The 121,896-nt window shown below is 36.5% G+C and overlaps 1 long non-coding RNA gene and 1 pseudogene across 1 annotated transcript; both read right to left on the bottom strand.

Annotated features, from left to right (window-relative positions):
- Positions 1-1,253: 1,253 nt before the first annotated feature.
- LOC141504407 (sorting nexin-7-like) lies at positions 1,254-70,451 on the bottom strand (annotated as a pseudogene).
- On the bottom strand, positions 48,184-49,133 carry LOC141506486 (uncharacterized). Its single transcript, XR_012473907.1, has 3 exons — positions 48,987-49,133; positions 48,432-48,571; positions 48,184-48,349 (listed from the first exon to the last, which is right to left on the bottom strand). It is a non-coding gene; the product is annotated as an uncharacterized LOC141506486 (long non-coding RNA).
- Positions 70,452-121,896: the final 51,445 nt, after the last annotated feature.

The raw sequence follows: 121,896 nt of genomic DNA, 5'->3' as shown, positions 1-121,896 counted from the left end.
TTTAAGGAAAACTCCTTTTCTTCCTATACTCTCTAGAGGTTTTAGAAGGAATGGCTAGTGTATTTTGTCAAAGAATTTTTCAGCATCTCTTGTGATAATAATATGATTTCTGTTATTTTTGTTATTAATATGGTCAATTATGTTGATTGTTTTCCTAATATTGAATCAACGCTATCTACTTGTGAATCCTACCTGATTGAGGTATATTATTCTAGTAATAACTAATTGTCATCTGTTTTCTAACATTTCATTTAAAATGTTTCCATCAATGTTCATTAGGGAGATTGGGCTATAATTTCATTTATATTTTTGTCTCTTTTTTGTATAAACATCATTACCATATTGGTGTCATAAATAGAATTTGAAAGAATACATTCTTCTCCTATTTTTAAAATCTTTTTATAGAATTGGAATTAATTGTTCCTCAATTGTTGGCATTTACTTGTAAATCCATCTGGCCTGGAGTTTTTTTTTTCCCCTTAGGGAGTTTATTGATGGTTTCTTCATTTCCTTTTTCTGAAACAGGTTCATTTACTTATTTTATTTCCTCTTCTGTTAAACAGGATAGCTTAAATTTTCTACAATATTTATCCACTTCACTGAAATTGTCTAATTCATTGTCATGCAATTTGGCAAAACTACTCCAAATTATCACTATAATATCTTCTTCATTGTTGGGTGTAAACACTTTTCATTTTTGATGCTGGAAATTTGGTTTTCTTCTTTCTTTTTTAAAATCGGATTAAGTAAAAGTTTTTCTATTTTCTACATAAAAATGAAATCTATTTTATTTATTAGTTTAGTAATTCTCTTAATTTCAATTTTATTATTTTCTACTTTGATTTTCAAATTTTTAAATTTGATATTTTGTTGGGAATTTTCATTTTTTTCATTTTCTATATATTTTTTATATATCCAGAACATGTAGTTTACAGAAAAAAAATTTGGAATAAATGTATGACAACTATGCTCTGTATATGTGAGTTTGTACATATATATATATATATATATATATATATATATATATATATATACATATGTCCATATATACATATACATCTATATATCTATATATCTATCTATATATATATATATATATCACTATAAAGAAGATAAACACACATATACATATGATATCTATATACCATGAATCATATGCAGGCGAGAAACCTATGGTACCTGAGTTTTTAAATTATTACCTTTCCTGAAGCTCGGTCTCTAGTTTGACCCAGTTTTATTAAATGCTGCTTATCCTATAATGAATGTCTTTGGTTGGCAGGTCTTTTCCATTTGTTTTAGTCAGCCATCAGAGCATTATTAGCAGATTTTACCTTCTCTTGTAGTTTTCTAGTTTCTTCTGTAAGTAACTCTTTTAGCCATTTTGTAGGTCAAAGCTTCGACTCTAGAATACAGTTATGTTTGACTTTGATCTCTCCATTTTTTCCCCTTAATGTTTCGCTATAAAGAAGATATTATGCACAATTGGCAACAGTGTCTCTGAATGATCTAATATTCATCTTTCAGCAGCCTTGCAAGAGTAGTTGGTCCATATGGCCATAACTTTCAGGGAAGCAGATCCTCTTTCAATGAGCAACACAAGATGTAGATTGAACCATATTCGTTATTTCCTCAAAATACTCTTTTGCTTTCCTTATAATTCTATGAAACTTTTGTGTAATAAGTTCATCTCTTAGTTAAATGTTTCCAAGTAATCATTCCTTTCATTGAACTTAACTGGGTGATGTGTGAAGAGATTTTCCAGCTTTCACAGGAAGAAAAATTTTAAATTCTTCAATAAAAGTTAGTCTGCAGAATTCTGACCAAGATGGCAGAGAGAAAACTGGTACTACATTAAGTGCTCCCTGTGACACCTCAAGGTAAAAATATCACAAGAGTGTTGTCTTTTGACTTGTATATAAATTTGACTTAAATGAAGAAGAATCATGAGAACTCATTAGTCTCTCTCTCTTTAAGTCATTGAAGTACCATGGAAAGACAAATGTCAGAATGACTGATGGTGGCTCAGGATGCAGTTAATGACCTTGGCATCTTCAATGTCTAATTTTAAATTAGGCTTTAAGTGTTTTATAGTGACTGTTTTCTTTGCCTTCATGGTTAGTTAGAACAAACGTTTTTTATATCTGCCCATTTGACTGGTGATAGTTGTCCCATTTTTGGGAAAGATTCTACCCAAAGCATAAAATGACAAAAATAAATAAAGTGTGCTTTGCTTTTCACTCAAATGACATCAGTTTTTTTTTTCTCTGATTGATGGATACTATTTTTCATCTTGAGTCCTTTATAATTCTTTGGGATCATTGTATTCCTCAAGCACGAGGTCACTTTCTGTCAATCATCATATGTTATTATTACTTGGTCTCAGTTCTTTTTACTTCATTTTGAGTCAGTTCACATCAATCCAGATTTTTCTGAAACCATCTAGCTCATCATTGCTTAAAGCAAAATTGCATTCCATTTACAATCACATACCATAATTTCTTCAGTCATGGTCCAGCTGATGAATGCCGCCTCAATTTCCATTTCTTTGCCACCATTCGTATTGTGATTTTTAATGAGGCTCAGATTCGTTCCTGCAAATGACACTCTCCCTGACACTGGTGAGAATGAAAGCATTTTAATTAGACAACACAAGGAATAGATTGATAACAATAACATCCAATACAGCAGATAATACATTAAAGACAAAGGGTTAGTAATACTATGATCAAAGTAGAAGAAAAAGATAAAGACAACATCACCAATTCAGGGGAGCACCAACTCTGAACAGTCCCTGGCTGGGGGAATCCCTTGTTCTTTTCAGCCTTTTGAGTCCTGACTGGGAGAGAAAGGAAGGAAGGAAGAAAGAAAGAAAGAAAGAAAGAAAGAAAGAAAGAAAGAAAGAAAGAAAACAAACAAACAAACAAACAAAGACAGAAAGAAAGAAAGAAAGAAAGAAAGAAAGAAAGAAAGAAAGAAAGAAAGTCCCAGGCAGAAAATATTCTCCATGGGTGAGAATCCCACCAATGCTTGGAGCCTCAGAGTATTTATCAGTGCAGAACAAAGAAGGCTAGTTGCTAATTTAATTGGGAGGGATTTCCCAGTGAATTCCTTTAACAGAAATATGGGGAAAGTCTACAAGTCTACCACTTTGAAGACTTCAAAGAACTGCCATAGGGGGCCAAGGTTTTACTTTGAATAAAGTCAGTACTGTGACAATAGCCAGTTCTCCCCAGTACTATCTGTATTACAAGGAGTGGCTGGCTCCTGGAATCTTTGGAATGCAGCCAAATCATCTATGGCATATCCTGGGGTGGGGGGTGGTGGTGGAAGATAAATTGGTGAGGAAGGCAGGTCCTCATACAGGCTCCAGAGAACTTACTTATAAGAAAACTTCATTTTCTTATTCACCATTAAATGAGTTGCTATAAATATTTTGGTCACATATGTCATTTTCTTTTTTCTTTTTTTTTTTTGGTAAGGCAATGCGGTTAAGTGATTTGTCCAAGGTCACATCATTATGTAATTCTTAAATTCTTCTGAGGGAAAATTTGAACTGAAGTCCTCCTCACTTCAGGGCCCATGCTCTATCCTTTGTGCCCCATAGTTGCCCCCTTCATTTTCTATTTTTAAAAATCCCTTTTTCTGATACAGATCTAGTAATAGGCCTAAAGATTTGCACTTTTATCGTTATTTGGGCATAATTCCAAATTACTCTCCAGAGAGGTTGAATCAGTGCATAGCTTTACCAATTCATGTCCCAATTTCTCACATTCCCTTTTTACATTTGTCATTATTCTTTTTGTCATAGTAGTTAATCGGATAAGTATGATGTGTTATTTCACAGTCGTTTTAATTTACACTTCTCTAGTTAATCATTATTTAGAGCATTTTTTCTTGGGACCATAGATGACTCATTTCTTCTGAAAACTGCTTGTTCGTATCCTCTGACCATTTATCAGTTTCTTATAAATCTGACACAGTTTTCTATATATTTAAGGAATGGTGCTTTTATCAACAACACTTGCTGTAAAAATATTTTCTAAGCTTTCTGCTTTCCTTTTAATTTTGTCTGCATTGGTTTCAGTGATGTAAAAGATCTGAAGTTATTAGCATGAAAATTATTAATTTTTCACCTCATAATGTATTTTATCCTTTGCTTGATCATAATTTTTTTTCCTTGTTCAAGTATTTGCGAACTAAATTATTCCTTGGTCTCCAATTTGTCCATTTTACATCTAAATCATATATTCTTGCTGAGTGTACAGTATGACATGTTGGGTAACACCATTTTCTATCAAATTGTTTTTCAGTTTTCCCAGCAGTTTTTGCTAAATAGTAAATTCTTGTCCCCCAAATTGGGGTCATTGGGTTTATCACACAGTACATTATTACAATCATTTACTACTGAGTATTGTGTGGCAAGGGCAGCTAGATAGCACTGTGGATTAAGAGATGAACCTGGAGTCAGGAGAACTCATTAATGTAAGTTCAAATCTGGCCTCAGATACAGATTAGCTATGAGAATTCATTTAATCTCATTTATTTTAGTTTTTCATTTGCAAAATGAGCTGAAGTTTTTAAATGGCAAAACAGTCCAGTATCTTTGTCAAGAAAACACCAAATGTTGTCAGGAACATTCAGTCATCCTGAAATAACTGAACTACATCATTTATGCTTTTTAAAACATCCATTTTATGGGGAAAAGATTCATGTCTAGATTATATTTTAGGTCATTTTCTTATTAAAGGATAGGAAACATGAGCTCAGCTGGAACCTAGGATTATTTTCTTTAGACTAACAGCATTTAGGAGGTGCAGTGTCTTTAAATCAATCTCATTGTCTTTTCTTTTGGTGTTTGAGAAATTGGTCATTATCTTTTCCTCTCTTCACAGCAATTATGTTTTCATGGAAAACAAAAACAAAGGTGAGTGACTTCAGAGATTATCTAGTTGTGATATCTTATCAGGCACATCTAGACAGACACATGAGGACAAATATAACTTGCATAGGTAAGACATAGGACATCTCTTACACAGACTTCCTTGCAATACTTCCTTTGTCCTATTTTTTGGTCAGAACTGGGACTTAAAGAAGGTCATGGCAAGTCTTGAGCAAAACCCACTATTTCTAAATAAATTGAAATGTTGACTTAAGATGAAGCCTTATTTCTCCTTTTTATATCATATATTTTCATCTTACTATTTTTTCTTCTTTTGGGAGAATATTATGAAAATAATACCAGGAGAAAATTGTCTTCTTAACAATGTAAAAAATTCCTTGCATGTTGTGAAAATGTTAATAACTAAGGCATAAAAAATCACATTAGAAACAAATTAGAGGGGTAGCTAGGTGGCAGTGGATAAAGCACCAGCCTTGGAGTCAGGAGTACCCAGGTTCAAATCCGGTCTCAGACACTTAATAATTACCTAGCTGTGTGGCCTTGGGCAAGCCACTTAACCCCATTTGGCTTGCCAAAACCTAAAAAAAAAAAAAAAAAAAAGAAACAAATTAGAGGTGGAGCCAAGATGGGGACATGAAGAGATCAAGTCCTAGGAGCTCTCTGATAAAAACTCATAAACTAAGGACTCTAACTAAACTTTCTAGAGACAGAACCCACAAAGGGACCCAGTGAGGCAGTTCTCCTACTCAAGGTAACCTGGAAAAGAGCAGAAAGGCTCTGCTCCCCAGGGTCGGAGGGGCGGCCCACCAGAGGCGTGGCCCACCAGAGCCAAAGAACTGCAGCCTCCCAGAGGCAGCCAGAGGGTGCTGGGAGCCTCAGCTCACAGCAGCTGGGGACTCTCCTGAGCTGCACCCCGGGGAGCTCCGGCACAAAGTGGAGCCCAGCCCTCAGGGCACACAGCCTGCACCTTGGTCTTTCAGCAACCTAGACCAGGAAACAGAAGCAGGCGGAGGGCATGAGCCCATTGAGCTGAGGGAGGGGAGTGAAGAGAGACTGCAGAGCTCTGTCCTCTGCCCCTGGAACAGGACTCTGGGGATCTGACCACATTCAGATCCTGATCCCAGTCTAGGCCCCCCCATAGAATAGCAGTGCCCCCCCACCTCAGCCCCATAGCAGAGTGGGGTGATTATGATCATTCACAGACCAGGAGGGAGGACAGAACCTCACACACTGAGACGCTTGTGGGAGTGTCCCAAAAGCTCAGGAAGCACCCCCCAAAAACAGGCTTAGGCTGGAAAAATGAACAAGCAAAAAAACAAGAGGAAGACCATTGAGAAATATTTTGCAAATGAGCCCAAGAAGGATCAAAATACTGAGTCTGAAGATGAGGAACACAAGCTCCTGCATCTAAAGACTCCAAGAAAAACAGAAATTGGGCTCAGGCTATGATAGAGCTCAAAAAAGACTTTGAAAATCAAATGAGGGATTTGGAATAAAAACTGGGAAAAGAAAGGAGAGAGAGATGCAGGAAAAACATGAAAATGAAGTCAGCAGCTTAGTCAAGGAAATCCAAAAAAATGCTGAAGAAAATAGCATGCTAAAAAACAGCTTAGGTCAAATGGATAAAACAGTTCAAAAAGTTATTGAGGAGAAGAATGCTTTAAAAAGTATAATTTGCCAGATGGAAAAAGAGATAAGAAAACTCTCTGAGGAGAACAAATCCTTCAGACAAAGAATAGAATTCAGGGAGATTGATGAATTTAACAGAAATCAGGAATCAATACTTCAAAATAAAAAAAAATCAAAAATTAGAAGAAAATGTGAAATATCTCATTGAAAAAACAACTAATATGGAAAACAGACTTAGGAAAGATAATTTGAAAATTATTGGATTACCTGAAAGTCATGATCAGGAAAAGAGCTTTGACATCATTTTCAAAGAATTACTACAGGAAAATTGCCCTGATATTCTAGAAGCAGAGGGCAAAATAGAAATGGAGAGAATCCACCCATCCCCCCGAGAAAGAGATCCCAAAAAACCAACCCCGAGGAATATTATAGCCAAGTTCCAGAACTCCCAAATCAAAGAGAAAATATTACTACAAACAGCCAGAAGGACACAGTTCAAATATCGTGGAGCTGCAGTCAGGATCACACAGGACTTAGCAGCAACTACATTGGAAGCTCATAGGGCTTGGAATACAATATACTGGAAGGCAAAAGACCTTAGAATGCAGCCAAGAATGAACTACCCAGCAAGGCTGAATGTCCTCTTCCAGGGAAAAAGATGGACTTTCAATGAACCAGGAGAATTTCAAAGGTTCCTTTTGGAATGGCCAGAGCTGAACAGAAGGTTTGATTTTCAGATACAGGACTCAGGTGAAGCATGGAGATTGGAGGAGAGGGGGGAAATATGAGGGCCTTAATGAGGATGAACTGCACGTATAGAAAAATGATACTGATAATATTCATATGAACCATCTCAGTTAATAGAGCAGGTAGAGGGAGCTTTTATAGTTGAAGCACAGGAGAAAGCTGAATTCGAAGATAAAATATGGTGTAAAAATGGAGTCAATAGGAAAAAAAAGGGAAATGGAATGGGAGAAAGAAAAAGGAGAGGGGGAATAGTCCAAGATATTTCACATAATAAGATTTTTTTTTATTACAATGATCTATTGCAATGATATGGAAGGGGGAGGCAAGGGGGAATGAGGGAAACTTTGCTCTCATCAGAGATGGCTAGGAAAGGAAACAGCAAATATACTCAAATGGGTATAGACAACTGGAGTAAGAAAGAGCGGGGAGCAGGGGGAAGGGGTGGGGATATGAATAAAGGAGGAGAGGATGGACCATGGGGGGACAGTGGTCAGATATAACACATTTTCTTTTTTACTTCTTGCAAGGGGCTGGGATTGGATGGCCTGCCCAGGACCATAGGGCCAGGTGGATTCTGGGCCTAAGGGGTGGTATGGGGGCTCAGGGTTTCTTGGCCCCAGGACCAGGGATCTGTCTGCTGCGCCACTCAGCGACCCTACAGCAGAGTAAGAGTGAAAGGAGAGAGACAATATAGTACATGGTAGTGGAGAAATAAGAAAGGAGGGAGTTGCAATCAGCAATGGCGACGTTGGAAAAATATGGAAGTAACTTTTGTGATGGACTTATCATAAAGAATGTGATCCACTCACGACAGAGTTGATGGTGTTGGAACAAAGACTGAAGCACATTTTTTGTTATTATTATTTGGGGGAGGGTACAGGGCAAGTGAGGCTGGGTGGCCTGCCTGGGGCACATAGCAGGGTGATCTTTGGGTGTCTGGGGCTGGATTCGGACCCAGGTGCTCCTGGCTCAAGGGCCAGTGCTCTGTCTGCCACCCAGGCACCCCTACTATTATTACTATTTTATTTTATTTTGGGCCTTTTTTTTCTTCTTTTTGGTTTTTGCAGGCAGTGGGGATTGGGTGGCTTGCATGTCACATGGCTGGGTGATTATTGGGTTTATGAGGTTGGATATGGACTCAGGTGTTCGTGGCTCCAGGGCTGGTGCTTCATCCATTGTGCCACCTGGTCATACCTACAATTATTACTATTATTTTTTTTAATTTCAATTTTTTTTCTCTCCCCTTTACTTTTTTGCCCAAGCAAGTCTATCTATATTCATGGGGGCAGGGGTATTTTGTTTACTTGTAAACAAGTATATTTTATTAATTTAAAGAAAAACATTTGTACAAAATGAGAATAAAAAATAAATTTAAAAAAAAGAAGAAATTAGAAAAACATATAAAATCCCTATCAGATCTGCTTCATGATTTAAAAAGAAGTAGAGAGGCTATGCAGATAAAAAAAAATGGATAATTTTCAATTAATATAATTTTTTAAAGCCTTGGAAAAACAAGTTGAAGAAAGCTAAAATTAAATGAGAAGCTTTTCTGGTGGCAACTGCACATGTTTTCTTACAGAATATTAGAAATCCATAACTTTCATATACTGTATCTTTAGTCATTTCCTAATTGATGGACATTATAATGAGTATTTCACAAAATTCTACAAATACATGTATCAGCCTTAGCTTCAGAAAGATTTTTCCTTAATTATATGCCTTTTAATTAGATCTATTTTTCCTTTCACTTTGTCTGAGATCAGGATTACTACCCTTGCTTTTTTTCTTAAACTTCAGGTGAAATATATTGTCCTCTAGTCTTTTGCTGATACCTTTCTTCTTGTAAGCAATATTGTAGTATACTTTCTATTATTTTTTTTGGTATTATTGTAGTATTTTGCTTTTTCTCCACTCTCTTATCCACTTCCATTTTAGTGAAGAAGTCATCTCATTCACGTTCACATTTCAGAGTACTAATTCTGTCATTCACTTACCTCAAATCTTCTCCCATTTTGTAGTTTTCTTTAACCTTTCACCTCATCCTTCCAACCAATGTTTTGTTTCTAACTGCTGACTCTTTCAAGCTGTCCTCCCTTCTATGACCCCTCTTCCATTTTCTTCTCTATTTTCCATATTTACTTAACTTTTTCTTTTAACTTTGCTTTAACCCTCTTTCCCTTTTAACTTTAGTTTTTTCATTTAATTTTTACTTTAATAACTTTTACTTTAAGTTCTCCTGTTATTCTTCTCCTTCCCCTACTAATTTTCTGTAGGGTACAATTTATCCAAATAATAAAGTATGTTGATTCCTCTTTATGCCAAAGGTCATAGACGGTGAAATTTACTCAGTACTCATATTTTCCCTTCTTACCCTTTACTCTAACAGGTCCTTTTTGCCTCATCATGTGGTGTTACTTATCTTCTAATGCCTTCTTCTACTGGTATAATCTTCTTTGTCATGTCTTAAATGTTTTATACCTGTTTTGTGTCTACATCCTCTGTCAAAATATACTCTTTTATTTGTCCCGATAGAAGTACTGTTCTTAAAGGTTAATTGATTGTTTGATTTCTAATCTTAATCTTAATTACTCCACACTAAAACCCTGTGTCCAAATACCCTCCTGAAATTGTTCCATTAGAAATCCAGTTCTCAAAATCCAGAAGCATCATCAAATTATAATCAATTTATTCCTATAACTGCTTTCCAAGTATCCTACCTTTAATTGTACCAATAGAAATAAAACCTTCAAAAATTAAAAAAAATACCTTTATTCAAGTTTTTGTCCACACCCTCTAAGCAGGCTTCTTTCAAAAATCCTAACAGAAGTTATATTTCTGTGAGACAAGGTTACAAGAATTTTCTACTTTCCCTCTCTCTTCCAGAATCATCAGATTTCAGTGGCAAGATAAAAGTCAAGATTTTGGGGATTACAATGGATGACCCTGCAAGTCTAACCAAGCCCTAACTACTGTACCATGCCAGCTTCTATCTCTTTAATGGTGTATTGGAATACATTATACACAGCTGCCTGTTCCACCAGGGAAATCTTTACATACTTAGGAATAGACATTCTCCCATTCACTGACAGTTTTTAAGCCCACTGATTACTCTCAACCTGTTTAGCCCATCTGTCAAAACTGTTTACTGAATCACAACTTCTACACATACTTCTTTGGAGTTACAGGTGAGAGTGGGTGGCAGATGTATACCAAAAGGTGTATGAGTGGCACTGAAAAGGATTGAAAACCCTCACATCAGAGAGGAGACATCTGGAGAAAGTAAGTGACTGTGTCTGACAGTTCAGGACAACCTGAATCTTAAAATTGAATTTTCTTCTTTAAAGGACAATACATATTGGTCATGGTTTCAAAAGAGAATTAGAGACTGTCTCAGAGTGTAAAGGACAGTAAAATATCCCAGTGAGAGCTAGTAATTAAATTGACATTCTGAATGAAGGATTTATAAGATAGTCACATAACTATCATTACAATGATATAAAAAATGAGAAAATAGCTAATTTCATTTTATAGTTGAGAAAACTGAGACAGATAGTGGTTACATGACTTACTGAGCATCACACAATTAATGTTTATGACTGAATTTGAACCCAGTTATTCCTGACTCCAAGATCAGTATGCTATCCAATGTAGGCAATTATTTGCACTATGATGTGAGTGGTGGTAATTTTTTATTACCACCCATTCAGAAGGGTTGTAATAGACAGATGTTTCAAACTGTTTTAAGGATGTGTTGTTGAGTTGTTTGTCAGTTGTCTTTGTTTGTGACCCCATTTGGAGTTTCCTTGACAATGATACTTGAGTGGTTTGTCATTCCTTTCATCAGTTCTCTTTTACAGATGAGTCAAACAGCATTAAGTGACTTGGTCAGGGTCACAGATCTCATAAGTGTCTCATAAGATGCCAGATTTGAACTGATAAAGAAGAGTCTTCTTTCCTCCAGGGCTAGTACGTTACTCACTGAGTCACTTAAATGTCCTTTCTAGGGGTGCACCAATATCTTAAACTAGCTTCTAATGAATGAAACCGGAAAAAGAATCAGGGAAATATTTTTGGTTTTCTGGTCAAACATTTCATATGCCACAGTTGCCTCCACATTCAAATTAGGGTTCCTAGGCTGCTAAATGAAATCTTGGCCTTGGGTTGGAGAGAGTCAGTTTTCACCCTGAGGTTTCTGGACAAGAAATCCCATTCACCTGGAAGATCACGAAATTGTTCTGCTTTTCATTCCACTTGGTTCTGGACAAGGGTGATTAAGAAATTTCCTAAATGGGTTTATGGGGGAAATTATTTTACTGTTGAGACTTAACATGATTCTCCTTGTTCCTAGGTGTCTCATCTGACCTAAAACAGGACCAAGATTTGTGAAGCCCGCTGAGTCCTTATTCTGTCACTGGTAGCCCTGTGACCAGTAGTAACACCTGGCACTGGACTCAACATTCTCCAGGGAAAGGGTTGGTGTGGATTGGATTTGGAGTAGAGGTACAAGCTAAAAGCCTGTTATCCAGACTCTATCCTAGTAGACACAATAAAGAATCAGTTCTCTGTGTAGCTGAAATGAGGACACAGCTGTATATCTCCATACATGAGGCACATGAGGAGATGAGTTTAGAAAAAAGCTTTCTCCTCAAGCAAGCCAGAAGATCAGACAATATGTGCTCAGCTACTGAATATCAGGAGTCCTGTGACACTCACAAGGATGTTTCTTTTTTAGTCATTGTTGGTTAGATTCTTGCCAGAATCCTCAATGGGCTGGATCCTTCACTTGGAAGATGGTCCTGAGAGCCATTGAAACTATTTAATGGAGAACTTACGCAGGGCAAGTGCTCACAAGGGGGTTCAAAGAATCATTACGGGGATACCTGAAGATCTCATTGAAGAATGTTAGAATTGATTGACAGAATGGGACACAATGGCATAGGACCTCCCAGCATGGCATCATCCATGAGGGAGTCGCTCTCTATGAGGAAGGCAGAATGGAAGCAGCTCAATGGAAATGTGACATCTGTAAGTCTACAATATCCATGCAGATGTTCATATAGACTATTTGTACCAGACCAGTGGTAGAACATTTGGAGTTAGAATTGATCTGATTAGCCACAGTGGTCAAACAGAGTGATGTCATTTTGATCTTCTTAGAGAATGAAGCATAAGAATCAGAAGCAAACAAGGAACAGTGAGTCCAAATCCCAGGAGTGTAAAGATAAAGTCTTTCTTTTCAGGGTCTTTTGTTTCCTTTTCTTCTGAGCAAACTTTTCTCCCAGGGACCTTCCCATCCTTTTCATTTTTGTGATGAAAGTCATTCCTTGAAGAGCTGCAGATAAAAGGAGATAAGTACATTGTTAAGATTGCCTATTAAAGGGTCAGCTTGGGGGCGCAGTGGCTGGAGCACCAGACCTGGAGTTAGGAGTACCTGAGTTCAAATCCAGGCTCAGATATTTAATAATTAACTAGCTGTGTGGCCTTGGCAAGCCACTTAACGGTAACCCCACTGCTTTGCAAAAACTAAAAAAAAAAAAAAAGAAGAAAAGAAATATTGCTTATTGAAGATCATTTGGGTAGCTGAATCTGTACAGAATTTTGTTTATTTTAATAAAATCTTAGATTGTTTCCTATCTATTGAGATCCCAGTGGAGTACACTTATTTTCACCCTTTCTGCTTCTGTGAATGAAATACACAAAAGAAAGCTTTCAGCTTGTTTGCCCTCAGTTTGAAAATATTTCACTATTTGAAATACTCACAATTTTGTTAATATGAGTACTTTACAAATCACCAATTCCAGTAACATTTATTTTCCAATAAAAATTAAATTATCATTCCTGGCTCTATTTTCGAAGTCAATTGTTTTAGCATGAGATATTTTAAATTTTCTTCTATTTTTTCATTTGTTTAAACAAATTCTTGGTTTCTCATGTAATCATTAACTTGCAGTAATCCTAGTCTATTTTTCAGGGAGATTTTTTACTTTATTTAATTTTTTCATCCCCTTTTCCATTGGGTCAATTCTATTTTTGAAGGAGCCAATATCTTTTCCATTTACCTAATTAATGTTTCTGAAGAAGTTATTCTCTTTTTGAATCTGTCCAATTGTATTTTTTAAAGATTTATTTTTCTTCTGTTATTTTTGGTTGCAAAATTTTAATTTTCCATTTCATTTTTTTCCCAGTTATTCCATATGGATTTCAAATTCCTTTCTCAGCCATTCTAAGAAATCTTTCTGGACTGGAGCTCAATTCATATTCTCCCCTAAAGCTTCAAATATAGCAACCCTTCTGCACTCCTTCCTGAGCTAGAATCCTTATATTCAAGGTAATATTCAATCAACCTGTTTTTTTTCTATGACCTTTTGTACTGATTTTGGGAATTTTTACTTATCTGGCACAGGATTGACCAGCATGGCAGGCCCCTCATCAGTGAGGGTGCTGTACTCTATGAGAAAGGCAGAATTGATGCATCTTAAAGGAATTATGACATCCATAATTTAGAGTACCCATCCCAGGTGTTCACAAGCACTATTTATGCACAACCTCTGGTAGGGCATTCTGAGCTCTTATTGGTCTGATCAGCCACAGTCAAACACATTGTAATTTGTCTCAAACATAATGATATCATTTTGACCTTCTTCAATAAAGGACAAGAACCAACCAACCACCAACCAATTATTGACCAATATTTCTTAATATAAGAATACTTCGGAATGTCAAAAAATACATGAATGCAATTATATATTTTAAAAACTTAAAAACTTCTTAATTTATGTTAACAGGTCTAATACATAATGCACAGATCAGATGGTATATATATATATATATATATATATATATATATATATACACATATATATATGGTTATATGTGCATATATATAGTTATCTAATTTTAAAGATCATATAATCTTAAAACTGTTCTTAATTTAGGTAGACCTGTCCCTTTCCCATTGGGACTAAAATTTACTCTTTCTGAAATGAGACCAACTCTTTCACATGGTGATTTTGCTGTTAGTAAGGTGTGATTTGCTTTAAAAGGCTTGCTACAGATATTTATCTTTTTCATTTCTCCTTGTTGAAACTTAGCTGACCAATTTGATTTCTAAAGGGAAAGATTTTTAGTTTCTAATTGAAGTCATATAATTTATATTATTATGAATGATCTAGCAAGGAGCAAGACTGAAATTCTTAAAATTGAAGAAAACCTAAATTAGCTTGTTATCGTTTATTACCATAAATAAATAAATTAGTCATCTTAAAATACTTAAACCCAAAACCCATTCAAATCAACGAGGTAATTCATATTTTGGAATTTTCATTTCATTCAAATTGGTGATAAAAGTGAACTCAATTGCCCATGGATCCTGTTTGACAAACTTTTGTCAAACAGTTTTATATGAGTAACTTAAGTTATATAGATGTATTCATATGTAAAACAATTAATATCAGAATAGGATTTTCAGATTCCATCCTTTATTCTGAAACCAAAGCTTTATTCTTTTGTTTTATTTTTTATTTTTTGCAAGGCAATGGGGTTAAGTGGCTTGCCCAAGGCCACTCAGCTCGGTAATTATTAAGTGTCTGAGACTGGATTTGAACTCAGGTACCCCTGACTCTAGGGCTGGTGATGTATCCACTGCACCATCTAGCTGCCACAAAGCTTTATTTTTCATGAGAGCTCATTAAACCAACACTGTGCTCATTTTCATGTTGCAAAGATTCAATCTACTCCAAACATAATGACATCTTAAAACCATTTCAAATCTGGTTTCTATACCACCAGAAAGAATCAATAGCTTAACTTTTGATTTTCAGTTCTCATATAATTTTAAAAACTTACTCCTACCTTCTTCACATGTTTAATACCTTATTTCATATTAAACATGCCTTTTTATGGCATACCCAATTAAACCATAATAGCACTCTATTATTTTCATTTCTATTTTATTGAAACAAACTATGAGTTTCAAAATAGTAGCTGCTCTATATTCTATTCTTTATATTTGCAGAGAAAAAAAGAGATGAAAAGCTTCCAAAATGAATGTGATGAGAGTGAGGGAGAGAGCAAGAGAGTGAGGGAGAGAGCAAGAGAGAGAGAGAGAGAGAGAGAGAGAGAGAGAGAGAGAGAGAGAGAGAGACAGAGGCACATAGAGAGAGAAGAAAAGAAGAGGAAAAAGAAAAAGTAGTAGTAGTAGTAGTAGTAGTAGAAGAAGAAGAAGAAGAAGAAGAAGAAGAAGAAGAAGAAGATGAAGAAGAAGAAGAAGAAGAGAAGAAGAAGAAGAAGAAGAAGAAGGAAAAAAGAGAAAAAAGGAGGAGGAAGACAGAGGAGGAATATGAGGAGGATGAGAAAGAGAAAAAGGAAGAGGAAGGGAGGTGGAAGAGGAGGAAGGATGAAGAAGAAGGAAGAAGAAAAGAAGATAGAAGAAGTCCACAACCAATCAAATACAAACAACAGACATAATAGCAACTGCTTTTCCAGCACCACTTGTTTGGAAGACTCATTTTTCCCAGTTAGGAAAGGGAAAGGGACTTCAGACATCTGCATTTTATGAAATTTGCCTTTCACTCGCTACTCAGAGTAGCTGAATAATAAGGTAAAGGGGAACTAGAGAAAGAGAGTCAGACCCCTGCCAGTCAATATAGAAATGTAAAAGACATCTGGAAATAGTCGATCAGGTTCCAGAGAATTACAAAGAGGAAGGGATGAAATTTCTTAGAGCTGGTCTCTGAACTGTCAGACCAGAAATTTAGGGAAAAGAGAAGAGAATCCTTTTCTATTTTAAAAATAACATGATTTTGGAGAGAATTTGTCCAGTGGAGCTTTGTCATGAGTTTTTGGGGAAAAAAATCCAATTTCTCCTTTTTCCTGCCTGTGAAAAAAAGAGATGACGAGAGGGAGAAAGAAAATGCTGGCCCAGCCAAAAAGGCAAATAATATGAGAGAGTAGAGATTGGCCAATCAAGGTAAAGAGACAAAACTGCATGCCAACCAGGCTAGAGGGAGGAGAGTTTGATTCTACCTTGACCACAAAAAACACAATTTAAACAAACACATACAAAACACATATACTGAATCAGAGCACTTCAAAACAAATTCTCTCATAAGAGAGGTGCCAGACCACTGGAAAACTCATTTTGCTCTTATACTAGAAAGTCACAAATACACAACAGAGACAAATGCATATGGCAGGATGCCAGATTAAATCCCTTTACCAAAGACACTTATCAAATAAGAAAGTGCCAAAATCTGACCTATAAATATGAACTTTTTAAATCATAACTTTCAGGTATTCTTATAAGTCTTAAATTATATTTCCTTGATCTATCTTCAAGGTCAGTTGTTTTAACAACAAGATGTTTTACATTTTCTTTCATTTTTTCATATTTTTAAATTTTTGTTTAACAAATTCTTGGTGTCTCAGGAAATCATTAGCTTTGACTAGTCCCAAACAATTTTTCAGGGAGGTATTTTCTTCATTTAGATTTTTCATCTCCTTTTCTATTTGATCAATTCTATTTTTAAAGGACCCATTATCTTATTCCATTTGCCCAATTATGTTTCTGAAGTAGTTATTTTCTTTTTTCAATCGATCCAAATGTATTTTTAAGAGATTTCTTTTCTTTTATTATTTTTGCTTGCAAGATTTTAATTTTCTGTTTCATTTCTTTTCCCAGTTTTTCCATTTGTATTTCAAAATGCTTTCTGAGTTCTTCTAAGAAATCTTTATGCGCTGGAGTTCAGTTTATATTCTCCCTAAATCTCTCTCTAAATTTTCATATGTTGCAACCCTTCTGCTCTCCTTTTGAACTAGTGTCTATCTTCAAGGTACCATTCGGGGGCAGCTAGGTGGCACAGTGGATAGAGTACCAGCCTTAGAGTCAGGAGTACCTGAGTTCAAATCTGGCCTCAGACAGTTAATAATTACCTAGCTGTGTGGTCTTGAGCAAGCCACTTAACCTCATTGCCTTGCAAAAACATAAAAAAAAAAAATCAAAATCAAGGTACATTCAAGACTCTGCTTTTCTCTGAACTTTTTTTATTGATTTTGGCATTTTTAACCTATCCCAAGGATCTTTGTGTTGGGAGAAGTATTTGCTGGCTGACCTTTAGTGTTGAGAACCCTAGATACTTATTTACTGGCTTGGATTTATAGACATTAGGAACTCCAGGAGGTTATTCTGTTGACTGACTAGTGAGAAACTCCAGAGGTTCTCTATGGATTTTCTATGCTGGAGATGTCAGCTGCCCACTCTCTATAGCTGGGGCTATATCTGGACTCGACATTGGCAACCCAGTTTCTTGGCTAGGCTGACAGGCCTGGAAAGACAAGAGGTTTTCTATGGACAGTCAGCACTGAGGAAAGTCACCCTCCTGTACCCTGTACCTTTGGGAAAGGTGAGAATATCTGGGGCAGTTTCCAGTGCTGTTTCTACAGGGAAGGCCAGGTCCTTCCTCCAAAACTCCAGGAGATCTACTGGGAACACCAGTGGCTCTTGGGTTGGATCCTTGCAAACAAGCTATATTGACCAAATAGGTGTTCTGGGCAGCTGCCTTGGACCTCTCGCATCAAGTTGTAGCTCTCCTATTCTGCGACCACACCAGCCACACCACAGAGGTTTTCGCTCCCACAGTCCAGATTCTCCACTTAGTCCCATATCTTGTTCTACTGCTGATGAACTGGGTCACTATTCTTTGCCCTGGGCACTGCCACACTCCACTCTCCCCAGACAGACCTTGCTGGAAGATCTCTGTTCAACTCTGTTCTTTTGGGGTTCTGTAGCTCCAACATCTCTTTTTTATTGTTTTTTGAACTTTTCAATTTTCCTCCAATCTTTCTTACCCCCCAACCCCCACAGAAGGCAGTCTGAGAGACTTTACTTGCTACAATATCTCTTAAGAAACTTGATTTATGTTAGTTCTGAAGGAAAGCCTGGAGAATTTAAAAGAGTACCTGACTTCTCCGTCTGCCATCTTGGTCTCAAGTCTCACCAGCAAAATGGTTAACAAATACTGAAGTATCACTGAATTCAATCAATTGGTCAATATAGTAACACACATTAAATAAGTACTTAAAATGTTCCAGAAGACAAGAAATGAATCAATTCCACTTCCATATTGCTTATTTTTAATGGGAAAAATAGAAAAATAGAAAAAATAAGTATATATAGATTATATAAAAATAAATGAAAGACACTACCAAATGCAAGGAAGTAGTAAAGAAAGGTACCTAAGATGACCTTTGGAGGAATCAAAGAAGTGAAAGGACTAGAGATTGGGAGCAGTGGTCCCAGTAATAGAGGAGAGACATTGCAAGAACATGGAAATCAGAGAATGAGCATCCTTTAGAAGGAATGGAGGGGGAGGCTAGTTTAAATAAACTGCAGTGGGATGACCAGTAGATAATAAAATGACAAAAGATGAGTTGGGATCAGGTTATGAAAAAAACTTACATCACACATTATAGTTTATATTAGATTGTAGAGGACACATGGAGAAACAGTGATTCATTAAATATGGTAGTAGTATTACTAAATACCACTTCGGTAGCCATATGGAGAAATGAGCAAAAAAGTGTGAGACCTGAGGTGGATGATTTGATTGAGAAGGTTTAAACTGTAAAACAGTTTACAAAGGACTGAAAAGTAAGCTCCTCCCTCTGAGGATGAACATCAACAAAAACCTGCCTGCAGTTCTGACAGAGGAGCTTATGTTCTGTAGGGGTCTTTATCGGTCTAAGGACTCCCCACTGGAGAGCCTGGACAATGGGCCCTGGACTGAAGGGAATCTTCATTCTGAACTTTTGAACATTTTGAATGAAAATATTAAATATATTCTTTCCCTAGGAGTTAGTGAAAAGGGTTGAAAGTAAAAACTCCATTCAATAAGCTGATTCCAATTGGTATTTTCCTTTATAGATTGTGTGGCAATGACAGAATGATGGAAATGTAAGCCTTGTACCAGCAGAAGAAAAATCAGACACAAACTTATCCAATTTAGCTTTATCCCAATCTCACAGGTTGATTGCAGAATGATTTGTATTTTTTCCAGCATTCGAATAGACCCTCATGAGAAGAACATTTCCCCCAGGAGTAAATAATTAATGTGAAGTTTATCTAAACCAAATAAAAAGAAAAGTTCTCTCTCTTGTCTCCATGAGAACAGCAGGTGGTGAACGGTATGGTTGTTCTGTAAGGTACTCCCTGCAGATTGAGGAGCAGGCTGGAGCTGGTCCCATGCTCCAGAAGATTCTAACATTCCCCAGAGGATAGCTATCCTGTGAGAAAGAAAATGGGGCCTCTAGGGTCCAGGCTATTCAGTAGTCTATGTTATGCCCTGTCCTTTTCATGTCTCAGTTCCCCTGACTCAAAATGGGATATGAGCTTAAGTGGACTGCCAGGTATTAAAAATCAGCTCTGCTGGGGGGGAACATTTAATCTATGTCATTAGCATTTTCTCTATGTCTTTGCTAAGTCTCAAGAATTAAAATAACAGCTTTCAAATCCAGCCTTAGTTTAAATCCAGCTATCACTAAAAACTTAACAAGTACTTCTCTCATGGGGACAGAACATAGCCTGCATATAAGAGACTGTGAATGGTATTAGGGGTAAATAATCCACATGAAATCAAGTTCTAAAGAGAATGAGCAAAATAGTAACTTTATAAGCAAACTGAAATGGCTAGGAGTCATGGGAGATATCTACCTATCTCCCCCCTCCCAGTAATTTGCAAGGTAGATTCAATCTCTTCTAAAGATAAAAAATGACAAGGACTTAGGGTGCCTTTCCAATGAAATAAAACATTGGGATAAAGTAGGTAAATATCAGAAAGTATTGAGAATAGATTTTTAGTGATTAAGGATAAACACTGAGTCTTGACCAATGATAACTGGATTCTCAGTGTTGCTGGTCTTTCCCAGGGCTTTAGAAGAAATTCTGGTGGAAACCTCTCTCTGCAGCTCATGGAGGGGACTTAATCACACTGGGAAGCAGTTCTTTTCCTCAACACTAAACAGAGAAAGACATGCAAAGTAAGCTCCTCCCTCTGGGGATAAATATCAACAAAAACCTGCCTGCAGCTTGGGAGAGGAGTTAATCTTCTGTTAGGTCTTTATCTGCCTAAGGACTCCCACTGGAGAGCCTGAACAATGGGTCTTGAACTTAATGGCTTCTTCATTCTCACTATTTTTCAAGGCACTTTTGTCTTTTGTCTTATAATTAAGGAAAACTTTTGGAGTTATTTATTTGTATGATTATTGTCTCTAAAGACTCTTTGTTTGCAGGAGTTCATTGTGATATTCTGCTAGAGGAGTCTGGTGGGGGGGCAATGTGAGGCAGTCTAGAGGATCTCTTAGTCTCTCCTGCAAAGCTTCTGGATTCACCTTCAGTAATTATTACATGAGCTGGATCCACCAGGCTCCAGGGAAGGGGCTGGAGTGGGTTGCATACATTAGCTATGATGGAACAAGCAAATACTATGCAGACTCTGCGAAAGGCGGTTCACTGTCTCCAGGGACAAGAGCAACAACATGTTGCAGCTGCAGATGACTTCCCTGAAAGCTAAGGGAACAGCCCTGTATTACTGTGCAAGAGACACAGTGAGAAAAAAAGGACCATGAATCCAAACATAAACCAATCTTTGCCAGGCCCCAGGGGGCAGGGCTTCAAAAGGAAACTCAAGAACAATGAGCCCCAAGAGACTACTCACAACAACAAGTGAAATATGAGGCTGAAAAAATATTCAAGGTCCAAGTTTCTTCCCAATTATCAGTGAACACCTATTCTGTTTGACTATCTGTCTGTCTTTCTCATCTCCTTTGTGCCCTTGAGAATCTTTCTTATTTTCACATGCAGAGAAAATTTGTAGTCTTTTAAAGGACTTTACAAGCTTTGAAGTTTTCAAATTTTAGGGAAAGAAGGAGTTATGGAATAAATACTATACCATTTTTATATACAGTGTTCTCATGTTATACATATCCACCTGTAGGATCTCTGGGATAATTACTGTGGTTCAGACAATTTCACAGGTTGGCAAAGTATTTCCTGTTTTTGGCTTTGTATTAGCCTGGGAAAACACAGAAAGGCAAAAACTCAAATTCAGTATGCAAAAATATACAGTATACAAAACTCCATACGCTCAAAGACTGATTAGAGCATGATTTATATTTTGGGAAGGTTTCTAATGGGTCCTGTAATACTCCAATGAGACTCTCTTTTTCCCACTGAGCAAAGAATTGCTATAAAATGCAACTCACAAAAAAAATGCATCCTCTCTGAAGGATACTATGAATTGTACAGTAGGTAGCAGCAGACTTGCATGCTCTGATTCTCTACACTTAGAGACTTGGTCTACCTCAGTCTGCAGATGTTCCAGAGATTAGTCACATTTACTAGAGGACTCTGTAACACTGCCTCACCACACTCATTTAGACTTTCTAAGGGACAGAGCATGGAGCTTTTTGAATGGTATAGGGCACCTGTGTTTCAATTCTTCCTGTTCAATAGGGGATATGAACTTGGGGAAGCTTGTAGGAATTTAAGAATTAGCTTTGCAGGAAAAAAAGGATGTGTTTTATCATCATTTAACATTTTCTTCATCCTTTTTTTTGAAATCTCAGCAACCAACAACACAATGAATCAAATCCTTATTTTTAGTGTACACTGATTATTGAAGTTGAAATGCTCACAATGAAAATTTAAAAGTCAGCTTTTTGGATCTAGTGACCTGGTTTCAACAGACCCTGCATCTGAAGGAACTTGATTATGATTAGGGAAACATAAATAACATGAAGTCCCATTCCAAAGAAGATGAGCAAAATATAGCCCCATAAATAAGCAGAGGGACCAAGGAAGATGTCCAAGAATCCTAGAAAAAGAAATATACTTATAAGACAGAGTCCTTCTGTGCTGAAGACCAGAAATGAAAAAAGGTTGGGGTATCTTCCTAATCTTAAATGGAACTAGGATCTAATTGGAGTCATTAGGAAGATTACTCAGAGTTGAATCAATGATACCTGGATGTTCAACCTTCCCCAAAACTTTAGAAGAAATTGTAGGATGTCCTTCTCTCTGTAGCTCAGGCAGGTGACTCATCACAATGAGAAGCAGTTGCTCTTCCTCACAATAAATAGAGGAAGACATGAAAATTAGATTTCTCATTATAAGGATGAAAATCAGCATAGAACCTGTATCCTAGAGTTCTGGGAGAGGACTGTCTTTATATGAACTTTCTGCCTAAGATCTGACACTGTATAGCCTAAAAATGTAATTTGGACTGGCTGAAAATTTCATTTTGAGTGCTTTACAAAGTAAAATGTCTTTTGTTCATTTTTGGTAAAAGAATCACTCTTTGAAGTAATGCATTTATTTGACTATTTTTTTTATTGATTTTGTTTGCAAGGAGTCATAGTGATATTTAGCTGGTGTTATCTGGGGGTGAAGTTGGATTCACTTTCAGCAGCAATGGCATGGACCTGGTCCTCTAAGCCACAGGGAAAGGGCTGGAAAATCATATTCCACATGATGACAGCAAAATCTACTCTGCAGACTCGGTGAAAAATCACTTCACCATCTCCAGGGACAACATGGGGCACCTGCAAAGGAAATCTCTTAAAGCTGAGCACACAGCCATGTATTACTGTTTAGGAGACACAGTGAGGGAAAAGAGTCTGAGAACAGACATCAATGCCTCATTTTGAGAGGCCTTGTGGAGAATGGCTAAAAGGGGGGACACAGAATACTGAGCACAAGGAGACTAGTTACAATAACAGGTGAAAAATGAGGCTGAACATTTTCCTTATGATATAGAAAATTGTGTTAAATGAGTGGAGGCTCCCACTCTTCAGATTTTTGTCTCCCCTTCACCCTGTTGTTTGCATCTTATCCCCCATTTCCCCTTCACCTAACATCGGCAGTAGACACTGCAGGAAATAACATGTGGAAGGGACAGAAAGGACCAGTCAGTACATGGTTTACCTGATTTGCCCAATATTTGAGGGTTACCTGGCTCCAAGGTGAAATACCTTTCCCCAAGCACCACCCTCTGTACAGTCTATAATGGAGGGATATTTAAGAGGAAGCGCCATTCCTTTGAACTCTTGCCTCTCACATCCAGAATGATGAAGCATTCCCTGGCTCTTCCTTAATCCACCCAAAACTCCATGGGCCTCTCACCATGTGTCCTAGTTAAGCCAAGCCTCATGGCTACCTGCCCCTTTCTCTCTCTCTCTCTCTCTCTCTCTCTCTCTCTCTGGCTCTCTAAGCTTCTGCTGATCCTGGTAGCTAACCTGTCACGGTTAATTAAACTCTTCTTAACTTTCCTATTAGTTTCTTTTGCATTGTAACTTATTTTAATAAATTCCTATTTTCTTTTACACATGCTCTCCTAGGTCTCAAAGTGATTTTTCACAGAGGATAATTGAACTCAAATGGCAACACTTAGATCCATAGTTTTTTTCCCAATTCCCAGTGAATATTCCATGTTTCTCTCTGTCTCTCTGCCTGTGTTTCTGTCTTCATGTCTAGGTCTCTCTCTCTTTCTCTCTCTCTATCCCTCCCACTCTCTCTTTCTCCTCCTCTTAGACTCTTTCTTCTTAACTAATTGGCAAGGAGTAGAGATGGATTCTTTTAATACTTTACACACTTTGTACATGTTGAATCAAATTTCTCTGAAGTTCTCAAGCAAGAGATATAGACATGGTCACAATCAGAAACAATGGAACAAATACTTTCTATATAGTGTTTAAATAAAAACTCCTCTGAACTGCTAAAATGGAAGACATTCTAGGTCCAAAAGAGGGATCTGGAATGAACCAGAGTCTAATCACCTTTTACAAATATTATAATGGCTTTTATTGCCTGAGAAGAAGCTTGAAAGCTGTAGCAGTGAGATAGTGTTCTAATCTGCTGAAGGGGGAGTGGGAGATAATATGAGGTATTGATATAGACACATATGTGTGTATTTGTGTGTATTTGGGAATTTGGGAATATTTATCACTAAGGGAGGGTTAAAGAAGAAACATTAAAATGGAAAATCAGAGAAGATATGATAAATTCAATGAATCAGAGAGGAGGAGGATTATTGCTCTTTACATAATTTAGAAGGTAGAAAGTAGGATATTTGCTTTTAGTGCTGAGTTAGTCAAGACTCATTTCCATGGCTGTAGGCATTTCTGAATTCAGTTAAAGTTTTCTTCACAGAGGATCAATGCTATTTCAAACAGCCCTGAGCATAAGATATTCTCTAGATTGACTAGCTATTGTGGTACTCCAGTTGCCTACTTCTTCTGTAAAAAAGGGAAACTCTAGAATACTTAATAGGTTCTCATGTTCACAGAACCCACAAACACACACGAAACACATATTTACATATTTGATTTATGATCCTCCCATTTCTGTAAATGAACATTTATATATGCACACACACATACATACACACACACACACAAATATACAAACACATGAGGATAACAAGATACCATTATTAGAGGATGTGTGAAGCTTGTTTTCAACCAGACAACTAATATTATGACCAATCATATTCTTCTCACTCTATAAATGATCCTCTTGTTTTGACTAGACATATCTGTCTGTCTCTCAGATCCTTGATCTAAGAATTCAGTATGAGCTTGACCTCATCCTAACACTTGTTTGATGAGCCATTAGAGTTCATAAACATAAAGTCCGCTACAATTTAAATAATTTATTATCAGTTCACCTTGATGCCATTTTCATCCTCTTTGAAGGTGTCTGACAACTGTGTTTTCACTTGACTTGTTCATGCAAGAAGAAGGGTTCTACTCAGTTGACATTAGGTCTTCTGATAGTCATCTTGTCTTGGGGTTTCCACTTTCTTTGATTCCAGATGTTAAGCTTGGAGAGAATAATCATGGGATTTATCCAGCTCTCTGTGTGCACATCACCTTTGTTACTTTCACATCCTTGCTGTTCCTCTTCTTTGAAATGACATGTACAATAAATACCAATGTTTGCCATGTGGGTGTATCTGTGAACTTATTAATGTATTTAGATGGGCAGTTAGATGGCACAGTCAGTGGAGCATGATTCTGAAGTCAGGAGGACCTGAGTTCAAATCTGACCTCTGATATTTGACTATTGGACCCAAATGGCAATGGAGGGGAAAGTGAGACTGGTAATTAAGCACAGGACACTCCTCACTTAAATCCAAATTACATGCATGTTATGGCATCATCTCCCAGGCCATATGTAACAACAAGGCCATATCTAACAACAACAACCTACAGTGGACAGTTAGATGGTACAGTTGATAAAGCATCAGCCCTGGAGTCAGGAGGACCTAAGGTCTCATCCACTCTCAGACACTTAATAAGAACTAGCTGTGTGATCTTAGCCAAGTCACTTAATCTCATTGTCTTGCCAAAATGGACAAACCAAATCAAACAAACAAAAACAAGGGCAAATGTCATCACTGCATTTAGGTAAATGAAGATAGTGTGGCTGATAAGGTTATCAGATGCATAAGGTTCAGTCATAAGTCACTCTTGCTGTTTCTGTTTCCTACTCCATGCTACATTTGATGCATACTGGGGCATTAAAGTTGTCCAGAATCAAAAGTTCATTGGTATATTGATGATGAGAGTATCCAGCTCTTCATAAAATTTTTCTTTGATCTTATCAGGGTTTGCCATGGAGAGACCAGGAGAAATGGTGATGATAGCAGGACACTTCTACAAGTTTCAGTCATTTTATCATCAACCTGCTGATCACTGCTTTTGGAGGCAAATAAGTTTATTGATGAGATTAGATTTGATTGCAAAATCTCCCTCCTCATCCCAAAGAACACTACAGAAAAAAATCCCACTTCCAACCTACACAAGGCTTTATTTTGTCATTTGTCAGTCTAGTTACACTCAGGGCTGTATGCGATACCTGGTGAGTAATTGGCAATTAGAGTTTGAACAGGTGGAAATTGGTGACTCTACAAGACATTAAGAATCCATAAAACAGGGGCGGCTAGGTGGTTAGTGGATAAAGCAACAACCTTGGAGTCAGGAGTAACTGGGTTCAAATCTGGTCTCAGACACTTAATAATTACCTAGCTGTGTGGCCTTGGGCAAGGCACTTAACCCCATTTGCCTTGCAAAAACCTAAAAAACAAAAAAGAATCCATAAAACAAAATCAAAATACTGGAGAAATGGAGGAAAATATAAAATAACTCATGGAAAAAAGCAACAACTGACCAACTGACCTAGAAAATAGAAAAGAGATAACTTGGGAATTATTCAACTGAAAGTCATAATTAGAAGCAAAAACATTGACAATATCATTCAGGAGGTTATCAATGAAAACTGCCTTGGTATCTTAGAATGAGAGGATAAAAGAATCCTTAAAAGAATGCACTGATTACCTCCTGAAAGAAATATTAAAATACAAATTACAGGGAAAATGTAACCTAATTCCAGAATTATCAGCTCAAGAAGAAAAGCTTCAAACAGAAAGTAGAAAGGTAAATACCAGGAAGCCAAAGTTAGTATTATGCAGATCTTTGCAAATTTGGCATTAAATGATGCAAGAGCCTGAAATATAATAATCATGAAACCAAAGAAGCTTGGATTATAACTGAGAATCAATTACACTGAAAAATTCTGCATTATCTTTCAGAGTAAAAAAATGCACTTTCTTCAAAATAGAGCACTTTCAGTTTTCCCTAATGAAGGACTAGAGCTGAGTGGAAAATTTGATCAATAACTATAGAACTCAGAATTGCAGAGAAAGATAAATTGAAAGAAAAAAAAATTAGTCAATAAAATTAAAGTATTTGTAAACTGGCATTGGGAGAATGTTGCTTATAACTCTTGAGAACTGTATTTCTATTAGGACAGTTAAAAAGAGTGTACTTAGAGACAGGGTGTGAGTATAAGTTGATTATGATATGATGAAATTAAAGTAAAAAATTAATATGTCACAAAGAGGATTTATTGGAAAAGAAGGGGGAGGCAGAAGAGGATAAATCATTTCACGTGAAGAGGCACAAGAGGGAAATAAGGGAATCGGGTGAGCAGTGACAGAGTCTTATTCTCATCACATTTGGTTCAAGGTGACTTAGATATTTATTTAGTCCTGTAGTAGGAGGGGAAAGAGGAAAATAAAAAAGTGAGGGAACTGATAAAAGAAAGGTCAAATTGAGGGAGATAGTGGTCCAAAGCAAAATTCTGGTGAAAAGAGACAAGGTGAAAGGAGAGAGAAAAGTATAAATAGGAAAAAAATAGGATGAAAGGAATTACAGAATATTCACAAATATGAATGTAAACAGAATGAGCTCTCCATTGAAACAGATGCAGATTAGAGAGTGGATTACAAATTAGAAGCCTACGTTATGTTGTTAACAAGATACACATTTGAAGAGAGAGATACAAGTACAGTAAAGATAAAAGGTGGGAGCAGAATATATTATACTTCAGCCTAAGTTAAAAAAAAAGAAAGATAGCAATCCTGATTTCAGACAGAACAAAAGCAAAAGAAGACCTAATTAAAAGAGATGAGGAAGGAAATTACAACTTGCTAAAAGGCACCATAGAGAGAAGTAATATCATTAAGAAATATATTTGCACTAAGTGACATAGCTTCCAAATTCTTAGAGAAAGTTAAGTGGTAAAACTGTACTAGTGGTGGTTGTCAATGTCCTCTCAGAATTAGATAAATATTACAACAAAATATACAAAATAGAAGTTAAGGAGGGGAATAGCATGCTAGACTAGTAAGGCATCATTTACCTTTGGGGAAAAAATGGATGGACTTGTAAAGGAATTTACTTTTTTGTCAGTGGTACATGGCACCTACACAAAAATTGACCAGGTCTGCCACTTTGTCCACTTAGTTGTCCCATCCATGGGTACACCAATATCTTATACTAGTTTATATTGATTGAAACCAGAAAAAGAATCAGAGACAGGCTTTCTGGTGAAACTTACTTTATATACCTCTTGTTGCCTCCACATTTAAATTAAGCTTCCTAGACTGCTAAATGAAATCTTGGCCTTGGGTTTAGGAGAGTCAGTTCTCACCCTGAGGTGGAGGTTTCTGAACAAGAAATCCCATTCACCTGAAAGATCATAAAATTACTCTACTTTTTATTCTATATGGTTCTGGATGAAAGTGATTAAAGATTTCCTAAATGGGTTTTGACAGAAATTATTTTAGTGTTAACATGATTATCCTTGTTCCTAGGTGTCTCATCTGACCTAAAACAGAACCAAGGATTTTGAAGCCCACTGAGTCCTTTATATTTCCCTGCTCTGTCACTGGCTGCTCTGCGGCCAGCAGTAACACCCAGCACTGGACTCAACATTCTCTAGGGAAAGGGCTGGTGTGAACTGGATATTGGATTAGGGGTACAAGTGTTGGGGGCGGGGGGAAGAGGCTTGGTGGTCGCTTAGCGGGGGAAACATAATCCCCTTATAAAGGAATGTTACAGAACTCGGCCCCTCATTGTTTAAGAGTTCATGGGAGGGAGGACAGAAGGGATAAAATAATCCCCTTATAAAGGAATGTTACAGAACTCGGCCCCTCATTGTTTAAGAGTTCATGGGAGGGAGGACAGGAGGGATAAAAGTGTCTGCTGAGAGGTGGGGAGGGAGCAGGATGTGATCACAGAAGAATAAAGACTCATTATCCACCTCAGGCGCTCTGTCTGGTTCTTCCCCCATCAAAGAGTGGGGGCCGGAGGTACCCCGAAGACTCATCATGCGTTGGACTGGTGAGTAAGAGGACGGACTAGCATAAAGAAGCCGGTGTTGTAAATAAAAACCCGGCAAGTGGCACCCGGAACAGGGACCTGATTTTGCTAGGGAACGTCTGAATCCGCTGGTCGGATTCTCCAGACAGCCTCGGTCGTTTCCGACCGGGAGGAAGGAGAGGGCGTTTACTCTCAGATATTGCCTGAAGGACATATCCCTATTGTGTTGACTATGCTTCCTTTCTCTTCCCTTTCTCCTTCTGCTCTAATCACGCTCCTTGCCGTGCTGGCCTGTCTGATTGTGCCCTGCTGCCTCCTTCTCTTTTGCCGAACGGGAATTTTCCAGTTCTGCCACCTGTTAGGATTGCAGCCTCGGCTAGTAGACAGCATGGGGGGCCGGAATAGTATTCCCACCTTTCAGCCGGAGGAGAAAGGGGTCGTTGCAGCGCAGCTTTATAAACTCTGCGCTAAGCATGGCTGTAAATTACCTATCAAGACGTGCCGTGCTTTTGTTGAGAATATCTGGAACATCTGCCCTTGGGTGCAACATAGTGGGATCCAACCAGGTAAATGGAAGGTGGTAGGGCAGCAGATGGCCTCCTATGATGACACCTGCCCGGGAAAACTGACCCCTGAGGATTTTACAGTGTATAAGGTAGTGGATGCAGCCTTGCATCCCCAGAAGGTGACTTTGGCACGACCAATCAGCACTCAGGTGGGTAGCTCGTTGGCGGGATCGGATTCAGAGAGCTCAGAGGAAGAGGGAAGGCCACCCCCTCCCCTGTATCCGTGGGAGGAACTTAGAAGAAACAATGGGGGAACAAGGGGCCCCCAGGGAGAAGAAAATGCTGCATGCCCCTCCTTACCGAGACAGAAAGGAAAGGGGGAGGGCGATGAATGTGGCACACTTAGAGATTCAGGGCCGGAAGTTTCCGAGCGCGGGAAGGGAGGGGTGCAAACAGTCCTCAGGGGTGGCAGGAAGAGGAGCGTGAGTAGGTGGGACCGGGAGGCTGCTGACGAGGAGGGAGGAGTGCGCGCTGATTGGACAGCTGCCGCGCCCCAGACTTGGCGGCCCAGCCAGGAAACAGAGGCAAAAAATCCCCCGTGTTCCTTGTCCGCCCTTCAGAGATCCCCTCAAGGGCTCCGCCCTTCCGGCCTACTTGCCGCGAGTGCCTCCATAGCAATAGAGAAAGGGGAGGAGGTGGACTGGGATGACTGGGGCCTCTACCCGGTATTTACGGACCCCCTTACCGGAGCCCGAGACTACCGCCCTGTCCCTTTTAAGATGCTTAAGGAACTTAAGGAGGCCGTGACTAAATACGGCCCAAGCTCCCCTTATGTAAAAAGACTGATGCAAAACCTCTTCGCTACGCACCCTTGGACCCCTGCTGACTTTGACGAAATTGCAGCCGCGTGCCTGGATGCCTCCTCATATTTAGCTTTTAAGGCTCAGGCCCGCAGAGAGGCCTCTAAGCTGGCAAAATCCCGGGGTTATACTCCCCTGGATTTAGCCATTGACCTCCTGTGTGGAACTGGAGCCTATACTGACCCTGCTGTTCAGGCCCGGTATGGCCAGTTTGAGCTAGAGACTGTTAAAGAAACACATGTTGCAGCTTGGGATAAGATTGGAGCCATGAAAGGGGGGAGAGCCACACAGAAGTTGGTTGGGCTGAAGCAGAGAGCAGATCAGACACCCCTCTCATTTGTGAACGAGGTTAAAGAGACAGTGACTCGTATAATGGGAGACACCCCGGGATCTGATCTACTTATGAGACAATTGATTAAAGAGGGACTTCGCCCCAAAGGGATCACAGCCATTAGCAGCCTTCCCCCCGACGCTTCATTAGAAGAAATTGTTGACAAATTGCTGGACATGCCCAGCGAGGATTCAATTCAGGCCTTAGTGACTGCCATGGAGAACCGGGAGGATAGCCTCCTGACCGCCCTTCGCGGTATGCAGGTGAGACCCACCTGTTTTGGGTGCGGAAAGCCAGGGCACCTCAAAGCACAGTGCAGGCAGCGGCCCCCCTCCACTTCAGTTCCGACCTGTTATTCCTGTGGAAAGCCAGGTCACATAGCCAGGTTCTGCCGATCCAAAGGGAAGTCGGGAAAAGGGAAAGGGAGGGGCCCGGCCGTGGGCCCCCCCCCCCCCGTGCTCGAAGACAGCGGCCCCATCACTGTGACTATCCCCGTGAGGGTTGACTATAGAGAAGGGACACAGCAGAGAGAGATCGGGCCTTGGGAAACCTCGATGATTCCCATCGAGATAAATACTTTCCCAGCGCTCATCACAGGGGCTGAGAGATGTGTGGACTTAGTCACCCATACCCAGGTCATTTTTGGTCCCAGAAGTCCCACATCCGTAAGGGTCACAAACCCCCACCCCTTTCCCACCTTGGTAAAACAGGGCCAAGAGGTGGGAAAGGCGCTGCCCTTGCGGACCCCTCCGGCTCATGTGAACTGGGTCCACCCGGTCAGCTCTGGGCGACCACTGTTAACCGTCACGGTGGAAAATCAGAAGCTCGAAGGGATAATTGACACTGGAGCCGATTGCTCTGTCATAAATAGGGGACAGTGGAGGCCCGAGTGGCCACTCCTACAGAGCCCTCAAGCAGTGACGGGGGTGGGGGGCAATAGATCTGCCATGAAAGCAGCACACGCCTTACGGTGGTCAGCTTTGGAAGAATCTGGACTCTTCACCCCACTGTGCCTACCCGACCTCCCTTATGCATTATGGGGTAGAGACATCTTGAGCCAGCTTAACCTGACACTTGCCACCCCTGATAGCCTGCGGGGAAATTAATTGGGGCCACTCTAGAGATGAGCTTTTCCCCCAGAATAACATGGATTAATAAGAAACCTATTTGGGTTGAGCAGTGGCCCCTGACAAAAGAAAAGCTCATCGCCCTCACAGACATAGTAATGACCCTCCTGCACGAGAACAAAGTGGAACCGTCCCTTAGCCCGTATAACTCCCCCGTCTTTGTCATAAAAAAGAAAGGGGGGAGTTGGAGAATGTTGATTGATCTTCGGGCAGTAAATGCCAACATGGTACCCATGGGGACCCTCCAACCTGGTCTCCCTATGCCCACTGCAGTCCCGCAAGGGTGGACTATTATAGTGATTGATGTTAAAGACTGCTTCTATAGCATTCCCCTCCACCCGGAGGACAAAGAAAAATTTGCCTTTTCCCTCCCCGCGATCAATTTCCAAGCCCCCAGTAAACGTTATCAGTTCACCGTCCTACCGCAGGGAATGGCCAATAGCCCCACCCTGTGCCAGCTTTACATGGATACTCTGCTACATCCTATCAGAAAAGAATTCCCGAATTACATGCTCATACATTACATGGATGATATCTTGATTGCAGCACCTTCTGTGACGGGGGCTTGGGCTTGCTTGCAACGCACCACCCATGTCCTCCGCAAGAAGGGGCTTCACATAGCCCTGGAAAAGGTACAGATGGATTTCCCCTATGATTACTTGGGGCATAGGATTTTTCCGGGAAAGATTAGTAGGGCTCTTCCTCCGATCAACGTCGAGGGATACACTACTCTTAATGATTTTCAGAGGCTTGTTGGCGCCATACAGTGGCTGCGTCCCGCTATGCCCCTCCCATCCTCCTTAATGCAACCTCTATATGATGTCCTTAAAGGCGACTCCCATCTGTCATCCCCTAGAAGTTGGACCCCCCAGGCAAGACAGGCGCTCTCGGAAATTTTCCGCAGAACCTCTTCCTTCTTGGTTCAATACGACCCGGAGTCGCCTGTCCTCTTCCACACACACTGGGGGACAGTTCCCTGGGCTGGGGATGTTTATTCCAGAGACATGGATGCCTTGAATGGCTATACCCCCGGACCACTAAGAGCATCATCCAGGACCGGTGGGAGGCCCTGGCCTTATTTTGCCTTCAGGCCTCAGAGCGATGCCAGCGTCTCTTTGGCCTCTTGCCTATCCTCAACTTTACCCTCCCAGAGGAGGTGACCCACTCGCTAGTTGATAGATCTATCGCTTGGGCCACTGTCCTGACTACCCTCTCTCAGACCAGACTCACGCCACCTCCCATGGTTAAAGTGTTCGCTGAACTGCACCTTTCCCGCCCGCGCCCTCTAGTGTCCCCAGAACCAGTGACCGGCCCTAATGTCTTCACTGACGCTACCAGGTTGGGCCGTGCTGTGGTCCATGACCCTGCTAGACCCGCCACCTGGATTTTTGATACCCCCTTTGACTCCACTCAGAAGAATGAACTATATGCTATACTTCAGGCTTTCCATCTCTACAGAGACACCCCTTTTAATCTTATTACTGACAGTATGTATTGTGCCATGCTAATCCCTCGTTTAGAAGATGCCTTCATTTCCTCGACTTCTTCCATTAGCCCACTCCTTATACAGCTACAATCCTCCCTCCGTGATAGAAACCACCCCCTGTTTGTTCTTCACGTGCGCTCTCACGTTTCTTCCACCGGCCCCATATTCCAGGGCAATGCGGAGGCAGATAGGGCTCTCTTGTTAAACCTGTCCACACCTGCCCAGCTGGCACATGGTAAGTATCACTTGTCATCCAGGTCGCTCCGGCGCCTATACAGCATTCCCCGGAAGGAGGCTCGCCAAATTGTGCGCTCCTGCACTTCTTGTGCTCCCTTTAGACAAGCCCTCCCCGCGGAGGGGTCTAACCCACGTGGGGACGGCCCCAATGCTCTTTGGCAGATGGACATTACTCACCTGGGTCGTAAGTACATCCATGTCTCGGTGGACACCTTCTCCTCCTTCACCTTCGCCTCTCTACAGCCAGGAGAAGCGGTTAAACACGTTCTCTCACATCTATATGCCCAGATGGCTGTCTTAGGCGTCCCCTCGGCTATCAAAACCGATAATGGGCCCGCCTACACCTCGAGAGCCTTTGCTTCCTTTTGCAAAGAATTTTCCATTTCCCATTCCACCGGGATCCCTTACAATCCCACTGGCCAAGCTTTGGTAGAAAGAGCAAATCGCACACTCAAAACTACGCTCTTTAAACAGAAAGGGGGAGTTGGCAGGTCACTGACCCATTCAGACCTGTCTCAGGTACTATTTACCATGAATTTCCTACAAGTCAGGGATGACGGCACTACAGCCGCCCAAAGATTTTTCTCCCCAAAAGGACATGCTAAGAAAGAACCAACGTTCCTGCCCTCTCCCACCAAGGCCCTACCAGGCTCTAAAGTCATGTGGAGAGATGAAGAGGGAGGTTGGCATGGTCCTGTAATGGTAAAGAACAGAAGACAGGGCCACCTCTCATTTCATCCCGAGGATAAGATAGAAGAGCCAGAAAGATGGCTCCCTGTTTACAAGATAAGAGACCTTGATTAATGCCCAACCCTACGGGGTGAGAGGAATTTCTTCCTTTTTCAGGCCTTCTGATCGTCGTAGGGATCCTTGGAGGTGCTCCATCTGAAGGAAATCCGACATGGGGAATACTCCGAGTTATTCCCTCTCCCCTTCTGGTAGCACGGAACTCCCCGATCTACCCTCACCTGCTAGTGACCAATACATCGTTGGGGCTCCCTTCTGCATATATGGACCCCGCTGAAGCACCGGTCCAGAACTCCTTCTGCTGGGACCTGAACAACTCCCTATGTTTCGACATCGGGGAAGAAAATCGGTCCTGGAACTTCAACTCCACAGGGCAGAACGATTTTAACTATAGCACTGCCCCGACTGACCCCTGCGTCGGCCTTTTCCCGCAGACGACTGTCAGCCCAGCAGGGACAAAAAAGGGGACCCAGCTCCGAGGCCTTCTGGGTTGGCGACCCCTGGTGAATCAAATTCAACGGGACTTCACGATTCCTCGGTGTGTGGCCACAGGGGAAGACATCGAGGATCCCATACCATGGAGGGATTGCCAGATGGCGAGAGGATACCCCCTTGAGGGTGAACAAGGACGCTGATTCTGGGAATCACCCTACTTGTTGTCTGTTTCTGCCGCCTAGCTAGGCGACAGGGGGGCTATATGCTTCTTACTCAGAAAGCCTTCATGGCCATGGAGACGGGGGAGGATCCCCAAGTCTGGCTAGCCGCCATGCATGACATGTGACACCTAGGGGTAAGACGAGGTAAACCCCAAGACTGGCAACCTCTCCTAGCCCAGCCACCTAAGACAGGCCCTGAGGGTGTCGGGCGCCTAGGACGGGCAAGGTCCTGGGTTGAAGGAGATGACCTAAGACAGGGTTCCTCGCCCCCGGCTATCAGAGGCCAGTAGAAATGACACCGCTTAAGGCTAACCTCAGCACCGCTTAAGGTCACACCAAGTGATAACCTTGTAAAACAGAAAGGGGGAGATGTTGGGGGCGGGGGGGAAGAGGCTTGGTGGTCGCATAGCGGGGGAAACATAATCCCCTTATAAAGGAATGTTACAGAACTCGGCCCCTCATTGTTTAAGAGTTCATGGGAGGGAGGACAGGAGGGATAAAAGTGTCTGCTGAGAGGTGGGGAGGGAGCGGGATGTGATCACAGAAGAATAAAGACTCATTATCCACCTCAGGCGCTCTGTCTGGTTCTTCCCCCATCAAAGAGTGGGGGCCGGAGGTACCCCGAAGACTCATCATGCGTTTGACTGGTGAGTAAGAGGACGGACTAGCATAAAGAAGCCGGTGTTGTAAATAAAAACCCGGCATACAAGTTACATACAATCCTGTTATCCAGACTCTGTCCCAGCAGAAACAGTTATCTTTGCAGCTGAAATGAGGACACAACTGTATATCACTGTGCAAGAGGCACATGAGGAGATGAGTTCAGAAAAAAGCTTTCTCCTCAAGGAAGCCAGTAGATCAGACAGTATGTGCTCAGCTACTGAGCACCAGGAGTCCTGTGACAATCACAGGGATGTTTCTCTTAGACATTGCTGTCTAGATTCTTGCCAATGGGTTGATCCTTCACCTGGAAGATGGTCCTGAGAGTCAGTGAAATTATTTTACGGAGATCTCACACAGGGCAAGCTCTCACAAGGGTGTCAGAAGATGGAGAAGACAGAATTGAAGCAGCTCAATGGAAATGTGACATATGTAAATCTAGAGTTCCACCAGAGATGTTCACATGAACTATTTGTGCCTGAACTGTGGTAGAGTATTCCGAGTTCATATTGATCTGATCAGCCACAGTTGGACACCATGTAATTTGTCTCAAACATGGTGATATTGTTTTGATCTTCTTTGATAATGAAGCATAAGAACCAGCAACAACCAACCAGCAGTGATTTCAGTCCCAGGAGAGTAAAGATTAAAGTCTTTTTCAGGGTCTTTTGTTTTTCCTCTTTGCTAAGCAAACTTTGCTCTGAGGGACCTCCCTATCCTTTTCTTCTTGAGATGAAAGTCATTCCTCTAAAAGCTACAGATAAAAGGAGATAAGTATATTTTTAAGATTTCTTATTGAAGATCATTTGGGAAGCTGAATCTATACAGAATGTTTTTTATTTTAATAAAATCTTGGACATAGGTTCCTATTTACTGAGATACCAGTGGAGTACTACTGTTCTCACCCTTTCTGCTTCTCTGAATGAAGTACAGAAAAGAAAACTCTCAGCTTGTCCTCAGTTCTCAAATAACTCACTATTTTTAAGTACTCACAATTTTGTCCATATGAGCACTTTACAAACCTCCAATCCCAATAACATTTAATTTTCAATATAATTTTTTTTAAATTTTATTTTAAATCTATGAAAGAGGACAAATGCTCAAATAACATAATATAATAAAAATGAATGCACATGAAAATGCAAATCTATCATGTACAACATGCTATTCCTTTTGAATATATAATAAAGTTATGTAAACTTTTTCCTTTTTTTTTTCCATTGTCACAATTTATTTTTTTGGTTTTTGTGAGGCAATGAGGTTAAGTGACTTGCCCAAGGTCACACAGCTTAGCAATTATTATGTGTCTGAAACTGAATTTGAACTCACCTGACTCCAGGGCAGGTGTTCTATCCACTGCACCACCTAGCTGCCCCAATTCCTTGTCACAATTCAAGTGAGATTCATTATAGAACTGCCAATATAGTATAGAATGCCAGAAACTGTCTGCTGATATTTGTGCAAAAATAAAAATCTGTTTTTCAAATCTCCTAAGACTAAACTTCACTAATGTGAAGTTTTTTCTTTACTTTTTTTAGGTGTGAAAAATTACAAATCTGTACTGTTTTGAATAATGAGTTCTTTGTCAATTTTTGTTAGTGTTTGGAGTTTCCTTTTGCTTAACAATGACTGATTTTAATGGCCAGATCTTTTATGTACATTCTAGGACTCCCTGAAATGTGATTTAGGGGTAATAGGAACTGTGTCTAGATTTCCTTTAATACTCAAAAATTCCAGACGTGTAAACTTGTGAGAATTCTTCAAATTCACAGGAAGACTTACAGAATGTTACAATCATAGAATTCTGTGAAATATATAAAAAAGCCAATATTTGGGGCTGTGCATAGGAAAATAATTCCATATATACATTTTAAAAATATTGAAGTAGCTAATATGACATGCCTTATGAAGACTTTAATGAAATTTAGAAAAACAAGTCTCATAGTGTTTACTCATTTCATTAAAAAGAGCTACGGAAAAAGAAAAATCTATTCATCTTAATATTTATTAAATTATAGAATGTATAATATATTATATATTATATAATTTACATATTGCAAATTATATGCCATATATTTTAAAAATCAATCCAACAGAAATGTTAAGAATCTTTGCCTACTTTTTTGATGAACAGTGGCATGGTATGTCTTGATGACTCTACCCTTCCTGGAATTTACTTGCAAATACATTTTTCATATAAAGAGCTCAGACTTGACATTTATAAAAGTTATTTATCAATATTAATATTTCTTGGGATCTCAGGAAGATTCCTATTCTTAAAAATATATACTGTCCTACTTAGAACTTCAGCTAAGCCTGCCCTCAGGTTTCTCTATTTAAGTTTGTGTATTGATTTGAGTAATTCATATTAATCTCTAAAGCTATTCCTCACATCACCATTTCTGTCAGAACATTGTGGACTTTGTCTATGAAAAATCGAATCTAGTTCACAAACATTTTCAGAAAGATTCTCTAGTATTTCAAAGCAATAGTTGTTTTAGATCTAAAATGCCAAATTCACTTTCTGAATAATCCACACAGAAGACAAAGTTCAATGCAGCATAATGTCTCTAAACAGTTTTTTTTTTTAAATCAGATCTACTTATTAACAATCTGCCCTTCAGGAAAGGACATCTCTTCAATCTGCATCATATTTGTTATGTCTTTGTTTATATCATAGGAGATAAGATTATAGCAACAAGTTTTATTTTTTTCTTTTGTTTAGTTGTAAAATTTATTAAACTCTATTGTCTTTTACAAATCCTTGATGCTTATAAATTTTTGCCTGTTGCTCATAAATACTCTGTATTTTAATAAATCTTATTCTTTATTCTAGTTATTTTTTTAAAAAATTGAAATAAGTTTTTGAATTCTAGACTTCGATTAAACAGACTAAAACATCCATAGTAGTTCTACTTAACTTGTGTGTCTATATGTATTCTGATTTTGTCCTTCCAAAAATATTAAAACGTCATATTCTTGCAACTGTATTTTTAAAATCTGAATTCACTTCAATAAAGCAAAAAGAAAAACAAACAAGCCAAAAGCAACAACCAAAAAAAAATAATCTAATTTCTTCAGTGAGAAAATCCAGGGATGTTTGTTTCATTGCTTGGATTTTTTAATTATTTCTTTTTTGAATTTTGATGTTCAAGTTTTTTTGGCATATGTTTTTGTGGGTGAACTACATTAAGTTGTCTATGTATATGCATTCTATAGAGAGCAATATATTTTACCCTTATGAAGATCATGTTTTCTTTTTCTTTTTATGGTTTACTTATTATATATTATTATAATAATCTTATTGTGAAAGTAAACATTAACCTCCCTCCCCACCAAAAAAGATAGAGAAAACTCAAGACAAATGAAGTGAGAGGGAAAAAAGAAGTGTACTTCAGTCTGTGTCCAGATTCCATCATCTCTGTCTCTGGGATGAGTTACATTCTTTATCCTAAATCCACCAGAGAAGTTCTTTCAATATCTTTTCCCACAATTGTTATTACTAGCTGTATTTCCCTCCATTCTATTCCTCCACACTCCCATTTATTCTATTCTCTCTCTCCTTTTACCCTTTCTCTTCTCTCCTTCACCTCTCTCTCCCATTCCGAAGTATGTTGTATCTGAGTATCTTCTCCTATGATCTTCCTTCTCTTTTATCACTTATTCCTCCCTTCCCCTCCCCATTCTCCCTTAACCCAGTCTTTTCCTCTCATTTGTCTCTAGGGTAAGATAGATTTATATACTGTATTGAGTGTGTATGTGATTTCTTGGCTGAGCCATTTCTGATGAGAATGAAGGCTCACTCACTCCCCCTCACCTTCCCTCCCTTCCAATCCATTGCAAAAGCTTTTTCTTGACTGTTTCATGTGATATATCTTAGCCGATTCTTCCTTTTCTTTCCCTTTCTCCCAGTATCTTCATTTTCACCCATTGACTCCATCTTTGTACTATACTATACCATTATATTCAATTCCCTCCTATGCCTTATATATGCTCCTTCTAACTACTCTTATAAATGAGAAGTTACATATGCTGCATAGGTTAGGTCCTGAAGAGATAGGCAAAGTTAAACAAGTATAGCCTTGAAAGTATGACCAGGACCAAACAAGGAAGTTAAGAGGTTCTTTTAAATGCTCAAGCAGTTTTAAATATGTGCATGAGATTGCTTTTGTTCATCTTCCCTCCCTGTACATCAGGGGTGAATTGGGGGTCAATGATTCTCTGTATACAAGAAGTAAATTGAGGATCAGTAATTCTCTGTAGCAAAACTATAAGGCCTTACCATGGAAAATCTTATATCCTAAGGTATTAACCATACATATGGTCAGGTCTTCTTTTTCTGTTGTCTGCTCATTTCTTCAGCCTATAACAGATATACCACAATTCCAAGGCTTTGGGGGTTTTTGGAGGGATACCCTATAGGTTCTTCAATTCCTCAAAAGTCTTAGGAGAGGCTCTGACTGCTCTCCTGGCCTGTGCTCTGGTCTGTGGATGACTACAGGCCCTCCCCTCTGCCCTGGAGCTGTGAGGAGGATCCTTGCTTCTCTATGGTAGTATGGGGGCCCAGACCACAACCTGGATCTGAGTGTGGACAAAGCAGCAGAGTCGTGCCCCAGGGAAAACAGAAAGACCTCCGCAGTCTCTCTCCATCTCTTTGCCATTTGTGGACTGAGCACTCGAAGTGTTGGATGGCTCTGCAGGTTCCACCAAAGAGCTACTCTGAGGTCTGTACTGGCCAGTGCTCCATACTCACTTCTGCTGCAGCAGAGTTCCCTAACCACCCCTTCAAGCCCTGGTGATCCCTGGGCCAGGTGGTCTGGATACTGCCCTCCTCTGCACAGAACCATGTGCTCCTGGAGATCCAAGGGGCCTCCATGAACCCTGGTGTCCCATGGGCTATTCTTGGAAGGCTAGACTGGTTTATTCTGGCTGGACTATTCTGGGACTGACTGTGCTACAACTCTTTCCAACCCCAGGCCTAGTGAAACAGGCCTTTCCTGCCAAGTTGTCTTGGACTGGAAAATTATATCAAACTTTTGGTAGGTTCTGCCCCTCTAAATTTTGTCCAGTGCCATATTTTGATGGCTTTTGGAGTTTTTATTTTGGGGAGACACCCGGCAGGGTCCTCAATTCCTCCAAGGTCTTATAAGAATCTCTGACTGTTCTCTTGGTCTCTGCTCTGATCTGTGGATGACAACAAGCCCTCACCCTGCCCTGGAGCTGAAAGTAGGGTCCCTACTTCTCTATGGTAGGATGGGAGTCCAGACTGAGACTTGGATCAGAGTATGATAAAAGCAGCAAAGTCTTGCCCCAGGGATAGCATCTGCTGCCATCTTGGCTATTTTTGCTGCATTCCTTCTGCATTGTTCTCCTCTTTTGCCTATTTCTATTCCCAATCAGTGATTCTTTCTTTTTATCTTTGGTGAAATTTACTACCACAGATTCAGATTTTTCTATGCTATCAATTATCTTTTTTTGCAGGAGAAAATTCAATTCTCAAAATTCTTATTTCTTTCTTGCAGGAAAGGTTAGGAAACATTTTGCTATGCTTTCTTGCTATCACTTTCCTGAGAGCTTGGGAATTCATAGATTCTACTGCTGCATTATGTATTGATTAATGTTTATTTGTTTTCTTATATTTATTTATCATTTGAAAGTGTTGAGATATTTTATTATCTATTTTATTATATTATTAATATCTTCTTTATTAGTTTAATATATTATTTTTCAAGGTCTCTGACTTCTTGAAAGCTTTAGTAATTCCAAGAATTTTCATTCATTTCTTACAGTTTAACTCCTGCTTTGATAGTAGATTCCTTAATGTTTGCACCTCAAAGTTTATCCTTGTGCTGTGCCTTGTGACTTCTGAAGGGCCAAATTGACTTCAGTTAGATAGAAACACCTTTTTTTTCAGATCTGGTGGAGACTGATACATTTCCTGTTCCAATTCCCTCTTTCCCTTTATTTTTAGCTAACAAGAGGCGAAAAATCTGTTTCTCTTTTACACAGATTGGAGTTGGGAGAATTGGGTTGTGTTGTATGGCAAGTAAAGTCACTCCTCCAAGTGTTTAGGGTCTGTTGAGAAAGGGAATTCAGAGAGGTCATGTAAAGGATTAGAGATAATAAGACTTTTCTGTCATTAGTTCAATTCTTGGTATTTAGAAGATGTGATAGCTGATGTCATCATGCATTAGCATTTCTTATCTATTATATAAAGACTTTATCTAACTTATAAGAATATGTGTCATTTCCTAGTTGATAAAGGGTCAAAGGATTTGAACAGGTAGTTTTTCAACAAGAGTCAAAAGTATATCAAGTATTATGAAAAATGCTTGAAATCCCTATTGATTAGAGAAATGGAAATTAAAACAGCTTTAAGGGTATCATCTTAACCTTTTAGATTAGGTAGAATCATAGAAGGAAAAAAGCAACAAATGTTAGTGACTACAAATAATCATTTTATGTGTTAAGTACACTAATCAACTACAAAGGACCTATGAAGGATTTGGGGGCAGGACTATGGAAAATTTGAGAGTCTTTGTGTACTGGAAAGGATAGAAATTTCTCCTCTTGTTGGTAACATCATTAAGAATCTTTGATCAGGGGGTAGAGCAAAGATGGTGGGCTGAAAGCAGGATCTCCCAAGAACTCTAATCCCCCAAACCCCCCAAATACAAAGAATGCCTCGAGCCAAAATTTAGTGGGGCAGAACCAACAGAAAGACTGAGTGATATATTTTCCCAGTCCAAGATAACTTAGAAGTTACACGGGAAAGGTGTGTTTCACCAGCACCAGGAGTTGGGAAAAAAGCCACAGCACAGATTAGACCAGCCAGCCCAGCCCAGAGATCACCAGCAGCAAGCTGCTTGAAGGAGTGGTGAGAGAACTCTGCTCCACCAGAATGAGTGTGGAATGAGGAGCAGAGCCACAGAACATGCAGCAAGATTCTAGAGAAAGCAGCCTAGAACCACAGAGATGGTAAGGGAAATCTGCAGAGATTTCTCTGCTCCCCGCAGTGGTAGGACTCTCCTGTTAGCCTACACTCATATATTGCAGTTTGGGCTTTCAGACTAAGATAGCTGGATCCTGCCTTGTAGCCCCAGGACAAAGGGAAGTACTGATCCATCTACATTTCAAAGCACAGTTTAGAGAGCATAAGACCTTGGAGGAATAAAGGTTCCAATGGGGTGTTCCCAAAAAAATACAACCCCAAAACCTTGGAAGTGCTGTAAATTAGTCTTGGGCTGAGGACATGAGTAAACAACAGAAAAAGAAGGATCTTAGACATAGAAAATTAGTGTACTCCCATGGAAGATCAAAACACATACTCAGATGATGACAAAAATTGAAGCTTCCATATCCAAAATCTGCAAGAGAAATAGAAAATGGGCTCATACTATATGGAAAAACTCAACAAAAGACATTGAAAAGCAATTAAGGGAGGTGGAGGAAAAATTGGGAGCAGAAATGAGAGCGATGCAGAAAAATCATGAAAACCAAATCAAAAGTTTGGTGAAAGATATACAAAAAATACTGAAGAAAATAATATGTTAAAAACCAATTTAGACCTAATGGAAAAAGCAAAACAAAAGACAAATGAGGAGAAGAATGCCTTAAAAAGCAGAATTGTCCAGCTGGAAAAGGAGATAAAAAAGATCTCTGAGGAAAATAACTCCTTCCAAAGCAAAATAGAACTAAAGGAAGTTGATGACTTTGCAAGAAATCAGGAAGAAATAAAACTTCCAAAAAAAGCCAGAAATTAGAAGAAAATGTGAAAGATCTCATTGGAAAAACAAATGACCTCAAAAACAGAAGCAGAAGAAATAATTTAAAAAGTATTGAACTATCTGAAAGCCACAACCAGGAGAAGAGCATAGACTTCATAATACAGCAAAATTGCCCTGAGATCCTAGAAGCTGAGGGTAAAATAGAAATTGAGAGAATTCACCGTTCCAACCCCTGAAAGGGATCCTAAAAGAAAAACTTCCAGGAATATTATAACCATATTCCAAACTCCCAAATCAAAGAGAAGAATTCTAAAAGCTGCCAGAAACAGACAATTCAACTGCTGAGGCTCCATAGTCAGGATTACACAGGATCTGGCAGCATCTACATTAAGGGCACCTAGGGATTGATATATGATATTCCAGAAGGCAAAAGATCTTTGTTTACAACCCAGCAAAAATGAACATCCTCTTTAGGGGGAAAAGATGGACTTTCAATGAAACAGGATACTTTCAAACTTTCCTATTGAGATGACCAGAGCTGAATAAAAAGTTTGATCTCCAAGTACAGGATGCTGGTGAACCATAGAGGGAGTGGAAGAGAGGGACTAACTATGAGGAACTTGATGTTGAATTGTTTGTATTCCTGCATGGGAAGAAGATATTGATAACTCATATGAACTTTCTAATTTATAAGAGTTGTTAGAAGGAGCATATATAGATAGGACATAGGAAGGAGTGGAATATAATGGTATGCTGTGGTAAAGGGATGGAGTCAATGGATGATGTGGAAAAGTACTGGGAGGAAGGGAAAGGAGATGAAGAAGAAGCTGAGAGATTTCCCATAAGAGTCAAGAAAAAGCTTTTTCAATAGATTAGAGGGGGATAATGAAATGGCTCAGGGAGGAAATGACATACACACTTAATACGGTGAGGAAATCTATCTTACCCTGAAGAAGGATGGGAGGAAAGGGATGGGATGAGGGGGAACTGGGGGAAGGAAGGGGAAGGAAGGGGAGAATAGGTGATAGAACAGAGGGAAGATGGAGGGAGAGGGTACTAAGATGCAACACACTTTTGAACAAGGATGAAAGGAGAGAAAGAATAAAATAAATGAGAGTGGGGAGAAATAGAATGGTGGTACAGTTAGTAATAGCAACTGAGGGAAAAATATTGAAGCAGCTTCTCTGGTTAACTTATGATGAAGATAGCAACTCACCCCAGAGACAGAGCCATTGAAATCTGAACACAGACTGAAGTACATTTTTTTTTCTCTCTCTCTCTATTCTTGAGGTTTCTCATCTTCTTGGGGAGGGGGAAGTGCTTTATGTTTACTCTTAGTTTACTCTCATAACATTCAATTTACATCAATATATGGCATGGAAAAAATGTGAAGACTGTCAAACAGTATTCTGTAGGCGGGGAGGGAAGGGAGGGGGGAAACTGTAGAATTCAGAGTCTTGCAAAAAATGATGGGTACATATTACCACTATATATAATTGAAAAGCAAATAAAATGTTAAATGTTTTTTAAAAAATAAAACTAATAAAAAATGGGGGAAAACCATATATTAAATGACAGATAGACCTTAGAACATATAACATTTTTAATCCCAGTCGTAGAATCATAACTTGTACCAACAGAGGAGAGGAGAGTCATAGATAAAGCAAAATAATTAATACTCTAGAAATTATTTCTATTTAGCTTTGGAATGTGTGATTATACTGAGATTTGATGGGAGATAATCTTATTTTTGAAGCGTTCATTTTAATAAAATAATAAAGCCACAAAAAAAGAAGGATGTTTGATCAGATTTTCATACAAATCTATTTCAATTCTTGTTGAAGGCAATCTGAGGAATTTTTTTCTGAGCTATGATTTTCAATGTAGCATTCTCCTCTTTGGCATACACCTTCAAGTCATTTTTACAGGTTGGTTGATCATGGACTCAACAATCTCAGGTAGTTTGTGAGTGTACAGTCTTGAGCCCCATATCATTAAGACAATTAGTTAAAAAAAAAGACATAGGTTGCTGATTAACATTTCAACTATAAATCTGAGGCTTGCTATCCCATAAATATACCCTGAGTAAATGGGAAGAACAGATTCATGTACACAGCATGCTAGTTGATAGATATATAAAAGAATTATACATGATCTAGCCAAATAGAATCTCTGTCACTTTAAGAAGCTGAGTTCCTTTTTTTATTGTGACATTTCCTTGCTGCTCTTTGTGGGAATAGTATATTTGCTAGGCAGGTCTAATTATTTCATTGCTTAGTCCACTTTTTCTTTCTAACTCAACTCCTGACAGCAGAACTGACTCTCCCTCTATCAACCACAAAATAAGCTAGATTGCTTTTTTTATATCAACCCAAGGGACATGGGATGCTTCTTGGCCAGGTGGCTTTGTTTACATTTAGCCTATGAGCAAGAATTCCAAATACTCTCAAAAAGATTAAAATTGTTCATATTATTTATATGGATAAATATGCATATATAAATACATATTCATAAATAAATATGTATACATGTACAAATATATACACAACTATAACATACAACTACATTTTACATATATGCATATTTATATGCAATATAAATACATGTGTATAAATAGTCAATTACAAAGAGTGTGACACTCAAGTTTTGCAAACTTTACTACTTATGAATAGGTCACAAAATGTGATTATTTCATGTTTGAAATGAAAGTCTAAAATATAAGATCCTTATTTGCATTTCTGAAGCAATGATTTATGGACTTGGCACTTGAAGAGTGCCATTATGAACTTCTTTATTATTCTGAACTCTATTCAGAAATCTCAGTTCTATTTAAATAATTATTTATTAAATATAAGCAATATGGAATATGGACTTTTGTAATGGAAGTCAATTTATGGTAAAAAAAATAGTATTGTGAAGATATTGAGTAACAACTGGATAATCCAAAGATCATAAGGAAAGCAAACAAATTGGAGAAAATCTTAAAAGGTTCTTGCTCAGACAAGCATTTCTTATCTATTATATAAAAACTTTATGTAATTTATAAAAATATGAGTCATTTCCTGATTGATAAAGGGTCAAAGGATTTGAACAAGCAGTTTTTCAGTGAAGTAGTCAAAACTATATCTAATCATATGAAAAATGCTTGAAATCTCTGTTGATTAGAGAAATGGAAATTAAAACAGCTTTAACATCTTAACCTTTTAGATTAGATAGAATCATAGAAGGGGAAAAAGCAACAAATGTTGGAGACTATGACTAATCATTTTATGTGTTATAAGTACACAAATCAACTACAAAGGACCTATGAAGGACCATGCTGTCCATATGCAGAGAAAGAAATGATAAATAGAAGTTTGTATCTCATAGTTTCACATGTATATATTCATATAATTATATACAGATATATGCACATGTACACACCTAGACACATTCATATTTGTGTCAAATAAGTATCTCTAAGTTGAGTTGGGGATGAAAGGAAAAAATAATAAAAAATTCACAGCAGAGAGAAAAAAAACTTAGGAGGAAGTCCAAAGAACAGTAGGTTTGAAAATGACATTTAATATTTATTGCCTTGTTTTTCAAAGATACAATGAGCAGTGTGGAATGGAAATTCATGGTTCTATACTGAATTCTCATTTTTTTGTAGTACTGTGTACTTTTTTCTTTGTTTTGTTTTCAAGTTTAAAATGACTCAAGAGCCAGCGCTCTGTCTGCCACCTGCCCACCCCTACTATTATTATTAATATTTTATTTTATTTTGGGTTATGTTTTTGTTTTTGTTTTTGCAGGGCAATGGGGTTGGGGTGGCTTGCACAGGGTCACACAGCTGGGTGATTATTGGGTGTCTGGGGCTGGATTTGGGCTTGGATGTTCCTGGCTCCAGAGTCAGTGCTCCATCCACTGCACCACCTGGTCATACTTACAATCATTATTATTATTATTATTATTATTATTATCATTTTAAAATGAATTAAATTTAAAAATAAAAAAATGTTGACATATACACACAAAAAGAAAAGGATGGAGCAGAAAATAGGATCATGATTATAATCTTAGGAAAAGATGGGAGGGGTACTGGGTCAAATATATATTTGGAGGATTTAGCCTTCTTGATAGTTATTACCTTTTCATCAGAAATTATGGTAAATGTAAATTGGATGAAGTATAATAGCAAAGGATTTTGAGTTTCAGAAAGGGATGAAACATGGATCTGACAGAGTATGTTCATTCTTTGTGTTTAATATTTATTTCTCCTTGAAAAATTGTCTCAAGATATTGCTCACACTGAGTTAGATCATGATAATAATAACATGGGAAAAAAAATCTTTTGCATATGGTAGAGAAAAACATGATAATATTTTAAAGGTCTTTGTAAACCATAAAGTGCAATATAAATGTAATTATTATTTTCATTATGATGATGGATGATTATACACACATATATCTATACCTTTATCTATAGATAAATAGAGATACAAAAATTGAATGTAGTCTCTAACGCTCTCTAAAATCAAGTGATTGATGTGTGACCTTACTAAAGTGTTGTGATCTTACTAAAGGTAGTGATGCAAGCATTATATTTTTTGAAGGAACAATCAAAACAATGAGCCAGGTAAACATGGAAACTTAAAAGACAAAGAGATCCATGTTCAGAAGAATTCTGAACAATTATTTACATATTTTTTCACTCATTTATTAAATGAATTACAAATATCTTCAGGGAAACTGAGAAGTATGTTTAAGGAAGAGGGAAGTCATGTTGACTTGAAGTTATAGTGTCTGAGGAGGACTGAACATTTTCCATATTTATGAAAATTTCACTGCATTCTTTTCATATTTTATTTTTATAGTATTTCCCCCAATTACTCAATAAAACAATTTTAATGTTTAATGTTAAATGCTAAAAAAATAAAAAAAATTTCAAAAATTTTGAGTTGCAAATTTTATTCATTTGTTCCTTCTTTCCTATCCTCCCCTTCCTTGACAGAGTAAGCAATTCAATATTGGTTATACCTGTGCAATGACATAAAAATTTCTCAATTAGTATGTTCATTCAAGGAGAGGAAATAAAAATCATTGAAAGAAACTAAAATACCAAAATTATGCTTCAGTCCCTATTCAGTCAATATCAGTTATTTCTGTGGAGGTGGATAGCATGCTTCCTCATGAAATCTTTTGTATTCTCTTGGATGATTATATTGCTGACAATAGCTTAGTCATTCATAGCTCTTCACCCTGCAATATTATAGATACTATGATGTATGGTTCTGTTCAATGAAATGAATTTTGCATAAGTGTATGTAAGAAGTTTGATCCAACAATACCACTGCTGTGTCTATATCCCAAAGAGATTAAAAAGAGATTTGTTCATTTTAACCCTATTCTATTTCACATATGAAATTGTTATTTTTCTAAAGGTTATGAAGTAGTGACTAGAAAAATGAAAAATATAAGTCCTGTACCAGGGATGGGGAAAAACCCATATAGTTGTGACATGATTCAAATTCTATGCATTATATGACATCTCACAATCTTAATGGCTGATTAAAATAAGTAATCTGATTTTTGGGAAAGTCCTAAAAACCTCATAAACTCCCACTCTTACTATCCCATCTTTATCCCCTATCCCTCAAGGAATAAGAGTACTGACCTTCCTCATTTCCTACTCAGTAGAGAAGAAAGAAAAAGAAGATAAGATCAGGGAAAAGATGCTCTATTAATAGAGGACATAGAGACAGCTGACTGAGGAACTCTGAGTAAGGAGAGAAGTGCCTCCAACTGGAAGCTCTGTCAATGATGTCACAGTGGATAGAACACAGTTGGGGTCATAAGAGAGACCTCAGATACTTGAGACACTTATTCGCTTTTTGACCTTGGGCAAGTCAAAAATCCCTGACTGCCTCCCATCCAAAACCATCTTTACTTGTCCTGATTCCTTTCCAGTCATTGAAGTTACATGGCTTAGGGGGAGAAAGTGAGTCTGGTGACATAGCACAACACCAATTCACTTCCTTGTCAGGACATTACCTTCTGATGTCATTGTCTTCTTCAAGAATGAAGGTCAAACATCACCACTGACAATGGAGAAAAGAAACCCATGCCCCTAGATGAGAACTGAGTTACTATCCCATCATAGACATTGATCCTCTATTAGAACAGAAGATAGAGATTCAATGGGAACTTCCTTTTTTAAAAAAAATATTTCATATTTCCAAATAGTAACTCTGAACAATCATTTATGCAAGGTTTTTGAGTTTACATTTCTCTCCCTCCCTCCTTTCTCTGCCCTTCCCTCTGACAGACAGCAATCTGATATAGGCTATATAAGTAAAGAAGAATCAAATAAAATTAGGAAAATAAACAGAGGGAAGCAAACTTAATACATAAAAGAATTTTTAAAAATAGAAGATAGTAAACTTTACTTTGCATTTAAACACCATTTCTTCTCTGACTGTGGATGGTATTTTCATTATTTTACTACTGAAGGGAACAAGTCCATCAAAGCTGATCATCATCTAATGTTGCTGTTAGTTTATATGATGTTATTCCACTTCTGCTCATTTCACTCAGCATCAGTTCATTCAAGAATTTCTTTTTTTAAATATTTTATTCTTAATTAAATATTTTATTTATTTTGAGTTTTACAATTTTCGCCTTAATCTTACTTCCCTCCCGCTCCCCCCACAGAAAGCAATTTGTCACTCTTTACTTTGTTTCCATGTTGTACATTGATCCAAATTGAGTGTGATGAGAGAGAAATCATATCCTTAAGGAAGAAACAAAAAGTATAAGAGATAACAAGATCAGACAATAAGATATCTGTTTTTTTTCCCCTAAATTAAAGGGAATAGTCCTTGAACTTTGTTCAAACTCCACTGTTCTTTATCTGGATACAGATGGTATTCTCCATTGCAGACAGCCCAAAATTGTCTCTGATTATTGTACTGATGTAATGAGCAAGTCCATCAAGGTTGATCATTACCCCCATATTGTTGTTAGGGTGTACAGTGTTTTTCTGGTACTGCTCATCTCACTCAGCATCAGTTCATGCAATTCCCTCCAGGCTTCCCTGAATTGCCTATCCCTCCTGGTTTCTAATAGAACAATAGTGTTTCATGACATACATATACCACAGTTTGCTAAGGCATTCTCCTAAGGAAGTTCATTTACTTGATTTCCAATTTTTTGCCACCAGAAACAGGGCTGCTATGAATATTTTTGTACAAGTAATGTTTTTACCCTTTTTCACATCTCTTCATGGTATATACCCAGTAGTGGTATTGATAGGTCAAATGGCATGCTCATTTTTGCTGCACTTTGGGCATAGTTCCAAATGTCTCTCCAGAAATGTTGGACAAGTTCACAGCTCCACCAACAGTGTAATAGTGTCCCAGATTTTCCACAATCCTTCCAAAAATAATCATTAACCTTCCTGGTCTTATTGGCCAGTCTGAGAGGTGTGAGGCGGTACCTCATAGAAGCTTTAATTTGCATTTCTCTAATAATTAATGATTTAGAGCAATTTTTCATATGACTATGGATTGTTTTGATCTCCTCATCTGTAAATTGCCTTTGCATATCCTTTGATCATTTGTCAATTCAGGAATGGCTATTTTTTAAAAAAAAATATGACTCAGTTCTCTGGACACGTTAGAAATAAGTCCTTTGTCAGAATCATTAGTCATAAAGATTGTTTCCAAGTTTACTACATTACTTTCGATCTTGGTTACAGTGGTTTTATCTGTGCAAAAGTTTTTTTTTTTTAATTTAAGATAATCGAAATCATCTAGTTTGTTTTTGGTGATGTTCTCCATCTCTTCCTTAGACCTAAACTGCTCCCATTTCCATAGATCTGACAAGTAAACTAGTCCTTGATCTTATAATTGGCTTATAGTATTGTTTTTCATGTCTAAATCCTGTATCCATTTGGACCTTATCTTGGTAAAGGGTGTAAGGTGTTGGTCTAATCTAAGTTTCGTTCATCCTAACTTCCAATTTTACCAGCAGTTTTGATCAAAGAGAGACTTTTATCCCAATAGTTGGACTCTTTGTGTTTGTCGAACAGCAGATTACCACAATCATTTCCTGCTGTTGCACCTAGTCTATACCACTGGTCCACCAATCTATTTCTTAGCCAATACCAGTTTTGATGACTGATGCTTTATAATATAATTTTAGATCAGGTAGGGCTAAGCCCACTTCATTTGTACTTTATTTCATTAAATCCCTGGAAATATTTTACTTTTTATTTCTCCAAATAAATTTACATGTAACTTTTTCTAACTCATTAAAGTAATTTTTTGGAATTTTGATTGGTAGGGCACTAAACAGATAGTTTATTTTGGTAGAATTGTCATTTTTATTATATTAGCTCTACCTATCCATGAGCAGTTGATATTTGCACAGTTATTTAAATCTGATTTAATTTGTGTGAGAAGTGTTTTATAATTGTTTTTAAAAAAAAAGTTTCTGAGTATGTTTGGCAATTAGAGTCCAAGGTATCTTATATTATCTGAGTTTACTTTGAATGAGATTTCTCTTTCTAGCTCTTCCTGCTGTATCTTGCTAGACATATATAGATGATATATAGATATAGATATAGATTAGATATAGATATAGATATAGATATAGACATAGATATAGATATAGATATAGACATATATATAGATATAGATATAGAAAATTTAAGGATTTATATCTTGAAATTTAGCTAAAATTGCTAATTGTTTTCAGTAGATTTTTTGGATGATTTCTTGGGATTCTCTACGTACACCATCATGTCATCGGCAAAGAGTGAGAGTTTTGTGTTTTCCTTTCTAATTCTAATTCCTTCAATTTCTTTTTCTTCTCTAATTATTGAAGCTAACAATTCTAATATGATATTGAATAGTAGTGGAGATGATGGGCATCCTTATTTCACCTCTGATCTTACTAGGAATACCTATAGCCTTTCCCCATTGAATATAATGCTTGTTAATAGTTTCAGATGGATACTGCTAAATATTCTAAGGAACATTCCATTTATTCCTAAACTCTAAAGTGTTTTTAGTAGGAATGGGTGCTGTATTTGGTCAAAAGCTTTTTCAGCATCTGTTGATATAATTATATAATTACTGATAGGTTTGTTGTTGATGTAGTTGATTATACTAACAGTTTTCCTAATATTGAACCAACCCTGCATTCCTGGGATAAATCCTACTTGATCATAACGTATTATCCCATTGATAACCTGTTGTAATTGTTTTGCTAAGATTGTATTAAAGACTTTTGCATCTATATTCATCAGGAAGATAGATGTATAATTTTCTTTCTCTGTTTTAACTCTTCCTGGTTTAGGTAACAGCACCATATTGTATTCATAGAATGAGTTAGGCAGAGCTCCATCTTCCCCTATTTTTGCAAAGTGTTTATATAGAATTAAAACCAATTGTTGGTAAACGTTTGGTATAATTCATTTGTGAAACCATCAGGCCCTGGAAATTTTTCTTATTGAGTTCAATGATGGCTTGTTGAAATTCTTTTTCTGAGATATGGTTGTTTAGATATTTAATCTCCTCTTCATTGAACCCGGGCAACTAATGTTTCTGTAAATATTCATCCAATTCACTTAGATTGTCAAATTTATTGGAATATAGTTGGGCAAAATAATTCTAAATTATTCCTATAATTTCCTTCTCATTGGTGGTGACTTCACCTTTTTAATTTATAATACCACCAATTTGTTTTTCTTCGTTCTTTTTTTTAATCAAATTGACCTGCAGTTTATCGATTTTATCGTATTTTCATAAAACAAACTTTTGATTTTATTTAGTAGTTTAAGAGTTTTTTGCTTTCACTTTATTAATTTCTCCTTTAATTTTTAGAATTTTTGATTTGGTATTTAATTGGGGATTTTTAATTTGTTCCTTCTCTAATTTTTTAGTTGCATATTTAGTTCATTGATTTCCTCTTTCTCTAATTTATTCATATAAGCATTTAAAGATATATGATGTATTCCCGAGAGTCACTTTGAGTGAGGCCCATAGGTTTTGGCATGTAGTTTCATTATTGTCATTATCTAAGACAAAATGCATAATTCTTTCTTTAATTTCTTTTTTGTTCCACTCATTTTTTTAAACTGAGGTTATTCAGTTTCCAATTGGTTCTGGGTCTATATATCCATGGCCCAATATTGCATATGACTTTTATTGCATTGTGATCTGAGAAAGATGTATTCACTATTTCTGCCTTTCTGCAGTGGATCATTACGTTTTTATGTCCTAGTATGTGGTCAATTTTTGTATAAGTGCCATGTACTGCAGATAAAAAGGTATATTCCTTTCTATTCCCATTCAGTTTCCTCCATAAGTCTACCATATCTAGATTTCGAACAATCTATTTACCTCCTTAACTTCTTTCTTGTTTATTTTATGATTTGATTTATTTAGATCTGAGAGCAGGAGGTTGAGGTCTCCCACTAGAAGAGTTTTGCTGTCTATGTCTTCCTGTAGTTCTTTCAGCTTCTCCTCTCAGAATTTGGATGCTATGTCATTGGGTGCATATTTATTCAGTATTGAAACAAATTTATTGTCTAAGGTACCTTTTAGGAGGATAAAGTTTCCTTTTTTATCTCTTTTAATGCTATCTATCTTTGCAGGTGCTTTGTCTCAGATAAGGATTGCTACCCCTGCTTTTTTCACTTCAGCTGAAGCAAAATATATTTTGCTCCAACCTTTACCTTTACTCTTTATGTATCTCTCTGGTTCAAATGAGTTTCTTGTAAGCAGCATATTGTAGGATTCTGATTTTTAATCCACTCTGGTATTCACTTAAGAAAGAGTTCATCCCATTCACTTTCAAAGTTATGACTAATTCTTTATTACCCTCCATGCTCTCCTCCTTCACTTTGTATTTTCCCCTTCCCCCCCTTTTCCGTATTCCCTATTATTTTGTTTCTGAATACCACCCCCTTCAGTGTATTTATCCTCCCAAATGCACCCGCTCCCCTTTCTTTCCCTTTTCCCTTTTCCCCTTTTCCCTTCCCTTCATTTTGTTAGTTCCCCCTATTTTCTTTCCCCTTCCCTTTCTCAGTCCCCCCCTTCCTCTTTTCCCCTTTTAATACCTGAATGGTTAGATGTTTTTTAAGTTACCTGAGTATGCGTGTAAGCTGATTTAAGCCAAGTCTGATGAGAAGATTCAGGTGTCATCTCCTCCCTTCTTCCCTTCTATTACCATAGGTATTTTGTACCTCTTAATGTAATGAGTTTTACCCCATTCAATCCCCTCCCTCCTCCCTTCTCCTTCCTGTCCCCCTTTTTAAGGAGGTAGTGTTCTTAAAATCATTCTATCTGAGTCATAGAAAATTCTGAGTATCTGTCACTTCTAGCTAAGTAAATTCTGTTTAACAGAGTTAAAATTCTTGGGCATTATTAGTATTTCTCCCAAGTGGAGTTATAGTCAGTTTCATCTGTTTGGATAGCAGTTTCATGGATAGGTCATGAATGTCCATCACTTCTGGCTAGGTATATTCTCTCTGTTAGAGTTACAATTCACAAGATTTATGAGAATATTTTACCCCATACTGTGATATAGCCGGTTTCAACTTATTGGATAGCAGTTTTTTTTTTTCTTTATGCCCCCTTTTTCATAACCTGTTCATATGTCACTTGAACCTCCTGTTTGATGTCCAAATTTTCTATTTAGCTCTGGTCTTTTCATCAGGAATTTTTGGAATTCTTCCATTTCTTTAAATGTTCATCTTTTCCCCTGAAAAAGAAGTCTCAGCTTTGAGGGATAGTGAATACTTGGCTGCATTCCAAGCTCCCTTGCTTGGAATATCTTGTTCCAGGCCCTTCCATCCCTTAATGTTGATGCAGCCAGGTCCTGCATGATCTTACTGTGGCTCCTTGGTATTTAAATTGTTTCCTTCTGGCTACTTACAGGATTTTCTCTTTTATCTGATAGTTCTGGAATTTGGCCACAACATTCCTTGGTGTTTTCATTTTAGGATCTCTTTCTGGAGGGGATCGATTTATTCTTTCAATAATACTTTGACCTCTGGTTCCATGATATCAGGGCAATTTTCCATCACTAGGTCCTGAAATATTAAGTCCAGATTTTTTTTCTCCTCTTTGTTTTCAGGAAGTCCAATAATTCTCAGGTTGTCCCTTCTCAATCTCTTCTTGAGTTCAGTGGTTTTGCTGATGAGGTATTTTACATTTTCTTCTATTTTTTCTATTTTGGTTAACAGCTCTTGCTGTCTCCTGAAGTCATTAGTTTCTGCATACTCCATTCTTTTTTTTTTTTTTTTTAGGGAGGAGTTTTCTTCATTTACCTTTTGCAACTACTTTTCCACTTGGTCAATTCTGCTTTTGAAAGACCTTTCCATTTGACTAATTGAGGTTTTGAGAATATTATTCTCTTTTTGTATTTGTCCAATTGAGGCTCTGAGAGAGTTATTCTCATTTTGTTTTTGTTCAATTGAAGATCTGAGAGAATTATTGTCATTTTGTATTTGTCCAATTGTATTTTCCAGAGATTTGTTTTCTTGTTGGTAGGTGTTAATCTTCTCTTGGGTTTCTTTTTCCAAATTTTCCAATTGATTTTCTTCCTCATTTCTTCAAGGAAGTCTTTCTGAACTGGAGACCAGATCATATTCTCCTCAGAGGTTCTAGGTCTCTCTGAGTTTGTGTCTTTTCCTTCTAAGAATTTTTCTATGGATCCACCTTTCCACTGACCTTTCTTTATTTTGCTAAGACCTTGACTTGGGGAGAGGCTGGTTCACAGAGGTTTGGTGTTGGGATCCCTAGAGGCTTTACTCACTGAGTGCAATTTCTCCAGCTGGCCAGTAGGAGGTGCTGGTTGCTTTCTCTGGAGTATCTGTGACCTTGATTGATGCTTACTCCCTTAAACTGAAGGGAATGATTGAAGCTGGTAAATACTTTTGCCTTCAATCCAGCTTGGGCTTTACCCTGGGGTGAGGTCAACCCTCACCCTGTTGTCAGCTGAGCTAGTTCTTCTGCTCACACACCTGTGCCTGGGACAGAAGTAGTCTGTAATTGTGTTTGTTCTGGGAAGAGGCCTCAGCTGCAATTAAGACATGAATTTAGAGTTCCTCAGACCTGAGGAGACCAGGGATTTTTTCTGTAGCTCTCCTGCAGTGGAACTCTTCCCCCCTCCTGTTGTCAAATTCTAAAGAGTCATTGCAAACACCAATGCCTCTGCTCCCTGGTAGATCCAAGCCCCCCTCCGTCTAGCCCCACTGCTGATCAAGTGGGTCCAGCACTTGGGCCCTTAGTCACCCAGGGCTCCAATTCAGCCCCTAATCAGGCTAATCTGTGGCTGATCCACCCTCTACACCCAGATTCACCCACGGCTGTGGAAGACAAATCCTGAGGTAGATGTTCTTTCTCCTGGCTTTTCTTTCTGGGTTTTGTGGGTCGGATTTCTGTTAAGAGGTTTGTTTCATATCATAGATGGGAAAAGATCAGGAGACTTTAGAACTGTGCCTGTCTTCTCTCTGCCATCTTGACTGGAAATCCCCATTCAAAAATTTCTAGGATAATCTGACATTCTTATGCCACAATTTGTTCAGCAATTCCCTAATAGATAGACATCTCCTTAATTTCCAGTTCTTTGCCACTGCATAAAGAGTTGCTATAAATAATTTTGTACTTTGGCTTTTAAATCTTTTTTTGTGATCTCTTTGGAATTGCTACATCAAAGGATTTGCTCACTTTTATAACTATTTGGGTATAATTTCAAAATACTCTCTAAAAAAGTTAATCAGTGTACAGCTCCACCAACAAAGCATCAGCCTCCTGGTTTTCTCACATCCCCTCCAACATTGATGATTTTCCTTTTTAGGCATATTTGCTAATCTGATAGATGTGAGGTGGTATCTCGGAGTTATTTCAATTTACATTTCTCTAATCAATAAATGATTTAGAGTACATTTTCATGTGACTATATGCCTTAACCATTTATCCCTTGGGGGATAACTTGTTTTCTTATAAATTTGGTTAAGTTTTCTATGTTTTAAAACTGAATTCTTTGTCAGAAACACTAGTTTATTTTTTAGAAACACTAGTTTTAAGAATTGTTTCCCAACTTCCTTTCTTCCTTTTAATCTTCCTTTTAATCTATTGTGTATTTTATCATAATATTTATCTCTTTTTTCATCAAAAAACCTCACCTTTGCATAGATCTAATAGATAAAATTTTCCTTGTTCTATTAATTGGTTTTCAATATCACATTTTATATCTCAATCTTATACCAATTTTAACCTTATCTTGGTATAGGATATAAGACATTGGTCTATACCTAGTTTCTGTCACATTATCTTTTCATTTTCCTAACATTTTATGTCAAAAATTGAATTCTTATCCCAAGAACTTTAATCTTTGGGTTTATCAAACCACAGATTATTATAGACATTTAATACTATTTTGGGGGGTTTTGCAAGGCAATGGAGTTAAGTGACTTGCCCAAGGTCACACAGTGCCTGAAGCAGATTTGAACTCAGGTCCTCCTGACTCCAAAGACAGTGATCCATCCACTATGTTACCTAGCTGCCCCTCATTTTATACTATTTCTTTTCACACCTAACCTTGTCCTCCGATTTCTCTACTTAGCCAGAACCAACGAGATTTGATGATTTATGCTTTTTAATATAATTTTAGATCTGTCATGACCAGGCCAGCTTCTTTTGCATATGTTATTGATTCTCTTTTCTTCTTCCACATAAATTTAGTTATTATTATTTCCAGCTCAATAAAGTAATTGCTTTGAAAGTTTGATTGCCATGGCACTGAATAAGTAATTCAATTTAGAATTGTCATTTTTATTATATTAGCTCAGCCTACCCAGGAGCAATTGACATTTACCCAATTGCTTAGATATGATTTTATATGTGTAAAAAGTGTTTTATAGTTATTTTCATACAGTTTCTGAGTGTGTCTTGGCAGGTTGATGCCCAAGTATTTTATGTTTTCTACAGTTACTTGAAATGGAAATTTTCTTTTCTATCTATGTCTGCTGTATCTTGTTAGTAATATATAGAAATGCTGAGAATTTATGTTCAAATTGTTAATTATTTCAAGATATTTTTAGATGATTTTCTAGGGCTTTCTAAGTATGTCATATCGTTTGCAAAAAGTGAGAATTTTTTGTCTTCATTACCTATTCTAATGCCGTCAATTTATTTTTTTTTATTGCCAAGGCTAATGTTTCCATGTTGCATAATAGTGGTGATAATAGGTATCATGCCTGATCTTATTGGGAAAGCAACTACCTTCTCTCTATTACATATAATGGTTGTTGATGGTTTTAGATTGATATTGCTTATCATTTTAAGTTGTCCTTCATTTATTCTCATGTGATTTCTGTTAGGTTTGTTATTCATTAGATCAATTATGCTGATAGGTTTTCTAATATTGAAACTACTGCATTCCTAGTATAACTCCTACTTGATTTTATTTAAAATATTTGGATCCATAATCATTAGGGAAATTGGCCTATAATTTTCTTTCTCTGTTTTGACTCTTTCTGGTTTAGGTATCAGCACCATATTGATGTCAAGTAATTTTATTTTCAAATAATTTATATATAGAATTAAAATTAATTATTCCTTGAATATTTGGTAACATCCACTTGTGAACCCATCTGTCCCAGGAAATTTTTTCTTAGGTAGTTCATTGATGACTTATTTAATTTGTTTTTCTGAGATGGGTTTATTAAGTGTTTAATTTCCTCTTCCTTTTACCTTGTCAGTTTATATTTTTTGCAAATATTATCCATTTCACTTAAATTGTAAAATTTATTGGCATACAGTTAAACAAAATATTTCTGAATTCTTACTTTATTTTCCTTCTCATTAGTGGTGAATTTATCTTTTCCACTTCAAAAGTTAAAGATTAAAGGCTTATCTATTTTATTGTATAATTTTTTGTAAAGGCAACACTGATTTATTTATTAATTGAAAAGTTGTCTTAGTTTTGACTTTATTGATTTCTCCTTTATGTTCAGAGCTTCTAATTTGGTATTTGATTCTTATTTTTAATTTGTTCTTTCTCTGGCTTTTTTCTTTGTTGTTGCACTTCGAGTTCATTGTTCTCTTCTTTCTCTATATTATTCATGTAAGCATTTAGGGTTATACTATTTCCCCTTAATAAGTGCTTTGGCTATATCCCACCACTTTTATTATATTTTTGTTGTTTGTTATATATTTGTTATTGTGTTGGCTGAAATTTTAATTTCTTGTGATCTGTTGGTTAATCCTCTCATTCTTTACAATTAGGTTATTTGATGTCAATTGATTTTAGGTCTATTTCTCCATGACCCTTTTTTTTTTTTTTAGTTTTTAGTTTTTGCAAGGCAATGGGGTTAAGTGGCTTGCCCAAGGCCACACAGCTAGGTAATCATTGAGTGTCTGAGGCTGGATTTGAACTCAGGTACTCCTGACTCCAGGGCCAGTGCTCTATCCACTGTGCCACCTAGCCGCCCCCATCCATGACCATTTTATTGCATATAATTTTTATTGTGTCATGATCTGGAAAGGATGTGTTTAATATTTCTCCCTTTCTGCATTTGATTATATTTTAATGACCAAACACATGATCAATTTTTGTGTAGGTGCCATGTACCACAGAAAAAAAAAGTTCTTCTCTATCCCTATCCAATTTTCTCCAGAGTTCTATTATATCTAACTTTTCTAACATTTTATGCACTTCCTCAACTTCTTTCTTGTTTATTTTATGGTTAGATTTATCTAATTGCGAGAGGGGGAGATTGAGGTCCTCCATAATTATAGCTTTGCTTTCTGTGTCTTCCATACCTATTATTGCTTCTCTTCTAAGAATTTCAGTCATATGTTACTTGGTGCATAAATTTTTTGTTTTGAAACTACTTTATTGTAAATTGAAGGAGGATGTCCTCTCCATCCTTATCTCTTATAATGAGATTTATTTTTGCAGTTGCTTTGTCTGAGATAAGGACTACTATCTCTGCTTTTTTTTTTCACTTGAACTGAAGCACAATTTATTCTGCCTTAGTCTTTTACATTTACTCTCTGCATTTCTCTGTTTTAAATGTGTTACTTATAAGCAACATATTGTTGGATTCTAGTTTTTAATTCTTTCTGCAATCTACTTCAGTTTTGTGGGAGAGTCCAACCCATGCACATTCACAATTATAATTACTAATTTTTTATTACCCTCCATGCTATCTTCCCTCTCTTTGTATTTTTTCTTCCCTTTACCCTATCTCTGCTTCTGAATACTGGCCTTTCTCAATCTGTTTCCCTCTTCTGTCAGTCACCCTCCCTTTTCTTTCCCCTTCTTCTTTTTGTCCCTTCTATCAGTCCCTCCTTGCCTCCCCCCATTTCCCCTTCTAATCTTTGAACGGTAAGATAAGATAAATTTCTAAACCCAATTGAAAGGATGTATACTTCTTTGAATCAAATTCAATGAGAGTAAAATTCAAGGGATTCTCACCCCTTCCCTTTTCACCTCTTCAAGTGTTATAATTTGCCCCATTTTGCCTTCCCCTTTCTCCTGTCTTATTATAATCCTCTGTTTTTAATATTTTAATTTTGAAAAAATCATTCCATCAAAAGCAGCTTATGTCCATACCTTCAATCTAACCTTTAATAGAGTTATGATTCTCAAAAGTTAAGAAAATCTTTCTCTCTGGTAGGGCTGTAATCAGTTTAATCTTATTTATTATCAGCCCTTTTCATTGTTTAACTTTCCATCTATCTCTTGTGTCTCCTATTTGAAGAAAAATTTTTCTCTTCAGATCTGGTTTTTTTCTTAGGAAAGTTAAAAAACATCTATTTTGTTAAATGTCGGTTTTTCCTGTGAAAGAGTTCGCACAGTTTTACTAGTAGCAGATTCTTGGTTGTAGTTCAAGCTCTCAACCCCTTTGGAATATCATATTTCAGGCCCTTCAATCCTTTAATGTTAATACAGCTGGATCCTGACTATGGATCCTCAGTATTTGAATTTCTTCTTTCTGTCTACTTGATGGATTTTCTTCTTGAATTGATAATTTTGCAGTTTCTCTACAATATTCCTTGGTATTTTCATTTTGAAATTGCTTTCAGGAAGTGGATAACACAATGAGTATTTACCCATCCAGTTGCAGGACATTAGTACTAACATTTTTATAGAATACCTTTTTATTCTTTTTTTTTAACTTTAAGATTTTATTTAATTTGAGTTTTACAACTTTTCCCCTAATCTTACTTCCCTTTTCCCAACCCCCACAGAAGGCAATTTGAAAGTCTTTTCATTGTTTCTATGGTATACATTGATCCAAATTGAATGTGATGAGAGAGAAATCATATCCTTAAGGAAGAAACATAAAGTATAAGAGATAGCAAGATCAGACAATAAGATATGAATTTTTTTTCTAAATTAAAGGTAATAGACCTTGGTCTTTGTTCAAACTCCACAAACTCTTTCTCTAGATATAGATGGTATTCTCCACTGCAGCCATCTGTCCCTGATTGTTGATGGAATGAGCAAGTCCATCAAGGTTGATCATTATCCCCATGTTGCTGTTAGGGTGTATAGTTTTTTTCTGGTGCTGCTCATTTCACTCACCATCAGTTCATGCAAATTTCTCCAGGCTTCCCTGAATTCCTATCCCTCCTAGTTTCTAATAGAATAATAATATTTCATGACATACATATACCACAGTTTATTAAACCATTCCCCAACAGATAGACATTTAATTAATTTCCAATTCTTTGCCATTACAAACAAGGCTGTTATGAGTATTTTTGTACAAATGATGTTTTTACACTTTTTCCTCATCTCTTCAGGGCATAGGAACAGTAGTGGTATTGCTGGATCAAAGGGTATGCACACTTTTGTTGCCCTTTGGGCATAGTTCCAAATTTATTTCCAGAAATGTTGGATGAGTTCACAGCTCCAACAACAAAGTAATAGTGTGCCAGATTTCCCACAACCCTTCCAACAATGATCATTGTCCTTTCTGGTCATATTGGCCAGTCTAAAAGGTGTGAGGTAATTTGAATTTCTCTAATAAGGAATGATTTAGAGCAATTTTTCATATAACTATGGATCACTTTGATCTCATCTGTAAATTGCCTTTGCATAACTTTTGACCATTTGTCTATTGGGGAATAGCTTTTTTAATTTGACTCAGTTCTCTGTATATTTTAGAAATGAGTCCATTGTCAGAAATACTAGTTGTAAATATTGTTTCCCAAGTTACTACATTCCTTTTGATCTAGGTTACAGTGTATTTGTCTTTGCAAAAAATTTTTTAATTAAATGTAATCAAAATCATCTAGTTTGATTTTAGTGATGTTCTCTATCTCTTCCTTAGTCATAAACTGCTTCCATTTTCATAGATTTGACAGGTAAACTAATCCTTGATGTTCTAGTTTTCTTATAATATTGTTTTTCATGTCTAAATGCTATGTCGGTTTAGATCTTATCTTGGTATAAGGTGTGAGGTATTGATCTAATCTAAATTTCTTCCACAATAACTTCCAATTTTCCTAGAAGTTTTTATCAAAGAAAGAGTTTTTTTCCCAATAGCTGGACTCTTTGGGTTTATCAAACAACAGATTACTGTAATAATTTCCTGTTATTGGAGCTAGTATATTCCACTAGTCCAATACTCTATTTCTTAGCCAATACCAGACAGTTTTAATGACTGATGTTTTATAATATAATTTTAGATCAGGTAGGGCTAAGCCATCTTCTTTTGAACTTTTTTCATTAAACTGCTGGAAATTCTTGACTTTTTGTTCCTCCATATGAATTTATTTACAACATTTTCTAACTCATTAAAGTAATTTTTTTGGAATTTTGATTGGAAGGTCACTAAGGTAGTTTAGTTTCAATAGAATTGTCATTTTTATTATATTAGCTCGACCTATCCTTGAGCAGTTGGTGTTTGTCCAGTTATTTAAATCTTATTTAATTTGTATGAGAAGTATTTTATAATTGTTTTCAAAAAGATTTGAGGCATGGTTAGGTGGCACAGTGGATGGAGCACCAGCCCTGGAATAAGGAGTACCTGAGTTCATATCCAGCCTCAAACACTAAATAATTACCTAGCTGTGTGGCCTTGGGCAAGACACTTAACCCCATTTCCCTTGTAAAAAAAAAAAAAAAAACGAAAAAAAATGTTCCTGAATCTGCCTTGGCAAATAGACTCCCAGGTGTTTTATATTGTCTGAGGTTACTTTGAATTGGATTTCTCTTTCTAGCTCTTCCTGCTGTATCTTGCTAGTTGTTGTGGCTTGCTTCCTTGGGGCCCACAGTGGCGACCTCCCTCCAGGAGGGGAGCTGAGAATAAGGAGTCAAGCCACTACTGCCTTATGCCTCCAGCTCAATTTTATTATTGCTTAGCTATTACATATATACTGTTAGGTCTTCCGGGGTAGAACAAAGAATAATGAGGTAATGGTTAGGGGGTGCAAGTGATGTGTAGGTACAGCTTCTTGCATTACAGGGTAGGAGGGTACGTTAGGGAGGAGATGATAAGGTATGGCTGTGTCTAGTGCCCTTGGACAGTGGGGCGGAATGTCCAGCTCCCAAGGACTCTGGCTCCCAAGAACTTGAGCTCACCTTATCTCTCAGGGTGGCAAGCCAGCTCCTAAGACTGTCCAGGTAGTGGTTTACTTGGAGATGATTTGTGTCATGGCTGTTAGAATAGCCTGTGTACGCACAGCTAGTTATATTTAGAAAAGTTGAGGATTTATGAGGGTTTATTTTATATCCTGCAACTTTGATAAAAATACTAATTCTTTACAGTACTTTTTTGGATGATTTCTTGGGATTCTCTATGTATACCATCATGTCATCTGCAAAGAGTGAGAGTTTTGTCTCTCCCTTCCCAATTCTACTTCTTTCAATTTCTTTTTCTTATCTCACTGCTGAAGCTAACAATTCAAATACAATATTGAATAGTAGTGGTGAAAATGGATATCCTTGTTTCAAACCTGATCTTATTGGGGATGCCTCTAGTCTCTCCATATTGCATATAATTGATGGTTTCAGATAGATACTGCTGATTATTCTAAGGAACAGTCCATTTATTTCTATACTCTCTAGTGTTTTTAGTAGCAATGGGTACTATTTTTTGTCAAAAGCTTTTTCAACATCTATTGATATAATCATAAAATTTCTGATAGGTTTGTTGTTGATATAATTAATTATCCTAATATTGAACCCAACCCTGCATTCCTGGGATGAATCCAAATTGGTCAAAATGTATTAACCTAGTGATAACTTGTAATTGTTTTGTTAAGATTTTATTTAAGATTTTTACGTCTATATGCATCAGGGAGATAGGTCTATAAATTTCTTTCTCTGTTTTAACTCTTCCTTTTTTAGGTATCAGCACCATATTGGTTTCATAGAAAGAGTAAAGCAGAGTTCTGTCTTTCCCTGTTTTCCAAAGTGTTTATATAAAATTGGAACCAATTTTTCCTTAAATATTTGGTGGAATGCACATGTGAATTCATCAGGCCCTGATTATTTTTTCTTAGGGAGTTCAAAGATGGCTTCTTGAATTTGTTTTTCTGTGATAGGGTTGTTTAAGTATTTAATGTCCTCTTCATCTAACCTTGGCATCTTGCAGCTTTTGTAAATATTTATCCATTTCACTTAGATTGTCAAATTTATTGGCATATAGTTAGGCAAAATAATTCCAAATTATTACTTTAATCTCCTCCTCACTGGTGGTCAGTTCACCGTTTTCATTTCTGATACCAGCATTTTGTTTTTCTTCTTTCTTTTTTTTAATCAAATTGACCTGAGGTTTATCAATTTTATTGGCTTTTTCATAAAACCAACTTGGTTTTATTTATTAATTCTATAGATTTTTGTTTTAGATTTTGTTAATTTCTCCTTTAATTTTTGAATTTTATAATTTGGTATTTAATTGGGGATTTTTAATTTGTTTTTTTTCTGATTTTTTTAGTTGCATATTTAGTTCATTGATTTCTCTTTCTGTAATTTATTCATGTAAGAATTTAAAGATATAATATATCCCCTGACAGCCACTTTGAGTGAATCCCATAGGTGTTGGTATGTTGTTTCATTATTGTCATTATCTAGGATAAAATAATTAATTCTTTCTATAATTTGATGTTTGGTCCATTCATTCTTTAAAATGAGTTTATTCAGTTTCCAATTAGTTCTCTGTTTACACCTCCCTGACTCAATATTGCATATGATTTTTATTGCATTGTGATCTGAGAAAGATGTATTCACTATTTCTGTCTTTCTGCAGTTGATCACTTTACTTTCATGCCCTAGTATGTGATCAATTTTTGTATAAGTGCCATGTACTTAAGAGGAAAAGGTATATTCATTTCTATCCCCATTCAATTTCCTCCATAAGTCTATTATTGTTTTTCTAACAATCTATTTACCTCCTTAACTTATTTCTTGTTTATTTTATGATTCGATTTAGCTGGATCTGAGCGTGGGAAGTTGAGGTCTCCCACAACTAGAGTTTTGCTGTCTATGTCTTCCTGTAGTTCTTTCAGCTTCTCCTCTAAGAATATGGATGCTATCCCATTGGGTGCATACACATTCAGTATTGAAACAACTTTATTGTCTATGGCACCTTCTAGGAGGATAATGTTTCCTTTTTTATCTCTTAATGCTATCTTGTTTTGCAGCTGCTTTGTCTGAGATAAGGATTGCTACCCCTGCTTTTTTTCACTTCAGATGAAGCAAAATATATTTTGCTCCAATCTTTTACCTTTACTCAATATGTATCTCCCTGTTTCAAATGAGTTTTTTGTAAAAAGCCTATTGTGAGACGCTGGTTTTTAATCCAGTTTGCTTTTCTCATACATTTTAAGGGAGAGTTCATCCCATTCACATTCAAAGTTATAATTACTAACTCTTTATTGCCCTCCTTAGTTTCTTCCCTCTGTTTGTATTTTTCCCCTTTTTCCCCTTTTGCCATATTCCCCAGCATTTTGCTTCTGAGTACCACGCCGTTCATTGTGTTTGCCCTCTTACATGCTCCTTCCTGTCCCCCTTTTTAAGGAGGAGGAGGTATTTTTAAATCCTTCTATCTGAATTATAGAAAATTCTGTATATGCAACACTTCTAGCTAAGCATATTCTATCTAATCTAATAGAGTTACAATTATTGAGAGTTATTAGAGTCTTTCTCCCAAACAGGGTTATAGTCAATTTCATCCCATTAGATAGCAGTCTCATGGAAATGCCATGAGTGTCTATAACTTCTGGCTAGGTATATTCTCTCTGTTAGATTTACAGTTTTCAAGAGCTATAAGAATCCTTTTCCCATGCTGGGATATAACCAGTTTCATCTTATTGGATAGCAATTTTTTTTCTTTACTCCCCTCTATTTTTTAACCGTTTCATGTGCCTCTTGAATCTCCTATTCGATGTTCAAATTTTTTATTTAGCTCTGGTCTTTTCTTCAGGAAGTTTTGGAATTCTTCCATTTCATTAATTTTCCCTCTTTTACCCTGAAAAAGAAGGCTCAGTTTTGTGGGATAGTGGATACTTGGCTGCATTCCAAGCTACATTGCTCTATGAAATATCTCATTACAGGCACTTTGATCCATGAATGTTAATGCAGCCAGGTCCTGCCTAATCCTCACTGTGGCTCCTTGGTATTTAAATTGTTTCTTTCTGGCTGCTTGCAGGATTTTCTCTTTTATCTGATAGTTCTGGAATTTGGCTGCAACATTCCTTGGTGTTTTCATTTTAGGATCTCTTTAAGGAGGGGGTTGATGTATTCTTTCAATAACTATTTTGCCCTCTGGTTCCATAATATCAGAGTTATTTTCCATCACTAGGTCCTGTAATATTCAATCCAGGCTTTTTTTTTCTCTTCAATGTTTTCAGGAAAACCAATAATTCTCAGGTTGCTTCTCCTTGATCTATTCTCAAGAACGTGGTTTTGCTGATGAGATGACTTACATTTTATTTGATTTTTTCTATTTTTTGGTTTTGTTTAACAGGCTCTTGCTGTTTCATGAAGTCACTAGTATCTGCAGACTCTATTTTTTTTAGAGAAGACTTTTCTTCATTTACCTTTTGCAATTCCTTTTCCACTTGGTCTATTCTGTTTTTGAAAGAGCTTTCCATTTGACCAATTGAGATTTTCAGAGAATTTTTTTTCTTTTTGCATTTGCCCAATTGAGGATCTGAGAGAATTATTCTCATTTTGTATTTGTCCAGTTGAAGATCTGTGAGAATTATTCTCATTTTATATTTTGTTTTCCAGTGATTTGTTTTCTTGTTGCAAGGTGTTAATCTTCTCTTGGGTTTCTTTTTCCAAATTTTCCAATTGATTTTTAAACTCCTTCCTTATTTCTTCAAGGAAGTCTTTCTGTGCTGGAGACTACATCATATTCTCCTCAGAGTTTCTAGGTATCTCTGAGTTAGGGTCTTTTCCTTCCAGGAATTTTTCTATAGATCCACCTTTCTGCTGACCTTTCTTCATTTTGGTAAGACCTTGAATTGGGGAGGGGCTGGTTCATAGAGGTTTGAGGTTGGAATCCCTAGAGGCTTTACTCATTGAGTGTAATATCTCCTACTGGTCAGTAGGGGATGCTAAAGGATTTACTCACTGAGTGTAATTTCTCCAGCTGGCCAGTAGGAGGTGCTGGCTGCTTTCTCTGGAGTGTCTGTGACCTTGATTGAGGTCTTCTCTCTTGGGTTGGAGGGAGTGATTGAAGCTGTTAAATACTTTTGTCTTCAATCAGTGGTGGGCTATACCCTGGGGTGTGGTCAGCACTCTCCCTATTGTCAGCTGGGCTGGTTCTCCTGCTCACACATCTTTGTCTGGGGCAGAAGGTCTGTAATTGTGTTTCTTCTGGGAAGAGGCTTCAACCAATGGAGGCATGGGCTCAGAATTTCTCCAGAGCAGAGGAGCCCAGGGATGATGTCCACAGCTTTCCTGCACCAGAACTCTCCTCCTAACCCTGTCTGCAAGCTCCAGATAGTCAGCACAAACACCAATGCCTCTACTCCCTAGTTGACCCAAGCCCCCAGGGTCTAACAGACTCTAGCCCTGCTACTGATCAAGCAGGTTCATTTGTAGGGCTCTCAGGTTGTCAGGCTCTAACCCTGCCACTAATCAGGTCTATACGTGACTGATCTGCCCTCTGTGCCTGCACTCATCCATGACTGCTGAAGACAAATCCTGAGGTAGATGTTCTTTCTCCTGGCTTTTCTTTCTGGGTTTTGTTGATTGTATTTCTTTTAAGAGGTTAGTTTCAAATCCTATATAGGGAAAGATCAGGAGATTTCTGAACTGTACCTGTCTTCTCTCTGCCATCTTGGCTGGAAGTTTTCAGAGAAATGGAAATTAAAGCATCTCTGAGGTATCACCTCACACCTCCCAGACTGGTCAACATGGCCAGAAAGGTCAGTGATCAATATTGGAATAGATGTGGGAAATCTGGGGCACTAATACATTGTTGGTGGAGCTGTGAATTCTTCCAGCCTTTCTGGAGAGCAATTTGGAATTATGCCCAAAGGGCAACAAAAATGTGTATACCCTTTGATTCAGCAATACAACTACTGGGCCTATACCCTGAAGAGATGATGAAAAAGTATAAAAACATCATTTGTACAAAAATATTCATAACAGCCCTGTTTGTGGTGGCAAAGAATTAGAAATTAAGTAAATGTCCATCAGTTGGGGAATGGTTTAATAAACTGTGGTATATGCATGTCATAGAATACTATTGCTCTATTAGAAACCAGGAGGGATGGGAATTCAGGGAAGCCTGGAGGAATTTGCATGAACTGCTGCTGAGTGAAATGAACAGCACAAGAAGAACACTGTACACCCTAACAGCAACATGGGGATAATGATCAACCTTGATGGACTTGCTCATTCCTTCAGTGCAACAATCAGAGACAATTTGAGGCTGTCTGCAATGGAGAAGACCATATTATCCAGAGAAGGAGTTTGTGGAGTTTGAACAAAGATCAAGGACTATTACCTCTAATTTAGAAATAAAATTGATATCTTATTGTCTGATCTTGCTAGCTCTTATACTTTATGTTTCTTCCTTAAGGATATCATTTCTCTCTCATCACATTCAACTTAAATCAAAGTATACCATGAAAACAATTTAAAGACTAACAGACTGCCTTCTGTGGGGTGTGGGGGGGGGAAGCGAAATTAGGGGAAAAATTGCAAGATTCAAAATAAATAAATAAATAAATAAATTTAAAAAACACTGTACCTCTGGAATCCACTTCTGATTGTTTTTCGTCTCTCCACACTTCCCATTAATGTTTCACTATAAAGAGTATATTATGTACAACTGAAATCAGTGTCTCTGAATGATTAAATATTCATCTTTCAGGAGTCATGCAACACTTGCCAATGCAACTGGCCACACCTTTCAGGTCCTTTTCCAATGCCAACCACCACGTATAGATAGGAACATATTCCTTTATTTCCTTAAAACACTCTTTTTCTTCCCTGTAAATTTTATGAAATATTTTGTCTATTAAGTTTACCTCTTAGTCAAATATTTTCAAATAATGATTCATTTCATTGAACTTATCTAGGTGATGTGTGAAGATTCCCAGATTTATGCAGGAAGAAAAGCTTTGTGGTATTCAGTGATTCCATTTAAGAATTTATGCATTGTCTTTCCTTGGGTCTCAGTGAAGTCATCATTAAACAGTACCACCATGCCTTTCATTAGAATATTTTCTGTAACTTATGAAAATTTTACTTTTTTGCCAAAAGAGTTATAATGAGTTAGGATGTGTTTCTTCAAAATTTCCCTTTAACCAAAGGTAATTATGATAACAGACTTTGAACTTCAAATTCACTAGAATCAAAGTCATCCTGAAAAGTCTTACTTGTGACTCTGTAGGTGATAAAAGTTTCAATTTCTATAATGTGGTTTTCAAAACCAAGCATTGTAGTTAAAAGATCTTTCCAATTTGGCTTACCTTCAAACTTGTATTGGTTTGTTGTAGATCATTGGTATTTCGGCAACAAAGAACTCAAAGATATCATGTCCCCCAGGGAGGCATCCTTGCTGAAGACGTCCATCCCATCATCCTAGATCATCTTAATCCAGCACCTCGGGATGTGCAGCAAGACTGCCACCTCTGGAATGCATCTCGCTGCTGCTGTCCCAGCCCCCTTCACCACCCTTTCCACCAGGGACGTTGGGGAGAAAGGCTAGGGTCGTAGTCCATATGGTCAGTGTGCGAACCTGGCTTCCCACTCCAAGTTTGGAAAAGCATTGTACGATGTCCTCCCTTTGGTCTTCTCAGCAACCTGAGGAAGGCACTATTATCATTCCCATTTTAAACATTAGGAAACTGATTAAGGGAGATTGATTTCTGGTCATGTAGCTAAATAAATGTGATAAGGAAGGACTTGAACTCATTTTCCTCATTCCAAAGCTAGTAGTCAGTTCTCTGCAATACCTAACAACCTCATGCACAATTGGGATCATCTCAAAATAAGTGAAATTATTTTGTTTGTTTGGTGTTGTTTTGCTTTATAGGCACCTAGTTCTCAAAACTTTAAATGTCAAATATCTACATACTGATAGCATTCTGATCCTTTACTTCTTCTCCCATTAATCAACCATTACTCTAGTAATCCTGGAAACTAGAAAAACTGAATTATCATTGACATGGGTTAGGGATGGGACTTTTTCTGCTTTTACTGAGTGTTCTATAACACTGATAATCTAACCAAAGTGCCATTTCCCTAACTCATTGGTGGGACTGCTTACTTGCAGTATATGGAGTAAACTAATCTGAAACTGAAGACTTCTATAGTGGAAAAAAAGCCTAATTCCATTTTGTTTTATGCATTTACTTTGTTATTGAATATGATCTATAATTGTTTTTCATTTTTAAGAAAAGTACTCCATTGGTAAGATTTTAAAGGAATGTACCACTGGAAATTCTAATAAATGCTTGTCACCCCTGATAAAGACAAACAATGGAAAAATAATATAAATAACTTTGTCAATGAGTTTTATCAAGGATCTACAAACCAAGACCCCAGGTCTAAATCCAGACCCTCTTCTTCCAACACAAACCTCCTTCTATAATATGTATGATCAGTAAAATGTAATAAAACTTTATTTTAAAAATATAAAAACTATTTCAGCTTGCCTGATTCATGGTAGTTGTTGAGCTTTATGCAATCAACTAACTGTTTAATTATTTAATAACAAAGTAAGACTTAATCACAGCTATTACCATTAATAACTAAAGGTAAAACACTCATACACAAATACCTCAGTTAAAAGTCCTGGTCATCAATATTCTTTTTGATGTTTCTAATATGAAAAAGTGTGTTAAGGAATGCTACACACATATTATTCTGTGAAACATACAAAATTCCAATATTTTAGAATATTCATAATAAAGGAATTCAATAAATACATTTTCAAGTATTGGTAGCAACCCAGATGACATGACTTGTGGTAGTATAGGAATGAAATTTAGAAAAATCACACAAGGACTAATTATTCCCTTAAAAACTACTGTGCAAAAGGAAAGGGATATTCTTTTTTATGTTCCGATTTTATGCATAGTTACGTACAATATCTTTTCTTAAGTCATTCTAACAACAGAAGTTGACTTTCCTTTTTTTTTTTTTTTTGGTAACCAATAGCATGAAAAACTTGAATGATTTCCCACCCCTTACCCACCCTGGATTTTACCTGTAAGAACTTTATTCACTCAAAAGAGAACAGATTTGATACTTTTATACTGATGTGAATATTTTTTGAAATCTTAGAAAGATTCATATTTTTTGCAGTGCATAGGTTCAAAATCCTCCTAAACCAGTCTAGTTTATTGTATGCATCAATTTGAGCAACAATTTCATTCACATTGGTTTCAATGCCATGCCCCACATTACTATTTCTGTCAAAATATTGTGGACTTTGTCAACTTGGAAAATGGAATCCGGTTCACCAACATTTAAAAAAAAATTCTCTGGTGTTTCTATGAATACTTGTATTAAGTCTAAAATGTTAACTACTCCATGAATAATTTATTCAGAAGACAAAATACATGTAGCATAATATCTGTAAATCTGCTGGTTGTCAGATCTGTTTATTAACAGTCCTCTTTCTAAGAAAGATCATCTCAATCTGCAATTCGTTTGCAATGCTTTTTGTTTACATTATAGGAAATTAGATTTTAATAAGTTTTATTTTCCTTCTCTTTTATTTAATCATAAAATATATTGGTATTTGCTCCCTTTTACAAATTATAATGCTTGTAATGTATTGTTTATAAATATTCTTTAATTTAACTACTCATTCATTTTTCTTATTTTTTTTAAATTGATAAAAGTTCTGGAATTCTAGAAGCCTTTGGTCACCTAGACTAAAACATGCAGTGCTGGTTCTAGATTACTTGTATGTATATATATATATATATATATATATATATATATATATATATATATATATATATATATACATATATATATATGCTGATACTGTCCTTCTAAGATTACTTAAATTATAAATTATAAATATAAAAATTGAAAAATTTTATTCACTTCAACAAAGAATAAAATGCTAAAAGCATAACCAAAACCTTTCTGTGTCTCATGTCTAGATGGACTATTGCACCTAAATAAGTAAATGAGAAACACACACACACACAAACACAAACATAACAACCCTTCACTTCTGTTTTCTCCTTTTTCTTTCAGTGATTGACCAAATTCAGAATGTAATGAGATTAATAACTGCTTAAACTGAACTTAAAAATAGGTAATTGGGAGATTTGGAATATGGTTTCACTAAGAATCTTTCATTCTTAAAACTGACTGCTCTTAAAATAATGGAAGATTACATCTTCAGAACATTTTTTCTTAATTTAAGATGATGTGTCAAGATAAAAAAAATTTTGCCCACATAAAATTCCAAGGTAATTTCTCATTTGTACAAAAGCACAGATTAGAAAAGGAAAAAAAATGTTTTCTCATTTTGCTTGAACATTTCCAAAAATGAAAGAAATATCTTCTGAACTTTACAGACATAGATATTCATCAAAAGGAAATCATATTAAAATGCAGAGAAACTTCCCCCCTTTCTTACCAGTCTTCTTTCATATCATTTGAGTCTAGGGAGAATTATTAACATACATATGCCTCAGTTCCTTTAAATACTAAAAGCATGCAGGCATACAGAGTGAAGACACATGTAAGAGGTTATGCCTACATTATTGGTTAGTTCGGTGCTCCTGCAGCTGCAGAGGTCCAGCTGATCCATAGAGCACAAAAGTGCACAGATGAAAATGTCAGTGACACAATGAGTACAGGAAATATTCAAATAACAAATATATTCTTGTTGGAAAACCTTGATACAATTTCTGTAGACTAATTCTTTTCTGTGGGAAAGCACCAACCTACTTATACAGACAAACCACTCTATAATATCTGATTTAAAAAAATCAGCTTTACAAGAGCCTATATTCTTGTTGACACAAAGCAAATAGAAAGCTCTACTCAGAGCAGAAACAACATATCTAGAATAAAGGTTTTTACCAACCTAAAAATGGTCCAAGTCCAAGTCTCTGAAAAAATGTGGAATGCAAAGATAGAAGCTTCCTCCTACACCCTAAGAGAATTCAAGAGTCTTTCTTACTTCATATTTAATACCTGGGAAGAGGCATGGGGGAAGCAAATTGTCACTTTTTTCTTTTGTAAAATAATTTCAGATTGTTATCTTTCACCTTCAGAATTTTCCCAGTGTCTCTTTCTTTCCAACTCTCATAGAATCACACACATAACAAATAATATTTTAAAGAAAAAATAGAAAAAATCAACAAAAATTATCATTATAGAATATGTCTGAAAATATATTTAATGTACCACACTCATAAAACTTCTACCTCTTCAATCTCTTGTAATGAGAGGAGTTTTCTTTAGGAGCATGCTTCTTCTTCATACTTTTCTAACATACATTTTGGTTGTTTTGTGTTTATTTTTCTTTCATTCTTATTGTGCTTGTTATACTTGCTGTGCATATTGTTTTCTCGATTCTGTTTATTTCACATTATAATTTATCATGTAAATCTTTATATATGACTGTATTTAACATATGTATTATTTCTTACATTATTCCCTAAAATCCCAATTTATTTAGTCTTTTTACTTCCTCCTCATTTGAAAAGTATCTACTATGTCTTCGATTCTTATACTGTGTTCCTATAAACATTTTTTCATTCATGAAATTTTCTTATCAGTAACATTTTTGAGATAAAATCTAGAAGTAGAATCTCTCTTATGTTTTGCTAAGTCATTTTTCAATCGTGTTTGACTCTCTGATGACTCATATGGGGATCAATTGACAGAGTTCCTGGAGTGGTTTCTTGAGGTCATTTATTTCTTGAGCTATTTCTGCAAACAAAGAATTGAAGCAAACAGAGCTACGTGACTTGTCCAAGTTGACACAGCTAGTAAATATCTGAGATAGGATTTGGACTCGTGAAGATGAGTCTTTCTGGTTTGAAACTCAGTGCTCTGTCTCTTTGGCTACCTAGTTATCCCAAAGGACATTTTGACCATCTTATTTTGTAATTCAGTTTTTTGCTACATATTCAGAGTTCCTCTACCAAAAAAGCACATGTATTTATATTTCTATAATCCTTCAAACACAGGTATTTCCATCTTCTGTCACTTTGCTAAAGTTCAGGAAGGTTTTTGAGGGGCTTTTCTCCTATTTTTAGTAAATTGGAACATTTTTTCCTGATGGTTATTATCAATTTGTCATTCTTTTTTTGAAAATTATTCAATCCATATTTTAAACTACCTAACTACTAAACTTTTGAGGATTGGCTTTTGAAGTACACATATGTAGATATAGAAATAAGAATGTGTATATGTATATATATATATATATATATACATATATATATATATATATATATATATATATATATGTTTTTCTGATGTGTGATTTCCAATGCAGCATCACTATCTTGGTCTATTCCTCCAGGTCACTTTTACAGATTGGATGATCATGGACTCAGCAAGCACAAGTAGCTTTCAAATTCACATTCACTACCACAAAACACATAGCCTCAAAAGTCATATGTAAATCGTCATAAATATTGATAAACAGATATAAATATGGGCAGCTAGTGGATAGAACTTTGGGCTTAGAATCAAAATATTGCTCCTTATGGGAAAAGTGAGGTTTTTGGAAAGTTCTTACAATTGTATTCTCTGGGTCTGCTTTTCTTTCTATTTCCACTCCTGATAGCAAAACTGACTCTCCCTCTTTTTATCACAGAATGGGCTAAGATTGTTTCTTTATATCAACCCAAGCAACAAGGGCAATTTCTGTCTTGCCTATGTGCTTTCGATTATCTTCATGAGAGAATAGACTCCAAATATTTTCAGATTGATTAATATTATTCATGATTAAGGGAATAAAAATTGAAGTTTTTCCTTTATAGCATTCTGTAATCATTATTCTCTGTGAACAGGAGATATGGGGTGATCATTTTATGTCTGAAATGGAAAAAGTCTAAAGATCTCAGACCTTGAAACAATGATTTATTGACAACATTCAAAGAACTCCATTATGAACTTTTCTAATATCATTGAATTCTGATTACAATTCTGTTGTACTATAAATTGTCCTTAATATGGTAAATAATAGAGTAAGAAGGAAACTCATCAAATATAAAAGACATAATAGGAGAGAAAAAACAAACAGACAGATTCTTTGCCTATGTTATGACTCCATAGTCATAACAGTGGTTAAGAGAAGGATTGGTGGCTTTTAATTTTTTTTCCACTGAGTTGAGTACTTAAAAATTGATGATCTTTGCAAGATCTTTAGATGCAGATCTGTAAAAGGATAATGGTCTTTAAATTTGAAAAAAAAAAGACTGTGAGAATGAAAAAAATTTTCCTGAGTATGGAATTAAATGGGCAGCAGGTAGAAGTAGAGCTAGATAAGCTGGTGATGAGACTGATACTTGAAATAGAATCATCCCATTGAAATCTGAGCCACATCACCTTCACAAATCAGATGATTACATCATCATCAAAGAGGAAACCAGTTTCTCTTTCCCATCAAACAAGGTATGTCTCCTGAGAGGCAAAGTGTTTGTTGGAAGAGATTTAAAATTTTCTTATTGTAGATTATAAATTTCATAATTCAATTATTTGAATTAAAAGAGTGGAAAAAGTAACGGGCATTGTTCTTAGCAAGGCAATGGGTGAGTATAACTGGAATTATGAGTAAATAATTTAGATGAAATGCATTCCTAGATAAAAGGAGACAAAAAAGTAGACTCAGAAAGCATAGAAATGCCAAAGATCAGGAAAAGACCCTGAGAAGAAAGTGATTCATAAAATGAATTCATTTCTGTGGTCATTGGAAAGGGAAGATATTTGAGAAATGTTAACAATTAGAAATGAGACTAGGATTGATTAGAAGTTCAATTAGAAGGGCAGCTAGGTAGCACAATGGATAGAGCACTGGTCTTGGAGTCAGGAGTACCTGAATTAAAATCCAGCTTCAGACATTTAATAATTACCTAGCTGTGTGGCCTTGGGCAAGCCACTCAACCCCATTGCCTTAAAAAAGCTAAAAAAAAAGTTCAATTGGAACCCAGAAAAGTTTACTACATATAATGCTATTTTTTAGATTTGTTGTAATGATGTGAGTGACTGATGCTGAGTCATTCAGTCATGGGAATCTCAGTATCACATTCCCCAGTGCCTTTGAACCATCTCTGGCAGAACTTTCTGAGGTTCAGGAAAGAGACATCTCCCTTGGAGGATGAAGGGGTTCTTTCTGGTTTTGAATAGAGTTAGGCATGTAAATTGGGTCCCTACCTGCTGAATAAGAAGCAGCCTTGAACCTGTGCCTGCACCTCTGGGACATAAGCTCAAGCTCTTTGGACCTTTTGCGCAGAGAAACCGAGAAACTCACCATGAAATTTAGACTGAAGTGGATTGTCCTTCTGACTATTTTACAAGGTAGTTTTATGAAGAGGGAGAGAGAATATAAAGTCTTAATATGATTATTGACTTTACAGCATTGTCTCTGTGTTGCAGGTGTCCAGTGTGATGTGCAGCTGTAGGAGTCTGGGGGAGATGTTAGACAGTCTGGGGGTTAACTGCATCTCTCCTGCAAAGCTTCTGTATTTACCTTCAACAATTACTAAATGAGTTGGATCCTCCAGGCTCCAGGAAAGGGACTAGAATGGGTTACAAGAATTACTATTAATGGAAGTACATATTATGCAGCCTCTTTAAAAGGTTGATTCACCATCTCCAGGAATGGGGGCAACGTCATGTTACATCTACCCATGAACTCCCTTAATACTGAGGACACCACTGTGTATTACTGTGCAGGAGACACAGTGAAGAAAAGGAAGGTGAGACCAGGTAGAAACTTCCCCTACCCGGAAGTGAGACTCCAGTGAGTCCAGAAGAGAACTGATAGTACAAGATGACAGGAAAAGCATCCCGACCATTTCCATTTGTGGTCTGTACTGTTTTTCTTTTCTAATATGAGGGGAAAGAAACTTTTCCAAAAACTAGCAGTCATTCTCAATATCTTACTCTTACTACAACCTCTATCCATATTAACTCACTAGGTATGTCCTGTCAATTCTATTATTTTCACAAGTCTTATATTTTTTCTCTTTTCTGCTCAGTACTGCAGGTAACTTTCTATTGTTCTCTCATTTTCAGTACTCTTTCCAATCCACACTAAACAACTATCAAAATGATCCTCCTAAAAAGCAAGTCTCACTATTTCCCTCAAATTCAGATCTATCTGTGTTACCTCCAGAATAAAATGTAAAATTCAATTTGGTTTTAAATCCTTTCATAGCTGATCCCATCCTATTCTTACTATTTTATTTGACTTACTTGCTTCCTCAAACTAAGCAATCCTTCTAGAAGTTATACTCCCTACTCCCTACTCCATGTTTTCTCTGGCTAAAATTCTTCTCCTTCTCATTTTTGCCTCCTGATCCTTTTGACTTTTTCAAATATCTCCTATAACCTACCACCTCACTTTCTACTATTTATGAACTTTTTGAGAGAAAGTGAGAGAGATTTTCTATCAGCAGCACAGGACTAAGGATTGCTTTACTATTTCAATTCTGCAGACTTTGTCAACCTTCCATTGAAACCTATAATCAGCTGTGGTATATGGTTTCTGAACAAGGCAGCATTGGCAGTAGAGATCAATGTTTACTAAATACCTTCTTTAGCAGTTGGACAACAGCAAGTATCAGAAAACCTCTGAAATTCATTTATAACCTAAGCAGCATTTCTATATCCTCCTATCGTCCAACATTAAAGGTGTTTAGGTCAAAAGCAAAGGTCAGTGAAGTTCATGAGAAGAATCAACCCAAGGAATTATAATTAAGATACCAGAATGAAAAATTTCAGGAATGACATTTGTTATCTCACCACAACCCACAACTCCTCCACATGTTTTGAGACTTCTTTACCACCAACATTTTGCCTTTCTCCATCATATATATATATATAGATATAGATATATATATAGATATCTATATATATATATATATATATATACATACATATATCCATTTGGGATTTCAACCCATCACCCCAATCATTTGTATCCTTTGATAAACACAAGGAATGGTAGGAGCCTGCCTAGGTTGATTATATGAGAGTAGATTTACTTTTTCGTCAGTGGTAGATGATACCTACTCAAAGAACTGACCATATATTAGGCCATAAAAATTCATAATCAAATGCAAAAAGAGTGATATTAAATTTATCTTTCTTGGACATAAATGCAATCTATATTACACCAAAAAAGATCATGGAAGGATAGACTTAAAATTATTTAGAAGCAAAATAACTTCACCCTTAAGAATGAGTAGGTCAAAGAACAAATCATAGAAACAATCATTTCATCCAAGACAATGATATTGATGAGATAGACAACTTATCAAAACTTAAAGGATACAACCAAAGTCATTCTTTGAGGAAATTTGATATTTCTAAATTCTTACATGAATAAAACAGAACAAGCAAAGACCATCTAAAAAACTAATTAAATTCTAATTAAATAAAAAATTTGAAATCCTGAAAGTTAAAGGAGTCATTAATAGCATATAAAGAAAGAAAACTAGTAAATCAGTAACTGTAACCAAAAGTTGATTTTATGAAGAAACCAACAAAATAGACAACCTTTGGTTAATTTGATGATAAAAGAAGAAAATCAGATTACTAGTATCAAAAATGATAAGTGTGATAGGAATCAAAGAAATAAATCAGTTATTTAGTCCAACTATATGCCCTTAAATGTGATAATCTTTTTAGATGATAAATTGCCCAAATTAATAGAAGGAGAAAGTAAAGGAAATGAAATGAAATAATTGCATTGCCAAAAAAGAAATTGAAAAACCATGGAGAAATTCTCTAAGAAAAAATTCCCCAGGGCAGATGGATTCACATGTGAATTCCACCAAACATTTAAAGTACAATTAATTCCAATACTATATTTAAACTATTTGAAAAATAGGTGAAGATGGAGTCCCACCAAATTCCTTTTATGACATAAATCTGGGTTCTGATCACTAAACCAGAAGGAGCCAAATCCTAGAAAAGCAATTTTAGACAGATTTCCCTAATGCAAAAATTTAAATAAATTATTAGTAAAAATTTCAGCAAATTATCTGGAGAATAATACACTGTGACCTAGTGGGATTCATGGAAGGAATGTAGAGGTCTATCAGCATAATTGACTATATCTATAGTGAAACTGACAGAAATATGATTTTCTGAATATATGGTGAAAAAGCTTTTGATAAAATACAGCTTTTGACAATATACACTAGAGAACATAGGAATAAATGAAGTTTTCCTTGAAATGATAACCAATAGCTATCTAAATATATCAGCAAGCATTATATATAATGGGGATTAAGTTTGAAGCCTAAGCAATAAGATCAGAGTTGAATCAAGTATGCTTCTTATCCCTACTGTTACTACTATTATACTATAAATATTAGCTTTAGCAATGAAAAGAAAATTAGAGATTAGAATAGACAATTAGGAGTTTTTGCACATGATATGATGGTCTGCTTAGAGAATTCTAAAGAGTTAATTTAAAACCTACTTGAACCCATTAACAACTTTAGCAGAGTTTCAAGACATAAAATAAACCCACATAAATCATTAGTATTTTTATACATTTCCTACAAATCCCAATAGCATGAGATAGAAAGAGCAGTTCTTTCAATATGACTGTAGAGGAGATAAAATATTTGGTTCCACCTGCCAAGATAAACCCATGTGTTATATATAAAAAAATTATAAAGTATTTTTCATACAAATAAGATCAGATCTAAGCAAATGGAAATTTATCAAAATTTATTGGGAAGAACAAAAGATCAAGAATATGAAGGGAATTAAATGAAAAGAAAAACACAAAGGAAGGTAGCCTAGCCAAGATCAGAAGGAAAACATAAAGTTAGGGGGAAATTTTAGGGACAGTTTATCAGATAAAAGTCTTGTATTTAAAATACATAAAGAACATTGTCAAATTTATAAGACTGTTCCCAAATGATAGTTGTCAAAGGATATAAATAAGCAATTTTATAAAGAAAAAGTAAAAGAAATTTTAGTCATTTGAAAATTCCTCTGACATTAGTAATCAGAACAATGCAAGTTAAAACCAACTTGAAATATCATTTTAGACTTACCAATTTCATCAAAATGATAGAATGGGAAAGTGGCAAATGTTGGAAGGGTTGTGAAAAAATGAGGCACTATTTCATGGAATTGTGAAGTGATGCAAACATTCTGGACATCAATCTGGAATAATGGTCAAAGCTATCACACATTCTTTATTCTTTGACCCAGCACCAACTATATTTGGTTTATTCCTGAAGCTAATTAGGGAAAAAGGAAAAGAACTTATTTGTTCTCAGACATGTGTAGCAGCTCTTTTTTCTGACAGCAAGAATTGGAAACTGCAAGAATGTCTATTAATTGAGGATCACTGAACAACTTGTACATGATTGTGAGGGAATGCTACTTCGCTATAGGAATTGATGACTTGGACAAAGTTAGAGAAAAAAGAAAAAGAAGAAAAGAATAAATTTACATGAAGAAAAAGACTCAAAGTACAAAATAGAAATAGGAAAAGTTATTTTTTAACATTCTATAATAAATAAATATAAATAAATATATAATATAATAAATATATTAGGAGGAAAAGAAAAAAAAAATCCCACCATAGACCAGCTTTGCAAATAGTTTCCCAAAACCATTAGTCTCATAAAAATTTCACTTAGCCCACAAATTTGCATTGATTTCACCCATATTACTTGTTCCCTTTTCTGATAATTCATATTTCTTTCCACCTTTTCTCACACTGACTAGATAAGAGAAAATGAGTATTTGTCAACAGATGTATGTCCAGTTTACATAAAACACAGTTCCCTTAACAAGACAAGGATGATAATGATAATAATAATGATGATGATGATAATTTTTATCAGAAATTAAGAAAGATGAGATAGATACACTGATAATGGGTTATTCACAAATCAATGATTTGTACTTCCAAGACCAATTTTGAGAGTAGTATCTGATTTTCTGCAATATTTTGTTAATATCAAGGCATCTAGATGGTACAATAAACAGTGTATTAAACCTGGAATCAGGAATACCTCAATTCAAATATATTCTCAGCTACTCGTTTGCTGTATGACATTGGGAAAATTATTTAACTTGTTTGCCTCTATTTTCTTATCTGTAAAATGGAAGTTATGACAGCACCTACATCACAGGGTTGCTGTGAAGATCAAATGGGATAATATATGTAATATGCTTTGTAAATTAGAACTGTATAAAAGTTGTCTTTATTATTAATAATAGAGTAAGTTCATGATATAATTATCATAAGAAGTTTAAGTTCCATTGAAAAATGAACTCCTTTCATTCCCAAATCCTTTGAATAATTGGGATCATAGATTCAGAGTTGGAAAGTTGTCCCTCATTGTGGAAATAACTGAAAGTAGAATGGGCTAACTTAGGTGATAGTAAATAGTCCAGCACTGGAGATCTTCAAGGGAAAGTTGAAGAACTACTCTGGGTTTAGGATCATAAATAAAGAGTTAGACGGAATCTCAGATTTTTCTATTCCATTCTCCTTTCTGTAGATGAAGATGATTAAAAATGATTCCTCTCTAGATCTTTTCCAGTAACATGATTCTATGAGTCATTAAGATCTCTGGGATTTATTGATTTTACATATAAACAAGTTCTCTGAAATCCAATGTATCTCCTTCTCTGTTGCAGGGAAAGTCTGATCATGAGTTGATTTGAAAGTGAATGAGATATTCCCAGCATTTAGTGAGTTATAGGAAGTAGCTACGTAGAAGGACAAAGAAGGGAATATTTAGGAAAGAAGTCTTCATGATGTGGCTTTATTATTTTATTAATGTGAATGCTTAAAAAATAAGATTTATCTCCCATCAAATGTCAGTATAATCACACATTCCAAAGCTAAATAGAAATAATTTCTAGAGTTTTAATTATTTTGTTTTATCTATGTCTTTACTCTCCTCTGCTGGTACAAATTATGATTCTATGATTAGGAATAAAAGTGTTATATGTTCTAAGGTCTATCTGTCATTGAATATGAGTTCCCCCCCACTTTTTATTTTTTTATTTTTTTAAAAATTTTAACATTTTATTTGTTTTCCAATTATAGACAATAGTAATATGTACTCATCATTTTAAACAAGACTCTGAATTCTACAATTTCTCCCCTCCTCACTTTCCCCCCCACAGAAGGCTGTCTGACAGTCTCAACATTGTTTCCATGCCATACATTGATGTAAATTGAATGTTATGAGAGTAAACATAAACCCCCTCCCCAAGAAGTTGAGAAACCTCAAGAATAGAGAGAGAAAAAAAATGTACTTCAGTCTGTGTTCAGATTTCAATGGCTCTGTCTCTGGAGTGAGTTGCTATCTTCATAATAAGTTAACCAGAGAAGCTGCTTCAATATTTTTCCCTCAGTTGCTATTACTAACTGTACCACCATTCTATTTCTCCCCACTCTCATTTATTTTATTCTTTCTCTCCTTTCATCCTTGTTCAAAAGTGTGTTGCATCTGTGCCCTCTCCCTCCATCTTCCCTCTGTTCTATCACCTATTCTAACCTTCTTTCCCCCAATTTCCCCTCATCCCATACCTTTCCTCCCATCCTTCTTCAGGGCAAGATAGATTTCCTCACTGTATTAAGTGTGTATGTCTTTTCCTCCCTGAGCCATTTCTGATGAGAATAAAGGCTCACTCATTATCCCCCTCTAATCTATTGAAAAAGCTTTTTCTTGACTCTTATGGGAAATCTCTCAGCTTCTTCTTCATCTCCTTTTCCTTCCTCCCAGTACTTTTCCCCATCATCCATTGACTCCATCCCTTTACCACACCATACCATTATATTCCACTCCTTCCTATGTCCTATCTATATATGCTCCTTCTAACAACTCTTATAAATTAGAAAGTTCATATGAGTTATCAATATCTTCTTCCCATGCAGGAATACAAACAATTCAACATCAAGTTCCTCATAGTTAGTCCCTCTCTTCCACTCCCTCTATGGTTCACCAGCATCCTGTACTTGGAGATCAAACTTTTTGTTCAGCTCTGCTCATCTCAATAGGAAAGTTTGAAACTCTCTTATTTCATTGAAAGTCCATCTTTTCCCCTGAAAAAGGATGTTCATTTTTGCTGGGTTGTAAACCAAGATCTTTTGCCTTCTGGAATATCATATATCAATCCCTACGTGCCCTTAATGTAGATGCTGCCAGATCCTGTGTAATCCCGACTATGGAGCCTCAGTAGTCGAATTGTCTGTTTCTGGCAGCTTTTAGAATTTTTCCTCTTTGATTTGGGAGTTTTGGAATATGGTTATAATATTCCTGGACGTTTTTCTTTTAGGATGCCTTTCAGGGGTTGAACGGTGAATTCTCTCAATTTCTATTTTACCCTCAGCTTCTAGGATCTCAGGGCAATTTTGCTGTATTATGAAGTCTAGGCTCTTCTCCTGGTTGTGGCTTTCAGTTAGTTCAATAATTTTTAAATTATTACTTCTGGTTCTGTTTTAAAGGTTGGTTGTTTTTCCAATGAGATATTTCACATTTTCTTCTAATTTCTGGCTTTTTTTGGAAATTTTATTTCTTCCTGATTTCTTGCAATGTCATCAACTTCCTTTAGTTCCATTTTGCTTTGGAAGGAGTTATTTTCTTCAGAGGTCTTTTTTTATCTCCTTTTCCAGCTGGGCAATTCTGCTTTTTAAGGCATTCTTCTCCTCATTTGTCTTTTGTTTTGCTTTTTCCATTAGGTCTAAATTGGTTTTTAACATATTATTTTCTTCAGTATTTTTTGTATATCTTTCAACAAACTTTTGATTTGGTTTTCATGATTTTTCTGCATTGCTCTCATTTATGCTCCCAATTTTTCCTCCACCTCCCTTAAAATTGCTTTTCAAAGTCTTTTTTGAGCTCATCCATAGGCTGAGCCCATTTTCTATTTCTCTTGCAGATTTTGGATATAGAAGCTTAGATTTTGTCATCATCTGAGTATGTGTTTTGATCTTCCATGGGAGTACACTAATTTCCTATGATCAGATCTTCTTTTTCTGTTGTTTACTCATTTCCTCAGCCCAAGACTAATTTACAACACTTCCAAGCCTTTGGGGTTGTTGTTATTTTGGGGACACCTCCCTGTGACCTTTATTCTTCCAAGGTCTTATGCTCTCTAAACTGTGCTTTGATATGTAGATGGACCAGTACTTCCTTCTGCCCTGGGGCTACAAGGCAGGATGAAGCTATCTTAGCATGGAAGTCCAAACTGCAATATCTGAGTGTAGGCAAACAGGAGAGTCCTACCCCTGGGAGAGCAGAGAAATCTCTGCACACTTCCCTTATTGTTTCTGGGGTTGTAGGCTGCTTTCTCCCACTTCTTGCTGCAGGTTCTGTGGCCTTGGTCCTCACTCCACACTCATTCTGGTGGAGTAGAGTTCTCTCACTGCCCCCTCAAGCTGTTGCTGGTGATCTCTGGGCTGGGCTGGGCTGTGGCTTTTTTTCCAGCCCCTGGTGTTGGTAAAACATACCTTTCCCATGTAACTTCTAAATTATCTTGGACTGGAAAAATGTATCACTCAGTCTTTCTGTGGGTTCTGCCCTGCTAAATTTTGGCTAGAGCCATCCTTTGTTTTTGGGGGATTTGGGGAATTGGAGTTCTCAGGAGATGCTGCCTTCATCCTGCCATCTTGACTCTGCCCCCCTGAATATCCATTTTTTCATCTCTTGATAGAAAACCTGCAATTTAAATTTTCAGACATGTTATTATCCCAAATACAAAGCTTCCAGTTCAAGGCACAAAAATTCCCACAAGTAAACAGAACAAATACTAGACCTGAGGACTCACATTCTAGTCATCAGTATAAAGAAATGAAAGTTTGGAATACACTGTTCCTAAACGTTTAGTGTCAAGAGAAACTTATGAAGGAAAACTGCATAAACACTTAAAGAGATAAAAAATATAGAACTTTATTAGGGGACTTTCAAGAATTCCTCACAAAATTTTTTTTTCTCTGAAACTATCTCCAAATATTGATCCTGAAATTAGGAAAACCTGAGTTCAAAACTGGCCTCAGACAGCAGCTTTGTAATGCTGAGGCAAATCATTTAACCTTTGTTTGGTTTGATTTCCTCAACTATAAAATAGTGATCATAAGATAGGATTGTTTTTAGTATGACTTAATATTTGTAAAAAGCAGTTAACATTTCCTACAATATATAGGAACTATATAAAAACCTACTATCATGTTCTCACTTCCTGAATTCTCTTTTCCTTTTATTATAAACAGAAGCATAAAGATTAAGCAAGGATAAACTGCCTTCTTTCAGATTTGCAAAGATTGTGTCCCTATGGACAAAGTCTTATTAGACAGAAGGTAAGAGTGGTTTTGTTATGTCTTAATAATCCTAAGAGAAGAATGGAGGTAGAAGAATAATTATCACATAAAGGAACAAGAAAGCAAAGGTTATGAAAAATTTTGTCACATAATCAGTGCACACAAAGTGAGCGCTTGTATAAACAAAAGCACCTGGTGGAAGATAGCTGACACCTGTATTTCACTCTGATCTGAAATGTCTAAATAAGGAAAGAAAACTTAAACACATATAGATTTATTTGCATAAAAGTTCATTTTCTTTGTATCCAGTTCTTCATGTGCTCATTTGGGGTTTTACTGTCAAAGATAAAGATTTGGTTGAACATTTCCTTCTCCTGCTCATTGTTCAGATGACGCAAAAAGAGGTGAGTTGTTCAATGATTACCTAGCTAGATCCTGTGTGAATTCATATTTTTCTGCCTCTAAATCCACACATGTGTTATTCATTATGCCACCTATTTCAACACAAAGATAAAAGGAAAAAAACAAAAATTAGTGGAAAGTAGATTAAGGGAAGAATTGTCCAGAGTAAAGGATTAATTAATTCTAAGTGTCAAAGAATGGGAATCTGAAGAAATGTCTCATAGACCAGGAAATGAGTGAACATGCTGTGGTATAAATGTGACCTAATGTAATGACTGCAGAGTGAAGTAATACAAAGGAAAACAATTTATACTGTGATAACAATATATAGAAGACAATGTTGATAAAATTGGGGATTTTGCTCACTGTACTTATTACCAACCATGATGCTTACAGAGGGTAAATCATGACACATACTACACACCTCCCAAGAATGTGAAGACCTAGTCTACAGATCTGGGGGTCTAACAGAAAGGAGTCACTTATTCAGCAGCTACAAATCTCAACTTGCTCTTTCAGCATTTTTAAGAATAACCTTAGTGTGGGAATCCTACAAGTTAGGATTATGACTCTGGATGAATCACAGTTGTGATTTGCATAAAATTACACACTAACCATATACAATACATATATATATATATATATGAGTATATACACAGACATATCTGTATAAATTTTCATATGTATATTCATATGCATGTGTATATATTCAATATAAAAAATAAAAAGGATTGTTCTTGACTTTGTAGATTTCTTTTCCATCCTTTAATCTGTTTGCCAAATTATCTTGCTTTTTCTCATTCTTTCTAAACTTCATATTTTAATAAAGTTCCAATGAACTTTTGCTTTCATTTTTTTGAGTAGCACTAAAATTAAATCCTTCTTGCTCCATCCATCTAAAAAAATAGAACAAAAATCTTCGTACCAACTAAACATATTGAAGGAAAAAAATTGACTCTATGACTATATGCAAAACTCTGATTCCTTCAATACCTTGAGTCTATCAGCTCTCTATTGGGAGGGAGAAAGCATGCTTTAAATAGATCTCAGAAGAAGAACTAAAACATTCACAAACATATGAAAAAATGCTCTAAATCACTGCTTGTAAAAGAAATACAAATCAAAACTATTATGAGGTTTTATCCTACACTCTACAAATTGGTAAGTGACAAAAAGTATCAATAATCACTCTAGATGGACTGTGGAAAAGATAGGCACATTACTATGCTGTTAGTGGATGTGCTGAATGGTAAAATCATTTTAGAAATCAGCCTGGAATTATGCAGGTAAAGTGACTAAAATGAATGCCCATCCCCTTTGAATCAGAGATTTCATTACCAGGTATATTCATTGAGAAACCATTTATAAGAAAAATGCCTTCAAATATTCCAAAATATTTATAACCCACACTATTTTTGAAGCTAAGCATTGGAAACAAAGTTGAGGTCCATGAAATGGGGGCTGGCTAAAGAAATTGTGGTTTGTAAACATTATTTAACTGTATTAAAGAATATGTGTCATAAATTAAAAAAAATAGAAAGATCTGTGTGAATTGTTGCAGAGTGAAATAAACAAAGATCACCCCCTCAAATTTACCTAGCAACTACACCAAAAGATCAAAAGTGAATGTACTATAATTATAAGTATCAAATTGGACTCTAAGGAAGAGTTATGAGAAGACACCTCAACTTAGCCCTTTCTATAGGCAGGAAGTCCACAAGTGTTACACACTGCACACACACTATTTTTGGATTATTTCAATGTATGGATCAGACTTGTTTTTTCCCCCTTTTAAATAATGCTATTTGTCATATGAAATGGTTTTTGGAAAGAGGAAAGGAGAGGCTTACATAGGAAACCACAGTAAGGAAAGAAACAGAAACATTGCTTCAATAATCTATTTCTTCTTTGATTAGTTGTCATATTTTTGTAAATATTCATCAATTTGCTCTAACTTGTCAGTTTTATCACTTTCAATTATAGTAGTTTATATAAACAAATTTATTCTTCAATTGAGGTTTTTTTTTCATTAGTATAATAGGTTTTTCTTTCTCTCTGTCTTTGTCTCTCTTTCTGCAATCTATATATTGATAGGTACTAATGAGATCAAGGGTCAGCGGTGTTTCAATTTGTGAACAGTTGTACTGCAATAACAGCTGCTGATACAAGTTGCTTCCAAGACCACATGATACATTTAGGAATACCTTGGAAGTTTTCTGATGAAGCTCTCTGCTCTCACCTTGTCCAAATATGGTGGCTAACAAGTATTTATCTGTCTGGAACATCTCTTGTTGCTCTAAGATGTTCATTGACTGGGGACATTGATATTTCAGATGGAATGCTTGGGTGAGACTCACATCTCCTTTGAAGAGACTCCTTTGAAAATTTCACAGTCATTTTAATAAGGTTTATTCTTCCAAAATATTTAATTACTAAGGTCAAAAATACAGCATGTTAAAAAAATCATATTTTTGTCTTGGAGAACTTCTGTGAGCAGAATCCTTAAAATATTGAACTACCCCTGGATTCAATCAATCAATCCATTACTTAATATTAATTTATCTGGCACCAACAATATTCCTGGAGCTAGGTGCTTGAAGACCAAAATGAAGCAATATCTCCTCTCAAATTGCTTGTATTCTTTTATGGGGAAAATATATACATAAATATATAGACCCTGTAAAAATAAATAGAAGGTGACTTTGAGAGAGAAAGCATTAAAAAATGCAGGGAAGTTGGAAAGGTTTCACATAGTTGGCACCAACAGATAAACTTTGAACGAATCAAAGAATATAAAGACATAGATTAGGAATAATGGTGTTCCAAGCACAAAGGAGAGACATTGTAAGAACAAGGAAACTAGTGAATGAGCATCATTTGGAAGGAAGAGGAGAAAAGGGGAAGTTAGGTTAACTGGATTACAGTATTCAATGAAAAGACTAACATAATAAAATTTCAAAGATATATTAGGACAACATTAAGAATAAGTAACAGGAAAAGTAAACTTATATTAGTAGTTCAATAAGGGAAAAATAGTAATACATTAAGTATGACAGTAGTATGGCTGGCTACCACTTTGATAGTCATATGAAGGGAGGAATGGAAAAGTGTGAGACCTGAGGTAGATGACCTGAGTGAGAGGGTCACAAAACAGCTTATATAAGGGTAAGAAGTGCTTTCCTAGGAGTCTAGTGAAAAGGAAAAAATTTAGAAAGAAAACTTAAAGATAAGATCAGTTACCCTTTTTAGATTTGGGAGGTCAAGACATATTTTGTGGTAGCATAAATAACTTTATTATAAAAGCTGCTTTGAATTGTTCTTGTCCCTATAGATTATATCGCAATGATAAGATGAAACAAAAATTTGTCCTGAACCAAGGGAGGAAAAAACCAAAGACATTTCAAGCTTTGTAATATGAACAATTCCATAATCTCACAGACTGGAGAAAATATCTATTTTTGACAGCATTTTAATTGTCCCTGAGGAGCTCTACCTTTTCCCCCATGAGTAAAGATTTAAAGTATAATGAATATGTCAGAAAAATGTTCTTTCCTGTTGCCATTGTGTACATTAGGTGTCAGTAGGCATTTTTCTCTGGGAATGGGATCCCTATAGTCTGATGTTCATCCTATTCTTGTCTGTAGATGCTCCAGAAGATTCTCTAGAGGATTCTCCAGTGAATACTGCCACTGTGTCACCACACATAGTGAGTCCTTCTCAGAAACAAAGCTTGGGGCTTTTTGGAGAGTCTAGCTGATTCAGTATGTTTTTATTGTATCCTGTCCATTTTGTGTTTCAATTCCTCCAGTTCAAAGATGGGTATGAGATTAGATTTGCTCATAATGTTTTTTACAATCAACTGTCCACAGGAGAAAAGTCCTTGCTCTTTTTTAAGTTTAATCTTATTATTTACTCTTATAGGCATTTTCTCTTACTTTATTAAATCCAAACAAAAAACATCTTGTAAATCAAGCCCTCATTTTCAGTATCTGTTGTTTTCTGAAGATAAGTGTTCACCCTAAAAACTTAAAATCATATCTCCCTTGCGTACAAAGCAAACCATGAATATAAGAACCATGAATAAAACTGATGATAAATAATCCACATGAAGTGTGGTCCAAAGAGAATGAGCAAAAATAATTATATAAGCAAGTCAAAGTACTTCAAAAGTATTGTCCACTTCCCCCCAAATTATTACCAAAGTAGATTTAATCTCTGATGAAGAACAAAAATAAAAAAAAATTGAGGTGCTTTATTAATAAGAAATGACATTGGGTTAATATGGGAAAATATTAATAATATAGAAAGGCCTAATGAGTATTCGCTTGGTATAAATTGGAGTGATGGAGTTTTTACCAACAGTATTTGCATTCTCAGTGTGACTATTCTTCCCAAGGATTTTAGAACAGATTCTGGGGAAAACATCTCCCTGCAGCTCAAATTCTTCATGATGGGAGATAATTGATCTTCCTCACACTTTTTTTTTTGAGATTTTAGCAAGATAAATGGAGTTAAGTGGCTTGCCCCAGAACACACAGCTAGGTAATTATTAAGTGTCTGAGGCTGGATTTGAACTCAGGTACTCCTGACTCCAAGACCAGTGCTCTATCCACTGTGCTACCTAGTCACTCTGATCTTCCTTACTCTTAAGTAGAATGCCATGCAAATTGGACTCTTTCCTCTAGGAATGAAAACCAGCAAAAAATTGTATCTGTAATTATGGGAAAAGAGATTTTCTATTGACTTGCCTTTCTCTCCTAAGGACTGACCCTGTAGAACATGAACAATGAGTTTTGGACTTATTGGAATTGTCATTCTATTTTATAAGTTAGTTTTGTCTTTGGTTTCTTTTTTGGCTAAGGAAACACTCTTTGAAGGGATGAATTTGTGTGACTATTGTCTTTAATGACTTTTTGTTTGTAGGTGTCAACTGTGATGGTCTGGGGGTGATGGGAGACATCCTGGAGGGACTCTTACTCTTTTCTGCCAAACTTCTGAATTTACCTTCAGCAGCTATGGCACGAACAGTTTCTGCCAGACTACAGGGAAGGGATTGGTTAGTTAGTGGAAGTTAGTGGTGATGAAGGATACAAATATTATGCAAACTGTGTGAAGGACTGATCTCCAACTCCAGGTACTGCCAGAGGATTGGTGTCACCAAGTTAAGATGGAGAGGTCTTGAACGTGAAATAATTCACATAGATCCCTGGAATTTTAAAATGGTTCAGTAAGCTGAAAAGCTTACAGATTACAACCTTTTCTCCTCCTGGAGCGTCAATAAGCAGCTTGAGGACAAGTTAAATAGCAAAGGACTAGGCCAGGTACTTGAGGGAAAAGAAAGTAAAAACTAAAATAGCCAGGAAACCTGACTGTGAGGGCAAAGATAGACAACCATAAGGGCTGATTTGGAGAAGCCACAAGGCAAAGAGGTCCATGCTGTTCCAGAGGACCAAGGCTGGGAGCACATGGAACTAGCTTAGAAGTGTGTGTGTGTGTGTGTGTGTGTGTGTGTGTGTGTGTGTGTGTGAGAGAGAGAGAGAGAGAGAAAGAGAGACAGAGAGAGAGAGAGAGAGACAGAGAAAGGGACAGAGATAGAGCGACAGAAAGACAGACAGACAGACAGAGAAAGCTATATTAGTAAGATGAAGAGTGAAGATGAGAGCCAATTTTTCTTCCAGTCCAACTTAAATGAACTTTTGTAGTGGGTTGGACAAGGGTGGCATTTGGAAGTGATCCTATAAGAGACTGTTGAGGGTCACAGAGAGGTTGTTATGTGACTGGGAATGGCCTAGTGGTCCTCTTGCCCAGATATAACCTTGGCCTAATTTTCTGGATCTGCTCTGTGGACTTTTTTATCTGTTCCTTATATTTTGGAACTTCCTGGAGCATTGTGTCAAACACTAAGCTAGTGATAGCAACATCCTGTGAGAAGTACTAGCCTGAGGAAGTAAACTTTATCACTTGCTGTCCACTAACATGGATGCATTTGTTTGATTTGCTAAATGGAGAACTCCACATGAATTGGGAGTAAACCAGGAACTAAGGGGATATTTAAGCTCTGGCATTCTGTAAAATAAATGGAGAACTTGTCATCTTTGTCTCCTGTCTCTTCAATGTTCATCTGAGACAAGTATTAGCATGATGGTTATGAGTAATGGATAAGTTAGCTAACAGGCACACAGAAAATGATGCTCAAGCATGGGGCACAAAGGCATGTTCAGGGTCATCTGATCGGAGTCCAGGAGAAGGACCAAGCAGAACCACACATCGAAGGACTGAGACTTTGAGCTGTCATACAAGTGAGGAAAAATTTTCCAGGAGACACCCCAGAGCAGAAGACTTTGGAGAGGTAACAAGTTCATCATGGGGCAGATATTAGGGATATCTGAAAGGAAGTTGGAACAAGTAGGTGTGGAGGGAATTGATGGTAAAGGGAGGGGATATTCTCCTCAGTGGACAGAAAAGGAAGAAATACAAGAATATTATCAAGAGGGGTTTAAGAGTAGTCCTACAGTACCATTTAGTAAAAAAACTTCAGCATTGCAGAAAGCCAACAAGAGGGCCAGGAATTTGGGAGAAAGTTTGTAAGATTTAAGAGTTGAGTTTCAGTCATATCCTATTATTGAGGAGCCAAATCCTTTTAATCCAGGAAACCTTAGGCGAAGACATGAGCCAGTAAATATAAAAACAGTCAGAGATTTAAAGAAGGCGGTGGGGGAATCTGGGGCAAGGTTACCTTTTGTCCAGTTACAATTGGATAATCTTGCATATTCCATATTAACACCTAATGATTGGAAACAGATAGTTAGGACATGTTTGTCTCCTGGGCAATGTCTTTTGGATGATGGAGTTTGTAAATAGTGTAGACAGATGGCTTTGAGGCATGCACAAGGTCCCAATGCCACCATATATTATGAACAATTGTCAAAGGTCAATTTCTCAACAATTCAGACCTTAAATAAATTATGTGTTAGAAACATACGAAAGAATTGCTACCTGTATAAAGAATGCTTGGGGATGTATTCAAATACAAAATTAAAAGAAAGAACCATTTGCTTTTATCAGTCAAAGAAATGATAAGGCTTTTGAAGATTTCTTTGCCCGGTTACAGGAGGCAGTATGAAGAAGCTTGGGAGATGTAGTAGGAATGGATCTATTAATAAAACAATTAGCATGGGCTAATTTGAATGCTCATTGTCAGAAAGTAATGATTGGCTTAAGAAAGGATGCCACCATTGAGGAAATGATTCAAAGATGTGACAGAATAGGGTCTCGGGTATATCATGCAGAATTAATGGCAGAAGCATTTACTAATGTGCACATGGGAAATAAAGAGAAACAGACTTGTTTTGTTTGTGGAAAGCCTGGACAGTTAAAGAAAAATTGGTGGAGTGCTCAAGGAATTAAACCCAGAAAGGTCAAAGTGCATCATCCTAAAACTCTGTGCACAAAGTGTAAGAAGGCAAGGACACTGGGCATAAGAATATAAACAAGGAAATTTAAATGGGGAAAGGGGCCCTCCCCCTGGGGCCCCTCCAAACCAATCATGGTGTATGACAGTTCAGAACCAGCAGGGGATGGAATGGAAAAATCAGTATGCAACTTTGGCAGCAAGCTGACCCATACAAAAAATATTGATGGTTAAAAGTGATGGGAAATTTAGGGTACCTCCACATGCTTGTACTGAAATGACTGTTCGTTCACCTTTTACGATGAACAGATAAGGAGTTTGCAATCATTTTGGCTCCACCAGATCCAGAATATACTCACATTATACCTTTAAGAAAGCACGTGAGTGGGGAAATTTTCTCTATTGCAATAGTGAATGATAATGATGATGATAGTTACATAACAGAGAACCAATGTATAGCTCAATCACGTGTTTTCTCAGCCTCTTGTAAGGAAAAGGAACTAATAAAGGGGCCAAAACTGAGAAACAACAATGAGACTATGTTTAATAGTATGATTTCTTCAGAAAAACCCTCTTTGTGTTATCCAAGTAGAAGTAATTGCTTTCCTGGGCTTGATTGACACTGGGGCAAATTGGACTGTGTTCCCCATACACAACTGGCCACATGCTTGGCCTGAACAGGCCACCTATACTAACCTCAAAAGCAATGGAGGCCAACAGGAAACATAAATTTCTTGTCAACCCTTGAAGTGGAGAGAAGATAAAGCAGGGACTGTCACTACTTTCATAGTTGAAGGACTCCCTACAGTATTATGGGGAAGGGATACATTGTGTCAATTAGGGACAAAAATTAGTATAGATCCTTTAATTGGGGCTGCTGTTGAGTTTGGAAGGTCACAGCCTATATGGGTGGAACAGTGAGAAGTGAGAAAAGAAGTACCTTTCAAAGATGAATATTGTTATGAACCAATCATCCACAAAAGTTATTCACCCATATTCAACATTGGGAGAAAGAAGGAATTGTGATGTTGAAAAACTTTCTAAGGATAATGAACATAGGGAATCCTTCAAAAATACTTTGAATCTTTTTAAATGTCATAAGACATATAATATAAATCATAGGCCTGGGTATCATGAGTTTGGAAAACACTTCATCCAGGGTAAATACCATCTTGATCATCAAAAATTCCATCTTATAGAGGTCTATCAAAAATTCCATCTTATAAAGGTCTTTTAAATGTAAGGAATGGATAGTGCAGTGGATAGAGCACCAGCCCTGGAGTCAGGAGTGCCTGAGTTCAAATGCAGCCTCAGATACTTAATAATTTACTAGCTGTGTGGCCTTGGGCAAGCCACTTAATCCCATTTGCCTTGCAAAAAACTGAAAGAAAGAAAGAAAGAAAGAAAGAAAGAAAGAAAGAAAGAAAGAAAGAAAGAAAGAAAGAAATGTAAGAAATGCGGGAAAACTTTTGGCTTCAGCTCATTCCTTGCATTTCTTTCTTTCAACTCCCATCAGTGAATTCATAAATGGGAGGGGGACCTTATAAATATTAATGTTTGTGGAAAAACTTTTAATTGCAACTCATCCTTTACTTCTCACCAGAAAATTCATACTGGTAAGAAACCTCACAAATATTATGAATGTGTGATGTTCTTCAGGACACACAGCTGAAATCCCATCAAAGAATTCACACTAGAGAGAAACCTTATGAATGTGATGAATGTGGGAAAACCTTCAAATGGAGCACACAATTTACTTTCCACAAGAGAATTCATATGGGAGAAAAGCCTTATCAATGTAATGTATGTGGGAAGGCTTTCACCCAGAGCACAGATCTTACTATCACCACAGAATTCATACTGGAGAAAATACTTATGAATGTAATGTATGTGGGAAATCTTTTAGACCTACTTCATCCTTTCTTTACCATAAGAAAATTCATACATTCAAAAATATATAATATGTGTGTATATGTGTATCTATGTGTATTTAAACATCAATAGGACATTTTATATCTCTCCACTGGCCTGGAGAGGTGGAAAAATGTTTCTATATTTTGAGATTTTGGTGCTGGCCAGGGAGTCCAACAATCTCACTTTGATAAGTTTGAAAGACAAAAGAATTCTTTCTGTGTTTGTATTTGTGTCTATACTCCTCTGTATATGTGTGTGTGTGTGTGTGTGTGTGTGTGTATGTAATTCAGATCTGAAAATCTGAAATAGGTAAGGTTAAATGTTACTACTTTTACTTTCAGTTTTGAATTCAAATGCTTAAAAAGGTCTATTTTAAGTAATCAGTGTAGTTGGGATGTGAACCTATCCACTTATACCATTTGAAAGTTTGCAAATTGCAAAATTTGTGAAATAATCTCAGCTGTGAGCTAAATTTTTGTTAATCTAATATTGATTGACAGCTGTATTCAATTTACATTAATTGAGACTTTAAGGTTTAATAAATGCAGACTTCTTGACCCCTCCACCACTCATTCCTACAAGGGGCAGAGGGTGGGGCCTGGGGTGAGGTGCAGTGGGGACTACCCCCCCCACAGAACCCAGCCACCCCGAGGGCATTTCCACCTATCAGATTCTGGTTGCTTGGGAATGCAGTCCCAAGTGGGGTAGATTTCCTGCCCTCAGGAAATTTTGAAAAGAGGGAAGCAAGAAAGTCTCTATCTTGTGTTTAAAGAAAAAAGAAACTATTGGAGAGTAATTTAGCACTTAAGTTTTGCAACAAGTCTAGAGAATTTGTCTGTGTTAAGAAGGAAAATGTAATTGGGATAAATTGTATTTCAAGGAATTTGGGAATATTGAATTATATAATCTACTGGTTTCTTTTGAGAAAGTGATATTGTACTAAATTCTGTAATCTGATTTGTTCTGATGTTAATATTGATAATTGTCAACTATCTCATAAGGTCTTTTGTTGGTAAAGGAAGAAAGTTTGGAATCTTTGTCTCATCATTTATCATATGTTTATGGAAGGTAATATATATGTATATGCATATAGCAGTTATGAGATATCGTTTTGTAACTTCAAAGAAATCCTGTTATAATATCTCTGGTTTTTACTTGTTATAAGTATACAAAATAGTTCAGAAAGTTTTTCAGATTTATTTCTTGGCTACTAGAAACTGTTGAAAGGTCTATAGGTAATTGAATTAAGTAAAGCATAGGAATATTAAAACTCTCCTTCTAAAACAAAAAAGGGGGAATATATGCTATGCTCTCCGACAGATTGAATTATGTAATTTCAAGAAAAAGTAATGTGAAAAGATAAGGAAGAAAGGTGGATAGGATTCAATTAGGTAATAATTCAAGAGCCAAGATATGTTTGTATTTCCACAGGAAATGGAAAAATCTTGGTTCCTGAAAGAAATGTCTGCATTATCACTGAAAGAGAGAACCAACAGGAGGAAAAAGTGCAGACCATCGAAATGCAAGAGGAGAAATAGAAACAGACCCTTGGGAAGTAATCCACTGATGCTTCGATCCAAAAGATAAACTTTCACCATGTCAATGGCCAGGGATATCGGGGTCTGTATGTAATGAGACAACGAGAAGTATTCAGAGCAGTACACAAAAACCTTGTCAATATCCTGTTACATGGGACATTGGAAAAGAACATGTTTTTCCATCTTTTTTAGATTGTTACCCTAATGTGAGAACTTGTTATAAGATCATTGATAATTTTGTGATTCAGTCAAGGCATAATGATGGTTATAATGTATCATTATATGGTGGGATGGAAAGCTATTGCTACCATGAATAATGTACATAACTTGCAATTGCACAGTGTTGGGAAAATAGCAAATGACATTGTTATGTTAAATGTTACTCCTTTTGGTTTGGAGTTTGGATTTAATTGACTTGGGGAAAAATAGCAAGTGAAACTGATAATGCTTTAAAAGTCCAGAACATGCTGCATAAGGTAGACTTCCAAGTCCTACAATGATTTTGGAACCTACCCGTACATAGTGCATCAGTGATGGTAATGTTTATGATTATAGTCCTTCTCCTACGGTATTGTCTGAAAATAATCCGCATGACTTACAAGAAATTCCCCTCAAAAAGACAGAAAAGGGGGATTTATAAGAGACTGTTGAGGGTCACAGACTGGGAATGGCTTAGTGGTCCTCTTGCCCAGGTACACCCATGGCCTAATTTTCTGGGACTGCTCTCTGAATCTTCTTATCTGTTCCTTGTGTTTTGGCACTTCCTGGAGCATTGTGTTAAACCTAAGCTGGTGATAGCAACATCCCCTGAGAAGTACTAGCTTGAGGAAGTAAACTTTATCACCTGCTGTCCACTAGTATGGAGGCATTTCTTTGATTTGCTAATTGGGAACTCCACATGAATTGGGAGTACATCAGGGACTAAGAGGATATTTAAGCTCTGGCATTCTGTAAAATAAATGGAGACCTTTTCATCATTGTCTCTGGCCTCTTCAATGTTCATCTGAGACAAGTATTAGTTATGAATAACTGATAAGTTAGCCGGCAGGCACACAACATGATCCAGCACCAGGTTTCAGGTACTCTCCAATAGACAAATTACTTTCTTGTTCTAAGGTGTGTGTGACATTCAATGTGTCATTTCCTGTGGAAAATGACTTTCATGCCAGTCCAAGTTTAACCCACCAATGACCCAGATCAGGTACACTGGAAACCAGAAGCTGGTGAAGGGGGAATGATCTGAGGCTGCTTCCATCTTGAAAAATTCACATTTAACAATGGAATCAATTTGAACAACAGGGAGTCCCCCTACCCCCCACAGAGGCACAGATCATATTTTGCTTCTACAAAATTTGTTTCTAATCACAACATTTCCTATGTCCATAATTCCCTGCATCACAGGGACAGCAGCAACAGCATGGTGCACCTGAAAATAAATTATCTGTAAGCCAAAGACACAGTTTTGTCTTACTGGTTAAGAAACACATTGAGAAAAAAGAGTATAAGACCAGACATAAACTTCTTCATTCAGAAAGGTCTTGTCAAGAATGCCTTGGAGAGGGAATTTGGAGCACAAGGAGACTAGTTACAATATTAGGTGATGTATGAGGCTGACAAATTTTCATGGTCTCTCGTTTCTTCTCAATTCTCAATCAACATCTATCCCACTATCCATCCATCCATCCATCCATCCATCCATCCATCCATTCATCCAGCCTTTATGCCCCACAGTATCTTTCATGTTTCTGATGCCCACATTAACAGAGAGATTTTTTTTATGGATTACATGTTTTATAGATGGTGACTATTTGCCTTGTACTTGATAAACTTGAAGCAAATCAGACATGATCAAACATTTACTTTGCGCATCCTGTAGAATTCTCACATACACTGTGCACATGGATAATATGTAAGTAAAAGGAACAGAAGCAGAGTTATCAAACTTTTTCTAGGCATTTCTAATGGAGAAGAAATAAACAGAATGAAGGTACTAGAGGGTCAGTGAGGATTTTTAAGTTTGGAAAGCCAAGGTAGGTTTTGCATGGACAGAAATGTAGCTGTACTTCAGAAGTTGCTTTGACTTGTTCTTTTTCCTGTGAGAATACAGCAATGACAGAACAATGCAAACTTAAGGCCTGTGTTAGCAAGGAAAACATACTCACCCAATTTCAGACATTACAGTATGCAAAATTCCATAGACTCAAAGATGGATTAGAGAATGATTTGTAATTTGGAAAGGCTTCTAATGGAATGTAATACTCCAGTGATGAATCTCTTTTTCCCACTGAGCAAAGAATTACTATAAAATGCAACTAACAGGAAAAATGTAGTCTCTCTCTTAAGGACGCTATGAATTGTACAGTAGGAGGCAGCAGACTTGCATGTGCTGAATCTCTACAATTTGAATCTCGTCCTATCTTGGTCTGCAAATGTTCCTGAAGTTAGATACATTTACTAGAGGGCTCTGTATCACTGCCTCACCACACTTACTGAGACTTTCTAAAGAATAGAGCATGGAGTTTGTTGGAGGATATAGGACACCTGTGTTTCAATTCTTCCTGCTCAATAGGGCATATGAACTTGGGGGTACTTGTACCTATTTAACAGCCAGCTTTGCAGGGGGGGAAAAAGGATGCAGGTTTTATTGTCATTTAACATTTCCTTCATCCCTTTCTGAAATCTCAGCAACCAACAACAGAATGATCAAGTCCTGATTTTTAGTGTCCACTGATTTCTGAAGTTGAGATGTTCACACTGAAAATTCAAAAAGTTGGATTTAGAATGACCTGGTTTCATCGGAGCCTGTACCTGAAAGAACATGATTGGGATCAGGGGTACATAATTAACATGAAGTCCCATTCCAAAGAAGATGAGCAAAATATAGCCCCATAAATAGGCAGAGGGACCAAGGAAGATATCAAGAAACATAGAAAAAGAAATATAAGACAGAGTCCTTCTCTGCAGAAGACCAGGAATGACAAAGTGTTGGGGTATATTCCTCATCATCAATGGCACTAGGATCTAATTGGAGTCATGAGGAAGGATAGTCAAAGAGTTGGATCAATGATACCTGGACATTCAACCTTCCTCAAAACTTTAGAAACAATTGTAGGATATCCTTCTCTCTGTAGCTCAGGCAGGTGACTCATCACAATGAGAAGCAGTTGTTCTTACTCACAATAAATAGAGGAAGACATGAAAATTAGATTTCTCATTATAAGGATGAAAATCAGCATTGAACCTGTATCCTAGAGTTCTGGGAGAGGAATATCTTTATATGAACTTTCTGCTTAAGAACTGACACTGTATAGCTTAAAAATGGGGTTTGGACTGACTGAAATTTTCATTTGAGTATTTTACAAAGTCAATTATTTTTTGTTTTTGGTAAAGGAATCACTCTTTGAAGTGATGTATTTATTTGACTTTTTTTAAATGACTTTGTTTGCAAGGAGTCATAGTGATATTTAGCTGGTAGAATCTGGGGGTGACATTGGATTCACTTTCAGCAGCAATGTCATGAACTTGATCCTCTAAGCCACAGGAAAAGGGTTGGAAAATCATATTTCATATGATGATGGCAAAATCTACTATGCAGACTTGATGAAAGATCAGTTCACCATCTGCTATGATTTCCTAATGTACTTAATAGTTTACATTCAGTAATCATGCAAAAAGAAAATCCAGGGCCAAGTGATCTGCTGCTCTTGAAATTTATTTTTATTTCTTTTGTAATTTCCATGTCTTGAAAGTACTACTGGCTTCTTTTAACTTAAATTTTCCTGTATTTTGTATCCTTTTCCTTGCTCCTTTTTTCTGTTGTAGGATATTCCTCCATTCAAGAGCAAAGTTTTAATATTGTGATATAATAACAAAGAAACAAATAAATAGATTTTCCATGTACAAAAGAGGAAGTAATGGTTATGAATCAATTTTGCTCTTCAGTAACCCAAACTTCTCTAGTCATACATCACTTCCCTTGGAAAAAGTGTCATTGGTGAAGATTTTCCTTTTTAGCTTTTAGCTTTAGAAATCTAGAGTTTTTTCCCCTAAAAATGAAAAGAACACTTTCAAGGAACACATATATAATTCTAATATAATCATGACAAATAACAGGAAACATTACAGAATGTGGCAATTATAGAATTCTGTGAAATATACAAAAGAACCAACATTTAAGGTTGTGCATAGGAAAGGAATTACATAAATACATTATTTTTAGATTTTTTGCAAGGCAATGGGGTCAAGTGGCTTGCCCAAGGCCACAGAGCTAGGTAATTATTAAATGTGTGAGGCTAGATTTGAACTCCAGGGCTGGTACTCTATCCACTGCACCACCTAGCCACCGCCCATAAATACATTTTAAAAATAATGAAGTAGCTAATATGACTTTCCTTAGTGGTCTTTAAAATGAAATTCAGAGAAAAAAAATCACACATGGTCTACTCATATCCTTAAAAATAACTGAGCAGAAAAAAAAATTCATCTTAATATTTCTTACATTATAGCATTTTATGATATATTATATATTTAATATATTGCAATATAGTAATCACATGCAATATATTTTAAAAATCAATCCAACAGAAAAAGTTAAGAATCTTTGTCTACTTTTTTTTTCATAAACAGTTGCATGGTATGTTTCGATGACTTTTCCCTTCCTAGAATTTACTTGCAAGTAGATTTTTTTATTTAAGGAGCTCAGATTTAAAAAAAAAAATTTAAATTGAGAAAAGCTTTGGAATTCTAGAAGACTCTGATTACATAGACCAAAATATCCAATAATCATTCTAGTCAGCTTGTGTGTATATATATATATATATGTATATATATATATATATATATATATATATACATATATATATATATTTATGCTAATATTGTCCTTCCAAGAATATTAAAATGTCATATATTTGCAACTGCATTTTTAAATTTAAATTCACTTCAGTAAAGCAGAAAGTGTCCAATATGTGGTAGAGGATTTTGAGCTCTTATGGGTCTCCTCAGTCATAGTCAGACACACTGTAATTTGTCTCAAACACAGTGATGTTATTTTGGACTTCTTTGATAACCAAGGACAAGAACCAACCAACCACCAACCAATTATTGACCAATAATTCTTAATATAAGAATATTTAAGAATGACACAAAATACTTTGAACACAATTGTGTATTTTAAAAGCATAAAAAACTTCCTATTTATGCTAATAGGTCTATTTTATATTACACAGATCAGCTCATATATATATATGGTTATACATAGTATATATAAATATATATATATATATATATGTAACAAATATACATATGGTTATCTAATTAAAAAGATCATATAGTCTTAATACAGTTCTTAATTTAGGTAGTACCATTCCTTTCCCTTCAGGACTAAAAACTTTTCTTTCTGAAATGAAGCCAGCTCTTGTACATGGTGATCTTGCTGCTTCAAAAAGTTTGCTATAGAGATGTATCTCTTTTTTCCTTTCTCCTTGTTGAAACCTAGTTTACTAACTTGAATTCTAAAGGGAAAGATTTATGGTTTTGAATTGGTCAAGTCATTTACATTATTATCAGTGCCCTAGAAAGGAGATAGGCATAACATCTTAAAAATGAAGAAAATCTAAATTAGATAGCTATTGTTTCTTATTTAGACTACTATTGTTTATTTATTCTAAATTAGTCCTCTTAAGACATTTCAATCCAAAACCCAAACAAATAAAAGAGGTAATTCATATTTTGGAATTTTCATTTAATTTAAATTGCAACTTGAAATGAATTCAATTCCCCATGGATCTTGTTTTTCCAGTTGTTGTCAAAAAAGAGATTTAGAAGAAAAAATTACCATCTCAGACACTTAATAATTACCTAGCTGTGTGGCCTTGGGCAAGCCACTTAACCCCGTTTGCCTTGCAAAAACCTAAAAAAAAACACAAAACTTGAAGAAAAAATTAAATTATACGAATGTATTCATATTTAAGACAATATCAGAAAGAATTTTCAATTTACATCCTTTATTTTGAAAGCAAAGCTTGATTCTTCCATGAGAGCTCACCAAACCAGCACTGTGCTCACTTTCATGATGCTAGGATTCAATCTACTCCAAATATAAGTATACCCTAAAACCATTTCAAATCTGGGTTCTACAGAAAGAATCAATAGCTTAATTTGTGATTTTCAGTTCTCATATAATTTAAAAAACTTTCTCATACTTTCTTCACATGCTTAAGACCATCTTTCATGTTAAACATGCTTCTTTTATAGCATACCCAATTAAACCTAAATAGTTCTCTATTATTTTCAGTTTTATTATTTTTTTCTTAGAATTTTGCAAGGCAAATGGAGTTACGTAACTTGCCCAAGGCCAGACAGCTAGGTAATTATTAAGTGTCTGAGGCCAGATTTGAACTCAGGTACTCCTTACTCCAAGGCTGGTGCTCTATCCACTACGACACCTAGCTGCCCTCAGTCTTATTTTCTTAAAACAAAGAGTTTCAGAATAACAGCTAGTCTCTACTATATAGTTTACATTTGCAGAGAAAGAAGGAATTGAAAAGCCTCCAATATGAATGAGAAGAGATGAGAGTGAGAGTGAGAACAAGAGTGAGAGCCAGAGAGCTTGAGGGAGATAAAGAGATAGCAGAGACAGAGAGATAGATAGAGATATGGAGAGAGAGAGGGAGTGAGAGACAGAGAAAGAAAAAAGAAGAGGAAGAAGAAGAAGAAGAGGAGGAGGAGGAGGAGGAGAGCAAGAAGAAAAGCAGAAGGAAAAGTAGTAGTAGTAGTAGTAGTAGTAGAAGAAGAAGAAGAAGAAGAAGAAGAAGAAGAAGAAGAAGAAGAAGAAGAAAAAGAAGTCCACAGCCAATCAAATCCAAACAACAGACACAATAGAAATCATATTCCCAGCACCACTCATTTGGAAGGTTCATTTCTCCCAGTTAGAAAAGGGAAAGGGACGTGTATTTTATGTAATTTGCCTTTCAGTCTCTGTTTGGGGAATCTGAGAAAGGGGTAAAGGGGAGTGAGAGTCAGAACTATGGAAATATAAAAGGCATCTGGAAATAGCCAATCAAGATTTAGAGAATTACAAAGAGGAAGGGATGAAATTTCTCAGAGCTGATCTCTGGACTGCCAGAGCAGAACTTGAGGAAAAGGAGAACAGAAACATTTTCTCATTTTAAAGGAAAATAATTTTTGGGAGAGTTTGTCCTATGCAGCTTAGTCAAGAGTTTTTGGAAGAGGAAAAAAATTCTTATTTCCCCTATTTCCTGCCTGTGAAACAGAGAGAAAATGAGAGGGAGGCAATGACATGCTGGTTAAGCAGAGGAGTTGAGGGATATGAGAGAGCAGAGATTGGCCAATCAAGGTTCAGAGACAAGACTGCATGCCAACCAGGTTAGACAGAAGAGAGTTTGATTCTACCCTGACCACAAAGGACACACAAATACCTACAAAACACATAAACTGAGTCAGAACAACTCAAAACAAATTCTCTTACCAGAGAGGTGCCAGCCCACTAGAAAACTCACTTTGTTCTCATACTAGAGTGTCCCAAATATACAGCACAAAGACATATGACAAGATGCCAGATAAAGTCTCTTAACCAAACACTTATAAAACAAGAAAGAGTGCCAAAATCTGATCTATAAATATCAATACTTTTTTGATCATAGCTTTCAGATATTCCTATGATTCTTAAATTATCTCTCTCCTGGAACTATTTTTGAAGTCAGCTCTTTTAGCAATAAGATCTTTTACATTTTCTTCTATTTTTTTTTCAGTTTTTGATTTTGTTTAACAAACTCTTGATGTCTCATGCAATCATTAGCTTCCACTAGTCCGAATCCATTTTTCAGGGAACTATTTTCTTCATTTAATTGTTTTATCTCCTTTCCGATTTTTAAAGGAACTATTATCTTTTTCCATTTATCAATTGTGTTTCTGAAGGAGTTATTTTCTTTTTGAATCTGTACAATTGTATTTTTAAAAGATTCATTTTTGTTCTATTATTTTTGGTTGCAAGATTTTAATTTTGTTTCATTTCTTTTCCCAGTTTTTCCATTTGGCTTTCAAGATTCTTTCTGAGCCCTTGTATGAAATCTTTCTGGGCTGGAACCCAATTCATATTTTCCCCTAAAGCTTCATATAAAAGATCCCTTCTACCTTCCTTCCTGAGCTAGTATCCTTCAAGGTAACATTAAATAGACCTTGTGCTTCTCTGCCCTTTTTTTTAATGTTGATTTTTGGGATTTGCAAACTATTAAAGGGTCTTGTGTTCAGAGAAGGGCTTGCTGACTGACCTTTTGTGCTGAGAACCCTTGAGGCTTGCTTAGTAGTCTGGGGCTATAGATATTAGGAACTTCATGAGGTTATTCAGTGGACCAACCAGAAATTCCAGAGGCACTCTCTGGATTGTGCCGGGGATGTCAGCTGCCCACTCCCTGTGGCTGGGGCTGTATCTGAACTGTCCACACTTGGACAGTCCACACCCAGTTTCTGGGTTAGACTGACAGGACCAGAAGCACCAGAGGTTTTCTGTGGACAGTGAGCACTGGTAAAGTCATGCTCCTCTACCCTGATCTTTGGCAAAGGTGCAACTATTGGAGTTATTTCTGTGCTATTTGTGCTGGGAATACCAGACCTTCCCTCCAAAATTCCAGGGGATTTAGTGGGAATACAGTGGTTCTTGGGTTGGAGCCTTGAAGACCAGCTGTGTGGGTCAAATAGGTGTTCTGGGAAGCTACCTTGGACATCTCCCAGTTGCAGGTTTCCTTTTCTGTGGCCACACCACAAAGTTTCTACTCCCACAGTCCAGGTTCTCAGGTTAGTCCCACATTTTGCTCTACTGCAGGTGAACTGGATCTCTAGTCTTTGTCCACATTCCACTATCTCCAGACAGACCTTGCTGGAAGATATTCAACTCTGTTCTTTTGGGGTTTTGTCACTCCAATATTTCTTAAGAGGTTTGATTCATGTCAGTTCTGAGGGAAAGCTAGGAGATCCTACCAGCAGTATTATTAACAAAAATTGAACAATCACTGAATTCATTCAATTCGTCAATGTAGTAACACACATTTATTAAGTCCTTAAAATGTTCCAGGAGCTATGTGCTTAGGATAAAAAAACACAAATGAAACAATTCCTACTCTCAAATTGCTCACATTCTTTTCTAGGGAAAAAGTATACACAAATAAATATGTAGAGACTATATAAAAATAAGTAGAAAATAACTCTTAAATGGAGGGTATTCCCAAATGGAGGGAAGCAGGAATGATCTCACATTGAAATGCACTTGAGATGACCTTTGAAGGAATCAAAGAAGTAAAAGAAGTGGAGATTAGGAGCAGTGGTCCCAGTAATAGAGGAGAGACATTGCAAAAACATGGAAATCAGAGAATGTGCATCATTTGGAAGGAATGAGGGGAGTCTACTTTAACTGAACTTCAGTGAGATGACCAGTATATAATAAAGTGACAAAGATGAGTTGGCATCAGATTATGAAGAAAAATTAACAACAAACATAATTTATATTAGATATTAGAGAAAACAGGGAGAAAAATAGTGGTTCATTAAATGTGCCAGTAATATGACTAAATACCACTTTGGTAATCATATGGAGAGAAGAAGGAAAAGTGTGAGACCTGAGATGGATGATCTGAGTGAGAGGATTACAAAACAGTTTACAAAGGACTGAAAACACCTCGAACGAAAATATCAAATATATTCTTTTCCTAAGAGTTAATAAAAGGGAAAATATTTCCAGTTACTTTGAAAGTAAGAACAGGAAAAAAAATCCATTTGATAAGCTGATTTGAATTGTTCTTTTCTCTATAGGATGTATGCAAATGACAGGATGATGGAAATGTAAGGTTTGAACCAGAGGAATGAAAAACAGAGACAAACTGATTCAGTTCAGCTTTATCCCAATCTCACAGGTTGATTGGAGAATAGTTTGTATTTCTGCCAGCATTTTTATGGCCCCTCATGAGAAGAGTATTTTCTTCCATGAAGAATTAATGTAAAGTAGATATAAAAACCTTCTCTCTCCTGCCTCTATGAGAACAGCAGGTGACAGCAGATTTGGTTGTTTTGGAAGGAGCTCCCTGCAGAATGAGGCTCAGCCTGGAGCTGGTCCCATGCTCCAGAAGATTCTAACATTTCTTGAAGGATATTTATCTTGTGAGAAACATAAAGGGTCCTTTGTGGAGGGTCCAGGAGATTCAGCAGGCTTTGTTATACTGTGTCCAGTCTCAATTCTCCCTTCTCAATAAGGGACATGGGCTTAAGTGGTCTTTGAAGTTTTAAAAATCAGCTCTGCAGGGGAGAACATTGTCTGCAAGATCAAATGTACTTTCATGTATAATCTAAGTCAAAACATTATCTCCATGACTTTGTTAAGTTTCAACAATTAAAATAGAAGCTTTTAGATCCAGTCCTGATTTCAGTATCAGATGATTTTTGCTCTCACTGAAAACTTAACATTTACCTCTCTCATGGGGACAGAACATAGCCTGTATGTAAGGGACCATGAATGATATCAGGGGTAAATAATCCACATAAATCCAGTTCTAAAGAGAATGAGCAAAAAAGTAGACCTATAAGCAGGCTGAAATGTCAAGAAATAATTGGAGAAATCTCCCTATCTCCCCCTCCCCAAGTAATTCATTCACAAGGTAGATTCAATCTCTTCTAAAGATCAAAAATGACAAGGACTTGGGGTGCCTTTCCAATGAGAAAAGACATTGGGATAACCTAGTAAAATATCAGAACATAGAAAAGTCTAATAAGCATTCCCTTGTTATTTGAGATGGATTGGAGAGATGGAGGACAAACACTGAGGACAGACAGGACTGACATCTGGATTCTCAATGTCTCTGATCTTTCCCAGGGATTTAGAAGTAACTCAGGGGAAAATCTCAGTAGCTCAGGGAGGGGAATCATCAAAATGCAAGGCAGCTCTTTTCTTCAACAATAAACAGAGATAGACATGCAAATTGAACTACTCCCTCTGAGGATGAACATCAACAAAAACCTGTCTGCAGGTCTGGGAGAGGAGCTTATCTTCTTATGGGGTCTTTATCTGCTTAAGGACCCCCACTGAAGAGCCTGGACAATGGGTCTTGGATTGAATAGAATGTTCATTCTGGCCATTTTACAAGGTAGCTTTGTCTTTGGTTTGTTTTTTCCATTAAGGAAAATGCTCTTTGAAGTAATGTATATAAATATACACATATGCAAATAAAGCATATTTATATGGATAATGTATACATGAATATGCATACACAAGCACATGTTCCCAAAAGTCTATAGATAGATCCATCAATACTTCTATGGATACTGAGATATAAAAATGGACAGTTAGGTGGCACAGCAGATAGAATGCTGTTCTTGGAATAAGGAAGATTCATTTTCGTGAGATCAGATCTGTCCTCAACAACTTACAAGCTCTGTGACCCTGGGTAGGTCAACCTTGTTTGCTTCTATTTTCTTCTCTTAAAAATGAATTGGAGAGTACCTGGGTTCAAATCAGGTCTCAGACACTTAATAATTACCTAGCTGTGTGACCTTGGGCAAGTCAACTTAACCCCATTTTGCCTTGAAAAACAAACCAACCCACCTCCCCAAATGAATTGGAAATGGAAATGATGAATACAAACTACTCTAGTATCTTACCCCCAAATGTAGTACAAATTGTTGAATAAAAAATGAAGATATAAATATATAAATATGTATATGTTTATGTATTATTCTGATGCATGTATCCATGTATATATTCACACATCATGGCAAGAACTAATGGACAAAGTAGGAAATAATAGAAGAAAATTGCCCCAACCTCCCAAACCAAGGATTTCCTCGGTGCCAATTGAAAGAATTCACATATCATCTTGAAAAAAAGAAAGAACAAACAAACAAGCAAAAAGTAACAACCAGAAAAAAACAACTAAAAAAAGTTCTTCAGCTAGAAACTCTAAGGATTTTGGTTTCATTGTTTAGATGTTTTTCTTATTTATTTTTCTGAATTTTGATGCTCAAGTTTTTTTGACATGTTTTGGTGGGTGAACTACAATCTTCAAGTTACCTCTTTGCATTCTAACTTAGAGAGCAATATATTTTATTTACATGAAGATCATGATTTCTTTTAATTTTATTGATTTTTGCTTTTCTCCTTCCTTACTACTCTCTTCTTTTGCCTACTTATATTCCCAAACAGTGATTCTTTCTTTTTATCTGTGGTGAAATTTATCACCATGGATACAAATTTTTCTATGCTGTCAATTATCTTTTATGCAGGAGATAAATTCAACTCTCAAAACTCTAATTTGTTTCTTGTACTTAGGTGCAAAAAATGTTAAGAAACATTTTGCTGTGATTCCTTGCTGTCACTTCCCTGAGAGCTTGGGAATCCATAGATTTTCCTATTGCATCATGTATTGATTAAAGTTCATTTATTTTCTTATGTTTATCTATTATTTGGAATTGTTGAAAGCTATTTTTATAGCTAAGAGCTATTTTTCCTTATGTTATTAATATCCTCCTAATTGGTTTAATAGCTTGTCTTCAAGGTCTCTGTCTTTTCTTCTTCTTGAAATCTTTAGTAATTCCAAGATGTTTTTCATTTATTCCTTACATTCTAACTCCTGCTTTGATGGTAGTTTCCTTAATATCTGGACATCATAGTTCAGTCTCTTTCTGTGCTAGGGGATTCATTCCACAGGTCTTAGTCTTTGCCATGTCACTTCTGAAGGGACAGAATAATTTCAGATAGAAACAAAGATGTTTTCTTCCAGATCTGGTCGAACCCAATATATTTCCTGTTCCAATCCCCTCTTTTTCAGGGACTTTAGCTAACAAGAAACCAAAAATCTGATTTTCTGTTATACAAATTGGAGTGGGGAGAATTGAGTTGCATTGTATGTCAGGTTGGGTCACTCCTCCAAGAGTTTAGGGTCTGTTGTGAGAGGAAATTCTGAGATCTTTTTAAAGGGATTAGGGATAATAAAACTTCTCTACCATTAGTTCTGTTCTTGGTGCTCAGATAATGTTAATAGCTGATGTCATCATGCATTACTGTTACTTTGGAAAATTAGAGAGGCTTTCAGCACTGGAAAAGGTAGAGAGATTTTTCTATCTTGCTGGTCACAAGATTAAGAATGATCAAATTTTGATACAAGTTTCTTTGAATTCTTTTTGAAGGAAATCTCAGAATATTTTTTTCCTAAACTGTGTTTTTCAATTTAGCTAAATTGAAACCTGAGCTATTTTTATTTATAGTCTATATTGTTTTTTATTCCATTCCACAGAAAGTAGCTTTTCCAGTGGCTTGCTGGCATTCACAGTTGCTTACTCTCACTCCCACCTCCTATTCAGTCAGTAGTTTTGTCCTGTCCATTCTATTTTCTCTCTCTTTTTTAACATTTAAATTTATTATTTATTTTGAATTTTAAAATTTTTCCCCTAATCTCACTTCCCTCCCTCCCGCCTCCACAGAAGGCAGTCTGTTAGCCTTTATATCGTTTCCATGGTATACATTGATCTAAGTTGAATGTGATGAGAAAGAAATCATATCCTTAAGGAAGAAAAATAAAGTATAAGACATAGCAAAATTACATAATAAGATAACATTTTTTCCCTTTAAATTAAACTCCATAATTCTTTCTCTGGATACAGATGGTATTCTCCATCACAGATAACCCAAAATTGTGCCTGATTGTTGCACTGATGGGATGAGCAAGTCTATTAAGGTTAATCTTCACCCCCATGTTGCTGTTAGGATGTACAGTATTCTTCTGGCTCTGCTCATCTCATTCAGCATCAGTTCGTGCACATCCTTCCAGGCTTCCCTGAATTCCCATTCCTCCTGTTTTCTAATAGAACAATAGTGTTCCATCACATATATATATATATATATATATATATATATATATATATATATATATATATATATAAAACACAGCTTATTAAGCCATTCCCTAACTGGACATTCACTTGATTTCCAATTTTTTGCCACGACAAACAGGGCTGCCATTTGCACATTGTTTGAGCCTTGATTGGGTCAAAATGAATGTAGATAGCAATTTTTTTTGGCCTCCCTCTCAGATTGACTTTTATTTGCCCATGAGAAAGAGGTTATTCTTTGCTTCATTTCTTGTCTGCCTTAATCACTTTCTAAGGGTCTGGTCCTCCCAGTTTAAGTTTTTTTTTTCTTTTTGACTAAGCAAAAGTGGCCATTCTTGACCCATTTGCCTCATCTCTTTCTTGAGCTTAATCACTGACTTTTCTTTGCTCAGTTAAACTGTGACCTGGGAAAGACCTTAGCTGTAAAAGTTCAAGTTTTCCCATTGCATCCAGAACCATTTCCAGTTGTCCTGATTCATGTCAGACTACTGCACCCTGATGGCAACAGAGGAGAAAGTGAGACTGGTGACTTTGCATAGGACTCTTTCCCTTAAATACAATTCAATTATATGCTTTAGCATCACTTCCCTGATGTCATGGTCTTCTTCAAGTGTGCAAGACAAACAACTCTTCTCAGTCCAGGTAAAGTGAAGTTACATTTTATTTTAATTTTATGTAATTAATTGCTTTTTTATCCATGTCTATTTAATTTTAAAGTTCTTTATTATATAGCAACCTCATCATTTAATATTAGGACGGTAAACTTTGCAATGTTCTGAGGAACTTTCTTGAATCATTTCTAATTTCATTATGTCTTATGGAAAAAAAATTGTTCCCTACTCATCAGCTTCATCATTCACCAAGAGTTATGAAATGATTTAACTATGAGTATCAAAGTATTATTATACACACACACACACACACACATACATATATTCATTTATTTATTTATTTATCTATATTTATCTAAATCTATTTTTCAGTTCCTTCTCTAGATGCAGATATTACTAGTAAAATGATTTAGCTGCTCAAAGGTGTTCTGACTGTTCCAGTATACAATATTCTCTTGGTTCTGCTCACTTTGTTCTTCATCATTTAATGTAAGTCTTTCCATACCTTTCTGAATTGGATTTTTATTTTTCCAAGGAGGAACTCTAGAGGTGGAAAGACTCTGTCAACTGTTGTTTTGATGTGACATGACAGTTGTCTGTAATTGCAATGTATCTATTTCTGTAGGTTTTAAATCAGGGTAAAAAATGATAGAAAATATGTTAGAACTGAAGTTTATTCTATATGATTCACTAAGAAAACTATAGGTAGAGAGACCCTTATAATAATGACCACACTGAGCAGAGGAATATTGGGATATTTATACATAAACAAGGGTAAGGAAATCATTAAGGCTCTATTTAATTAGATTTGTTTATTAAGTTGCACAATTGCTTATCAAAGAATATCATCCTTATACAATGCCATCTGATCTAATGGAGATCCATAGTTATCTCTCTTCCAGGATTAAAGAAAAAGGAGCAAAGGACAAGTTTTCTGGCTTTTTTCTAATCATTTTTCTTCTTGGGTTTATAATTAGCAAAAGGGGAGATAGCATTCATTTCTTACAAGAGAAAGTAATCAGACTTTTTCTCAGGAATATAGGTTTGATTATCTATCAGATTTTCTCAATACATGCACACGCACACATGATTATTCTTTATAGACTTAAATTTATCATATCTTTGTCTAGATATAGTTAGCATCTTTCTAAATATGTCCTTTATATTTAATTTGTGTATTTAAAATAGGAAAAAGTCTTAGTTGCTCAAAAGTGCTTAGTTGTTCTTAAAAAAAACTACTGCAGGGGCAGCTAGGTGGCACAGTGCATAGAGCACCGGCCCTAGAGTCAGGAGTACCTGAGTTCAAATTCGGCCTCATACACTTAATAATTATCTAGTTATGTGGCCTTGGGCAAGCCACTTAACTCCATTTGTCTGGCAAAAAAAAATACTGCTATTACTATATATGATGTTCTCTTGGTTCTGTTCACCTTGCTCTTCATTATGTCATGCAAGTCTTTTGATGCTATTCTGGATTGAGTTTTTAATCTGATCATTTTCCAGTATGGAATTCTAGAGATTATTTAATGCTTTATACTATGCTTATGCCTATTTCTACCCCTTTTCCAGCATATTGGCCATTCCTAGTTTCTTTTTCTTGAGAGATAAAGCACACATGCAAGAGTATTAAATTTTATCTGTCACTAAACCTGAGTCATGAGTCTTCATGTATTTTTTCCCTTGTTAGAACCCTATATAAAGTTCACTCTGTGAATCACTGTTTGGTGTGACTCAAAGTTGTCTGTAAATGAGCCAAAAGAATGAAAAAACTAGAAGAAAATTTGAAATATCTCACTGGAAAAACAACTAACCTGGAAAACCGATCCAAGAGAGACAATAAATAATTATCGAACAATTACTATGTGCATCCTCTACCATTTTCATATACCATGTTCATATATAAAACATGTCTATGTGTAGGTACACACAATATATCTATATATAGATATATAGTATATGCAAATCTTTATGTATTTATCTCATATATATGTTTATTCATATAGAATATCATGGCATTCTAATTGAAAGGAATATGAAGCTTCTTTTCAATCAGACCTTTCATGTTGTCAAAATTATATTTCTCTCAGTTCATAAATGATCCTTTTGCATTGACTGTATATATCTGTGTGTGCCTCAGATTTGATCTGTGAAATTAAAATAACCTTGTCCATTTCAGAGCACTAGTATAAGAAGACTTCAAGGTCTATAAAAATAAAGCCCTTTAGAAACCTCAGAAACCAGTAAAAGCAAATCTTTCCCTTCAAGTATAATTCTTCAATTATTTCATTTTTTAAAAAATATTATTTTACATGTGAAAACATTTTTTTTTATTTTGTCCCAGTTACATTTAAAAACAATTTTTGCATTCATTTATACAACTTCGAGTTCCAAATTCTCTCCCTTTCTCTCTCCCAACTCCCATGCTCTCATTGTGAAAGTAAGCAATGTGATATAGGTTATGAACAGATAGTCATGCAAAACATTTCCTTAAGAAACATAGACACCACAATGAAAACCACAAAGGAACCTCAAGAAAAATAAAGTAAAAGAAAAGTGTACTTTAATTCAGATACCTTCAGCTCTTTTTCAGGGGATGGAAAGCACTCTTCATGACAAATCTTTAAGAGTTGTCTTGGGTCACTGTATTACTGAGAAAAGCTAAGTCATTCATAGTTGACTGATCTATATCATTGTTACATTTTGTTACTTGCTACACAGTACTTTTTACTCTGCTTAAGCTCATGTATGTAAATCTTTCTAGATTTTTCTCAGAGCATCCAACTCTGAGAGCATAAAAATCACATACTACAAATTATTCATTCTTTCCCCGATTGATGGGCATCCCTTCAATGTTCAATTCTTTATCATTAGAAAATAGCTGCTACAAATATCCTTGTACATATATGTCCTTTTTCTTTTTGCTTTTTTATCTCTTTAGGGATACAGATAAAGTAGAAAGATTGCTAAGTCAAAGGCTATATACATGGTTGTATAGCCCTTTGATCATAGATCCAAATTGCTCCTCAGACTGGTTGAATCAGTTCACAACTCCTCCAACAATGCATTGATGACTCATTTTTCCTACATCCCTTCCACTATTTGTCATTTTCTTTTTCTGTCCTATTAGTCAATCTAATAGGTATGAGATCATACCTCAGAATTGTTCAATTTAGGAACTTAGAACATTTTAAAATGACTTTAGATAACATTGATATCCTCATCTGAAAGCTATTCTTATCTTTTGATTATGTATAATTCAAAAATGGAAATGAGTCAGATCTGTATATCTTTCAGAAAAGAGGCATTTTCAAAGAAATTTTCTTTAAAAATGTTTTTCACAGTTTCTATTGCTTACTGTTTTTTCCTATTCAAATTTCTCCTATTCCTGTTTATTATATTCTCTCTTTCCCTTCATTCTGTTCCTGCTCAAAAGTGTTTTGCTGGCAGCCAAGATGGTGGCCTGAAGGTAGCATTTCCCGGACACTTCTTCCCCCCAAAACTCCAAAAGCCATCAAATTATGACACTAGCCAATATTTAGAGGGGCAAAACCCACAGAAAGACTAAGTGATACATTTTCCCAGTCCAAGATAGCTTACAAGTTCCATGGGAAAGGTCTGTTTCATTAGGGCGGGGGTTGGAAAAAAGCCCCGGCCACAGCGCAGTGCAGACTAGGCCAGCCCAGGGATCACCAGGAACAGCTAGGACAGGCAGTGAGAGAACTTTGCTTCACAAGAATGAGCATGGAGTGAGGAGCACTGGCCACAGAACCTGCAGCTAGAATCAGGGGAAACCAGCCTGCACCTCCAGAGCACAGCCCATAGATAGTAAGGGGCTCAGGGGAGACTACAGAAATTTCTCTGCTCTCCCTGGGGCAGGATGCCGCTGTTTGCCTACACTCAGATCCAGGTTGAAGTTTGGCCTTTCGTACTAAAACAGCAGGGACCTTCCTCACAGCTCCAGGGCAGAAGGGAGTGCCTGTGGTCATCTGCATATCAAAGAACCGACAAAAGGACATAAGACCCTGGAGGAATAAAGGTTCCAGTGGGGTGTCCCCAAAACGTCCCCCAAACCTTGGAAGTTCTGTGAATTAGTCTTGGATTGAGGAAATGAATAAACAACAGAAAAAGAAGGATCTGACCATAGAAAGTTACTTTGGTCCCATGGAAGATCAAAATACAAACTCAGATGAAGACAAAATAGAAGCTTCCATATGAGAAATAGAAAATGGGCTCAGACTATGGATGAGCTCCGAAAAGACTTTGAAGAGCAATTAAGGGAGGTGGAAGAAAATTTGGGAGGAGGAATGAGAGTGATCCAGAAAAATCATGAAAACCAGATCAGAAGCTTGGTGAAAGAAATGCAAAAAAACAAATACTGAAGAAAATAATATATTGAAAACAAGTTTAGGCCAAATGTAAAAAGCAAAACAAAAGGCAAATGACAAGAAGAATGCCTTAAAAAGCAGAATTGGCCATCTGGAAAAGGAGATATAAAAAGCTCTCTGAAGAAAATAACTGAACAGAATTAAAGGAAGCTGATAACTTTTCAAGTAATCAGGAAAAAATAAAACTCTTGCAAAAAAAGCCAAAAAATAGAAGAAAAATGAAATATCTCATTGGAAAAACAACCAACCTCGAAAATAGATCCAGAAGAAATAATTTAAAAATTATTGGGCCACCTGAAAGTCATGACCAGGAAAAGAGTCTAGACGTAATTTTTCAAGAAATAATACAGCAAAATTGCCCTGAGATCCTAGAAGTGGAGAGTAAAATAGAAATTGAAGGATTTCACTAATCACCTCCTGAAACAGATCCCAAAATAAAAACTTCCAGGAATATTATAGCCAAATTCTAAAACTCCCAAGTCAAAGAAAAAATACTAAAAGCTACTAGAAAAAAGCAATTCAACTACCATGGCCCCATAGTCATGATTACACAGAATCTGGTAGTATCTACATTAAGGGCTTGTAGGGATTGGAATATGATATTCCAGAAGGCAAAAGATCTTGGTTTACAACTGAGAATCAACTACCCAGCAAAACTGAAATCTCTTTCAGGGGAAAAGATGGACTTTCAATGAAACAGGGGACTTTCAAACTTTCCTATTGAAACAACCAGAGCTAAACAGAAAGTTTGATCTTCAAGTACAGGACTCTGGTGAACCATAGAAGGGGTGGATGAGAAAGGCTAACTATGAGAAACTTAATGATACTGAGCTATTTGTATTCCTGCATGGGAAGAAGATATTGATAACCTATATGAACTTTCTCATTTATAAGAGCACTTAGAAGGAACAAATCAGGGCATAGGAAAGAGCAGAATACAATGGTATAATAAAGTAAAACGATGGAGTCAATGGGGGATAAAGGGAAGTACTGGGATGAAGAGAAAGGATAGGAAGAAGGAGCTAAGATATTTCACATAAGAATCATGAAAAAGCTTTTTCAGTGAAGTGGAATGGGGGAAGGCAACGGGGGAATGAGTGAGCCTTCATTCTCATCAGAAATGGCTCAGAGAGGAAATAACATACACACATAATAGGGTATTGAAATCTATGTTACCTTAGATAAAAATGAGATGAAAGGAATGGGATAAGGGGGAAGAGGGGAGAGGGAAGAGGGAAATAGGTGAAAGAATAGAGGGAAGATTGTGGGAGAGGGTACTCAGATACAACACACTTTTGGACAGGGACAGGATCAAAGGAGAGAAAAAATAGAATAAATGAGAGTGGGGAGGAGTGCAGTGGAGAGAGAAGTACAGCTAGTAATAGCAACTGTGGGGAAAATATGGAAATAACTTCTCTGGTAGATTTATGCTAAATAAGGCAACTCACCCCAGAGACAGAGACATTGGAATCTAAATACAGACTGAAGTACATTTTTTTCCTGTCTCTCACTATTCTTGAGGTTTCTCATCTTCTTGGCGGGGGGGAGGAGGGTTTATGTTTACTCTCATAACAAAATTATTGTAATAATATAAAACAAATAAAGCAAAAAAAATTTTTTTAAAAGAAAAGTGCCTTACCCTCCCTGACAAGTACTTGGAAAAATCCCTTCCCCAAGACTAGCCCCAATCAAAAAATAATGATCCAGGACCTAATCAGAAGTCTTTGAGCTACTATACCTCATCTACATATCCCTAATCATCTCATCTTGGCTCTCTGAGCTACCTCCCTCCAATCTACTAACTCTAATTACCTCATCTTCTTACCCATTTAAAAGCTCACCTCTCATCAGTTGATTTGCTTGTCTACCTTTGGGAGGCCAGACCACTCTTGGGGAACATGATTTCCCAGATGCTTCTATATTTTTCCTTTCTGTTTGTCCTCTAGTAGTGACTGCTATTCCTTCTGCTGCTCACGAATCTCTTTCTCCGTTAGTTTCTGCTAAAGATATATATATATATACACACACACACACACACACACACACACACACACACACACACACAGACGCTTTTGTCTTTAAAAAAGTGTTTTGGGGGTGGCTAGGTGATGCAGTAGATAGAGCACTGGTCTATAGAGCACCAGTCTGGAGTCAGGAGTACCTGGGTTCAAATCCAACCTCAGACACTTAATAATTACCTAGCTGTGTGGCCTTGGGCAAGTCACTTAACCCCATTTACCTTGCAAAAAAAACCCTAAAAAATTGTGTTTTGCTTGTAACTACTCACTCCCCCAATCTGCACTCCCTTCCATCACACCCTCCCCACTTTTCTCTTTTCCCATCCCCCTTTACTTTCTTCTAGAATAAGATAGATTTCTTTATCCATTTGAGTATATGTTATTCCCTCTTTGAAACAATTCTTCCCTCTATTCGACTCCACTGAAAAAACTTTTTCTTGCTTCTTTTATGTGAGATGTTCTACCTCCCTCTTTCTCATTCTCCCAATACATTCCTTTCATACCTCTTGATTTAGGTTTTTAGATTATCAACCCTCCATATTCAACTCATACATAGGCCCTCTGTTCTCCTTCTAACAACCCATATTATACAAAAGTTTTTATGAGTTAGAGTATCTTCTTCCCAAGTAGTACATCAACAGTTCAGCATCATTAAGTGATTTCCCTTTCCTGTTTACCTTTCTATACTGCTCTTGAATCTTGTATTTGAAAATCAAATTTACTCTTCAATTCTGATCTTTTCATTAGGAAAGTTTGACAGTCCACTATATTCTTGAATGTTCGCCTTTGTCCTCATATAGTGTATGCTCAGTTTTTCTGGGCAGTTGAGTCTGGTTTGTAATTCAAGCCCTTTGCCTTCTGGAATATCATATTCCAGTCCCAAAAGTTTAATAATGTAAAATTTTTTAGATTTTGTATTCATTAGTTAATTATTAATATTTTTGTCTTTCATTCTCAAAGAACACCATGATATCAGGGATGTCATGACAAGTACATGAATTGGATTTGAGTGAGGGTGTTAAGTCACCAGTCTCACTTTCTCCTGCAAAACTATATGGGTCCACTGGCCAGATGTGAATCAGGACAACTGCAGATGGCCCTAGATGCATGGTTAAGTGACTTGTCCATGGTTACACAGCTAATAAGTGTCAAGTGTCTGAAGTTGGATTCAAATTTGATTCCTCTTGACTCTAAGACCACTCATTCATACCCTGAACTACCTTGCTGCTCTTAGGCAGGAATTAATTCTGTCAAGTTCTAGAATCTCAAGACAGTTTTCCTTGATAATTTCTTGAATTATTACATCTAGCTTCTTTTTTCCTCACATCTTTCAGGTAGTCTAACGATTTTTAAATTATTTTTTCCAGGATGCATTTTCCATGTCAGTTGTTTTTCCAAGGAGAAGTTTTGCATTTTCTTCTGTTTTTCATTCTTATGGTTTTTGTTTTATTGTTTCTTAATTTCTCATGAAGTCATTAGCTTTCATTTACTCAGTTGTAATTTTTAAGGAATTATTTTCTTCAGTAAGCTTACTTTTCCATTTGACCACTTATGCTTTTAAAAACATTCTTCTTCACATTGGCTTTGGAACTCTTTCATAATTTGGCTTATTCTATTAAGGTGTTGTGTTCCTCACTATGGTTTTCTGTCTCTTTTACCAAACTGTTGACTCATTTTTCATGAAGAAGAGAGGAAGAAGAAAAATAGGAAAAGAACATGAGAGCCATGCAGGAGAATTATGAAAAACTGACAGAAGAAATCAGCTCCTTTATTTTTTTCCATTTCTTTTTTCCCTTCTTTTTTTTTTATTAATTTTTATTAAAGATATTATTTGAGTTTTACAATTATCCCCCCAATCTTACTTCCATCCCCACACCCCACCACAGAAAGCAATCTGTCAATTTTTACTTTGTTTCCATGTTGTAACATGATCCAAATTGGGTGTGATGAGAGGGAAATCATATCCTTAGAGAAGAGAAGTCTAAAAGGTAACAAGATCAGACAATAAGCTGTTTTTTTTCTAAATTAAAGGGAATAGTCCTTGTACTTTATTCAAATGCCACAGCTCCTTATCTGGATACAGATGGCACTCTCCTTTGCAGGCAGTCCAAAATTGCTCCCAATTGTTGCACTGATGGAATGAGTGAGTCCTTCAGGGTTGATCATCACTCCCATGTTCCTGTTAGGGTATACAGTGTTTTTCCGGTTCTGCTTATCTCACTCAGCATCAGTTCATGCAAATACTTCCAGGTATCCCTGAAATCCCATTCCTTCTGGTTTCTAATAGAACAATAGTGTTCCATGACATACATATATCACAGTTTGCTAAGCCATTCCCTAATTGAAGGACATTTATTGATTTCCAATTCTTTGCCACCACAAACAGGGCTGCTATAAATATTTTTGTACAAGTAATGTTTTTACCCTTTTTCTTCATCTTTTCAGGATATAGACCCAGTAGTGCTATTGCTGGGTCAAAGGGCATGCTCATTTTTGTTGCCCTTTGGGCGTAGTTCCAAAAGCTCTCCAAAAGGGTTGGATGAGTTCACAGCTCCACCAACAATGTAATAGTGTCCCAGATTTCCCACAAATCTTCCAACAATGATTATTATCCTTTCTGGTCATATTGACCAGTCTGAGAGGTGTGAGGTGATACCTCAGAGAAGCTTTAATTTGCATTTCTCTAATAATTAATGATTTAGAGCATTTTTTGATATGGCTATGGATTGCTTTGATCTCCTCATCTGAAAATTGCCTTTGACCATTTGTCAATTGGGGAATGGCTTTTTGTTTTAAAAAATATGACTCAGTTCTCTGTATATTTTAGAAATGACTCCTTTGTCAGAATGATTAGTTGTAAAGATTGTTTCCCAATTTACTACATTTCTTTTGATCTTGGTTACAGTGGTTTTATTGCAAAAGCTTTTTAATCTAATGTAATTGAAATCATCTAACTGGTTTTTGGTGATGTTCTCCAACTCTTCCTTAGTCATAAACTGCTCCCCTTTCCATAGATCTGACAGACAAATGGTCCTTGATCTTCTAATTTGCTTATGGTATTGTTTTTTATGTCTATGTCCTGTAACCATTTGGATCTTATCTTGGTAAAGGGTGTTAGTTGTTGGTCTAATCTAAGTTTCTTCCATGCTAACTTCCAATTATACCAGCAGTTTTTATCAAAGAGGGAGTTTTTATCCCAATGGCTGGACTCTTTGAGTTTACTGAATAGCAGATTACTATAATCATCTCCTGCTTTTGCACCTAGTCTATTCCACTAGTCCACCACTCTATTTCTTAGCCAATACCAAATGGTTTTGATGACTGATGCTTTATAATATAATTTTAGATCAGGTAGGGCTAAGCCACCTTCTTTTGCACTTTTTTTTTCATTAAGCTCCTGGCAAGTCTTGACTTTTTATTTCTCCATATGAATTTACTTACAATTTTTTCTAAC

Source organism: Macrotis lagotis, chromosome 1, assembly GCF_037893015.1.
Source record: "Macrotis lagotis isolate mMagLag1 chromosome 1, bilby.v1.9.chrom.fasta, whole genome shotgun sequence".
Classification (NCBI taxonomy): Eukaryota; Metazoa; Chordata; class Mammalia; order Peramelemorphia; family Peramelidae; genus Macrotis; species Macrotis lagotis.
Note: the sequence above shows the minus strand (reverse complement) of the source record. Positions and strands in the feature narration are given on the sequence as shown.